At 41.0% G+C, this 144,179-nt stretch overlaps 3 protein-coding genes and 1 pseudogene across 10 annotated transcripts in view; 2 read left to right on the top strand and 2 right to left on the bottom strand.

Moving 5' to 3' along the window:
• Positions 1-14,629, top strand: part of Rnf103 (ring finger protein 103) — a 16,369-nt gene extending 1,740 nt beyond the window's left edge. Inside the window, exons 2-4 of the mRNA XM_029478295.2 lie at positions 454-593; positions 9,656-9,771; positions 12,614-14,629. Of these exons, the coding sequence (XP_029334155.1) occupies positions 454-593; positions 9,656-9,771; positions 12,614-14,183 (1,826 nt within the window). The 3' untranslated portion in view covers positions 14,184-14,629. The remainder of the gene's footprint in view (positions 1-453; positions 594-9,655; positions 9,772-12,613) is intronic.
• A 32,941-nt stretch (positions 14,630-47,570) lies between these two features.
• Positions 47,571-93,123, top strand: Chmp3 (charged multivesicular body protein 3). Of its 5 annotated transcripts, none has more exons than XM_085840541.1 (7): positions 47,571-47,732; positions 56,841-56,901; positions 70,083-70,262; positions 79,640-79,761; positions 83,283-83,397; positions 85,168-85,363; positions 92,616-93,123. In XM_085840541.1, the coding sequence occupies exons 1-6, from the start codon at positions 47,688-47,690 to the stop codon at positions 85,317-85,319; spliced, it is 675 nt and encodes a 224-aa protein (XP_085696667.1). In that variant the 5' UTR covers positions 47,571-47,687; the 3' UTR covers positions 85,320-85,363; positions 92,616-93,123. The 5 variants fall into 5 exon arrangements, with proteins under 5 accessions (XP_085696667.1, XP_085696665.1, XP_085696664.1 ...); XM_085840539.1 differs by lacking the exon at positions 92,616-93,123 and adding an exon at positions 88,043-88,248; XM_085840538.1 differs by lacking the exon at positions 92,616-93,123 and having other exon boundaries at positions 85,168-87,106.
• Positions 50,625-51,107, bottom strand: LOC147003952 (large ribosomal subunit protein uL23 pseudogene; annotated as a pseudogene).
• Positions 93,124-94,708: 1,585 nt separating the features above from the next.
• Positions 94,709-138,480, bottom strand: Kdm3a (lysine demethylase 3A). 4 transcript variants are annotated; one of them, XM_085840537.1, is made up of 27 exons: positions 138,462-138,480; positions 137,683-137,765; positions 137,242-137,457; positions 131,299-131,454; positions 130,126-130,236; positions 126,641-126,743; positions 125,766-125,890; positions 125,465-125,537; positions 125,285-125,373; positions 119,207-119,370; positions 116,889-117,400; positions 112,820-113,024; positions 109,781-109,995; positions 106,665-106,817; positions 106,434-106,529; positions 105,955-106,082; positions 105,232-105,427; positions 103,169-103,341; positions 102,537-102,773; positions 101,349-101,520; positions 100,389-100,482; positions 99,735-99,865; positions 97,935-98,054; positions 97,715-97,854; positions 96,536-96,712; positions 96,316-96,450; positions 94,709-95,386 (listed from the first exon to the last, which is right to left on the bottom strand). In XM_085840537.1, exons 3-27 carry the CDS (start codon positions 137,425-137,427, stop codon positions 95,306-95,308), a joined length of 3,972 nt encoding a protein of 1,323 aa, XP_085696663.1. In that variant the 5' UTR covers positions 137,428-137,457; positions 137,683-137,765; positions 138,462-138,480; the 3' UTR covers positions 94,709-95,305. The 4 variants fall into 4 exon arrangements, with proteins under 4 accessions (XP_085696663.1, XP_021019922.1, XP_029334297.1 ...); XM_021164263.3 differs by lacking the exon at positions 138,462-138,480 and adding an exon at positions 138,022-138,120; XM_029478437.2 differs by lacking the exons at positions 137,683-137,765; positions 138,462-138,480 and adding an exon at positions 138,022-138,118.
• Between the last annotated feature and the right edge of the window lie 5,699 nt (positions 138,481-144,179).

Below are 144,179 nucleotides of genomic sequence, written 5' to 3'. Positions count from 1 at the left end.
GTTTGTTGTTCTGATAGGTAACATTCTATCTCTCCCTGTCACGTAAAAACCTTGTTGTCATTTATAAGCAGGCTGATAGCAAATTCTGTGAACCCTTTTCTAAACCTTTCCAGTCACAACACATAAACCGAGCTTTGAAAAATCATGTGAAGCCTGTGCAGACTTTATGTAAAATTAAATGATTACTAATTTGAGAGGATGTCTTTTTGGACTGATGTAATTAGTAATCTACTAACAAGCTATATGATGACCCCATTAGAATATATGCACTACTATAAGAGATGAGTTGTTGTCTTTTTTTTTTCATTTTTTGCTGATGTATTCAAAAGCTATTCAGTTTTGTAGAATGAAAATATAATAGTGTGCTTATTCATGATGTAAAATGGTATTAATCTTTGAAGTTGAGAACATGGGATTTTTGAAACCTTACCAGGGTTTTTATTTTTCCTTCAGGTGACTTGATGGAAGGTGAACTCTATTCTGCTCTTAAGGAAGAAGAGGCATCTGAGTCTGTTTCTAGCACCAATTTCAGTGGTGAAATGCATTTCTATGAGCTTGTGGAAGACACAAAAGATGGCATCTGGCTGGTTCAGGTAGAAAGGATGATACTACTTGAGAACCTTATTTATACCAAAATAGTACTTACCACTGAGTAACTCTTCTGTTGTATCCTCCTGTGTGCCTCCTAGGCACAACTCACCGATGGTAATGACAAATAGATCAGGAGCTGTGGCTCAGCTGCTGGAGTACTGAAATGAAATGGAAGTGGTGTGCATGCATGAAATCCTGCCTTCAGTCCCGTCCTAGCACCACCTAGATCAGGTTGTGGTACACACAGGATATAGCAGAAACAGGGACCCAGAGGTTCAGGGTCTTCCTTAGCTGCATAAGGAGTTCAAAGCCAGCCTAGGTAGGATACATGAGATCCTGTCTTTGAAAAAAGAAAAAAAAAGTAGTAAAGAGTGGGAAAGGAAAGATTGGGGAGTGGGGGAGGGTTGTCTTGAGAATCAACAGACAGAAATGTCTAGAAACACAACGTTCCTTATATTTAGCTCTAGTTTTTTTAACTTTAGTTTTGAGTTTATTGAGTTTATTAGTCCACATAGTTTTAGTATATAAGGGAAGAACACTAAAGTAAAGTAAAGAAGTCCTTGCATTAGCGAAGCAGCCAACCCTGAATGGCAGGTGTGCTAACTGCCATAGAAACAACTCAGCAAAGCAGTCAGCTTAGTAGCTGTACTGAGAGACCTATGGCACATGTATTTTTTTGCTTATGGTCATTAAATAGTTTTTATGATATCAAAACTGTGAGATTTAATTAGAATATTGGGAATTTCAAGCAGTAAAGGGCCTTAAATATTATCTTTAATAATTTTCATGGTGTGGGTTATGGTAAGTGGATACACATAACATTAATGTAACCTGGGCTGGAGAGATGGCTCAGTGGTTAAGAGCACTGACTGCTCTTCCAAGGGATCTGAGTTCAAATCTTAGCAACCACATGGTGGCTCACAACCATCTGTAATGAGATCTGATGCCCTCTTGTGGTGTGTCTGAAGACAGGTACAGTGTACTTACATATAATAAATAAATCTTTGAAAAAACATTAATGTAACCATGTATGTTAGAATAATGGGATACTGAACGTGTAATGTCATCCTAAATATTACTTAGGAAAAAGCAAAGTTTAATTTTTAAAATCTGTATTCACTTGCAGTAACATAACAAGTAAATTTGAAGTCTGAATGTGGCCAAAATTAAGAATGTAGGGGTGGATGGCTGAAACTCAAGTCATATCAGACAGTTTCTGAAGCACTAAGATGAGAAGTAGGTTACTGAAGGTCCTGGGACTGCTCCGCAGTATTGCACTAGGATCAGATCCCAGGTTCTCTTGACAATACATATGCCCATCTTCCCATTTATTTCCTCAGTGCTTTGATCTCCCACTTTGCTGTTGACCAGTTTCGACTTAGGGTTTGAAAATTAAAAGAAAAGCTTCATATTACTTTGTGGGAACAAAGACTACAGATTTGTTTTTAAAATAAGTGTTAGAAACCTTAATTGGAGAGAAGCCTGATTTTTGTCATTGGCTTGCAGTATAATTGGGGATAGGTAGGTTTTTTTCTTGTTTGTGGCCTCAAACACATATGCATTTAAAGAGGACAGAATGATGCTGTCATGCACAGTGCTGAAAGAGTGAGCTTCAGTGACTCTGTGGAGATTTCATTGAATACCCCTGGCCTTCCCTTTTTACTTCCATTCCTACTACATTTGACTTTTTGCCTTCAATAATCAGAAAAGGTAGAACCTGAGAGGGTTTAGCCTTTACAAATTCTAGTTTATTTCTGTCTTTGTTCATTGATTTGAGAAATAATCTGTAAGGGTTAAAAATATAGCTCAGTAGTAGAACGTTTGCATAGTATAGGTGAAGCCCTGGGTGTGATGTCAGTCATCTCTTTAAAGTTTTATGAAATTGTTATTCTATTTCTTGCCCCCAGTACTTATTTCTAATCTGGCCAAGGAAGATATGCTGGTTTTGATAATTTTAGATTTATTGACAATATAGAATTGAATAGTCTGTGTATTTGTGTACAAATACACAGTACAACTGCTGTGTATTTGTGGACTAAATGCTTATCGCTCACCTGAATTGATTTTCTGCAAGTGGATGGTAGAGAAGGCAATAGGCAGGGCTAAAATGCATAAGAACCATGTCAAAGACCTGGGACTTGCTTTGAAATACAGGATCCTACCTGTAAATGCTAGGTAGATCTGACTAACTAGTTAGCAATATAGCCTTTAGGGTTTTTTTTTTGTTTGTTTGTTTTTGTTTTTAAATTAGGTATTTATTTCATTTACATTTCCAATGCTATCCCAAAAGCCCCCCACATGCTCCCCCACCCACTCCCACATCTTGGCCCTGGTGTTCCCCTGTACTGAGGCATATAAAGTCTGCACGACCAGTGGGCCTCTCTTTCCACTGATGGCCAACTAGGCCATCTTCTGATTCATATGCAGCTAGAGACACGAGCTCGTGGGGTGGGGGGGTGGTACTGGTTAGTTCATATTGTTGTTCTACCTATAGGATTGCAGATCCCTTTAGCTCCTTGGGTACTTTCTCTAGCTCCTCCATTGGGGACCAATAGCTGACTGTGAGCATCCACTTCTGTGTTTGTAGGCCCCGGCATAGTCTCACAGGAGACAGCTATATCAGGGTCCTTTAAGCAAGATGTGTTTATTTTTATTATGTATACGGGTGTTTTGCCCTATGTATGTCTGTGTACTGTGTGCTCACCTGGTGCCCACACAGGCCAGAAGAGGGTGTCAGGTCTCCTGGAACTAGACTTACCAATGATTGTTAACCATGTAGGTGCTGAGTATCAAAAGTAGGTCCTCTGGAAGAGCAGCCTGTACTCTTAACCCCTGAGCCATCTTTCCAGTCCCAGTCACTTATTTTATTGATGTCTCACTAAAGGTATGTATGGACTAAATCCCTTAATATGTGATAAAAATAACCCATTTTTTAGTATAAATAACTATGCCAGTCCCTGTTCTAGGACCTGAAGATAAAAACGGAAAGATACCCAGGACTATGTCAAGGCAGCTCACATTCCAGTTGTGAGAATCAGACACCAAATAAATTAAAATTGAATATAATGCCAGTACGTTGAAAGTTCTGAAGAAAAAAAAGCAGCAGACTAGAGAGAGATAATCATGAGGAACTTTTTTTTACAAGGTGGCCATTGAATAAAGTTAATACTAAGTAATGATGTAAATATTAGCATATAACCATTATACCTTAGTCTCTTTATTATTGTCTTCCAAAGATTTTTAAAAAGTTACATATTAACAGTTGAAAAGTACTTCCTAAGAACAACGGAATGTGTTTATATGGGAAACAATACAGTAAGGCACAACTTAGTTTTTCCAGTAATGTGCAATGTTTGTACTGATTTCCAGTGCCTGGCTTGTGTTCTTTGTGGCCAGTTACTTCAATCAAACAGCTAGTCTGGTCTGCAAAAACAGTGCCTGTTAAGATAGTTGAGAAAAGTAAGCCTGAGACCTTGCTGTTGGCACTGTGAGCTAATCTAACCAGCTAAACCTATTTGGCCAGGCACCTCTTTTAAGCTTCATAATTATGTTTGGGTTTTGGTTCCTTTAGTTAGTTTTTTAAAAATATACTTAAAATTTTAAAAATATTTGTGAGAAACAGAAGGGAAGTGTTCTCTTGGAGGTTTGTCATTGCTCAGCCAGACTGTATTAGTCTGTCTCAAGAATACAGGTTTGTACAGTTTAACGACTGGGCCTCTTCTCCTGTTTTGTTTTCTGTTGTTTGTTTTGAGGCAGGATCTCACTGTGTAGTCCAGGCTCACTACCTTCTCCTGCTCATCTTTCTGACTACTGAGATAACCGGTGTCAGCCATCATGCCACTCTTCTCTTAAGTGTTTTGAAAGAAGCTGACTAGTTTGTTTGCTCTTTTCTGTTTTGTAAAATGTCTGTGAGGAGTATTTTCATACACTGCACTGCATAGATTTTGGCCATTTCTGTCTTCAGCTAGTCAAGCTTGATTCCATTTGTTTCCTGTACACTGAAGCATGTGTGGTGAATAGAACTGTAGGAGTTATTTTTCCTATTGCTGTGACAAAGGAAGGGTTTATGTTGGCTTCCTGTTTGGAGGGGAATCATGTCAGCAGTAGTGTAGGTGGCTAGTTACATCTCATTCATGGCAGGAAGCAGAGAGAGATAAATGCTGGTGTTCCACTCACGTTCCCCTCTTAACACGTCATCGTCATGATCCTTCTCCTCCTCCTGCGTGTGCATGGAGAATGTATGGGAGGGGGTGTACCTGCTGTGGTACCTGAATGACAGCAAAGAGCAGCCTTGTAGAGGTGATTTTTCTCCTACCTTTATGTGGATTCTGGGGATCAAACTCAGGTCAGAAGGCTTGTCAGACAAGTGCTTTTACCACCAAGCTATCTCATCCTCGGTCTTCCCGCACTTCTAAAAATTACATCTACTTTTTTGTAGTAAGAAGCACTTGTGGAGATCAGAGGACAGCTTGTAGGAGTTGGTTCTCTGCACCAACCATTGCAAGAACTAATTTTTCTTTTTAAAGGCAGTAAAATCCGTGTGACATCATCTTTGTGAATAATAGACATTGTGTATTTCTCACAGATCCAAGTCCTTTCTTTGTGATACAATTGTAACTCAGAGTTACAATTGTGTGCTTCCTCCCTAACTTAAGCTCCTGACTCTCACTAGCCGTTTATTTCCCTATTTTGTGGATCTTTGACTCTGCCATCACCCAGTCTCCTTGGCACCAAAAATCAAGCATTATTTTGTTTTAAAAGATTGCTGGTTAGAGACAAACAGCAAAGTGGATAGGCTTTTGAAATGGGAAAGTTGCATATTGTATAGCTTTTTCTTTTGGATTTGTCCTCTAACTTTTTTGTTTATTTGTTTTAACTTTTGTCATAATTCAAAAAGGGATATAACTGTTTGTTCCCTACTAGCTGTCCCATTTATTGAGATTAAAGTCACTGGAGTTGCACAGCACTGAAAAAACACTTTAGGACTTAAAGTACTGGAAAGCTTTGTTCAGTACTTCAACTGAAGTATTATGTTAATGCAATTCCTGTTTGACTGGAAGCATTAACAGCTGATTTTAAACTTGTTTATTTGCTCTTAAGACAAGAAGTTTTTTTATGGCAGTTCTAATTATTTATCCCTTTAATGGGCTACTACAGAGCAAAATATATGGCAAGCCACAGTGTTTTATGTTGGTAAAAATCTTTTGAGTTTACCCATAAAGTAAGCCAGTGAGAATAGTATACTTGATTTTAGCCAGAAGTTAAAAACAATAACAGGGTGAATACTTAAAGTTAGTTAATTAAAATGCTTTTCGGTTTCAGCTTTTGTCCATTTCTGACTCTCATTTTTGATGATTTTTGTACAGGGGATATACATATATTTTATACTTGTGAAGCTAGATCCCTGTTAAAATACTGAGCAATGTAGAAAATGTCAATTTTCTTATTCAAAGAAATTGTATTATTTAATTATGACTTCTCTGTGGAGATCAACAAGGATGCACTAAATGTCTGACAGAAATACACCCCTTCTCTTAAAAAACAGGCAAAAGTATATTTGCAAACACACTGAAATAGCAATCTTTTATATATAAGTAACTGAGACAATTAGTGTGTAGTTGCATAGCAAGATGCCATTTATACTATCTGTTCAGAAAACATTCAGGATAGCAGGTTGTTGGTAAGGAACTTTTGGTTATAACAGAAATTGCTTTAGAGACTCTTTATAAAAAGAAGTAGAAGCTGGGTAGTGGTGGCAGTGGTGGTAGCTGTCTTTAATCCCACCACTCTGGAGGCAAAGGCAGGCAGCTATCTGTGAGTTTAGGGCCAGCTTGATCTACAGGGCCAATTCCAAGATAGCCAAGGCCACATAGAGAAATCCTATCTTGAAAAACCAGAAGTGGGGATTGTATAGAACAAGCTGTAAAAGCTTGAAAAAGTTTAGTTCAGCTCAAATGTTTAATTAGCAGCACCCAGATCATCTAGACATAACAATGAATGGAAAGATTGCCCTATATTTAGCCTGTATGCCAGGTCTTTTTCAGGCTTGAAATTCACCTGTACTTTGGTTCAATTTTTTTCTTGTATCTGAAAATAGTCTTCATAGAGAATTTCTGAGAAGTAGCTCTTCTCATGTAATAAGACCAGCACTATAGGTGCCACTTCAGATCATGCGTACTTTGTAGGACATAAGCTGTAGATCAGAGGGACTCCTGCTAATGTGGCACAGTTTTATAGGCTGAGAAGATTTTGTTTTGCCATTAACTGAGCCAATGATTTAATTGTGAAAACACTAGCATTTTATAGTGACCATTTAATTCAACCTTCTTCATAGTTAATGTATGTAAGACTTTCAGTTGACTAATTGCATAGGATTTTAACAAAGCAGTTTCTAATTGTGTAGCAATATGACAGAATCATAAAACGATTTCACTAAATACTTAGATGACTTCTCATTTTTGTACAGCTCTCTCAGTGGGGGATCCTTAAACTCTTCCAGAACAGATGCTAGACCAGATTGCTGAGTAAATAAGGCCCCAGGGTTGAAATTGTCATGTAGCTCCTCTGCCACGCTCACAGCTCTCCTCACTCACTCCTGCCATCCCTGACGGAACCAGGGTGTGCCTGGGAACAGCCCTCTCTCATTCCTAACACAGAAATGCTTGTCAGACATCTGCAAGGTACTTGCACAATCAGCAATTAGGGCTTCACTCAAAGATGCCCTGAGATTTAGGGCTGTGTGCACGTTGACAGAGGCAACTTCTTAGCTCTTTGATGCAATGTCATTACCAACACAGACCTAAAGTATCTGGGATATTTTACAGCTTTATTCAAGAAATGGAAAAATGTTGGGAAAGAATTATTTTTAAAGAGAAAGAAAAGAAGAGACAGAGAAAAAGAAAACTGAAAAGAACAGAGGCCATAGTTTTTAATTATACAGAGGCTGATCTGAGAAGTTCAGGTTCCTTGACTCCATGGTCAAGAGAATTACTAATGACTCTTTAGAAGTAACAGAAAGGAAAAGAACACTTACTTTGCTGCTGGGTATGTAACTGGTGGAGTATTTGCCTAGTATGCCCTTAGTGTTCTATGTTCCACTTCCTGAGCCACCATTACCTCCACTAAAGAGACAGAGAAGAAGGAAAAGGAGCAGGAAGTAGGAAGCAGACCACACTTGACTACCCTGAGTCTGCAGATAAACCTTTACAATGTACTTTTAGATAAGAAAAAAGGGTAAATAACATCTTGGGTAATGTGGTCAGCATTACCTCCTTAAAAAGCTTATATCTAAAACCATGTCCTCAGTCATCTGAGAATGCAAATGTGAACCATGTCTCCTTCAGTAAGATCATGTATTTTCATTAAATGCAGTGTCAAAACCATTTACTTACTTCTCTAATTTGTGTGCATGTATTAAGTATCCAATGTATGTTACAATGTGTTACACAAACATGTATGTCTACATAAGTGTTAGAACAGCAATATCCATATGTAGGAGTTACGAGAGTTCTCTGGTAGCACAGAAAGGAAACTTCATTTTTCAGGACTATGTGCCCTCCCTCAGCCTGTGATGCCACTGACACTTGTTAGACTTCCCAGGAGAAAGGCCACAGATGAGATGGCTGTACTCCCCTTGCCTTTTCCAGGGAGTTGACTGCTGGCACTCAGTTCATATACAAGCCTGGAGCTTTACTTCCTGAAGGCTTTTTAAATATGAAAATGGTTCTTCCTGCCAGAAATATTAGAGGCCCCAGAGTATTGTGTTTGTAATTTTAAATTGAATAATATCAGTAAGGATGGCATTTATGAAAGTAGCTTAGGTCTATATATGCTGGACTTTTTTTTTTTTTTTCTGTTTTTTTTTGAGACAGGGTTTCTCTGTGTAGCCCTGGCTGTCCTGGAACTCACTTTGTAGACCAGGCTGGCCTCGAACTCAGAAATCCACCTGCCTCTGCCTCCCAAGTGCTGGGATTAAGGGTGTGCGCCATCACGCCCAGCTATGCTGGACTTAAATTAGATGGCTTCATGAAAACTTTAGACAGTTTTTGGTTTTCCATTGAATTGTACTTTATTATGTTTACATTTTTAAAAACTATACTATTATCTTCAGTGGAACTCTGCTTCCATTGAGTCAGGAAGACTGGGGATCCAGAGAAGAGGTATTTAACCACTGATTCTCATAAACAGAAGTTAGTAACATTTTGAAAGTCAATTTGATTTTTTTCCTTTCTTTAAAATATCATGTTTCAGACCTAACTGTGTATAAGGGCTGTTTGCACACTTGAAGCAGAAGTTTAAGGTTGTCAACTTCATTTTGGCTGTTCCTTTTCTTAGAGTCTTTCAAAGTTGCTGAGGAAAAAGTCCTACGGGTAGCACCGATTTAATCAAAGTGTAGTTTAATAGAAAACATGTGTTTGATTCTTGGCTACAAAGCTGAACACTGAAAAACATGAGATTTGAACTTGTTAAATCTCCATGTGATAATTTTTATAAGCTTTATTTGGATTTTCAAAAATTTATTTTCAAAGAAAAATGGACTTCAGGGCCTTTTTCTGTCTGTGTAATGTAATTACAGAGAATAGATACATAGTAGAGAATATGGCTAGATTTTTCAAAGGCTTTTGACTCCTATTCTGAGTTACTGATATAACAAGGGGTTTAGCATACTGCACTTGTGTTTCTTTTCTAGCTGGACAGATGCAACTTCTGTAGGAATGACAGTGAGGGCTAGTAAGGTGGCTCAGCAGGTAAAGGTGCCTGCTGCACAAGCCTGCGGACTTAAGCCTCAGAGCCCAGATAGCAGAAGGAGAGATCTGACTGTCATGAGTCCCCTTGATCTCCACAAGGATGCTATAGCACTCATGTACATATACGTGAATTTAATTAATAATAATAAATTAACATTTAAAAAGAAGTGCAGTAATAATGAGATGGTTCAGTTAGACCAGAAGTGGAAACAGAATGTTCTTAATAAAAAAAGTATTTATACTATATAGATAGGAATGGTTGGGTTTAGCTAACTAAGGTTTGACTTTTTCCTTCAACTCTCTCTTTTGGGAAATAGGTCATAGCAAATGACAGAAGTCCTTTGGTGGGTAAAATCCACTGGGAGAAAATGGTGAAAAAAGTGTCAAGATTTGGAATACGGACAGGCACTTTCAACTGTTCCAGTGATCCCAGGTAAGTGGATTAAGAAATTCCGAGTTTGAACCCTGACCAGAGTCCTTTTTGCTTCATAAAGCCTGCCTGAAGTGAACTGTTTAGTATACTGCTAGTTACCCAGATGTTTGTAGCTTGTGTAATCTGGTGTTTGTTGACTTTCTGAGAGATCCCTTAAAATTGTCCGTAGTCCTTTGTTTCAGTATTGTTTTCCAAATGTCTGTGGATGACCACTGTTCTCATTTGTAGCTCAAACTGGTTTATACCCTTCCCTCAGTCAAGGGCTTGGATTACAGGCATACACAACCACTTCCGTACTTCTGACCTTCAGTTTGCATTCCTGTAGTCACTTTCTATCTACTCCACAACCAGCCTTAAGTATGCCTTCTCCCTAATATCAAGTCAGGTTTATCATTGTATTTAGTCAGACATACCCTGTCTACCTTTTCTACCCTTCACTATTTTGTTTTTCTTCACTTTTTTTTTTTTTTTTTAAGATGGGGTCGTTTGGTTTGTCATTGATTTCGGTATTCAGTCTATGATTACATTAATTCTTATCGTATTTCATTTTTAATTAAATTTAGATTTTGTGTGTGTGTGTGTGTGTGTGTGTGTATATAGAGGAGTATATATGCACATCTGAGTGCAGGTGCCATTGAAGTCCAGAAGATGGTGTAGGATACCTTGGATCTGGAGTCATAGGCTGCTATGAGCCTCCCAGTGTGAACACTGGTTTTAAAAAAAAAAATCAACATTTTTATATAGCCAAATGAACTGATAACAAAGCTGGATAAAATGGTATATGCCTGTATTCCCAGTGGCAGGCAGAATGGGAGGTCTCAAATTCTAAGCCAATCTATATAATGAAACACTAGCACAAAACAAAGCTCTGAAAAATGTTTTCTTGATAGCATCATTGAATTTATTCTGACCTTTAAAGTGTTCTTTTTGAATTGGCAGTAAAAGATTTTATGTTGATACATGGTAATATAAATTTTTTAAAAACAATATATGCATGTAGTCTTGTCTTCATTGAAGATACTTTTAGAATACTTAGAGAAATATATATTAGTAACCCAGTATTTAATAAGCATTAGAGATTTTTCCCCAATCATGGAAAACATTATTTAATTTGACAATTATAACAGGAAATGTTCTTTTGGGTAATCTCAAGTTCTTTAGAATAACAAGACTTAAAAATACCAGTTCTGAACTGAACAGAAAACATAAAATGAGGAAATGAGAACATTAAAGCTTACCTGTTCTACAAAGCAAGATTTTGTGTCATAAAGATGTCATTTGATTTATGACACAACTCAGAAGCCAGTGTAGTTATAAGAGAGAAGATAAGAAGAATGACCAAAAGTAGAGATGTGGGACTGGGGAGATGTTTCAGCAATGAAGAATATTTTCCGATCTTGCAGAGAGAATATGCTCTGTTAAGGGACTGAATCAACACAGTAGAAGCAGAGAGTCAGGAGCTATGATTCAAAGTCACTAATATAGCTTCCCAGAGTCCTCAACAACCTGCTCTTTAAAAGACGACACACCATCTTCATTTATCTCGAATTACACCACCGCATTCCTGAGATAAATTAGTCATGTTGCCATTATAAAACATATGCCACATAACTAGACTCCTCTCTGGATCCTATGAATGTGTAACATACTCATCTAACCCCAATAAAATATGAAATGTGCTTAGTAAATAAAATGTAACATCCCTTACATCAGTATTCTGAAGCAACATAAAAAATCAAGTGGTATCCATTTTCAAGTCTATAGCAAAACATATCTACATGGTAGACTTTTTTACTTTTTATCAAGAATAATTTTATATGTCATAAAATTCTACATGGCAGGTTTTAGGAAGAATTTTTAAAAATGTCTTTAGTTATCTATCCATAAGTAACATGATGGCTGTTTTAGTTTTGGGTATTTCTTATCACCTGTTTTTTCAGAGGTGACAAATGTCATATCAAGAACTTGCTGGAGACCAAAAGGAGTAGAGTCACTGACCTTGTCCATAAATGTACACAGGTGGTGATTATAATTATGCTCTTCTCCTTCACCCCATCGGTAAACTGAATTGGCCTGAAACTCTTTGTATACTTTCTGTCTTTGTTTTCTAAGTGTTAAATCCTTGTTTTCATGGTATTCATTAAAGAGAAAAGAAAGTCAACTGTAACTTGAAGTCGCTGTCTTTTGGATTGGCTTATGTGAAGATCACTTTTTAGTAGTTAGTGCCTATTGCACTGTGGTGTTAGGCCTTGTGGGAGTACTTAGTTGAGAAGTGGTAAGGTAGGTGCCTATCAAGGACTCTGAACCACCTCAGGGACTCAGCATGTAGGAGCGTTCATCTCTTTGTCTGTTTCTCTCTAATTTCTAACCATCTTTTAAGGCCAAGTTCTTTTCCAAACCTTTCTTGAGCTATTCACCTGCTCAAATTCCTGATGATATCTGTTCTTTGATCTTTCTTTAATCTTCCTTTGATACTGGTTTCACATCCATAACAGGATTTTTAAATTCCATATGAGCAAAAATTACTTCCCATTATCTTTGGATCTTAGTATGTAATGCAGTGGCACATAAGAGATGCTAAAGTATTTTCTGACTCTTTGGCTTAGGTACAGCTTATACAGAATTTTTTCTTTTCTTAAACACAGAAATTTAAAGAAGACTACAGTGAACTTGCTTGTTCTGGCACAGTTGCCAAGTATTGGTCTCTCTTTGGTTACTTGGAGATTATCTGGTCTGAGAGAAGAGGGTTTTAAAAGGGTACCTTTCAGGCCCCAAAGAAAATTATTAGAACGTGTAAGTTGTTCAACAGCCTCGCTGTTCATTCAGTTCATTCTCTTAACAGGTACTGCAGAAGGAGAGGCTGGGTGCGGTCCACACTCATCATGTCTGTGCCACAAACAAGTACATCTAAAGGGAAAGTCATGCTTAAAGAGTACAGTGGACGCAAGATTGAAGTAGAGCACATTTTTAAGTGGATAACTGCCCATGCAGCTTCTCGGATCAAAACTATATATAATGTGGAGCATTTGAAGGAAGAATGGAATAAAAGTGATCAATACTGGGTAAAAATATACCTATTTGCAAACCTTGACCAACCGCCAGCTTTCTTCTCTGCATTAAGTATAAAATTTACTGGAAGAGTTGAGTTTATTTTTGTTAATGTGGAAAATTGGAACAACAAGAGTTATATGACAGATATTGGTATTTATAACATGCCATCATACATACTTAGAACTCCTGAAGGAATTTATAGATACGGAAACCACACAGGTGAATTTATATCCCTTCAGGCCATGGATTCATTTCTGCGCTCATTACAACCTGAAGTAAATGATCTGTTTGTTTTGAGTTTGGTTCTAGTTAATCTTATGGCTTGGATGGACTTATTTATTACACAAGGAGCAACCATCAAGAGATTTGTGGTTCTCATAAGCACTTTAGGGACATATAATTCCCTATTAATTATTTCTTGGCTACCTGTGTTGGGCTTTCTACAACTCCCTTACTTAGATAGCTTTTATGAATATAGTTTAAGATTGCTGCGATATTCTAATACAACCACACTGGCTTCGTGGGTAAGGGCAGACTGGATGTTTTACTCTTCACACCCAGCCTTGTTTCTCAGTACATACCTTGGACATGGTTTGCTAATTGATTACTTTGAGAAGAAAAGACGTCGCAGCAACAATGATGAAGTTAATGCGAATAATTTAGAATGGTTATCAAGTCTGTGGGACTGGTACACCAGCTACCTCTTCCACCCGATTGCTTCTTTTCAGAACTTTCCTGTAGACTCTGATTGGGACGAAGACCCTGACTTATTCTTGGAACGGTTAGCTTTCCCTGACCTTTGGCTTCACCCTCTGATACCAACTGATTATATTAAAAACTTACCAATGTGGCGATTTAAATGTCTTGGGGTTCAGTCTGAAGAAGAAATGTCGGAGAGTTCTCAAGACACTGAAAATGACTCAGATAGTGACAACATGGACACTTTTAGTAGTAGTAAGGATATATTTGAAGATAAACAAAGCGTTGTTCATAGTTCTCCAGGAAGAACAAGTCACTGTGATACTGAGGCTTGTTCATGTGCCAATAAATGTGAGAGCAGCCCATGTGAAAGGAAGAGGAGGTCGTACGGATCACATAATACTGATGAAGATATGGAACCGGACTGGTTAACTTGGCCTGCGGGTACGCTGCACTGTACTGAATGTGTTGTTTGCCTTGAGAATTTTGAAAATGGATGTTTGCTAATGGGGTTGCCTTGTGGTCATGTGTTTCACCAGAATTGCATTGTTATGTGGTTGGCTGGGGGCCGACACTGTTGCCCTGTTTGTCGTTGGCCTTCATATAAGAAAAAGCAGCCATATGCACAACAACAGCCGTTGTCAAATGATGTTCCATCTTAACCATGTGCAATTTGTCCTTAATAAGCTTTGAGTATCTTACAGCTTGCCTTTTTAATGTTAGTCACAATGTTTTTGTGGTTTGAAGTTTAGTTTAATGTTAGTGCAGTGACAGGAAATATACATTATGCTGATGTTGATGACAGAATTTATTTGGTTGCCTTGTGTGTCAATTGAATGCATACTAAACTGTAAAAAAAATTTATTTACAGCATCGAAAATTCAGAAGTTAATGGGTTTTTTGTAAGCACAAAAGAAGTATGGTAGAAATTAATCTTAACAAGACTTTATGAGGCAGGATCAAATCCTAGTGGGCCTGAGCAGGTTTCTTACCCTAAGTGTTTTCTCCCTTTTTACAATCTCTGTCCAGCACCTCTTGGTTAAATAATGTATGCTCTGAGACATGAAATTAAAACAGATCTATAAAATAAATTATTTTAAAAGCAGAAGGTTGTAGGTTTCTGATCTTAAGCTGTGGTAAGGTGACTCGTTTTTGTAGGTGTTTTGCTGGATTACTGATTTCTCGGGTAATTGCAACATGATTTTGAGATGGAAGGAGAAGAAATGGAATCCTTTTGCTGATACTGGCTATGACTAATGGTGGTCTACCTCACAGCCTAATATCTTGGATAGGAAAGAATTTTATAGGGGGCTTTGAAAAATCAGTATTTAGCATATTCATCTAAGTAAAAACAACTAGAACTTATTAGTCATACAAGGATTACCTTGTATGTTTAACTGACTTTTTATTTTGTAAGTTTTCAGTGGTAGAGGAAAGCTGAGCATATAGATAGTAGAAAAAATATCTTTCTCTTTCGTGTACCATATTTGTATTTTATTACATTTACTTTAGCTCCTTTTATTACAATTTTAATAGTTCTTCTTTTTCCCTCTCAGTCAGTTGAAAGTAAACTTGAATCATGATGCTTTGCCTGTAAACAGTCACCACATTAGAGCTTTCTCCTAAATAGTCCCCACCTCATTATCGCACCCTTGACATTTAATACCTAATATTTGTTTCTTGTCCCATAAAAGTCTTTATATCTCTGTTTTGTTGAATTATTTGTTGGGTTTAGTGTCCCTTTCTTCCATCCTACCCTCTAGAGAAACTGCTGTTCATGTGTGTGTGTGTGTGTGTGTGTGTGTGTGTGTGTGTGTGTGTGTGTGTTGTGCTAAGGCTTGAATTCAGGACCTCAGCATAATAGGCAAGTACCCCAAGCTACACCCCAGCCCTCTTTATTTTTTAATTTTGAGATAGAGTCTCACTAGATTGCCTGAGTTGGTCTTGAACTCATTATAGCTTAGGTAAGCCTTGAGTTCTCAATCTTCCTGCATCAGCCTCTTAGATTACATGCCTGAATTGCAAGCTTGATGCCCGTTCTGGTACTAATATTTTTAACAGTACAAATTGGCTTATATAATGTTCCTTGTTTTCTTTCAAGATTAAATTTGAGTGTTGCTCATGTACATAGTATCAGGATGCATGTAGTGTCAGTTCTGTTGTTGGTGATTCTAAATGTGTTTAAAGTAATATCTGTCAAGTCTTTCCTTTGTGAGATACCTTTTCCCTCTGTAATTTAAGAAGCAACCTGTGATCCTTAGTGATCTTTTTCCTCATCTCAGTGGTTTTAACAGCCAGTGATGATTCTTTGACTTGGTCATCAAGTTAGAATATGGGCATTTTCTAATTTCTGCTTAATTGTACATTTATTAGCTGGCTGTGTGTGAGAGAGAGAGGCGGGGAGAGCTTTCTATATTTTTCCCATGTTTTGAATATCACTGGACTTAGATGTTATTAGTATTAGTATTACCTGGTGTATTAAAACTTTAGGTGCTAGAGAGAATGCTCGTTGGTTAAGAACACTGGCTACTCTTACAGGAGACTTGGGTTTGATTCCCAGCATCCATATGATAGCCAACTAGCCACCATCTTATTTGTAACTGCAGTTTCAGGAGGTCTAATACATTTCTTGCCTCTGTTGGCAGTGAACACACAAGGTACACAGGCAAAACACCCATAAAAGAAAGAAAGAAAGAAAGAAAGAAAGAAAGAAAGAAAGAAAGAAAGAAAGAAAGAAAGAAAGAAAGGAAGGAAGAAAGAAAGACCCAAAGCACTCATAAAAATTATTAAAATTTAAAAATGCTTATTTTTGGTACTCAATGTCATACTTAGCTAGTGGAAACCTCTTTACACTAGCCTTATGTCTTGTTACTAATGTCTTAATCCTGAAGCACTTGTTTGCTTTTTGACCCTGGTTTCTTGTCATCCTTTTTTCAGAGTACCCAAGTTTCATGATGAACACCTAAGATCCTTAGTTAACTGCACTCCAGAATGGAAATGGGAAAAACAAAATATAAATTATTTCCAGGATACTAACAATTTTTTCTTGCATGATAAATTGTGCCTTACTTTCAAATACTAATAGAAAATAGGTGCTTTTTCACTTTTAGTGGGATTATGTCATAATAAATCCATCATAAATTGAAATTTTCACAAGTAAAACATGCATTTACAAGTCTAAAGTCCCAACTTTACCTTAGAAAAATGTCAGTTACCCTTCAAGGTCCTCTGACTGGCAGTTCCAGCTTGATACCTCTATCCAGAATACTGTACTTTCCTAGGCTGAACAGTGAAATTCTAGTCAGAATTTCAACTACCTCTAAAGAGACAGACTTCTTTGTCATCATCCTAAAAATTGAGAAACCATCAAACATCAGCAGAATGCTTGTCTAGATAGAATTCATAAAGCCCTGAATTGGTCCTCAGCACCATATAAACTGACATGGTGGTACATATCTATTGTCCCACTCAGAGGTGGAGGATCAAGGGTCCAGTTCATCCTCAACTACATAGAGAGTTCAAAACTAGCCTGAGAGATATGAGACCTTGTCTTAAATAGGAAAACACCTAGAAGAAAGGACTAGCAGCTATGGATTGTATTTCATAAATTTGAGAACTTAAAATAGCTGCAACCAATGCTGCATATACTTCTGAACAAGCGCTGAAATCCTTTCCTTGTAAATGGAGTCCCAAGATTTCTCACCTCTTCTTTTGTCCATGCTTTCAGCAGATGGTTCTCAAATTTACTTGTTCTTCATGTTCTTTACATGTTCTTCATGGGCTCTTCCCACAGCACCAGTTTTATACACAGATTTCTACTAGACTCGCTTGAAGTACTTCGGATTGAACTTCAGTCTTTTGGGGCATACTAGGCAAGCACTCTCCCATCCTCAGCCTTTGATTTTTGTAGGGAAGGATCTCATGTAGCTTAACTACAGTGCTTTGTTGTCTTTCTTCATCCCCAGTCATCCTTTTAAGGTCTTAATGGAGATGGGTGGTGTTACAAAATGTACATGAAAGTGTAGAAATTTTTAGACAAAATTTCTCTAGCTTCCCAGAGCACATCACACATTGGATATCATTATCCTAAACAGACCTTTTAAATCTTTTCCATTCATAACCCCTTTCATTCAAGAAAGTGACTTTGGGGCATATAGGTATATAAAATAGCTATACAAATCAGACATTTACTGGCAATAAAATTATAAATGTATTTAAAAGCCTCTGTTATCCCTACAGCTTTGCTGTTCACTAAAGAGTAAGAGAGTTTTTCATACTAGTGAGATTTATTTTTACATAAAGAATTAAATCTTGGGGTTGGAGAGATGGCTCAACAGTTAAGAGCACTGACTATTCTTCCAGGGGTCTTAAGTTCAATTCTCAGCAACCACATGGTGGCTCACAACCATCTGTAATGGGATCCAATGCCCGGATCTGTTGTGTCTGAAGACAGCTACAGTGTACTCATGTACTTAAATAAATCTTTAAAAAAATAATTAAATCTTAGCCAAGCATAGTGGTAACACCTCTAATCCAAGGGAGGTAGAGGCAGGTGGATCTTCCTGAGTTTGAGGCCAACCTGGTCTATAATAAAGCCCCAGAACAGCCAGGGCTGTTACATAAACCCTGCCTTGAAAAAATCAAAACAACCCAAAAATAATCTTGTCTGAATATTTTATGTTAGCCTAGAAGCCCAGCACATCTTTGACATTATTTAGAACTGATCAACATTTTTATTTTTATGATTCTCAGTGCAGAAGATGCAACTTTGTATAAGTCTGTAATATAAAATGAAAAAAGCAGAAATATGTTTAGAGCCATTTCAGAAATTATTGAAAATTCTGCCTAATCCCATGTCAAAATTGATTTAACAGTTTTTAAGGAAACTGAGTCAGCAACTGGCAGTTTTTAAACAATCTGATACGATCCAGTCTAAACAGTTACTAGTATACTAGTATACTGATATGGTAGTTACCTGCTAAGAAATGACAATAAAGAAAAAATGTAAGCTTTTGCTTTCTGTGATTAAACCATCATGTTTCTGTAAGAGCAGAAAACTGTATATACACTAAAAATACTGCAGTTCACCACGTGATAGCGTTGAGTCTGAGCCAAGATGTTTCAGGCAGTTTGTGTTGGCACTGTGTGGCATCCCTACACATGAAGTGCAGCATGTGTGTTGTATGTTCAGAGACAAGGCTGTGGTGAAGCCAGGCTGTGAAACACAGGTGACTGTTACCAGAAACACTTTAAATTCAACATCTGTCTGATTCTTTATTACCTTTGTTCTTTTGCAAATTCAGGAAGTTTTTACTCTTAAAACATTTATCCAGACCCCCAAATTTAGTTACTGGACCCCATATGGGCTCACAACCCACAGTTTAAGAAGTTGAGGACTAGACAACAAATAGGCATTGGCCATCAATGGTCCCTCTCATTCCTGGCTTACTATTTAGGCTCATTTTCATTTCACATTCTTACCACCCGTGTTATTTTTCCTCCGGTGGGTGCTTTGCTGTCATCCCCTCTACCTGGTTGTACTGTTCCTTTTACTACTCTTTTTGTTGCGTTGGCTGAATTTTCTCCCTAAGTTCTGCGCCTTCCCATCTTCTGCTTCCTTACTAGACTTAAAAGGGGGCAAAGATACTTAGAGGCAGTGACAGTCAGGTGAAGGACACCTTATTCAAGTGATTCACCTTAATGTCATCAACAGCTGAGTGGAGAGATGTGTGCTCTATGTCTCAGGTACTTTGGACATTCCTGATAGATGCATTGAACTAAACATTGCATGTGCCGTTTTAGATCTTTTATGGTAGGGCCTGTGTGTTATTAATCTAGCTACCCATAGTGCATGGTCCAAAACAGACAAAATACTTTTTTCAGTGTTATGTGTGCATAAAAATTCCACAGTGAAAAAACAAAAATACTTCAAAATGGTTAGAGGGACTGCCAGGGCTTCGGGTCTTCGTACACATGGCTCATCCCTTAATTGTTAAATCTGCTCTTAGCAGATTTTCCCTGAGGTAGAGAACTGAAGGATATACTGAAGATTGATAGATTTTATTTCAACTTGTTTTTAAAGGAAAGTTCTGTTTCTTTGAACAGTCTCTTGTATTTAAGGAACCCCAAGCATGTGGTCTTTGCAGGTGCAGGATTCCCTGGATAATGGTCATATTATCCCTGGATAATACGACACATAATTTGTTCTGCTTAGGAGACTTTTGAAACCTAAATTATTTTGTGTGTAAAATCTCTTCATTCTGTAAAGTTGATAAGCTCCCTGAGGGGTGGAATATTATATAGAATTTCCTCCTCTCAGTATATAAGATCCTATATAGATACAGTAAATAATTGCTGGCTTGAATTTTAAGAACATATTTTAGTTTTACCTCTCTCCCATATCATGTAGGTAAGGAAGGTAAAAGATGCTATTTACTTTTTAGGTTACTTGGGAGCCTGGCAAGTTATTCTTGTAATCTTTCTCTTTTCTCACCTGTGTTTTCATTTTATTATTCCTTAAAACTCAGTCAAAGGAGGGGGCTGGAGAGATGGTGCAGAGGTTGAGTGCACTGGCTGCTTTTACAGAGGACCTGGGTTCAATTCCTGGCCTCACATGGTGTCTCACAAACATCTGTAACTCAGTTTCAGGGAATCTGATTCTGGTTTCTGGCCTCTTTGGGGTCCAGGCATGCATGCGGTATACAGATGTGCACGCAGGCAAAACATCCATACATGTTTAAAACAAAACAAAGCAACTGTGCCAAAAGAACATAAAAGCAAGTAAAATGTCTGGCTGATTTTAAATTAAGACAATTAATTTAAAATTAATTAAGACAATTAATTTTAAGTGCTGAAAATTAATTGTTAAAAATGATATTTTAAAAATTAATTTCCTTTTTTTTTAATTGTAAAAACTACATCTGTGTATTTCCTGGGAGGGGTAGGACACTTGCCCTGGCACTCGAGGAAGCTCGAGATGATGTGCAGGAATCCGTTCTCTCCTCCCACCGTGTGGGTCCCACGGATCCAGTGCAGATTCTTCAGCATCCTGGCAGGCACCTTTATGTGCTGAGCCACCTCACCACCCATCCTGTGTGTTGTGATCATCCTGTTTCTGTTTTTGGTTGTCAATAATTGTATGTTGGTACTGGCAGTCTATTCAGGTGTTTTACTCTCTTCTGACCTTCAGGCTCGGAATGTAACTCAGTAATAGGATACAGCAGACCCTGGATTCTGGCTGGAGTGAAGGACATTTCCCTTCATAATACCCTCTGCAGTGTTGGAATAGGCAACATGCTTACTTAATAGACGATCACAAATTCAGGACAGTTGAGATTAAGATGAGAGTAGGACACAGCTTTCAAACCTACGTGTCCTCAGGGCTCAAGTGCAGAGTGGTGCAGCTATGATATGTATGTGTGTTTTCACCTTTTTTTTTTTTTTTGGTTTTTTGGTTTTTTGTTTGTTTGTTTGTTTGTTTGTTTTGCTTTTTGTTTTTTGTTTTTCGAGACAGGGTTTCTCTGTGTAGCCCTGGCTGCCCTGGAACTCACTCTGTAGACCAGGCTGGCCTCAAACTCAGAAATTCGCCTGCCTCTGCTTCCTGAGTGTTGGGGTTTTCACTTTTAAGTATGGTCAAAAGAATGTATCAGTGGATCCAATCTGACCCATAGCTTTTAGGCAGAGTTGTACCTTTCTAGCTTGTTCATGGATCTCCCTGCCATATTCACTCTCAAAAATAAACTCTCAGGAAAAGCTATGGGAGTTTGGGCTGGAGATCTAGCTCAGAGGTAGAACACTTGCATGCATGCACACACACACACACACACACACACACACACACTAAAGCCCTGTAGGCACCAGATGACATAAAATTGACTTTCATAACAGTGTTTATAGAGTAAGTACCAGCATCATTGCTATTACAAAGGTCTGCAAGCTCTTTTATTTATGGGCATATTTTTCTCTTTCTTCCTTTTCTTTTTTATAATTGATCAGTCAGATTTATATATCAATAAATTCTCAGTTCATGAGCTATCTACACAATATGTTCAGAGCCAATTGATAATGATACGGAGGGGGGAGTGCTTATTTTTTGGAATGTTTTCTCTTTGTTGACAATTCAGGGACTAGTGATATTTCTACATAGGTAGCTTGATTGGAGTTTTGTGGTTTGTTTTTGTTTTTTTCAGAAAGACCAATGGGTAGGGTGTTCTACAGCAAAGAATGGTTAGAATACTGGTATTGTTCCCATTTGTTTTTACTTAATTCCTGAGCCAAGTGGCCAAACAGTAGGTTTCTGAAACAAAATCCATCAAACTAATTCCTGCCTTTGTTGTCAGATACTTGGGGTAGGAGAACCCTCTTAAAATACCAAACAGCGACATCCTATGCCTTAAATTTTGTGTACAAATAATTCCTAGTTCTGAATGTGGTACACTTGTGACCCATCTCAATGGATGCTGCTTTATTTAGAATCCACCTAGTACTGTTTGACAGGGGGTAGAAAAGAATGTGACCCTTCACCGTTTTTCTACTTAAAATCATCAGAATCATGTGTGATAGTCACTCAGTCCAGTCTTTCTGCCTTAACTTAGGTTACTAGTGGCCTTGTAGTACCTGGCACAGTCATCATCTAACAAAAGACATGGCACCCTTACAAGATCTATAAACATTCTACCCACCAGGATCCACAGAGAAGCACGGGATTAGCTGGCAACACCGCAGCCTCCGGTGTTGAAGGTGGGCACTTCATTTGGGTACTTCTCATGTCACCATCTTTGGGAAGGAGGATGAGTCAGAGGTCATCTTTTGAAAAATCTGGTCCTGTTCCAATCATTGTCTTGGAAATACATTTCCATCACATATCGAAATAGTAGCTATTTCACCGGGATCTTTATTTCAAGAAAGCCTGTAAGCTCATTTCTGTGCTTTCAGCACCAAATTCATCCTCTCACCCTGAGCATCTCCAAAAGCAGGAGCAGGAGCCTCGCTCGGGGCAGCTTCTCACTCCAGGCAAGCAGGTTCCTGCTGATACTGCATGAAGGCAGATTTACAGTGTCAGCTGTTTTCCTGGCTGTGTAAAGGATGGAGGGGAATATGCCATAGCAAAAGGCAATTCTTAGCACATGATGCACCACATGGAGTTCTACAGAAACTGGAGGAAAGACATTACAGTTTTCTAGGGGGTGGAACAACCCACAGGAACCCACTGACTTGCATTCCTTTACCCTAAGTAAAAGGATTGGAGCAAATAAACTCACTCAGGTATTTAGTGTCTGTTCAAATAGCTTGAGGTGTTTAGCAGAGGAGGTCATGTTAAGTATAAATTACATGTTTATCTGAGTCCACAATCTTAAGTGCAGCCCTAGTGTATCCTGAAGTAATATTCCTAGAGAAAGAACAGTAGGTGGGATATGGGAAGGACTTTTAGATGCCCTGTACCATACTGAGACAAGAAAGGGGTGGAGCAAATAGACAGTATTCTTCCATCTTTAACCAGTTCCAGACAGCAAAGAGAAATAGTGGGCCAGGAAGATGACTTGGTGGCAAAAGCACTCGCAGGGTAAGCAAGACAACCTAGGTTTGGGTTCAGAGAACCCACGTAAAAGCCAAATGCAGTTAGTGCACATTTGTAATCCCAACACTCCTGTAGTCCTAAAGCCCATTGGCCAGCTAGACTAGAGTGCAATCTGCAGCAGCAGAAACAACAGAGACCCTGCCATAAAAGGCAGAAAGTGAAAATACTGTGTTCTGGTTCCCGACATGCACCATATGGTATGTATCTTAGTTTCTTCTCTTGCATGAACTGTTTGACAGGGGGTAGAAAAGAATGTAGTCAAACACCATGTCAAACACCTAGTCAAACACCATGACTAGGGCAACATATTAAAAACAGCATTTTATTCAAGGCTTGTTTACAGCTTCAGAAGGTTAGTCTATGGCCATCATGGTGGAGAACATGACAATAGGCAGGCAGGCATGGCACTAGGACAGTAGCTTAGAACTTACATGTTATCCACAAGCGTCAGGCAGGATAGCAAGACTGGGTCTTGAATGGGCTTTTGAAACCTCAAAGCCCATCCCCCAATGAGTGACACACCTCCTGCAATAAGGCTGTACCACTAACCCTTCCTAAACAGATGACCAACTAGGAACCAAACACACATTTTGAGGCCTATGGGGATTATTCTCATTCAACCCCCCACAGTATGTTTGCCTGTACAGACAGACAGACACACACAGACATACCCCAAAACCAAAACTACGCTACTACCACTCCAAACAAAACAAAACAAAATTGGAAGGAAAATATTTTTATTTTTTCCTCTTAGGTTATTCCTTTGAAAGACAATGTGTTTCCATAAAAACAAGAATAGGGTGCTGAAGAGATGGTGATGTCCCAGCAGTTAAAAGTACATATTATACTGCTCTTTCAAAAGACCCAAGTTCATTCCCAGTATTCATGTCAGGTGGCTCACAACCGCCTGTAACTCCAGCTCCCGGAGATCCAACACCCTCTTCTGGCTTCTGCAGGAACCTGCACACACATGCACATACTCAAGATAGGCACACATACATCCACATAATTAAAAGTCTTAAAAAACACAAATGTCAAACATGCAAATTTTTAATTTATCACAAAGTCAAACCATTCATGTAACTAGATGAGAAAGAGGACAACTTTAACATCCCAGAAGCCTCTGTCTGGTTCCTTCCCTGGCAGTACTAAGGGGGGGGGGTGCAGAGTGTGTGAAAAGATAGGAAATGTTAGGGGGGTATGGGAAAGAATAAAAGCCATTCACTACCTACACGTTACATGTTACATGTTTCCTGTTGACTAAATAGTTTCAGCATAGATAACTGGAGGCTGCCCCACATAGCAATTATATACAGACACTATACTCCCTCCCTAAAGGAAGACTATAAACAAGATTATTCAAAAAGAAAGAAAGAGAGAGAGAGAGAGAGAGGGAGGGAGGGAGGGAGGGAGGGAGGGAGGGAGGGAGGGAGGGAGGAAGGAAGGAAGGAAGGAAGGAAGGAAGGAAGGAAGGAAGGAAGGAAGGAAGGAAGGAAGGAAGAAAAAGCAAGCAAGCTAGTACTTGAGTTTTGAGTTTTGTGCAGGGTGATAAATATGGATCTACTTACATTCCTTTACATCCAGTTAGACCATTTATTGAAGATGCATTTATTGAAGACACTTTCTTTTTTTCATTATATGGTTTGGTCTCTTTATCAAAAATCAGGAGTCCATAGGTATGTGAGTTTATTTGTAGATCTTTGATCCGATTCCATTGATTAACGTGTTTGTTTCTGTACTGATACCATGCACTTTTTATCACTATTGTATTGTAGTATAGCTTGAGGTCAGGGATGGCGATTCCCCCTGAAGTTCTTTTATTGTTCAGGATTATTTTGGCTATCCTGTGGTTTTTGAACTGCAGGGACTGGGCATGGAGCAGACACAGAGTGAATGGCCAACCAATAACTGGCCCAACTTGAGACCTATCCCACGGGCAAGCACCAATCCCTGACACTGTTATATTTACAGACAGGAGTCTAGCAAGGCTATCCTCTGAGAGGCTCCACCCAACAGCTGACTCAGACAGATACAGACACTGACAGCCAAACATGGAAGAATATGAGGAAGGACTGTGGTCCCAAGGGGGATAGAAATTCTATAGGAAGACCAGTAGAGTCAACTGACCTGGACCCTTGGCACTCTGAGACTGAACCACTAACCAAAGAGCATACAGGGCTGAACCTAGACCTCCTGGCACATATGTAGCAAATGTGCAGCTTGGTTTTCATGTGGGTTCCCAAAGTTGGAGTGGGTGCTATCCCAAAAGCTGTTGCCTGTACGTGGGATATGTTCTAGCTGGGCTGCCTTGTCTGGCCTCAGTGGGAGAGGATAAACCTAGCTCCTGGGTGGGGTGATACCCTGAGGAGCTACCACTTGCTCAGAGGAGAGGGGAGAATAGGGGAAGGATTGTAGAAGGGGGTGACCAGGAAGGAGGGGGTGCAGTGAGTGGGATGTAACATGAATAAGTAAAAAAATATAATATTAAAAAAATAGTAACTAGTGACCCATGCTCAGCATAAAAGCATATGTATTAGGGCTGGAGAGATGGCACAGGGCTTAAGAGCACTGGCTGCTTCTCTAGAGGACCTGAGTTTGATTTTCAGCACCCACATGGCAGCTAATAACTGTAACTCTAGCCCTAGGAGACCTGGCATCCTTTTCTGGCCTCTGTGGGCACCAGGCATATTTGGTATACACAGAACTATATGCAGAAAAAAATGCCCATACATGTAAAAACTAATAAAATTAAATGTACACATACACACACACACACACACACCACACACACCACACACACCACCCTCTTACTGAGCATGGTGGTGTACACCTTTAATCCCAGCATTGAGGAGGCAGAAGCGGGAGGATGTCTGTGAGTTTAAGGACAGCATGGTCTACACAGTGTGTTCCAGGCCAGCCAGGACTGCATAATGAAATCCTCAAAACATTTTTTTAAAAGGGGATAGGATACATTTTGATAAATATCATTAGGTAAGGTCACAGTGTGTTTGTATAAATTACTATGGCTACAAGATTACTAGGCAGTATAATGTTATGGAAACAGCATTGCATATGTATGTGACCCATTATTGGCTGATGTGTCACTGCTTGGCACATGACTGTGATTTGTAGGAATGTACCATAATTTAGTTCCATCATGCATGGACATACAGCATTCCACCATGATGAACATATAGCTTATTTCTAGTGCCTGGTGATGACACACAGTGCTGCTATGAATATTCTTGTATATGACTTTGGTTTCCATGTTTGTGTCTGCTTAGAGTGGGATTTCTGGACTATTGAGCTTTCAGTTTTGGTAAACACTGATTATTTTCTTAAGTTATTACAAGACCCAGCAGATACTTGAAGCCTCAGAAAATACCAAACCCTATGATCACTGATTTTCCCCATACATACTTATGATAAATTTTAATTTATAAATTAGGCACAACAAGTGATTAACAATAAGTAGTAAATAGAACGATTATAAATTATGTTAATTTTCTCCTTAAACATCTTGTTTTTTTCATTTGTAGGAAACATTTTATTACTTTTCTTTGGCATTTCCAAATTACTAACATCACTATTTAAAAAAAAAAATGACAGAGGCAAAGTTCGTAGCTGTGATGAAAGGATGGACCATTTAGAGACTGCCGTATCCAGGGATCCTTCCCATAAGCAGTTTCTAAACGCTGACACCATTGCATACACTAGCAAGATTTTGCTGAAAGGACCCAAATATAGCTGTCTCTTGTGAGACGATGCCGGGGCCTAGCAAACACAGGAGTGGATGTTCACAGACAACTATTGGATGTATCACAGGGCTCCCAATGGAGAAGCTAGAGAAAGTACCCAAGGAGCTAAAGGGATCTGCAACCCTATTGTCGGAACAACATGATGTACTAACCAGAACCCCGGAGCTCTTGTCTCTAGCTGCATATGTATCGAAAGATGGCCTAGTCGGCCATCAATTGAAAGAGAGGCCCATTGGACTTGCAAACTTTATACGCCCCAATATAGGGGAATGCCAGGGCCAAAAGAATGGGAATGGGTGGGTAGGGAAGTGGGGGGCGCTATGGGGGACTTTTGGGATAGCATTGGAAATGTAATTGAGGAAAATATGTAATAAAAATATTAAAAATTAAAAACAAAAAAAAACAAAAAAAAATGAAAAACCCTTTTATTTGTTCTTTGGCAATTCCATACATGTAAGCAATGAACCTTGACCATATGCTCCCCAAACTTCCTCTACTCCCCCCAGGCACCTCCAACACATTCCCCTCCCCTTTCTGCATCCTCCCTTTTTGTTAATATCCCATTGGGTCTAATTAGTGCTGTGGACCAGAATGCTGACTGCCCTTGGTGACTTTATTTTGTGCAGGTAATCAGCAACATGAGTTCATGGGTAAAATGGTCATGTTGTGTCCAGAAGGCAGCATTTCACAGCGCTCGTCTCCATCCTCTGGCTCCTGCTCGAGGGGTTGCAACATCCGCCCCATTTAGGGCATCACTGGGTGCCTCCACGGAGTCACTCAATAGACGCCTAGTCTCAGTCCTCACACCAGTTGTGAGTTTTTGCACGGATCTGTAGCATTGCTACTCTCACCCTGGGGGCCATTACTCCATAAGTAAGTGTTACTTAAAATGAAACTCTGATATGGCAAGCTGATAACCAAGACAGCAATGTGGATACACTGGACACATGGACAATTCCTGCTCCAGGCAGGATGGTATGAGACCTCATTGCTGTACTCTGATCAGTGTGAAACTTAAAAACAATGAGCTGTTCATTTCTAGAATATTCCATTTTATATTTTCAGATTGCCATTGGCAGCAGATGACTGAAGCTGTAGAGGGTGAAACCACAGATAAAGGAAGATGAGTGTATAGGTTAAACGACAGTGTATGCAGTGTTCTCTCCACCCAGCGGCCGCCTCTGTCAGGGCTTCTGCACTGCCCCTCTGGATGAGCGGTGGGGCTCCTGTGTTTGGAAACAGGTTCTGAAATTTCCATTTCGTTTTCCCTTTTTAGCCACTTATTTCTTTTGGTGGGGGAGGGGTGCTTGTTTTCTTTAAACGGTATCTCTATGGAGCTAATCTGACCTCAAATTCAGGATCCTCCTGCCTCAGCCTCCCAAGCCCTGGGATTGCAGGGATGTGCCACAATGCTTGGCTTTTCCGTTCTCTCCCTCTCCTTGTCTCTCTCTCCTCCCCCTCCCCCTCTTCCCCTCTTCTCTCTCTTCCTTTCCCCCTCCTCCCTCTCTCTCTCCCCCTCGCTCCCCCTCTTTCTAGGCTGGTCTCTAAGCCACTCTGTAGCAGAGGCTAACCTGGAATTTCTAATCTTCAGATTAGCTGTACACCACTCTCCTTAGTTGCTGATTGCTAACCCTATTGAAACGTGGTTGTATAATGTGATGTGTTTCACATGTGATAACTTCCTATTTGCTGTGTAAAAGATAAGACAGATCATCAAGTAGGTATTGTATACTTTATCAAATATATGTCATGGTGGAGATTATATAGACTGAGTTTTATCTCCAAAAGTTCAGATGCTGATGATAATATAACTGTATTTGGAGAACAGGTTTCTAGTGGGATAATGAGAGCTAATGAAGGTCATAAGTATGGAGCTTCTCCTTTTCCTTCTCCTCCTCCTCCTCCTCTTCCTCCTCCTTCTCTTCCTCCTTCTTCTTCTTCTCCTTCTTCTTCTTCGATCATTCTTACTATTTTTTAAATAGTAAGATTTATGTTAGTATTGGTGTGTAGTTTATAGGATTCTTTTAGTGTCTTGTTAGGTTTTCTCTCTCCAACCTATCTTTATTTTCCTCATCATTCATTTGGAGAGGGTTTTCCTGAATTACTCAATTCCAGTGTGTCAGAACCAGCCCTGGGTGTTAAGAAACTGAAGAAAAGCATCCGTGTCATGGATTTCACTGACAGCCATTTACTGGCCTATCAGAGGCATAGTCCTGGTAGCAACCAGAGCAGAGACATCCCTGACATTTGGTTAGAAGAGAGTTTAGCATGGCCTTGAGAAATATAACTTCCCTCTAGCTGGAATGTACCTGGCTGGTTTTTCTCAAATGACTGCCAAAATGCATGTGCACTCTAGCCCCAGGGAGCCTTGCTAAACCTGCACAGATTACTCTGCCAGCTTTTATGTGCTTATAACACACAATGACAGGGAAGAAACTGGCCAGGGTTACTCAGAACAGCAGTCACGGTGGCTGTCACTGCAGTAGCACAGATGGCCATTTGGCAGGGTGTATGACAATGAGACAGCCATCCTTCTGGTTTTTCCACAGTGCTTTGAAGGCATCCTTTTCTTCTTCTCTGTATCCAGGTTGCTGTCCTTCTGAGTGTTGTCCTATGTATGTAACCATCTTTTCTCTCTTGTTATTTTTAAGATTATCACTGTGCACCCTCACAAAAAATAGTAAAAAATACTGTTCAGAACAACTGCAAAAAATTAACTATTTAGGAATATATATCTAACCAAAGAAGAGAAAGATCTCTACAATGAAAACATCAAGACATTGAAGAAGGAACTCATAGAAGATACTAGATGATAGAAAGACCTTTTTGTGATCCTAGACCAACAGAATTAATACTGTGAAACTAGGTACCAAATTAATTCACAGATTTAATGCAATAGCTATCAAAATTCTGATAGTGTATTTCACAGATTTAGGAAAACAGTACAAGAAAGCATATGTAAACTCCAAAGAAGACAAATATCAAAAAGAATCCAAAGTAGTAAGATCACTGCTGGAAGTATTACAATGCCAATCCTCAAATCATAGAACAGAAGATGGCCCAGTACTGTCATAAAACCAGGAAGACCAATGGGATAGGAGAGAGACCCCAGCAATAACACAACAAACCTATGGCCACTTAATATTTGAAAAAGGAGGGAGAAACATACACTAGAAAAAAAGACAGACTATATTTCTGTCTCTGAAGGAAGAAATTCTCACAGTAGCCATATTCAATCATGAGACTGCCTTACTAAGGACCTTACACAAACCTAATAATCTCCCAAAGTACGTCTTAATACTTCACAATAGGAACTAAACACCAACATGAGTTTTATAGAAACAATAACAGCAAGCCATAAGAAAGGCTTATTATTATCACTGAAAAAAATTAAAGAAGGTACAAGATGATAGAATTTCTCTCCTCTCAGATTGGCAGAATTAATATTTAGAAAATGGATATTTACCAAAAGACATATACAAAGTTAATGAAATTCATCAAAAATTCCAATTAAACTCTTCACAAAACTATAAAATACAATCAAGAATTCATATGGAAACACAAAAGTCTATTTATAGTCAAGTAAATCCTAAGCAGAAAGAATACTATTGGAGACAATATAGTATTTAACCTCAAACTATACAAAAGAGGTATAGTGACAAGGACACCATGACAGTTGTGCTGGATAGTCTCATGTCAACTTGACACAAGCAAGTCCTCTGAGAGGAGGGAACCATAAGAAAATGCCTCCATCCAAACCCCTACCCCTGGCAGTTGGGCCAGCTGGCCCCGGGATCAGGAGAGCTGGAGAGCTGGTACTGCCCCTTGCCAGCTGAAGCGTTTGGGAGAACGGGCCCTGCTTCTCGATGCCTGCAGCACTGTCCTGCACCTCTCCTGGATAGCCAGATGGCCGAGGTAGTGGAGATGCCTCAAGCCAGCTGGCCCGGAGGGTGAGAGCTCCACCACTCTGATGCAGTGAGGAGGCACAGGCACAGAGGTGATGCCCTCACCCTTTGCCACCCGCAGCAGGCAGTGACCCCAGGGGTTGTGAGAGTGGGAGAGGAGGCCCTGCCAGTCACCTGGTTCTAGTGGCAGGGGCATAGCTGAGCCAGCACTGAGGGTGTGAGCACAGGAGAGCTGGCCCTGTAACTCATCTGCAGTGCGGTGGCCTGGGCACGGGGGGGGGGGGGGGAAGCCCTCTGCTCCTTCACCCTTTATCCCCTGAGGCCTTTGGGAGAGCTGACTCCGGGGTCACAAGAGCAGGAGAGCTGCCCCTGCCCCTCACAGGCTGCAGCACTTTGGAGAGCAGGCCCTGCACCTCACCTGGGCAGCGCAGTGGAGCTGGCCCTGGTGGAGAGGACATGGGTGAGCCAGTCCCCACGCCGAGAGCAAGGAAGAGCTGGCCGCACCACCCATCTTCTGTGAGGTTGTATGAGTGCAGCGTGATGTCGTCTCCCACCTCGTGCCTCACCACCTGTGGTAGTCGGGAGAGCTGACTCCACAGTCATGAGAGCAGAGGAGCTATCCCTGCTTTACACCAGAGAACAGTCCCTGCACTTCGCCTGAGCAACACAGTGGAGTTGGCCCCTGAAGGAAGCCACCCTGCAGGTATGAGAACTGGAGAGCTGGCTCAGCCTCTGGCTGGCTGAAACACTTAGGGGAGTGGGCCTTATGCCTTGACTGGGCAGCACAGTGGAGCTGGCTCTGGAGGCAGGGTGCGGGTAAGGCAGAGTGAAGAGCTGGCCCTGCCTCCTGATAATGTGGCATTGGGTGGCCTAGCTGGAGCAGTGCTGGAGAGCCTCCTACCCCCCGGTGGTGTGGATAAGGGAGAGCTGGAGGTCTGACCAGCTCAGCTGCCACTCAGGCCCAGATCCAGGGTATGTGAAAGGGCCAATCCTGCCAACCCAAAACTGCAGTATCTCCCTGACACAGAGTAACAACAGGATAACTGGAAGAAGTCCCAATGAAGATCCATTGTTGATGGTGTCGCAGAAGCCAGAGATCTCAAACCAGACCCATGACTATTTGTAATGGACATTTGCAAATGAAGATGTGTGGACAGAGGGGTGTACTGTGGGACACACTGTGACACCCTACAGCTTTCATGATGAGATGTTTTCTATGCTTTGGTTGTTTTTTGTTTTTGTTGTTTGTGTTTTATTTGGGGGCGGATGCATGGGAATGGGAAGATGAGTGACACTGGGGTACATGATGTGAAACTCACAAAGAATCAATTAAAAGTTGGAAAAAAAATGTCTCCATAAAGACCAGGCTGTAAGCAAGCCTGCAGGGCATTTTCCTAATCAGTGATTGATGGGGAGGGCCCAGCCTATTGTGGGTGGTGTTGTTTTGGGGGGCTGGTGGTCCTAGGTTCTATAAGAAAGCAGTCTGAGCAAGCCCTGTGGAGCATTTCAACCAGCTTCTGCCTACAGGTTCCTGCCACATTTTAGATCCTGTCCTGATTTCCTTTGATGATGAACAATGATAATGGAAGTGCAAGCCAAATAAACCTTTTCCTCCTCAACTTGTGTTGCTCAGGGTGTTTTATCACAGCAATTGTAACCCTGACGAAGTCAGCACTAGCACAAAAAACAGACATGTAGGCCAATAGAAAAATAGTGGACCAAGAAATAAGCCCACATAGCTAAGGCCATCTAAATTTTAAGAAAGGTGTCAAAACCATATACCAAACACAAACACAGATTATTCAACATAGAGTGGCCAAATCAGATATCTACCTGCAGAACAGAATTAGATCCACATCTCTCACCCTGCACAAAAGCCATTCAAAATTGTTTAAGGACTTTAGTTTAAAACACGAAACTTTTTAATCCCAGCACTTGGAGGAAGAAGGAGGAAGATCTCTGTGAGTTGGAGGCCAGACTGATCTACAGAGCAAGTTCCAGGACAGCCAAAGCTACACATAGAAGCCCTGAGATAGAGCCCTGTTCTATCTCATGTGCAGATTCTAACTTTTCATGTTTATGTGTATGTAAACAGAAGTGTATAAAAGTTGGTGTGGACTAAGAAACTAGGTAGGAGACCATAGGAAGGGACAACAGGGGGCAAAGAAGCCAAGTGAAATGAGGAAAGAAGGCCTGTGGGGTAACGGTCCAAGGGATGGAGGAGAAGAGAGACAACCAAAACAGACCCAGTTTGAAAATGCCGCATTGAAATGCTAATTAAAAGTACATTAAGATAGTTTTTTAAAGGTCTTATCAGATTAGTGGTGGGTGGTTGAAGATGCTCAGGAGATAGCGCCAGGTCTGTTCTGCTTTCTCTTGAGACACAAGCTATGGATAAGAACCCCTTTAGACCTGAAGACTCCTCAGAAATATTTGGAGCTCAGTGGATAAGGATGCTTGCTGCCAAGACTGGTTCATCCCCAGAATCTACATGCTGGAAGAAAAAAATCTGACTCCTGACAGCTATCCTCTGAGTTCTACATGTGTGACACAGCACAGCACACACAAATAGATAAATGTAAAAAATTTAAGAAACAAAGATAATGTATTTCAAAATTATTGTATATCATCTAAGAATATTCTACATCCTAAGATTGGCTTATTCTCAACATACATTAGAATGAAATCCATCTGCAAGGTATATTTTGGTTTTTTTATTACACAAAAATTCCTACTAGCAGTTGGACTGTCGTTTTCTTGTCCAAAGCATTTCATTTAGCAGCCTGCCTCATGAACAGGAAGACTGTGGCCAAGAGGCTCCTAGGATGAAGATTCTAATAAAGTGTGCAAAGCCAAACTGAGAAGTGAAGGAAAATGACTCTTTTTTTACTTTGCATTGTCTCCATGTTCATGTTAATTCGGAGAAGGATTAAAAGCATAGGCCTTGAAGGATCACTGAAGTCAGAAATAATTTGTGATATTTTCAGGGATCAAGAGGAAAGTGCATATAAAGGCTTTGAAATTGTGTGTGACTAAATGTCTGTGTGGACATATGGCAGGGGAGTGCGATCCCGTTAAACACGTGCTGTGCTTGGCTGGAGGAAAGAGCTCCAATGTCTGCTCACTTAGTTCTTCCCACCCACTCAGATGTGAGTCTTAGTAGGAAGGACACCTGGCATACCCCCTGAAGTTCTTGTAAGAGGGACAAAGAGACAAACCACAGCCACAGCCATAGCTAAGAATGGAGACAATATCAGGGCAGGAGCAGAGAGTGCGTGTTACTGTGAACCCCATACCCCAGGGAGGAAGCTTCATGGTCTCCTCCCAGTTGCCAAGGAGCAGCCGCTGATATGCTCATGGCTCCATTAGTCTCTCGGTCTCGATATCTCACCGAGAGCCAAGGTCTAAATTCAGCCCTCTTCTACACTCTCTGTTCTTGATTTGATGACCAACAGAAATGTGGCTTTAGGACTTGAAATGTCAGAAATGTGCAAGGCTGTTTCTTTTGCTGGGATACTCTACCACTCTGCTAGCTTAGGCAGGAGGTCTCGGCTTGTATGTCAACCACCCAGGAACAGGCACTGATTTATTTTGTTCTCTATATTTAGCATATGTGCGCTCTCTCTCTCTCTCTCTCTCTCTCTCTCTCTCTCTCTCACACACACACACACACACACACACAACATTATCTTGTGGGTGTGGAGGGCAGAGGACAACTGGCAGGGGTCTTTCCTGGCATGTGGATCATGGGGATTGAACTCAGGTTATCAGACCTGGCAGCAAGTGCCCACTGAACTATCTTGCTGGCCCCAATTTTCAAGTTCTTACCATTCTGATTGTTAAATAAAAAAGTCTAGAATTTTGTACATTTTGTTTACTGTGGCTGCTAAATACTTTTCCTGACTGGCTTACATAAGAGTTCTAGAGGGGTTAGTATTGTTTTTCCTGAAGCCCATAAAAATACCTGATATTGGCATTTGTCTAAGGCTCCGCCTCACAACAGCCAGGTGTGCCTGACTCACTATAAAAGGGGCTGCTGGTCCCCCCTCTCTCCCTTTTCTGTTTCTACTCCCTTAACTCCCTTCCCCAGGCCATGAATAAACTCTATTCTATACAGTCATTATTGTATGACTGGTCCCTCAGGGGGAAGGGATGCCTCAGCATGGGCTCACAGAGGCACCCCCTTCCATCACACCTGACATACATCCACCAAACATATTCATTCTCTCTCTCTCTTTTTATAAAACACACCTGGTACATAAGATTTCATTTGTTTTGTTGACTACTTGGCAATCCAATATTATCCTGCTTGAAACATCATTGGTTTATGGATTTTTGTTTTGTTTGTTTGTTTGTTTGTAGGAAAATAGCTTATTCTTGAAAAAACTGAAGTAAGGGGCAATGATTTTTTTTTGTTTGTTTTTTAAACGGTTGTGGTGGTACTCGCCTTTAATCCAAACACTAGGGAGGAGAAGGCAGGCAGAACTCTGTGAGTTGGAGGCCAGTCTGATCTGTTTTGTTTGTAAGTTTCAGGTCAGCCAGGGCTACCTAGTGAGATGCTGTCTCAAAAGAAGAAGAGTTTATGGGCTGGTGAGATGGCTCAGCAGGTAAAGGCACTTGCCTCCAAGCCTTGTGACCTGATTCAACCACCAGGTCTCACATGAAGAAAGAAGAGAACCAACTCTTGCTAGTTGTCCTCTGACTTCCACACATGTACTGTGGCATGTACATGCCTAAACATACACACAAAATAAATAAGTATGGAATGGAAAAAAATGAAACATTTCCTCAGATTTTGTTTTACTTAAGGATTGACTTGTTTTTATTTCATGTATATGGGTGTTTTGTTTGCATGCATGTCTGTGCACCACATGCATTTCTGATGCCCATGGAGGCCAGAAGAGGGCATAGGACTGGAACTGGAGTTACAAATGGCTATGAGCCATCATCTGGGTGTCGGAAATAGAACCCAGGTTCTTTGGAAGAGCCGCCAGTGCTCTTAACTACTGAACCATCTCTCCAACCCTGTGGGGCTAATTTTTAAAATCCACATCCTTCTCATTAAAAATACAAAGTGGGAAAGAAGGTAATGAGGAATTCAACAGAAAATGGGGATGGATATGAAGAGGCAATTTATTAAAGAAATTTAAGTGGCCAACACATAAGCAAAAAGCCTAGTAGACAGGGAAAATTAAAATTGTAAATAGTATTTATAGACTTCTAGGGTGAGATAGCAGATTAGAACCTACACCCAAGTGATTCTGTGAGTGAGAATCCAGGTGAGAAAGAACAAATTATTCCAAAAAGAAAATAAGAACATTGGCTATCAAGGAAAGGAAAAGCACATAGAAACAGAAAGACTGCTGCAAACATAGGGAAAACATCTGGATCCAGTGGTGGATTCAGCCTCAGCTTCTACAGGCAAAGAGAAACTGGAGCTATAGCCAAAAGGTGGGCCAGGCAGCCCTGGTGACAACAGACTAGCAGGGAGCTCCCAGCGTGCAGTCAGCCCACGGTGCTTATACTGATTGGCAGTCTAAGCTACAGGGCAAGTGCTGTTGGTTTCTTCAATCCAGTGGGGGACTTGTGATAGTGAGTTCTCCTGTGTGGTAAGTCAGACATACACTTTCTTACCCTCCGTTTCCTTCTTCAGAGGGATCCTAGTGTTGAAGACCTGAAAACAAGGGACAATTGTAAGGTGGAAGTCTGGAGACACGGTTAGAGTGACTGAGGGGGAGAGAGCCACACAAGGCAGTGAGTGCAGGGAGAGGCAGACAGAGCTCTGTAAGTTCCAGGTCAGCCTTGTCTACATAGTGAACTCCAGGACAGTCAGAATTGCATAGAGAGGCCCTGACTCAACACACACACACACACACACACACACACACACACACACACACACACAAGAGAGAGAGATTGAGAGGGAGAGAGAGAGGGAGAGAGAGAGAGAGAGAATATGCATGGTCTGGTGGTCCTGGCCCATAATCCCAGCAACTCAGGAGACGATTTCAAATTCAAGGTCATCTTGGCCTACAGATTGACACTGTCTTAAAATAAAATAGACTTGGGGAAGCAGCTCACTGATAGATAGCCTCTTTTGAGGTGTGAAGCTCTAGGATATAATGCCCAGTAACCATATAAAACAAAATATGAGATAAAAATGCCAGGGATGAGAACAGAGAAGTGGGCTGGAGAGATGGCTCAGAAGTTAAAAGCACTGACTGCTCTTTTAGAGGTCCTGAGTTCAGGTCCCAGCAACCACATGGTGGCTCACAACCATCTGTAATGGGATCTGATGCCTTCTTCTGGTGTGTCTGAAGACAGCTCCAATGCACTCGTATAAATAAAATAAATCTTTAAGGAAAAAAAAAGAACAGAGAAGCAATATTAAAGTCTGCAGTGGGTGGTGGTGAAAACACCAACTCACAGTGGTAAAGTCACTAGAATAATGCCAGATCCTTCTGGAGAAACTCTCAATGCCAGGGAAGCAGTATGGAATGATGCACTTCAAGCTCATAAAATAACTGCCAACACAAATTATTGTCTTTAGCAAAGTTGTCTTTTTAAATGCATAGGGAAATAAAGACCTTCTAGGATAGCTTAGTTAGGGTTTTTATTGCTGTGTTAAAACCAAGACCAAAAACAACGTAAGGAGAAAGGGTTTATTTCACTTTACACTTTCAGATAATAATGCTTACCATCCAGGGAAGCGAGGGCAGGAACTCAAGGCAGGAACCTGGAGGTAGGAACTGATGCAGAAGCCACGGAGGAGTACCATTACTGGCTTGTTCCTCCAGGGTTGTTAAATTTGCCCAGGGGTGGCACTGCCCACAGTGGGCTGGGCACTCTCACACCAATCATTAGCCAAGAAAATTGCCATATATATTTGTCTACATGCCAATCCCGTGGAGGCATTTCCTCAATTAAGATTCCTTCTTCTCAGATGACTCCACCTGTGTCAAACAGACATCAAATGTAGACAGTATAACATGGCAAAGGTTTCTCCATCTTGTCTCAGCTGAAGCCATCTTTAGTTTTTGTCCCCTGCCTTGAAAAAATCCCACAGGAAACACCCAACCATGCCCAAGGGATTCAGGGTTGACATGTGCCAGGGAATCCGTGTTCTTGGCTCTTGTTAAACTGCTCTTTTGCTTCCCCTGCAACTGCCAACCAAGATGTAGTTTTTCTGTTTTCTTTGTCTTTAAAAGGGCAAGTGGGTGGAACTTAAGAATATCATCCTCAGTGAAGTAACCCAGACTCAGAAAAGCAAGTATGGTATGTACTCATAAGTGGACATTAGCTATAAAATGCAGGGTAATCATGCTACAATTCACAGACCCAAAGAGACTGGGTAAGAAGGGAGGATATGTGAGTCTCACTCAGAAGGGGAAGCAAAACAGTCATCAGAGGTGGATGGAGAGAGGGAACTAGATGGGAAAGGGGGTGAAGAGGGGAATGGGGATGGGGACCAGGTATGGGGAGGAGGTTCAGGAGAGGATTGGGAGTGAGAATGGAAATCGGTGAGAGGGCCATCTCTGGGACTAGCTGGAGCCCTGGGATTGGAGAGGACTTGGGAGAGTCTATGGAAGTGACCCTAGCTGACTGAGATTCCTACCAGCAGGGGATATGGAGACTGAAGTGGCCACCTCCTGTAGCCAAGTGGGACTTCTAGTGGGAGTGGGGGACATCAACCCACCCACAAAACCTCCAACCCAAAATGTTCAGGGATAAAGATGGAGCCAAGATTGAGGGAACTGCCAACCAATGACTGCCTTAAGACCCATCCGGTGAGAGAGCCAGTCCCTGACACTGTTAATAATGCTCTGCTCTGCTTGCAGACTGGAGCCCAGCATGACTGTCTCCCGAAAGGCCTCATCCTTCAGTAGATAAAAAGAGATGCAGAAACCCACAGCCAAATATCAGGCAGAGCTCGCAGAGTCTTGTGGACGAATGGAGGATAGAATTGATCAAGCTGGACGGGTCAAGGACATCACAGGAAGACCTGCAGAGACTGAACCACCAACAGGAGAGCATGCACAGGCTGGTTCTAGGTCCTCTGCAGGATGTAAAGCTTGGACTTCAGGTGGATCCCCTAACAATTGGAGCAGGAGCTGTCTCTGACTCCTGCCTGCCTTTGGATCCCTTCCCCTAAACAGACTGGTCTCAGTAGGAGAGGATGTGTTTAGTCCTTCTGCAACTAGATATCCCAGGGCAGGGTGGTACCCAAGAGGGGCTTCCCCTTCTCTGAAAAAGGGAGGAGCTAGTGGTGATAATGATTTGTAAGGGTGGGACTGGGAGGAGAGGGCTTTGTTCAGGATGTAAAGTGAATAAATTATTGAAAAAAAAAAAAAGAATTCCTCAACCAAGACAAGCCCGAGACCAGATGGATTTAGTGCTGTATTCTATTTGGCCTTTAAAGAAGAATTAACAGTCATGCTCCTTCCTACTTCATAAACTAGAAAGAGAATGATTATCACTGAATTCTTCTACACTGGTAACAAACACAACACAACACAACACAACACACTATAGTCCAGCTTCCATGATGAATGCAGATGCAATATTTCCCCAGAAGATATTGCACACTGCCAGAGTTTGGTCCATTGCCACATATACAAATGCTAAATTCTGAACCCCAAGATCTGGTTTCATCCAGAAGAGGGCCTCCTCACTCACACCTTTGTGGTGTCAATTTTACTTCCCAGTTTAAAGCTATTGGTTAACGAGGGGCTAGAGCCTGTGATTGGGCACTAGAGAGACAACAGTGGGACCTCTGAATCAAGGGAGGGGTCTCAAGGGAGGATATAAAGAGGAGAGAGAAGAGGAAAGGGCAGGAGGTCTCTGTTAGACATTTTGAACCAGCAGCATGTGGCCAAGAAAAGTGCATCCTGAGGACAGACTGATGGAGCAAAAGCCCCCCGTTGAGACTCAAACCACAAGTAACAAGGGGCATATGGTTTGGATATAGGTGAGAACAGCATGGAACCTGACCAATCTAGGCTTACAGCTTGTAATTAAAATATCAGGTTTGTGTCTTTTATACAGGCCACATATTCAACAACACATTAAAAAGTTCATGTGCCATCATCAAGTTGGTTTTATTCCAATGGATATAAGAAAATTTCAACCTATGCCAATTAGTCAGTGTAATGGAGCACACAAATAGACTTGGGGCTAGAGGTTACATGGTCATCTCAATTGATGTAGTGGATGCCTTGGGCAAAGATTAGTGTCTCTTCATAATAAAAGTCCTGAGGCAATGAGGACTATAATGCTGGCTAAATATGAGAGACCTGTTGAGAGAGGTGAGAGAAAGTGCACTAAGCCCAGCGGCATGGGAAGTGTTTCCTGTGTTCTTATTCCATGTGGTACTTGAAGACTTGGGCAGAACAATAAGTGGGAGAAAGCAGCAAGAGGGACAAAAGTAAGAAAAAGGTCAGATTATCCCTATCTGCCCATGTTAGCATCTTAAACTTAAAAACTCTAACGACTACCAGAAAACCTTTATATCTGGTTAACATTTTCAGAAATGCAAAAGGATACAAAGTTAACGTCCACAAAAGCCAGTAGTGCTTCTCTACAACAGTAGTGGTCATGCTGAGAAATTAATAACTTAGGGGGAAAGTTTCAATTACAATAGCTTAAGAAAAATAAAAGACAAACACCTAAAAATAAACCTGATTGTGGTGGTTTGAATGAGAATCATCTCCATAGGGGATCCCCACTAACTTGATCCCCAGTTAGTGGAACTGTCTGGGAAGGATTAAGAGGTGTGGACTTGTTAGAGAAGGTGTGTCACTGGGATAGACTGAGGTTTCCAAAGTCCACACAGGCCCAATCTAGTTCACTCTCTGCCTATAGCTTGCAGATTAGATGTGAGCTCTCAGGTACCACTCCAGCCCCATGCCTGCCTGTGTTCTGCCATGCTCCCCACCACCTGAAACTGTAAGCAACCCCCCAATTAAATGCTTCCTTCCAAAAGTTGCCTTAGTCATGATGTCTTATTACAGTAATAGAGAACAATAACTAAGACACTGTCCGAGGAGATGAAAGACCTCTGCAACAAAATATTAAAGCCCTGAAAAGGGAAATCAAAGGACAGTGAAAGGGATCTAGCCAGTCTGAGCATAGCAAACATGGCTCTGGCAGACCTTCCCCTTCCCCCATTTCCTCTTCCTTGCTAAAAATGGTCAGACTACATTCCTCAAGCTAGCCTCCAAGGTCTATTCCCTTATTTGGCCACTTCCTTATTCTGAGGCTAAATGCCAAGGTCCAGCTATCAAAGTATTGAAGTCCAGCAATCAAAAGCTCCCTTTGGCTCACCTAATTAACACACCCAATCAAATGAAAGCAATTCATCCTAACACAAGGTTTTCCCTTTATACACTGCCATTTTCCTATGTGTCACATCTGTCTTCTCTCTATCCAGAGGTAGTCTTTTGTCCTCTGAGACAAATACCCCTTCCCCTTGTTCCCTTCACCCTCTCCCTTGTCCTTTATTCCCTGTCTTTGTTGCTTATTCCATGCTGTTTGTTTCTCTGAGGCAAATAAAGCTTTGTGTTAAGAACTTGATCTTGGAGTATCTCATGCTGTTACTGGTCTTTTTTAGAGAGATCAAGGATGGAAAGACTTTCATGCTCATGAGTCCACAAAATTATTATTGTGAAAATGGCTGTTAGTTCAAATGATCAATTCAATTCCTATCAAAATTACAATGATATTGTTCACAGAACTAGGAAAAAAACAATCTAAAATTCATGTTATGTGACAAAACTTTTCCTGGGGAGATAAAACACACACTTCTACTTACCTCAGACAGGCTGCCTACAACAGATCAAAGAACAAATACCACTGTAGTGATTTGAATATGCTTGACCCAATGAGTGGCATTATTAGGAGCTGAGGCCTTGTTAGAGTAGGTATGGGTTTTGTTGGAGGGAGTGTGTCATGGGATGGGCAATGAGACCTGTCTCCTAACCATGTGGGAGTAAGTCTTCTCCTATTGGCCCTCAGATGAAGATGTAGAACTCTTGGCTCCTCCTACACCATGCTTGCTTAGATGCTGCCATGCTCCCACTGTGATGATAATGGATTGAACTTTTGAACCTGTAAGCCAGCCCCAACTAAATGTCCTTATAAGAGTTGCTTTGGGGCTGGTGAGATGGCTCAGTGGGTAAGAGCACCCGACTGCTCTTCCGAAGGTCCGGAGTTCAAATCCCAGCAACCACATGGTGGCTCACAACCATCCGTAACGAGATCTGGCGCCCTGTTCTGGAGTGTCTGAAGACAGCTACAGTGTACTTACATATAATCAATAAAAAAAAAAAAAAAAAAGAGTTGCTTTGGTCGTTGTGTCTGTTCACAGCAGTAAAACCCTAACTAAGACAACCACCAAAGTCCATCTTGGTGAACCAGAGTTTCATTGGAATTACTTACAAGAGTATGGTTGAGGAGTTACTTATAGGAACAGAAATAACTCAAAGACAGCTAGCTGCATTACCAAACTCCATACCAGCATTGGTGACAGCAGGTTGGACAGTTCCTTTCCAGATGTCCGAGTTAGTCTAAACCTCTTCTTGGCTGCTTAAATGGTTTCTACTTCTTCCAGGCAGCTAGTCTGGTCTGAGAATTTTCTTTACAACTTGACTTGTCTGAAAGTCTTCTTTGTTGCTTTTACTGCTTTCTCTGGTAAGGAGGGTTTTAGCGAATCTGGTTAGTCTCAGGGACCTCCTGAAACTTCTCAGTTTATCTTCCCATTAACACAACTTCTTATGGACATAGAATTAGTTAAGGCTATTCTGGATAAAAATAGCAAAGCTAGAGATGTCTCACATAGAATTTCAAATCACAGTATAGATGCATAACAATAAAAGCAGCCCCATACTGGGACAAAAACAGGCATATAGAACAATGGGTTTCAATAGAAGACCCAGAAAGAGACTCATACACACAAGTACAGTTATCTGGAGCACAGAGTATGCTTTCTTAACAGACCACATCTTACCAGCAAATAGTGCTAAGAAACTGGAAACCCACAGCTGAAGAATAAAAATAGATTCCTATTTCTTGCCTTGCACAAAATTTAATCCAAAATGGATCAAGGACCTTATTAGAAGACTTGAAACGTTTAGAGGAAAATATAGAAAGAACACTTCAAAACATCCAGAAAATCCTTCGGAAAAGGACTCCAACCACCCAGGAAATAGTTGCAATAACTGAGAAATGAAACTGCATGAACTGAAAAAGTTTTTGTATAACATTTTGACATTTTTATACAAGAATATATAAAGACCTCAAAAAAAAAAAAAGTAGTTCAAGCAGAATTTAATCCAAGTAAAGGAAGGGAGAGGCAGGCCAACCTCTGTGAATTCCAGGCAAGTCAGGGTTATACAGTGAGACTCTAACTCAACAAACAAAACCAGGAATCCAAAAAATTAAACACACACACCAAACCAAGGGAAAACAAACCACACCCAACTAACAAATGGGCAAATGAACTGAACAGAGAGTTCTCACATAGGAGAAAAACGTCAACATCCTTGGACATCAATATATTGTAAATGAGAACTACACAGAGATTCCATCTCACACCAACTGGGAAGGCCTTCATCCAGAAAGCACACAAGTACCACAGTGGGACTACTTTTAGATTTATGCAGAGCAATCTAAGGCAGCCTACCATAGAGATGTTTGTATGACTATATTTAATGTAGCAACATTCAAACAGCTAGTTTACCCAGTCAGTAGATGTCCACCTATAGACCACTGGACAAAGAAAATGTGCCATAGATGCTCAATATAGTCTTACTCAGCCGTAAAGAAAAGCAATATTAAATCATCTGCAGGGAAAATGTATAAAACTGGAGAAACCTCATCCTAAACAAACACAACCAATCAATCCAAACTGAACAATCCCCTCTAAAAACAAAAACAAAACAAGAAAACCCCTGACTCTGAAACACAAGTATCACAATCTCCCTGTGTCTGTCTCTCTCACAGATAGACAGACATAGCTTATAGAAAAATGGCAGCTTATAAAGGTACAAGGAGAAGCCCTGTGTTTTATGAGGTGTTTAATTTTAATTGGGCATGTTTATTAGGTGAGCCAAAGGGGGCATTTGATTGCTGGACTTCAATACGTTGATATCTAGTAGTCAGTTTCTTGTGTGCTTTCTGGAGGAGGGAGTGGCCAAATGAGGGAATAGACCTTGGTGGCTAGCCTTACAAATGTCTAACGGTTTTTATGCAGAGGGAATGGGCAAGAAGGGCAACGCCTGACAGAGCCATGTTTGCCATGCTCAAACTGGTCAGAGTCTCTTCAGTGGAAAGGAAACCATGAGAGAGAGAGAGAGAGAGAGAGAGAGAGAGAGAGAGAGAGAGAGAGAGAGAGAGAGAGAGAGAGAGAGACAGACATACAGACAGATAGACAGAGACAGAGAGAGAGAGAGAGAGAGAGAGAGAGAGAGAGAGAGAGAGAGAGAGAGGACAGAAAAAGATGATGGGATGAATATGAACAACTCTTGTGGTTCATTCACATGAAAACATAATAGTGAAGTCCCTCCTTTTGTAGAATGAACATATACTAACTTAGCCATGTAAAGGATCAGAAAATAATATATATGTTCACAGATTAGCAACATTAAAATGTTCTCTGAGGTTTCATTTATTTAAATTTTATATGAGTGGGTATTTTGCTTGTATTTATGTCTATGCACTACCTGCCTGCTTGGTACTCTGGAGTCCAGAAGATGGCATCAGAATCCCTGGTCCTGGAATGACAGATGGTTGTGAACCATCATGTGGGAGCTGAGAATTAAACCTGGGTCCTCTGGAAGAGCAACCAGTGCTCTGAGCTGCAGAGTCATCTCTCCAGCCCCCAACACACAATAGTTTCTGTTCATTGTTAGCAAGGAGTGGGGAGGTGGGGCGGGGGAGAAGGCATTCCGAGTACTAGTTATAGAAGTTCACAGTATATATAATGCATATGTGCAGGCTACCTGTATTCCAAATGAATCTAATGGTGATACTATGTCAAAGCCCTCGAAGAAAAGGAAGCATATCTTAACATTTCAGCACTTTCTACATTTTGAACAGCATTTAGTCAGGTAACAATGGAAATAATATCATACAGCAGGAAAATAATTAAATTATTATAATTTTCTTATAGACTCATATAGCTATAAATATTGACATTGATGAAAACTTATGTAGACAACTAAAGGAAACCCAGAACACACACACACACACTCACACAAACACATACATACATGCTGCACTCCTAAATAAACATAAAATATTTAATGGGCTAAAAATGAGAATTTGGGAGATAGGTAAGATTTAATATAGATTTTTCCCAGTTTAGAAACAAGACTTAAACATTTCAATTATATCAAATAATGAGAAAATTGTGAAAGTAGTCAAAGGCTAAGAGGTTTGACACACTGTATCTATACATTTTTTTCTCATTAACTTCTTGTCCTTTATTGACGCTACAATTTTGACAGCTTCCCAAAGCTCTGCTATGAATCTCTTTTCGTTTCTTGGATGCTCCTAATCTTTAATCAGTGTAGTCTGTCTGTGTTTAGTGCTATTGCCTAGAACTTCTAGCTGAGAGTGAAAGCAGGAGAGACTACCACATGTTCTCTCATTCCTCAGTTTTTAAAACAATTGATTTAAATTGACGGAATACTCAAACACAAACATCCTAGAGTACCAAACGGCAGCTTTTAACCAAATACTTCCTCCTTCTTTGAATTTCTGCTTCTCATTTTAGTGTTTTGTTTCCTTCTTCCCTGAAACTTATAATCCTTCATGCTAGTTGGACAGGCCTGTATTTTGGATGAGACTTCTGCATCAGTTATAATAACAGCTGAGGTGGGTCTCACCCTAAGGTCACTTCTTCCCACAGTGCGTAGAAGTTAGATCCAGTTCTTCCTCCCAGCTCTATGTGCCCAGAAATACTCAGACTCAAAATATACCTTGGCCATATTGCTAGGCTCTCTTCTGAGTAGATCATAAATTAAAATAACCCAATTATTTTAACCCATATTCTGCCATGTGGCTGGTTACCTGTGCTCAGTTACTATGAGGCAGTTTGGTCACATCTTCCCAGGTGAATCTCCCCTGCCTGGCTCTATCCCAGAATTCCTTCTGCCTCCAGAATGTCCCACAGTCTATCCTACTCTTTCCTATATGCTATAGGTTTTTTTTCTTAACTGACATGTGATGCATCTATACAATGCATAAGACATTCTCTATAACAGTGACTTAGATTTATCCTGTAAATTTAATGGAACATAGAGGGGCTGAAGACAATGTGGTCATCCCCTATGTGGGTCTTTCCAACTGAGCTTTTAAACAGAGTTGGGGCTTGTTGTCTTGGGCTTCTTTGGGGCTACTGCTTGTGCTGGGGAGATTCTTCTGACACTCCCTTTGTTGTGCTAGAGTACACAAATGTGAGAACAATTACCTCTTATCTATAGTGTCTTTATGATCAGGCACTGATAGACTTTCTAAATTAAAAGAGGCAAGTTTGCTAAAAGCAAGGAGAATTAGTTGTTGGAGTGGTAGGAGGAAAGGGCTGACTTGGTAGCAAATAAACAAATACTCTGAAAGCAAACAAAAGTAAACAAACCCTCCCTCTGCATGAGAACAAAATAACAGGGTATCCAACCAGTTCAGAATAAACCAATGGACCATTGACAAAACACAAGGAAGGCCAAAGCTCAGAAGGAATTCAGCATCCACCTGAAGATGCAGCACAGCCAGGCACAGAATGCTTCACGTTTGTACCTGGTGCCCACCCGGGTGAAAGTGTGAATTAAAATGGGCAAAGTGGATGGCAGGTGCCATAAGTATGCCAGTTTAGTTCCTTTGTGTTTTAAAAGAGATTAGGAAACAAAAATCAGTAAAGGCCAAGGGAGGAGTCAGAGGAATGGATGTGAACAACATATCACATTCATGAATGAAATTCTCCAACAATAACATTTTAAAAATAATAAAGAAAATTAGGAGTCTGATTTCCTCTCCACCCAGCCAGTGGCCATATTACAATTTATAGAAAGCTATGATACGAAAGCCAGAACATATGCAGACTTAACTGTAAGATATACTAACTGGTTCCTTCCCAGAGGGAATAGACAATGGACCCAGGTTGCCTCTGTTCCATTAGAGAATATTTATGTTTATCATTAAAGTTTCAGTAAAGAAAATAGGGTTTTTAAAGACTATCCCCGTGTTTATTTTTTAAAGGTAAGATGAGGCTGTAGAAGTGGCTTCCTGTTCTTCCTGGGACCCAAGTTCCCTTGCACAGTTCCTTGTCTATGAATCCATTTCTTTAATGTGTGCAGAATGCAAGTCTTTTGTTATCTCTTCTTTAAAAGTTAGTTTCAGCTGACTCGTGCAGGTCTGTTTAACCTTAATCTTACAAGCGAAACAAATGTTATAATCTGTTGAACCAATCCCTTCTTCTTCAGCTTCAGCATCTTTTCCCTAAGAAGGGGAAAGAAGGCGATAGTCAAATTTTCGAGTAGGTGTGTAGATTTGCAGTCTGTGAGGTGACTCCGGGACCCAAAGAGAAACCCATCCACAAATATCTGGGAAGTAGTTGTAAATATGCGTGACAGAGTTGAGATATATATTTCTGGGCTAGCTGACAGGTTTTGGGTGTAGGCAATAAATATCTTAAGAGTTACTTCTACAGTTCACTTAAGCTCCCTTATGCGCAATGGTGTCATCCAGACTGTAGAACCTCACCCAACCTTACTCTGCGCCTGCGCCGCGCGCGTGCGTACTAGCCCTGCTGCCGCCGCGCCCTTCTCTGGGCGTCTGATTCCCTTCCTCCCAGCCCCGCCCAGGCGGCTGCCCGTGACCTGCCTGGGCGCAGGGAACGGAAAGTCGGAAGGGGTAAGAGGAGTTCAGTTCATCATGGGACTCTTTGGAAAAACCCAGGAGAAGCCTCCCAAAGAGCTGGTAAGGGCCAGCGACCGGGGAAGCTCCGCACCGGGCAGCGGAGGTGGGAACAGCCAGATGCGCTCTCAGGCTGGCCCCTATTTCCGGGGCCTTCCACTCCGCCGAGGGGCCGAGGGAAGAGTTTAGGATTGGGCTGTGAGGAGAAGCGCGCCTTGGCCGCTAGGCGTCCGACCCGGGTGTGTAGGGCCTGGTTAGGAGCACCTCGGCCTCGCCCCCAGGCGCTGGAGGCGCCACGCCGCCGGGCCCCGAGGAAACACTCTCTCCCCTGCGCGCGGTGGTACGGGCCGCCCGGAACCTTTCTCCTGCGCAAGCCCCGCCCCCGCGCCGGCCTGCAGACCACCCGGAGGACCTGCCTTAGACCGGAAGGTTGTGTGTGTTGAACCGGGTCGGAGCCCCCAAAAAGTCCAGGCACCTGCCAGGCAGGTCCGTTTCTCGCTCTCCTCTGTGTGCAGGGAAGCCCAACTTGTGTTTACTCCAGAAGCTCAGTAGTTCTCTCAGGCCCTATCCATAAGGATGCTACCGAAAACAGTTCGGCTCTGAATCCTTAGATCTGCCTATAAATTGAGTTATTTTAGAAACCAAGTATCAGCCGCCTAAGTTTGAGTCCTACTTTTAGAGGTCTCGGCTCTCTGATCTCGAAAAACTTGTCCGAGACTTCTCCCATGTCAAGTAGGGAGAGTGCTACCGCAGTAATTGACCATTGAAGGATGTGAGGTTTGAGCTAGTAGTGGTAGTGAAGGTGCATTCTTTACACACCCAGCCTTATTACTGACCACCAGTAGTCGCACCAACAGTACCAGCTCCCAGCACATAGCACTTGTGGGGGTCCCATTCCAGACCTACTAAATCAGATTTAAATTATGACTATCCCGAGTGTTTAGAATGTGCCTTGACCTTTGAGAAGCACTGTTTCTACAGCACTCAAACTTGTCCTTCTAAACCTTTAGTTCAGTTATGGAAGTGTAGCTGTCAAGCCAGTCTCATTAACTCTGCCATTGTCCGGTGCGTGTTCTATTTTTTTTTTTTTTTTTTTAGGGAGGTACTTTACTAGAGGAGAAATTGACATTACATTCTTAGCAATGGCACTTATTATTTAAAATAATGGAAACGTTAAACGAGTAATGTACATACCAGGCATAAATTTAAATAGTCATAAGACTGTTTTCTTTAGACTATCTCAATTTATGGATGACAAAGCTAAATCCACAGTCTAGTAATGATTTACTTATCTTCCTTCAAGAAGAGTATACAAATACTACAAAATGGTCTACATAATGTTCTAAAGTGAAATTGTATGCTTGCCTCATTTAAGTTCCACATGTTCAGTATTATACCAGAGAGCAAAATGTAACAGGTGAATGAATGTTCTTAATAAGAAAAGGTTTTAAGAGATGCAGTGTGGCGTGCTGTTCAGCTGCTTGGTCGTTTTCAGGACATTCCTGAAAGCAAGAGTTCAAGGCCAGACTGGACAGTGGCTCAGAAAGCAAAGATTTCCCAGGAAAGTCTGGGTGTTGTAGAGTTTCTGAGACATTACCATGCATTCGTTTTAAAAATTTAATCCCCTCATTAAAAATAAAAGTAACATTGTAAAAGTAAAGACTTTAGAGTTGGCTGTTCATCATCCTGCAAGGTCTGTGTCTTGCCCTTAGCTTTTTCCAGTGTGTCATTTATGTGAAATGGAAGTTGGATGTAAACTTGATGAGATCCAAGTTAAACTAATTTAGCGAGAATGTCTGGGTGCGTGGTGGCGCACGCCTTTAATCCCAGCACGCAGGAGGCAGAGACAGGCAGATTTCTGAGTTTGAGGCCAGCCTGGTCTACAAAGTGAGTTCTAGGACAGCCAGGGCTATACAGAGAAACCCTGTCTCGAAAAAAAGAATGTCTCACAAGGAAGCTGTGAACTTCATACTATGTACATGTTAAAAAATAGTTCTGGGTGTGTACTGGCTAGTTTTGTGTCAACTTGACACAGGCTGGAGTTATCACAGAGAAAGGAACTTCAGTTGGGGAATGCCTCCACGAGATCCAGCTGCAAGGCATTTTCTCAATTAGTGATCAAGGGGGAAGGTCCCCTTGTGGGTGATGCCATCTCTGGGCTGGTAGTCTTGATTCTATAAGAGAGCAGGCTGAGCAAGCCAGGGGAAGCAAGCCAGTAAGTAGTAACATCCCACCATGGCCTCTGCATCAGCTCCTGCTTCCTGACCTGCTTTGAGTTCTAGTCCTGACTTCCTTTGGTGATGAACAGCAGTGTGGAAGTGTAAGCTGAATAAACCCTTTCTTCCCCAACTTGCTTCTTGGTCATGTTGTTTGTGCAGGAATAGAAACCCTGACTAAGACAGGGTGGAAATGAAAGAGATTACCAGTCCGTGTCTGGGCAAGGCAAACTTCTATTATGGATCAGGAAGGTGTGCTCAGAAGAGTCAACCCACAGAGACAGCAAGTGCACCTGGTTTTTATTCTTACTCAGGTGGTAACTGTGCCTTTTCCACACTGACTGGGGTCTGACCTCACAGTCTGATTCACTCAGCTTGCCTGAAAAGAATTGCCACACCAGAAACGAAAAAGGGTTCGGGTGTCACTGCTCCATCTAATTCCTGGAGAGCAGTGGGAGGCCTTTGTATAAACAAAGGTGTTGGGATGGGAGTTTGAAACATTTGTATAAAAAGTCTTGTAAGGTGGGGAAGACTAAAAGATTTGAATTCCTTCTAAACACAAATTTAATATTTCTTTAATATTATTACTAATAATATAAGTAATAAATTATAATAAAATTATAACTAATAAAGTAAGACTATTTCTAGCATATTATGTCAGGCATATGATAAGTAGTTTCATTTTGTTTGTTTGTAGAGGGGTTCTTTTTTTTATGGTGAAAAAAAAAGTGTATATTGAGAATTAGCCATCTGGACTCAGTTTAGATGATCCCAATCTTGTTGGCAACATCTAGGGCATCATAATCAGGAGCCAAGCGAACATACGCCTTCTTCTCTTCATCGGGCCTTATTAGGGTATTGACTTTGGCCACATCAATGTCATAGAGTTTCTTGACATCCTTTTTGATCTGATGCTTGTTGGCCTTGACATCCACAATGAACACAAGAGTGCTGTTGTCCTCTATTTTCTTCATGGCTGACTCAGTGGTCAGTGGGAATATGATGATAGCATAGTGGTCAAGCTTGTTTCTCCTGGGTGCACTCTTCCGAGGACATTTTGGCTGCCTCCGGAGCCGCAGGGTCTTAGGCCCCCGGAAGGTGGTGACGTTCGGATCGCCTTTTTGTGGCTGTGGACGCTTTTCAGCACCGCCTTCTTAGCTTTCAAGGCTTTGGCTTCGGCTTTGGGAGGGGCAGGAGCTTCCTTCTTCGCTTTTGGCGCCATCTTGGCGAAAAGTGTAGAGAGGTTCTTGTTCTGTGTGCTGTATGGTTTCTGTCAGCTCCACACAAACCTAGACATATCTGGGTGGCGGGAATCGAAATTTGGGAATTGCCTTAGGCAAGTCTGTGGGGTATTGTAATGATGGATGTGGGAGGGCCTGGCTGCCTGGGCTATGCCACCCCTGGACAAGTGGTCCTGAGTGGTCCTCAGTGGTCTCTTTTGCAGTTCCCACCTCTAGGTCTCTTGACTTCTCCTGATGCACTACAACTGCAAGCTGAAACGTACCCTTTTCTTCCCCAACTTGCTTTTGGTCATGATGTTTATCACAGCAATAGAAACCAAGCTAAGACATCATGTATCCCAGGCTGGCTTGGAATTGTTGATTCTTCTAAGAGCTGATATTACCCGTGTGTACCACCGGTGATATTTGGCTGCTTGTCTCATTAAGAATGTTACTAGTAACTTTGGTCACCTGCTTCCAGGTCATGTCAGCCAGGTATCTATGATGTATTTTTTCTTTTGCTGCTATTCAATAAAATAGCACGGGGCGGGGGGCATGGACTTGGATTGAGCATCTAAATTTAGGACCCAATAGCGTCTACCAAACCAATATGATTTAATCACAGTTTGATTAATTGTAAGGGATCCTGCAACCAAATAACTAGCAAAGTGGTAGCCAGTTGACTTGTTAAGAAGCTCCAGTACCTGCCTTGCTCTCTGGCTCTCCTCCGTTTTCTGTAAACGCCATCCGATCATATTGCCTAGATTTCTCAGAATTTGCTCTCGTTCTGGGAGTTGCCTGATTTGTGACTAGGTTTTGTTTTGCTTTACTTTAATAAACTCACTGAATATGATTGGTTGAAGGAATTTTTCTCTTAGCAATAGAGAAACTGAAACATGAGGGTGCTACCTTGGTGCTTCATGGATTGGCTCTGCAGTTTCTCATTAACCCTTTTTCTTACATTCCTTAGCATCTGTTTGTACCCCTTTCTGAATTGAATGGTCTTTTAATGGTTTTCTGATTGGTAATTTCCAATGTCATCATTCCTTTCTTACTTGTTAGCTGACAGTCTTCAGTAAAGACCTTCTTGTTAGTTAGGCATGCTTGGTTACCTGAACATACACTTTGTGCTGAAAAGGCAAGAGCAGTAACTGCCCAATTGCTCTCTCTCTAATCACTAATGTTAGAATAAGGGGTTGACAGAATGTTTTCCAGAGATATGAAATGCTTTTTCTATTGAGTGTCATTTTAGTCTTGTAGATTTTAATGTTTTATATGTCATAGTCACTTTTCACCATTATTTTATGTGATGTTGAAATACAAGTTTGGTCAGTGGTGCTAAAGAGTCTGTCACTTTTAAACATAATCTTAATGGTCTCTGAGTGCTTCCTTGCTTTCTAGTGCAATTTCTTTGGTGTGATTTGTAAGCTCCCATCTTGGAACCCAAAATCCACTATTTCTCATATAATGGCAGTGCTGCCTAGAACCCAGAGTTTGGGTGCATATATGTTTCTTGCTACTGGAACGTGTTCAATTCTAGGTCTTTTTAATCAAACATGAGTAGGGTGTATTTTAGTTAAAAAACTGCAATGGCAATTATAAATTGTATCAAACCAACCCTTTGCCAAAACTAGGATAAGTAAACAGAAAGTCCAACTAGTGAAAGCACTGAGAGCAGTGGGTATCATCACAGTCAGGGTCCTGAAAGAGCTGGGTGCTCAGTCACAGGCGCTCACGAATGCTCTGATCACCTGAGCACATCTGTTGACAGACCCTGCGGCTAAAAGATTGAATTTTGTGATGTACCAAGGGCAAAGGATTCTGGCACATAACTCTGAAAATAGACCTCAGGCGTGACTGGAAACAGACTGGCATTCACAAATACTGATGCTGGTTGCAGGCAATCACTGTCCTTGGCAGATTACTGAGAACCAGTTGCCAGCCCACTAAAGTTAGATGTTTGCTAAAGACATGTAAGGTTTCTCTGGAAGAAGATGAAGTTATGTTCAAAGACTAACATTATCCTGAAAATTCTCATATATAATGTTTGGAATTGATTTTTTTAAAAGAAGACATTTATGTATGAGAGGCCTTCATATATCCTGGATGCAAATTCTTTATAAATTTTATTGGGGACTTGTTCAGCACACATCTCTAAATGGGATATCTAAATTAAACTCCTCACCTCAAGCTCAGGGAACCCTATGGATTGAGGACACCAGGAGAACAAGGCCCTCTAAATTAACTGAGCCAAGCTCATATGAACCCACAGAGACTGAAGTAGCAAGCACAGGGCCTAACTGGGCCTTCCCCAGGTCCTCTGTGTATGTGTTCTAGCTTTCCGTTTAGTATTTTTATGGAACTCCTGAGTGTGTGAACAAGTGAACTGATTCTTGTGCCTTCTCTTGGGGCCCCTTTCCTTCAGTTGGTTTGCCTTGGCTAATTTCAATATGATGGCTTTGTTTTATCTTACTATATATTATTTTGTTATATTTTGATAGCTCTTGGATAGCCTGTTCTTTTCTAATGAGAGGAGGTGGGGAGGAACTGGGAGGAGGGAGGGGAAACTGTAGTTAGTATATAGTGTATGAGAAAAAAATCTTATTTTTAGTAAAGTAAGTAAAATTATATTGAAACTATGTTTATGTGTTATATATTATATAATAATATATTTATTACACACAGATATATAGTACTTTGATGGGTTCCCAGCTCTCTCACATGAGAGTTACAACCATCACTAACTCTGTATCCAGGGCATCTGATGTCCTCTTCTGAACTCTGGGCACCAGGCATATATGTAGTACAAGACATGTAGGCAAAACACTCATATACATAAACACATCTAAATTTTTTTCAAAAACTAAATAAATGTTTTTATTATTGTTATTGGTATGGTTATAAATATCTTCTTCGCATTTGTGATATTTTTCTTTAATTACAGTCTTGTGCAAAATAAGAATTCCTACTTTTAATTTAAATAAAAATGTCAGCCCTTTCCTTTCTGGTTATTGCTTGTGTCTTTTAAAACTTAATTTTAAAGATTTATTTTTTATTTACTTATTTTTTAGGGAAATATTAATCAATTTTATGTAATATTCTTTTATTTATTTATTTATATTAGATATTTTCTTTATATACATTTCAAATGCTATCCCGAAAGTTCCCTATACCCTCCCTCCGCCCTGCTCCCCTACCCACTCACTCCTGCTTTAAAGATTTATTTTTAAGTTAAGTGTGGGTATCTGGGAGTGGGTGAACACATGTAAGTCAGAGGCCTAGCACATTGGATCTCCTAGAGCTGGAGTTTCACGGGTGCTGGGAATCCCAGGGCCTCGGTAAGAGTGCACGTATCCTAGCTTGCTGGGCCAGCTCTCCAGCCCATTTCTTAGCTTTGTTTGCTTGTTTTGTTTTCTGTGTTTTGCTTTTTTGTGTTTTGTTTTGTTTTGTTTTAAGAAATCCTCTAACTCGACAGCATCTCTTCCTAGATCGAGGGCTTGGAGAGAGAGCTTTATGTTGTATGCTTAGGCAAGCCTTCTTTCACTGAGCCACGTCTCTAGTTTTCCAGTTAACTCTGGTGTAATGACTTTTATTTCATAATTGTGTTTTGAATCCACCAGGAATTAGCTTCAGGGATTGGTGGAACCAGGATTTGGACAATTGGTTTCTGTGCATTGTTTGTCTCAGCACTGGTTGTAGGTGATGCCTTCTTGCTCTTTTCAGTTTCCTTCATCTAGTTGTGCCTGGCATATAATAGCCTCAGTGAGTGAATTTGAATAAAGCACTTATCTTGATAGTCTCAACCTTTCTGTAGGTTTTTTTTTATGGTCTTCACAACATAGTCTAACTTACAAATTGATTTTTAAAACCTTGTTACTGCATTCCTACTTATTTAAATACCTTTTTTGTGTTAGTAAAGTACTGTTAAAACTAACTAAATATTTGTTTAAATTTCTTTTTATCTATTTTGAATCTTCTTTAAGGTATCTTTGTACTTATGGAACCTCTTTGATACATTTTGTTGAGCTGCTGGTCTCAGACTGTGTTTCTGAACTCTTAAAGAATATTAGAGACATATGGAAGCATGTAAAACGCTAAGTGTCATCTGGGCTGCCCCAGTCTAGTGAAACTGGCATTTTAAAAATATTAACAATAGCCAAAAGTTATAGCAAACTCGATTGGTCATCAACAGGTGAAGAGAGAAATGTTTGTGGTGTATACATATAATGGGATTAAAGGTGAAACATAAAAAAAAGATGATTTTCATGCCACAGCAAGCATGAACCTTGAAAAATGCTATGAAAGAATTTAGAACCAAAGGGCACATACTGTATGAATGTTTTTATATGATATAATCAGAACAACCAGTTCTATAAAGATAGAAAATAAAATACTAGTTGCCAAGGAGTTGGTAGATGGGAAGATAAGGGATTCTTTAAGGTGTGTACTATATTCCATGGTGATGAAAAGATTTTAAGGGTTGATAGCAAGTTATACTAAGTTTCACCATCAATTATATACTTTAACACGATTAGTTGCATATTATATAAATTTAACTTAAAATGTAAAAAACCTAGCCTGATTAATTATTTAAAAATTGTATTTCCTCGTAGTTTTATTTATGCTTTAAGTTTTTGTGTGTGTGTAGATGACACTCCTGTGCGTATGCCAGAAGAGGACGTAGAGCGTCACTTTCTGCCTTGTTCCCTAAAAGCTCATTAAACTCGAAGCTCACCATTTTGGCAGGGTTGGCTTGGCCAGTGAACTCCAGGGATTCACTTGTTTCTGTCTCCCAGTTTTGGGGCTATAAGTCATGGCTGGCTTTTAAGTGTTGAAACATTTCTTTCAGTGGTATCATTGTTTTTATAAATATTTTACAGATTTTGGTAAGTAATTGTTAAATGTTAAACTTGAAATTTAATAGAAACACATCTACTGATAGGAATTTTTAAATGCAGTTTAATTCATGTACTTGTGTGTGAATGTTACAGGGTTCTGAGTTCTGTTCCTTTCCAATTAATATAGAATTTTTGGTTTGATGTAAGTACTGAAAGCCCTTTCAGTAAGGAGCTGGTGATAGAATGGCACTGAAGTAGTAGCAGTGTCACTCAGTTCTTCCGAGTCATGTGCCAAAACGCATACAGTAATTTAATATAACTTTTACTTTTAATGATACAGCAGCTGACACTTCAGATTTTTCTTCAGTATTTTTGAAAAAGGAAGAGAATTGGAAAGCAGTTCACTGGTGTGAGAATGTGCTAGCTATTAGAGTCCCTACACCAGTATCTCCACTTGGCTACATTTAGTGCCTCAGAGTTAACCTGACAGGAAGAAAAATAACATAAAAAGATAAGTTCCTAGTATACAGGCAGAGTAGTTTTTAAAATAATTATGTGTAAAAGATGAAAATCTTCTGATGCCGTAAGACTGTCCTTGCCCAGGTACCATGTACAAAATACTAGTGTGCCTGCAGGGTCTTTCTAAAGTGCTCTTCTTCCCTGCCAGGCTGTAAACAGTTTGGAGTGCCTGTTTACCGTGAATGAAGAGTTAGTTAAAAAAGAAAGGGAAAGGAAAGGAAAGGGAAGAAAGAAATGGCCCTAAAGATTTTTCTACAGAATTAAAAAAAAAAATGTGTCTAAACTCAATGTAGAATTAATATCGAATTTTTAAGAATGTACAAAATTGACTAGGAATGTTTGCTTCTCTGATAATTCCCTATTTAAAATTTTCCCCAGGTTAATGAATGGTCACTGAAGATCAGAAAGGAAATGAGAGTTGTTGACAGGCAAATAAGAGGTAAATTACTATTTTATGTTTTCTATTCTATACTCTTTTTTAAAAAAAAAGATTTATTTATATATTTATTTTATGTATGTGAGTACATAGATACATCTGTAGCTGTACAGATGGTTGTGAGCCTTCATGTGATTGTTGGGAATTATTTTTTTTTTTTTTAGGACCTCTACTCGCTCTGGTCAACCCTGCTCACTCTGCTAGCTCAGTGCCTGCTTGCTCCGGCCCAAAGATTTATTTATTATTTTACATAAGTACATTGTAGTTGTCTTCAGACGCACCAGAAGAGGGTGTCAGATCTCATTACGGATGGTTGTGAGCCACCATGTGATTGCTGGAATTTGAACTCAGGACCTTCAGAAAGAGCAGTTGGTGCTCTAAACCACTGGGCCATCTCACCACCCCAATTCTATACACTTTTAAAAAAAAGATTTATTTATTTATTTTATGTATATGAGTACACTGTAGCTGTATAGATGGTTGTAAGCCATCATGTGGTTGCTGGGAATTGAACACAGGACCTCTGTTTGCTCCAGCCCCCCTTGCTCCAGCCCAAAGATTTACTTATTGTTATATATAAGAACACTGTAGCTGTGTTCAGACACATCAGAAGAGGGCATCAGATCTCATTATGGATGGTTGTAAGCCACCATGTGGTTGCTGGGATTTGAACTCCGTCAGCATATGAAGTGGTTACATTGATAGCAGAGGGTAATTTTTTTTTAATATCATGTCTTCCTTCCTGATTCATTACCTTTTGGGTATTTATGTGCCCGTGGGTATGGCATGTGCCAATATGAGTAAGTGTGCTTGCTTTGTTAACCATCTCAACTGCACAGAAATGTTTTTAAACTACTGCTGGCATGCATTAAAACAACACTGTCTGCCTTCCATAGCGTTAGGAAGAAGGACGGGGTGCACAGACTATTAGGTTTGGATTTTACCAGCACATTTTGAGAACTGGGGAAAATGTGGCCACATATTTACTTTTACTGATGGGAAGCTGAGGCCTCCAGCCAGCTCTGTTGGGACTGCAGTGGCTGGGGATGTTGCTGAGGTGGCAGAGTACCTGCCTGACATAGAATCCTGAGTTTGAGACCTTCCATATATAAACCAGATGTGGACCCCCTTGACTATAATCCTAGCATTTGGGAAGTAGAGGCAAGAAGATCAATTCATGATCTCCTAACAGGTATATTTCAATACTGGGAAGCAGCAAGTTCAAGGCTAGCCTCAAACACGTGCGGCCCTATCTCAGACAACAAAATGGGGATTGGGAGAACTCCAGAGGGTTGTCATCCTAGCTACAGATTTCCTTCCCACCCCACAGTGGCCTGCATAGCACTTTCCAGCACTGTGAAACTAGCCAGTAGGAAGGAAGTTTTCAGGTCAGTTCTAGCTTGATTCTTCTGTCTCGTAGCCAAAATATGTCCTGCCTCAGCAGTATGGTCTTACCATGTATTTCTGGTGGGCAGCCAAAAGGTAATGACAATGGCCTGTGTTATTATAGTGCTTCTGGGGTCTCCCCGTTATCACAAGTAAGCCTTGGCACTGAGATTTTTATTTAATAATAATCCCATGTCTTCTTGGAGACTTATTGTTGATCATGCATTTATATTTCTTAGAAATTAACTTTTAATTAACTTAGAAAGTAGTGAGTTTCCCTAAGGGTTTTTAGAGCTTTAGTTTTGGCTAATCACCTGCACTCTACTTCACTGATCTGCCCTATCCTTTCTTAAACCTTTAACATCCGATATTCCCTTGCCTCTACTATTATACTATAAGATTCTACTATTCTCTTCTTTAAAGGAATTTTAAAAAACACCTTTGTGAACAGAAAAGATTGCTATCAGAAAAGTGTCCCAGGATTATAGTATCACAACTTTAAAAAAGAATTAGAGATGAGAATTCTATTGTCAGCTGTGTTAATTTTGGTCTTAATACTTCTACTTCAATTGTAAATGAAAGTTTGAATGCGTCAACTATGAAACAACTGCTTTTCACACTGGACAATGACTGTGAATAATAACAAAAGAAACAGAAAGAGAACCCTCATAGTCTGTCTTTTTGTTAGAGATACTTTTCTTGAAAGTGGCGCATGGGAGGGGATCCCGAAGAACATGGTTGTCTCATTGAATTGAGGATTTGGAGGTCAGGGTAAGGGAGGCTAACATTTGTGTCCTGAGTAATAGAGAAGAGGAACATAGCCAGGGGAAGACCTCGAGATCTCCACAGGGTCTGAGGCTGCAGCTGAACACACAGTGGCTCTTACAGAGACTGACAGGATACTTACTGGGACAAAACAACTGCCAGGAAGTTTTAAGCTGAACCGTTTCCAGTTTCCAACAGAGGGTTGGAAGATGGTTTAGTTTTTCAAACACAGTAAAGAGATTTTGTTAAAATCTGAGACATTCAATACAGACTGGAAAAGGTTTACATTTAGTATTAAGGTAAGAATAAAGGCATATTTATGAGGAAAGCGCATGAACAGGTCTTGAAGTTGATCTGCAAGTGACTTAGCTGCCAGTCAAAATAAAACTTAATGCTCTTTAAAGGACTACAAAATTTTGACACCTAACAGTGAGTCATTCTCAGTGCCACGTAAAAAGGCCACTGCAGGGATGTAGAAAAATGACCCACACAGACAAAATAAATAAATCGGACAATAGAAATAGACCAAAAAAAAAAAAAAAAACCAATTAATCTAAAAGGGATAAGAAATATGAGGGTTTTTTCTCAGTCCTACTTTTTTTTTTTTTTCTCGAGACAGGGTTTCTCTGTGTAGCCCTGTCCTGGAACTCACTTTGTAGACCAGGCTGGCCTCGAACTCAGAAATCCACCTGCCTCTGCCTCCCAAGTGCTGGGATTAAAGGCGTGCGCCACCACCGCCCGGCTCAGCCCTACTTTCAATAATGGTTCTTAAATGCTTTAACCTCTCTTCTAGCCCTCCATCCACCAGAGGTAGTGGAAAAGAAAGGTTATTAGGATACGGGGGCAGAGGATATGTTTAGAAGTTGTTCTTTGGAGCCAATCACATCTGTGTTATCTGGAAATCAGCAGTTCAGTTCACAGAATTAATCAGCGGCAGCTTGATCCACTCACAAACCCTTCATGAATATATCAACAGTCAGGTTTGGTAATGTCAGCATAGCAAATGAATCAGCAGCAGTAGCATGAATTAGCAGAGACAGCCAGGCCTCAGCCGAATTGGCACAAGTCAGCAGGAGGGACTAGTACCACAGGGACTCCAGGAGTTCTTGTCTGTGTCTCAAGTGAAGACTCAAGACCAAGAAGCATTGCAAAACTAGCTGTGCAAGCAAGCCAAGCCCCAGTCACTGTGTGCTGTGCCTATTTATACTCCCTTCAAATATGTGTCCTCCACGGGTCTTGCCTCAGCACATGAGTCTGTATCAGCTGACATCACTCTGCCAATTGGCCCAAGTCCACTGAAGCAGCAGGGGCCTCTCGAGAAATTTTTTGGTGCATTTCTCTTTTTGGAGTCAGAGCAAGTGGAGCTCAGCAATGTGTGAAAGGTGAACCAATAAATGTGTGTCATCCTTTCACTTGTGTCCACTTCAGGAAAATACTCCTTCATGTGTTTGCTCCAAAAAAAACTGCCATCCAACACAACTGATTTTCAAAGATATCAGAAGTTTCCACTTAAGAAATGTTTAAAACAAAGTCATAAGCAAAAAAAAAAAAAAAAAAAAAAAAGAAATAAAGAAAGACTCCTTAAAGATAAAGCAAAACTTCACTAAATGGACACAACAACAGATTGGACACTATAAAAAAAAAAGGAGATTAAAAAATTTGAAGATAGTAACACAAACTATGCTACCTGAAAAAGATCAGCAGAGCTACTGTGACCTGTGGATGATGTTAAGTGGTCTGATGTGTATAATTTATCAGAAGAGTCAAGAGATCAGATGAAATTATAGCAAAATATTTTCAATAAGCCCATAGAGCCCAAAAATTATCTCAAAGCTGAATCAATTAATTGAGGCACAACATATTTAGTTTACTGAAGCATAGGACAAACAATCTAAAAAGAGGCACATTAGATGTAGGAAACAGTGGTAGAGCACCTGTTGCCTGAAGTGTGTGAGGCCCTGGGCTCAATCTGAAACACCATAAGTAAATAAATACAGAAAACAATAAGAATGGTTAAAACTTAATTATCAAAAATGATGTAAACCAGAATATCTTTACTATGGTAGAAAAAAAAGCTTTATACTAAATTTCTGTATATAAGCTGGGCGGTGGTGGTATATGCTTTTAACCCCAGCACTTGGGACGCAGAGGCAGGTGGATCTCTTGAGTTCAAGGGCAGCCTGGTCTACAGAGTGAGTTCTAGGACAGCCAGGGTTGCATGGAGAAACCCTGTCTTGGAAAAAAAGGGGGAAAATTATATCTGGAGAGAATACTGTTCAAAGGTTAAAGTGAAGTTAAATATTTTTAAGCTAAAAGCTGAGTCTCTTGCCAGCATAAGAAATGTTAAACTGTAGCCCGGGGCTGTAGAGATGGCTCAGAGACTAAAAGCACTTAGTGCTCCTTCAGAGGACCTGGGATTGGTTCTCACCATCTACACCGGGCAGTAACTCCAATTCCAGGGATTTGATGCCCTGGAGTTCTTGCTTCCAAGGGTACCTGCACACACATAGTACACATAAACTCAGTAGACAAATTGCATATATGTAAATGTAAAAAAAATCTTTAGAAATTGAGGGCCAAAAGAAAATCAAATCTAGATACACACAGAATGAAAACATTTTCGATATAATTAAATACAAGTAAACAGTGTTTTCTTCTTTCATTATTTAAAAATGTTTATAATAATGTGGCATGTAACATACAAAAATAAAATGTATGATATTAGCACAAATAGTTCATTGGTATCATATACACCCTATGTTGCATTTGATTTTTTAAAAAAATATTTATTTATTATTTTATGTACATTGGTGATTTGACTGCTTGTGTGTCTGTGTCAGGATGTCTGTGTGAGGATGTCTGTCTGTGTGAGGATGTCTGTGTGAGGATGTCTGTCTGTGTGAGGATGTCTGTCTGTGTGAGGATGTCTGTCTGTGTGAGGATGTCTGTGAGAGGATGTCTGTGTGAGGATGTCTGTCTGTGTGAGGATGTCTGTCTGTGTGAGGATGTCTGTCTGTGAGAGGATGTCTGTCTGTGTGAGGATGTCTGTCTGTGTGAGGATGTCTGTCTGTGTGAGGATGTCTGTCTGTGTGAGGATGTCTGTGAGAGGATGTCTGTCTGTGTGAGGATGTCTGTGTGAGGATGTCTGTCTGTGTGAGGATGTCTGTCTGTGTGAGGATGTCTGTCTGTGTGAGGATGTCTGTCTGTGTGAGGATGTCTGTCTGTGTGAGGATGTCTGTGTGAGGATGTCTGTCTGTGTGAGGATGTCTGTGAGAGGATGTCTGTCTGTGTGAGGATGTCTGTCTGTGTGAGGATGTCTGTCTGTGTGAGGATGTCTGTGTGAGGATGTCTGTGTGAGGATGTCTGTGTGAGGATGTCTGTCTGTGTGAGGATGTCTGTGAGAGGATGTCTGTCTGTGTGAGGATGTCTGTGTGAGGATGTCTGTGTGAGGATGTCTGTCTGTGTGAGGATGTCTGTGAGAGGATGTCTGTGTGAGGATGTCTGTCTGTGTGAGGATGTCTGTGTGAGGATGTCTGTCTGTGTGAGGATGTCTGTCTGTGAGAGGATGTCTGTGTGAGGATGTCTGTCTGTGTGAGGATGTCTGTCTGTGTGAGGATGTCTGTGTGAGGATGTCTGTCTGTGTGAGGATGTCTGTGAGAGGATGTCTGTGTGAGGATGTCTGTCTGTGTGAGGATGTCTGTCTGTGTGAGGATGTCTGTCTGTGAGAGGATGTCTGTGTGAGGATGTCTGTGTGAGGATGTCTGTCTGTGTGAGGATGTCTGTGAGAGGATGTCTGTCTGTGTGAGGATGTCTGTCTGTGTGAGGATGTCTGTCTGTGTGAGGATGTCTGTCTGTGTGAGGATGTCTGTCTGTGTGAGGATGTCTGTCTGTGTGAGGATGTCTGTCTGTGAGAGGATGTCTGTCTGTGTGAGGATGTCTGTCTGTGTGAGGATGTCTGTCTGTGTGAGGATGTCTGTCTGTGTGAGGATGTCTGTCTGTGTGAGGATGTCTGTCTGTGTGAGGATGTCTGTCTGTGTGAGGATGTCTGTGAGAGGATGTCTGTCTGTGTGAGGATGTCTGTGTGAGGATGTCTGTCTGTGTGAGGATGTCTGTCTGTGTGAGGATGTCTGTGTGAGGATGTCTGTCTGTGTGAGGATGTCTGTCTGTGTGAGGATGTCTGTCTGTGTGAGGATGTCTGTCTGTGTGAGGATGTCTGTCTGTGTGAGGATGTCTGTCTGTGAGAGGATGTCTGTCTGTGTGAGGATGTCTGTCTGTGTGAGGATGTCTGTCTGTGTGAGGATGTCTGTCTGTGTGAGGATGTCTGTGAGAGGATGTCTGTCTGTGTGAGGATGTCTGTCTGTGTGAGGATGTCTGTCTGTGTGAGGATGTCTGTGAGAGGATGTCTGTCTGTGTGAGGATGTCTGTGTGAGGATGTCTGTGTGAGGATGTCTGTCTGTGTGAGGATGTCTGTCTGTGTGAGGATGTCTGTCTGTGTGAGGATGTCTGTCTGTGTGAGGATGTCTGTCTGTGTGAGGATGTCTGTCTGTGTGAGGATGTCTGTCTGTGTGAGGATGTCTGTCTGTGTGAGGATGTCTGTGTGAGGATGTCTGTCTGTGTGAGGATGTCTGTCTGTGTGAGGATGTCTGTCTGTGTGAGGATGTCTGTGTGAGGATGTCTGTGTGAGGATGTCTGTCTGTGTGAGGATGTCTGTGAGAGGATGTCTGTGTGAGGATGTCTGTCTGTGTGAGGATGTCTGTCTGTGTGAGGATGTCTGTCTGTGAGAGGTTGTCTGTGTGAGGATGTCTGTGTGAGGATGTCTGTCTGTGTGAGGATGTCTGTGAGAGGATGTCTGTCTGTGTGAGGATGTCTGTCTGTGTGAGGATGTCTGTCTGTGTGAGGATGTCTGTCTGTGTGAGGATGTCTGTCTGTGTGAGGATGTCTGTCTGTGTGAGGATGTCTGTCTGTGAGAGGATGTCTGTCTGTGTGAGGATGTCTGTCTGTGTGAGGATGTCTGTCTGTGTGAGGATGTCTGTCTGTGTGAGGATGTCTGTCTGTGTGAGGATGTCTGTCTGTGTGAGGATGTCTGTCTGTGTGAGGATGTCTGTGAGAGGATGTCTGTCTGTGTGAGGATGTCTGTGTGAGGATGTCTGTCTGTGTGAGGATGTCTGTCTGTGTGAGGATGTCTGTGTGAGGATGTCTGTCTGTGTGAGGATGTCTGTCTGTGTGAGGATGTCTGTCTGTGTGAGGATGTCTGTCTGTGTGAGGATGTCTGTCTGTGTGAGGATGTCTGTCTGTGTGAGGATGTCTGTCTGTGTGAGGATGTCTGTCTGTGTGAGGATGTCTGTCTGTGTGAGGATGTCTGTCTGTGTGAGGATGTCTGTCTGTGTGAGGATGTCTGTCTGTGTGAGGATGTCTGTCTGTGTGAGGATGTCTGTCTGTGTGAGGATGTCTGTCTGTGTGAGGATGTCTGTCTGTGAGAGGATGTCTGTCTGTGTGAGGATGTCTGTCTGTGTGAGGATGTCTGTCTGTGTGAGGATGTCTGTCTGTGTGAGGATGTCTGTGAGAGGATGTCTGTCTGTGTGAGGATGTCTGTCTGTGTGAGGATGTCTGTCTGTGTGAGGATGTCTGTCTGTGTGAGGATGTCTGTCTGTGTGAGGATGTCTGTCTGTGTGAGGATGTCTGTCTGTGTGAGGATGTCTGTCTGTGTGAGGATGTCTGTCTGTGTGAGGATGTCTGTCTGTGTGAGGATGTCTGTCTGTGTGAGGATGTCTGTCTGTGTGAGGATGTCTGTCTGTGTGAGGATGTCTGTCTGTGTGAGGATGTCTGTCTGTGTGAGGATGTCTGTCTGTGAGAGGATGTCTGTCTGTGTGAGGATGTCTGTCTGTGTGAGGATGTCTGTCTGTGTGAGGATGTCTGTCTGTGTGAGGATGTCTGTGAGAGGATGTCTGTCTGTGTGAGGATGTCTGTCTGTGTGAGGATGTCTGTCTGTGTGAGGATGTCTGTGAGAGGATGTCTGTCTGTGTGAGGATGTCTGTGTGAGGATGTCTGTGTGAGGATGTCTGTGTGAGGATGTCTGTCTGTGTGAGGATGTCTGTCTGTGTGAGGATGTCTGTCTGTGTGAGGATGTCTGTCTGTGTGAGGATGTCTGTCTGTGTGAGGATGTCTGTCTGTGTGAGGATGTCTGTCTGTGTGAGGATGTCTGTCTGTGTGAGGATGTCTGTCTGTGTGAGGATGTCTGTCTGTGTGAGGATGTCTGTCTGTGTGAGGATGTCTGTCTGTGTGAGGATGTCTGTCTGTGTGAGGATGTCTGTCTGTGTGAGGATGTCTGTCTGTGTGAGGATGTCTGTCTGTGTGAGGATGTCTGTCTGTGTGAGGATGTCTGTCTGTGTGAGGATGTCTGTCTGTGTGAGGATGTCTGTCTGTGTGAGGATGTCTGTGAGAGGATGTCTGTCTGTGTGAGGATGTCTGTGTGAGGATGTCTGTGTGAGGATGTCTGTGAGAGGATGTCTGTCTGTGTGAGGATGTCTGTGTGAGGATGTCTGTCTGTGTGAGGATGTCTGTCTGTGTGAGGATGTCTGTCTGTGTGAGGATGTCTGTCTGTGTGAGGATGTCTGTCTGTGTGAGGATGTCTGTCTGTGTGAGGATGTCTGTCTGTGTGAGGATGTCTGTCTGTGTGAGGATGTCTGTCTGTGTGAGGATGTCTGTCTGTGTGAGGATGTCTGTGTGAGGATGTCTGTGTGAGGATGTCTGTCTGTGTGAGGATGTCTGTGTGAGGATGTCTGTCTGTGTGAGGATGTCTGTGTGAGGATGTCTGTGTGAGGATGTCTGTCTGTGTGAGGATGTCTGTGTGAGGATGTCTGTCTGTGTGAGGATGTCTGTCTGTGTGAGGATGTCTGTGTGAGGATGTCTGTGTGAGGATGTCTGTCTGTGTGAGGATGTCTGTGTGAGGATGTCTGTGTGAGGATGTCTGTGTGAGGATGTCTGTGTGAGGATGTCTGTCTGTGAGAGGATGTCTGTGTGAGGATGTCTGTGTGAGGATGTCTGTCTGTGTGAGGATGTCTGTGTGAGGATGTCTGTGTGAGGATGTCTGTCTGTGTGAGGATGTCTGTGTGAGGATGTCTGTGTGAGGATGTCTGTCTGTGTGAGGATGTCTGTCTGTGTGAGGATGTCTGTCTGTGTGAGGATGTCTGTCTGTGTGAGGATGTCTGTGTGAGGATGTCTGTCTGTGTGAGGATGTCTGTCTGTGTGAGGATGTCTGTCTGTGTGAGGATGTCTGTGTGAGGATGTCTGTGTGAGGATGTCTGTCTGTGTGAGGATGTCTGTGAGAGGATGTCTGTCTGTGTGAGGATGTCTGTCTGTGTGAGGATGTCTGTCTGTGTGAGGATGTCTGTCTGTGTGAGGATGTCTGTCTGTGTGAGGATGTCTGTCTGTGTGAGGATGTCTGTCTGTGTGAGGATGTCTGTCTGTGTGAGGATGTCTGTCTGTGTGAGGATGTCTGTCTGTGTGAGGATGTCTGTGTGAGGATGTCTGTCTGTGTGAGGATGTCTGTCTGTGTGAGGATGTCTGTGTGAGGATGTCTGTCTGTGTGAGGATGTCTGTGTGAGGATGTCTGTGAGAGGATGTCTGTGTGAGGATGTCTGTCTGTGTGAGGATGTCTGTCAGTGTGAGGATGTCTGTCTGTGTGAGGATGTCGGATCCCCTGGAACAGGAGTTGTAGACAGTTGTGAGTTGCCATGTGAGTGCTGGAAATTAAACCCAGGTCCTCTGGAAGAGTGGCCAGTGCTCATAACTACTGAGCCACCGCTCCCTGTTGCAGCTGACTTTAATTATGTACATGCCCAATATACATAGGCATGAGAATTTCTTTTTGAAAGTTCACTCAGAAGATAGTTTTCTAGTTCTCTACCTTGCATTTAGTGCCCAGCTATGTCCTGGAATATGTTTGAATGGAAGCTGTTCACAAAAGGGGAGTTATTAAAGATTATGAGATGAGATTATTTCCGTTGTTTAGAGCAGGGTGTTTTATCCTTGATGCAGGTAAGAGTCCTGGGTTGCTAGGTGCTCTGTTAGGAGAGGGATGTATGCATAGCCCAAGCAAAATAGATGCCCAGCTTGCTAAGTTTTCTATATGCTTGCCTGTCTGACTTCTGCCTCACCCTCTAGTTCATTGGTATTATAGGCATGAATCACAATGTCTGTATCTAATTCCTTTTTAGATACAAATGAACTAAACCATTTCATCAAAAGAAATTGTCAGAAAGCATTAAAGAACACTATTGAACTATATGCTGTCTACAGCAAACTCAGTTTAAATCCAAAACCACAAATAGATTGAGAATACAAAGTTAGAAAAAGATACTGCATCACAGATTTAACCAAGAGGAAGCGTGTAGCTTTATATCACGGTAAACCAGACTCTAAAACATTAAAAATATCCTGAGAAAAAGAGCTTATTATATTAATAAAAGTTCTAATATAATCTAATATCTACTTGATCATAGACATTTTCCATCTAACTAAATACCCTTAAAGTATGAAAGGGAAAAAAATTAAAAGAATTAGTAGGATTTCATTAATAGTAGGAGATTTCACTGTTCCATATGGTTAAGTAAAGAAATGTATTAGGACAATGGAAGAAACCAGCTATAGGTATTTAGATATATACAGTATTTCCAGCAACAGCAGAATATGCATTTTCTCAAGTGTGCATGGAACGTCCTCCAAATAAGATTGCATGATTGCCCCTAATTCAAGTCTCAAGTCTCAATCAACCTTAATCATTGAATCAATGATTAAAAAAATCCTTTCAAACAAAAAATAATCTTTGAACCTAATGGTTTCACTGATGAATTTTACTCAACATTCATGGAAGTGCTAATACCAGTTTGTGAACTTACAAAAGTGTACAGAGGACTTTCTGACTCAATCCATAAATGAGTATATCTTTAAATCAAAGCCAAAGATAGTTACAAGAAACCTGCCATCCGATACACCTTGTAAAAGTACTTAATACAATACTAAGAAGTCAAATATAAGACCATCTTGAAAGGATTCTGCGTCCTGGCCATGTTAGACTTATCTTAGGTTTCCTGTTTCTCTCTGTATTTGTTAACATCTCAGGAAGCAGCCGTGACAGTGGTGCTCCTTGACCCATTTCAGGGTTTCAGGACAGAGTCTGAAGATGGGGAATGTAGGACTTCTTCTTCACACGCCCCTTCTGATTTTCACAACATACAAAACATCTACACCGGGATCTTTCCAAGCAACATTTTTGGGAGTAAGTTAGCCCAAGTTGATTTAAAATTATGATGATTCTCCCTCTGTCTCTTGAGTGCTAGGATTATAGGTGTGTACCACCATACTTAAACCATCCAAGTTATTTGATCTCCTGCAAGTCTCCCCCAGTGCTGTAGGATGGAAGTTGTCACTGAGCAGTGCCCAGTGTAGGGGTTGCCTTCTTTTTCCACAGAGAAAAATGTGGTTTTGTGGTACTTCCTCTTCAGAATGAAGGTGGGGCTCCTTACATTGATACAATCTTACAATCTAGAGGTCTTGATCAGGTTCATTTTCTCTGCCAGTTAAATAATTAAAATGCAGAAAAAAATCTGGTGTGTGGCAGGTAGCAGTGGAGAAATTACAAACACCGCAGATAACATCAGACAGATGCAGGCATGTAGCAGATATACAGAGAAAGAGACCTGCAAAGCTGAGGTGGGATTTGGGAAGCCAAAAAGCCCAGTCTCTTTTCAGGGTTAGAGTTTTTGAAATCTCTCGAGAGTTTTCCTCCCCTAATTTAGACTTGGTCAATTTGAAGAAAGGAGGGTTGATCGGCCCACATCTGTGTAACACATCCAGATCCAGCCTTGGACTTATTCAGCCAGTTTATCATCAGGAGGCCCACTGAAGGGAAATGGGGCCCTTTCGGGAGCTTTGGTTTCAGATCCTGAGAAACCAACTCTTCCCTCTGCAAAAGGGCCATGGTTATCAGACCCACGGCCATTGCGCACTCAGTCTGTAATGTCCCCTATGTGCAACATTGTCTGGTTAGTTTCTTGGTGACCTAGTCCCACTCTACTATAGCTTCTGCTGACTGTTTCATTTTCCCCTAAAAATAGTATATAAGATGCTGTACTTGTTATTTAATAAACTTGCTTGGCATGTGACATAGCTTGTGCAAGACCTGGACATAAATTTTATTATCTTCTCTGCCTTCTGTCTTTATCTTCTGATCTCCTAATCCTCCCCCTCAGGACTCTGTCATGGAAGAATGGCCTGCTGGTCCAAATCAATGTTTAATTGTAGAATTATGAATGGTTAAGATGGTAAATTGTGTTACATGTATTTTGCCACAGTTTCTAAAATCCAAAAGTTTTTACTGATTATAAAGCCTATAATAATACAGACATGTCTACACTCTAGTTGATGCTGGTACAATGCTTCAGTGTGTTCAGGTTCTCTGTAAGCTGTAGGATTTTAACAATTACTGTTCAGAGATTGTGCTCCCTTGTTTCTTACCTGTAAGAAAGCTGCATACTGATGGTCAGAATAAGCTCTGAGATGCATGCACAGTGCTCTCTGAAGCTCCTCAGTATAGATAGGTACCAAGCAGGGTTAGAGCAGGCTCACAAAGGTTTTTAAGGTATAATAGGATTATACTTCTGCTTATTGTCAAACTATGTTAGTCTTGTTTCAGAAAGTAGTAAATACCCTTATATTAATATTTTTATTTCATCTACTATCCTCTGATAATTTTCTACTTACAGATGCAATGAGAGTATAATAAAAACAGTTTGAGTGCTACCAAGCCCAGTTTGCCCTTCCCATGTGTGTGTGTGTGTGTGTGTGTGTGTGTATACAGGTGGCCAAAGAGGGAGGGCGTCCTATTCCTTGGAGCTGGAGTTAGGCATTGTGAGCCCCCTATCGTGGGTTGTGACTTCTGAACTCTGGTCTCAAGATTGGGCAGCAAGTATTTAACTGCAGAAACACCTCTCCAGCCCCTACCCATGGCTTTTGATATTTTGTTCTAAATTTAGATATCCAAAGAGAAGAAGAGAAAGTAAAACGGTCTGTGAAAGATGCAGCCAAGAAGGGCCAAAAGGAAGTCTGTGTGGTTCTGGCCAAGGAGATGATCAGGTCAAGGAAAGCTGTGAGCAAGCTCTATGCCTCCAAAGCACACATGAACTCTGTGCTCATGGGCATGAAGAACCAACTTGGTAAGGCCCAGGTACCTGACACCCCCAATAATGCTGCTGCCATTGTTACTGTCAACACTGGTTTCCTTGCGTAGAAAGAAGAGGATCAAGTCTCTTTTATTTTTTGTTTTTTGTTTTAAACTTTTCACATTGCCTTAACTAGGGTACTGTACAAATGTAGAATATTATTGTTACTATTATTTTGTTAATCACTTTTTTGCCAATGGTTTTGAAATAATGAATCTACATAGAAGTCTTTGTTTAGATGTTAGAACATATTGAATGTATATGTTCAGCTGCAGTCCATACTCTCATAAAATGAACATCTGCTTTTATTCTATTTAGATATGATACCTTTTCATAGCATTTGATTAAAATTCAGATTCTGTTTGATCTTGGAAGCCCTGTGTACTCTGACTTCATCTCCTCCTTGTCTCCTTCCTTCTCTACATCCATCTGTACTGCTCTCTCAGTTCCTGGAACTGGATCAGCGTATGCTTATCCTAGAACCTTTGTATTTAATGATCTCTACAAGTACACAGTGCCCCATCTCTTGAAATGATTGGTCCTTATCCTACAGGTCTCAATTAAGATGTTAGGCACACAGTAAGGCTTCTTCTAAAACTTCTGTCAACAACATAACTCTATAACTCTTTTTTTTCCCCCTCTCTCTCTCCCTCTCTCTCTTTTTTACTTAATGGGGTTTCTCTGTTTAACAGCCCTGGCTGTCCCACGACTCACTTTGTAGACCAATTTGGCCTGAAACTCACAGAAATCTTCCTGCCTCTGCCTCCCAAGTGCTGTGATTAAAGACTTGTGCTGCCAAGCCTGGCTTCTAAGTAATTGATTTCTAATGAAATTAACATGTTCTGTTAGTTTTTTAAAAAACCATGCTAGGAACTGAACATAGAACTTTGTATTGGCTAGGCAAGTGATATACCGTAGACCTATATCCCCAGTCTTGTTTGTTTGTTTGCTTGTTTGTTTGTTTGCTTGAGTCTCAATATGTAGCCCTAGTTGGCACAGAACTCAAAAAGATTCATTTGCCTCTGCTTCCTGAATGCTGGAATTAAAGGCATGGGCCACCATGTCTCACATTGCTGTATTCTTAATGTATACACTGTGTCCAACTAGAGCCAGACACCTTGTCTGTCTAACCCATGGCTCTCTCTAGCTTAGAAAGGAGTGTCATGTAACACCTGTGAAGAACACATCCATAAGTAGGTTCAAATGCTAGTGACTGTTTCTCTGTAGTGTGTGGTTGTTTTCTATATGTACTTTGAATATTAAATGTGGAGCAAAATCCTTGATTCATTAGTTCACTTTTTGGAGACTTTTATTATTTATTTTTTTAGAATCTTATTTAGCTTTCCTTTCTGTATATGAATGTTTTGCCTGCATGTATGTCTGTGTAGTATATGTGTGGAGTACCTGCAGAAGAGGACATCGTATCCAGTGGAACTGGAATTCTATACGACTGACTGCTAGCTGCTGTGTGGGCACTGAGAATCAAACCCAGGTCTTCTACAATTGCAGCCTGTACTCTTAACCACTGAGCCGTATCTCCAGCCCTCTTTTTTTTTTTTTTTTTTTTTTAAATTTATCTGTATGTCTATATATGTGCTTGTGGGTGCTGGCAAAGGCCAGAAGACGGTGTCTGATCCCCCTTGGAGTTAGAGTTACAAGTGGTATCCTTTGCAAGAGCAGCAGGTGTTCTTAACCACTGAACCATCTCTAGCTCTATTTATTAGTTCATTTTTTCCAGCTAGTTTTTATGGCATTTTTTCTTTCCTTTTTCTTTCTCTTTACTATCTCCCAGTTTTGATCTTAGAACTCCTATATTTCAGAAAGTCCCTCAGGACATGCAGACTACATGATATTGTAATTTAGATCCCTTATCTACGGGGTGTCTAGGTCTAAATGTTTGTACTAACTCTGTTTCCAGGTGAGGCTTGTATAAGTCACCTGGGCTCAGGCACCTTCACTGCCTATTTTTATTGTAATTGCTTCTTATATACATTATCTGCTTATTGTTTTTAGGTATTTGTAAGATTTCTCAGCAATAGTGTGATATCCCTGTATTAACTAAAGGCTAAAGTCTTGAATAGCACCTTTCCTTTTTGGTCTCTTTGACGTAGGTCAAATTACATTAGGCTTAATTGGGGAGGGGGTCTTGTTAATGATGGTTGTTTTTGTTTTTTAAGATTTATTATATATATATGTATGTATATATATGTGTGTGTATATATATATGTATGTATATATATGTGTGTGTGTGTATATATATATGTGTGTGTGTATATATATGGATGTATATATATATATGTATATATATATACACACATATATATACATATATATAAATTACATTATAGCTGTCTTGAGACACACCAGAAGAAGGCATCATATCCCATTGCAGATGGTTGTGAAATACCATATGGTTGCTGGAAATTGAACTTTGAAAGAGCAATCAGTGATCTTAACTGCTGAGCCATTTCTCCAGTCCCAATGATGGTTGTTTTTGAGACAGGGTCTTATTGTATACCTTACTTTTGGGAGTCAAGTTCTCCTGTTATGTGGATCCTAGGGAAGGAATCAGGTCATCACTGTGTTGGTAGGCACCTTTGTATATGGAGCTATCTTGCTGTATCCCCCTGCCCTGCCTTTTGACGTTGCAATTAAAATTCAGAAAGGTATAAGTACAATTATCTTAGGAATCAAATTGAAAGCACATACTTGGAATAAATTAAGTAAAAACCCCAATAAGCTTGATCAAATCAATATATGTTTATAATTGCAAACTGCTAGATTCCAGAGGGCTGTAAAGAGGAGTAGAGAATCAAGAGAGCTGTCTTTCAGGCCCTGAGGAGGTCTGAAGCAGGATATGAGGATGAGTGGTGTGTGTGTGTGTGTGTGTGTGTGTGTGTGTGTGTGTGTCAGGAGAGGGAGATGGTACATCTGAAAGGACTGCTTATGTAAATGCCCTGGGGTCAGAGAACTGTGTTTGCAACACTAAAGGAAGACCTGGGAGTTTGGGATTCTGAGCAGGGTGTGTAGAGATGTCTGGAAAGGATGGGCAGTGAGGTGCAGAATATTGTTTTTACAGCTGTTTGGAGACTGATTTTTAAAGACAAGTTTAAAGTGAAGCATGTTGTAGTGACAGTACAGATAAAGGGCAGTGGGAGTTGAGTTGAGATATTTTGGGGAGATCGAGGGAGGAATCTGAGTGGAAGGAGTAACTGCACAAAGACAGCTGAAATATTTCAAGCTGTGTTCAGGAGAGTTTGACAAGAGTGCGCTGAGGAGAAAGTTGGAAAGGGGGGCTGGAAAGGAAGGTTGAAGTCAGAGTTTTCAAAGTTAGGTAAGGGATTTAACCTCACACTGTGGGTATGGAGAACTAACTTTGGGTTATTGTGAACACAAACTATAGGCTCAGGGGACTCTGATGCCAAAGATGGAGATCCTAGGGCCTGAGAGGAAATGGAATGGAATGAAGGCATGGAAAGAAAGGTAAATGTGAATAGAGTGGAGAGACCTTAGTGACACCTAAGCAAGCGTAAGGGAGGGAGCCTGGCAAGACTGCAAGGCCATTAATGAAGGACACTGAGAGCTCTGGAGGAAAACATGCTGCTGCAACAGAAAGGATCACCTGGGACTAACTGGGCTGGTGCCTCAAAATCAGTGACTGTGCTGGAATGTTTATGTTGGGAAATTTAATACAGCTGAGGGGTAACAGTATCGAACCCCAGAAGGAAGGAAGCAAAGGAAAGTCTCCATTCTGGGAGTAGGAAACAAGCAAGGCTTATAACCAGAGTTCCCAAGCACAGTTTGCTAGTCTTGGCCCTAGAGCTCTGTATCAGCCCTAGCCTGTGACTGCTCTGAAGGGTTTTTTCATTAAGATGTTCTCTTATTAAAATGGAGCTGTCCCCAGGTGGGTGATGTTACCCTTTGCCAGCTATTAATATATTGTTGTGATTAGATACTTGGCAAGAACAGCCTTCTGACAGCAGCTGCTTGCAGAAGAAGACAGATGATGAGCATGTTTTGACTGGGGGCAAGAGTTAAGGAAGAGGTTCAGAGGTGGGGCAGGAATAGAATTACCAAATGATCTTGCAATTCTGCTTCTGGGTGTGAACTCAAGAATGGGAAACAGAGGCATGAACAGATAAGTGCACCATCACATATTCCTATGTGATTCGCAGTAGCCAAAGGGGGAAACGATGTAAATGCCCATTGGTGGGTGGAGAGATAGATACAATGTTGCATACACATATTAGAATGTTATTCAGCCTTGGGGCTGGGGAGATGGCTCAGTGGGTAAAAATGCTTGCTGTACAACTAAGAGGACATGAGTTTGAATTTCCAGCACCTATTAATAGCTGGGCATGGCCACTCATGCCTATAATCCTAGTATTGGGTGAGGATGTTAAGAGACAGACAAATCCCAGGAGCTCTCTGACCTGCCAGCCTAGCCAAAACAGCAAACTTCATGTTTAGTGAGAGACCCTGTCTCAGAATATAAGGCGAATAGCAGTAGAGAAAACTCCAATGTCTTCTGACTTCCTTATGTGCTCAGGGCATACACATTTGTACACACATACCATGTGCATACAAAATAATGCTCATTCTTAAAAATGGAAAAAAAAACTCTGGCATGTTACACTGCATGAGCCTTAAACATACCTTCTAACAAAGTCTAGATACTGGCACATATCTAAGTACCTAGAATATGGGCTTGTTGTTTTAAAATACAACAGAAATATGTAAAATGAAATGTTCATACTTTGGGCGGTGACATTGTGGGGTAATACATACATAGTATAGGTTTTTGGTGTCCTTGGCTCTGGGAAGATCACTGTCTCATTGGGTGTGTATTTCTGGCATGGGCTGTCCTAGCAAGTCAGCTTCTCCAATTCCTGTGTGATTTTGAAATAGCTGCAGCTATTGTCTACTTCCCTGTAAGTAATTACAGTTCTGTCACCACATGTCAGAGCGTAGTTCTCTTTGTCAGGGATGCAGTATGTTTCTACCTTCCTGGCAGAATCTTACCTGTAAGGGCTACAAACCCCTTCTTCATCATAACTCCTTTCAGGACAGCATCTAAATTACCCTGCTATATTTTGATTTTAATCTAACACAAACACACACACACACACACACACACACACAGATTAATTACAGAGCCTCAAATGAAATGCTTTCTCATGTACTTAGCATGAACTTATTTTCTGATTGACAGACCATAATTACATTTCCATGATAAAATGTGGTTGTGATCTGCTAGGTCAGTTAGCATATTCTATATTCTTCATCTTTCTTGCCTGGCTTTTTAACATTGTTACAGTGCTGAGGACTGAACCCCAGGCTGTGCATATGCGAAACAAGCCCTCTGCCTCTGGGCTGTGCCTTTAGCCCCACTGTGTGTTACTTTGAAGTATATGTTAATATTGACTTATTACCCTACTGTGTAATACATTTCATAACTGAGTCCTCCTGACTCTGTGACACTCACTACCATTTGGCCAGCAGTTTATGACATTTATACCCTTCAAAAGTCTCTCCTGCCTGGCATCTTTTGTAAGCCATTGTTCTCTACTTCTGTGATTCTACTTCTGTGATCTTTTTCATTAGGATGCACAATGTAGGTGGTTCATGGCTCATCTGTTTTCCATGTCTGCCTTGTTCCACTGATTATTATTATTATTATATTATGATAATTATTATTATTATCTAGATTCCTCCTTATTGTTACGAGTGATGGGACTTCCACTCCTTTAGGACTGAGTGTAGTATAGTGCTGTGCTGTATTAGTTTGGTGTCACTGTGCCCAGGATACCTGACCTATGGGAGACAGGTTTATTTTGACTCTCAGACATTTCAGTTCATAAGGACATGGCAGAGCACATCAGAGTAAAGAGGTTGCAGAGAGTGAGACAGAAAGGGGCTGGATCTGACCTGCAAAGAACTTCTCTTACTTCTGCCAGGCAAACCCCAGTTCCCAAAGTTTCCAGATACCCCCATATAGTGTATCCAGCATTTAAACTGAGCAGAAGCAGACGGGTGCTGGGTATGAGGGTTAAGGTGGTGACAACAACATTTCAGATTCAAACCAAATAAGTCTGTAGTTTCTTTATCCATTTGTTTGTTGACGAGCATGTAAATTTGGTTCCATGTCTTGATTATTGTGAGGCTACAATGAACTTAGAAATTCATATATCCTTTTGACCTTCTCACTTCACTAAATTTAATATATATACATACATATATATGTGTGTATATATATATATATACACACACACACGTGTGTGTGTGTGTGTGTGTGTGTGTGTATGTGTGTGTCTCTTCCCAGTATATATACTAGACCACATTCTCTTAGTTGTTTTGTTTTGTTTTGTTTTGTTTTGTTTTGTTTTGTTTTTTAAGAGAATCTTTATATCATTTTACTGTTTTGTTGTTGTTGTTGTTGTTTGAGACTGAGTCTTTGTGCTGGCTAGTTTTATGTCAACCTAGCAAAACTAAAGTTATCTAAGAGGATTCATAGACCCACATGAGATTTACCTGTGTGTGTGTGCATGCATGTGTGTGCACATGTGTTCAGGTGCACACACCTGTGGGTATACAGAGGTCAGAGAAGGATATTGGGTATCCTGATCTATCACCTTCCACCCATTGCTTTGAAACAGGGTTTCTGGTCAGTTTCTGTCACTGTGATGAAACACTATTGCCAAAAATCAGTTTGTGAAGTAAAGGGTTTATTCAGTTGACACTTTGACAGCACTGTTCATTGAGGGAAGTCAGGCCAGGAACTCAAACAGGCTAGGCTTGAATTGATGCAGAGGCCATGGAGGGGTGCTGCTTACTGGCTTGCTTCCCCGTATTTACTCAGCCTGCTTTCTTATAGAATCCAGGACCACCAGCCCAGGGATGGCGCCACACAGAATGGGCTAAGCCGTCTCCCTCTGATCACTAATTGAGAAAATTCCTTCTAACTGGATCTCATGAGGGCACAGTTATCAACTGAGGCTCCTTCCTCTCAGATGACTCTAGCTTACATCACTTTGACACAAAACCAGCCAGTACATTCTTAGATCCTGGAGCTAGGGTGGTGGCCAGCAAGCCCTAGGGACCCTCCTGTCTCTACCCCTACAACACTTTTTACAAGATGCGGGAATTTGAACTCAGATCCGCAGGCTTGTAGAGCAAGAACATTTGCCTGCTTCACCATCTCCCAGCAACCTTAGTATTTTCTAATACCTGTCTTTTTATATCCTCTTAATGGCATAGATGCTTTACTGCCTGTTTCAGCTGCATGGATTCTTGAGCCATCTTCTAATGCTACCTGCCATGCATTAACATTTGCCTTTCCTCTCTTTCCTCTTCTTTGACGAGGAGTGCAAACAGGCCAGACTTGAGCTGATGCAGAGGCCGTGGAGGGGTGCTGCTTCCCGTAAAAAGTGTTGTAGGGGTAGAGACAGGAGGATCCCTAGGGCTTGCTAGCCACCACCCTAGATCCAGGATCAAAGAATGCATTGGCTGGTTTTGTGTCAAAATGATGTAAGCTAGAGTCATCTGAGAGGAAGGAGCCTCAGTTAAGGACAGTGGTCAGAGAATTGAAGAACACTTCTTATCTTGGAAATGCTCAGTGCCTGTTAGACAGGCATTTGCCTGTTCACTCATGTTTTCTGTTAGATAAGAACGCTTCCTAGGGTCAGGATTCTGCTGAAGTTAAGTGTTCAGTGTGTACACTGCAGTACAGGAAAAGTGTGTGCAACTGATAGTGAGCAACTTGCTTTGCAGTGAGTGAACGACTCATGCAATTCTGTAACACATTGGGAAGGTTGCTCACTTGTCACTTGACTGTTAGCAATGAGCACAGAGAGGGAATGGTCATTTGCTTCTATGGCACTTTCCTGCAAAGAAGATGTATAGTGTCAGATCACAGAAGGCTTTTCCCTAGTAAGGAACTGTAGCTCTGTGTTGACCCACATAACTTACTCGGTTTTACTTCTGTTTATCTCACTTTTCTGAGGACAGCAGCTACAGGCTCTTCCCAGAGCAGACACTATCATCTAGTGGGTAGGAGACTCGCTGGGTAAGCTTCAAGCCTTCTGTTTCCCACTGTGGTCTTATCCTTAGGCTTGAGCCCAGCCTTTCATTTGTGACTTGTTTCCAGGTGTCATACTAAGCCTCCCTCCACGGTGGCTCATTGGTGTGAATCTCAGAGAGTTCACACTATACTGTCTAGTGCCTTAGTTTGGGTTTCTATTGCTATGAGGAAACACCATAGCCAAAAGCAAGTTAGGGAGGAAAGGGTTTATTCAGCTTATGCTTCCACATCACAGTTCATCCTCAAAGGAAGTTGGGGCAGGAACTCAAGCAGGGCAGGAACTTGGACGTAGCACCTGATGGAGAAGCTGTGGAGGGGTGCTGTGTACGGGCTTGCTCAGCCTGTTTTCTTATAGGATCCAGGGCCACCAGCCCAGGGATGGCACCACCCACAATCACTATGCCTCTATCAATCACTAATTAAGAAAATACTCTACAGGCTTGCATGTAGCCCAATCTTTTTTTTTTTTTTTTTTTGATTTTTTGAGACAGGGTTTCTCTGTGTAGCCCTGGCTGACCTGGAACTCACTTTTGTAGACCAGGTTGGCCTCGAACTCAGAAATCCGCCTGCCTCTGCCTCCTGAGTGCTGGGATTAAAGGCGTGCGCCACCACGCCCGGCCTATGTAGCCCAATCTTATGAAGGCATTTTCTTATTTGAGATTCCTTCCTCTCAGATGACTAGTGTACTGGCTATTTTTGTGTCAACTTGACACAGCTGGAGTTATCACAGAGAAAGGAGCTTCAGTTGAGGAAATGCCTCCATGAGATCCAACTGTAAGGCATTTTCTCAATTAGTGATCAAGGGGGAAAGGCCCCTTGTGGGTGGGACCATCCCTGGGCTGGTAGTCTTGGGTTCTATAAGAGAGCAGGCTGAGCACGCCAGGGGAGGCAAGCCAGTAAAGAACATCCCTCCATGGCCTCTGCACCAGCTCCTGCTTTCTGACCTGCTTGAGTTCCAGTCCTGACTTCCTTTGGTGATGAACAGCAGTATGGAAGTGTAAGCCGAATAAACCCTTTCCTCCCCAACTTGCTTCTTGGTCATGATGTTTGTGCAGGAATAGAAACCCTGACTAAGACAACTAGCTTGTGTCAAGATGACTTAAAACTGTCCAGCAGAGCTAGGTAGGAGTCAGTTTTAAAAAATTACCTCTCAGACATCTAGCACAATGACATATCTTAAAGGTGTGGCAGAAAGTTTGGCAGCCCATGTACTAGAGGAGTCCAGAGTGGAGCTCTCTCATTCTGTGTTGTCTTTTGGACCCTCCTGGGTGATACAGCCTTTCCTTTTCAGCGGTCCTGAGAGTAGCTGGTTCTCTGCAGAAGAGCACAGAAGTGATGAAGGCAATGCAGAGCCTTGTGAAGATCCCAGAAATCCAGGCCACCATGCGGGAGCTGTCCAAAGAAATGATGAAGGTGACTGGGCTAGTTGTGCTTTCTCTACAAAACTCTGGGGTCCTGAGCTGGGGCTGTAAGGATGTGACGGAGAGGGAGAGAGAGAGAGAGAGAGAGAGAGAGAGAGAGAGAGAGAGAGAGAGAGAGAGAGAGAGAGAGAGAGCACTCCTACAAGTGTCTTAAGAAGAGGCTGAAACGATTTCTTTGCAAAGCATCTCAGAGGCTGGTGGGATTGTTAGTGTTGAGAAGAGGAATAAGAATGCCTAGATCTCCAGACAGGGAACATCTCGCAATGGGGTCTGTGAGTTCCAGCAGAAGAGGAGACAAAGAAATACCAATTTCACTATATGCTGTGAGAGTGTTGGTAAAGCTGGCAAGGAAGGTGATTATATTTTCTTCAGTGCTAGAAAATAAATTGTGTTGTGCTTTAAGTCCATTCTTGTAACCACTCCCCTCTGCTTCTCAATGTCAAAGGTCATTTGTTTAGGAGCCCCAGATCTGGCCTGGAGGCTGTAACTGTTGATGGTTTTTTAAACTATAAAAAGGCGAGACTGAGAAGCAGATAGAAAATAGTAGGTACCTGTCACCTTCAGGATAAGGGTGTGACAGCAACTATACTACTGGCCTCCAGACAGGGCCAGGAGGGCAAGTGATAGGCATTTTGGCCTATCTTGATCTCCAGGTACTCTTTTGGGGTAGCTATTTAACACAGGGCATTGAATCTTGAAGCTGCCAGGCAACCCAGGGACTCTTGGATTATAAGTCAGTCTGGAACTGGGGCACAGGTGTGTCTGCTCTTGTCATCTGAGCTGACATCTTTCTTTTTTTAAGATTTATTTATTTTATGTATATGAGTACACTGTAGTTGGACAGATGGTTGTGAGCCATCATGTGGTTGCTGAGAATTGAACTCAGGACCTCTGCTTGCTCCTGCCCTGCTTGCTCCGGCCCTGCTCACTCTGGCCCAAAGATTTTTAAAAATTTATTATTATATATAAGTATACTGTAACTGTCTCCAGACACACCAGAAGAAGACGTCAGATATCATTACAGATGGTTGTGAGCCACCATGTGGTTGCTGGGATTTGAACTCAGGACCTTACAGAAGAGCAGTCAGTGCTCTTAACCGCTGAGCCATCTCACTAGCCCCTGAGCTGACATCTTGTATAAGTGCTATTTTGTACTTTAGACTTGTGGTCTGACAACCAAGAATATACAACTCAAATTTTTGTATGTGGATCTCCACCTACCACCCAGAATGTTTTATCTGTGACAGTGAACCATACACTGGACATGGCGGTGCGCAGAAGGGTTGTGAAGGGGCTAGAGAACAGATGGGAAAATATCATAAAATCCCAGGGCTAGCTCTTCAGAAAGAAAATGTTTGGGCAGTAGCAGCAAGAAATAGATTAGAGGGGCGTGTCCTTTACATGTGGTATGTGCCCACACTAGAGATTATTATGCTTATAGAGGTGGATGATGGAGGAATTTTGGAGTATAATTCCAAGCTGGCACATTTTAACTTACATAGCCACCAAGAGAGAAGGGAATGAGTTTATTAAGACGACTCTCTAAGCTCTTTTTCACAGTGGTTTGTGAACGCTAACAGTATGATGTGGAGGAAGCTTGTGTATTGTAGATTCTGGGGACTGAGTGCTAACAGTGGTACATGGCTGAGTGCATATTGAGGCTGTCCATAGTGACCCAGCTCTGAGAGAACAGGGGCATGCTTTTAGGCATTGCATTTGTCCCCAGTGCCTGGTTCTGTGGCATAGGCCAGGAGTTTGATGAATGGCTGCTATTAAGTGAATAAGTAGATAAATGATAACTCCTCTCTCCAGAATGAGAAGGCCATTACAACTTGGGTTCTGCTAAGTACTTTTAACTAATTAACAAGTAGTTATTGACCCTCCTTTTTGTTTGGTTGAGTTTTTAGTTTTACTTAGTCTGTAAGAACTTCTTAGTTTTACGACAGAATCTCACTGTATTAGTTGAGGGTGTCCTAAAACTAGATGTGTAGCACAGGCTGCAAATAATCTTCATGCTGCAGCCCCTAAAGTGCTATCCGTTGAACAGTAGACTGCAGCATTGAAATAACTTTCAACTAGCTAGGCTGTGAGGCCTACCTTTGTGACCATGAATATGAGTTTGTTCATTTGGGTTGGGTAAGGGGCTATAATTGGGCTAGATACTCACTAGATTCATGTCTAAGAGAGTCACCTCAGGGGTCAGGGAGCACAAAGACTGGAAGGTTAAGTGGATGGCTGGGACATGGGTAGAGGCCATAGCCATCACTGCCACCTGCTCCAGGGTGTGCAGACAAGGAGCTACGCCTCTTGGTTTTGCAAGGCTACTGGGGTTCCCCCTCTTTGACTGCGTGTCTGGGGCCCCTTTCTGATATGGAAGAATATGCTTCTGACCCTTTGCTCCAACAGACACAGAATGGTGTCATCGAGAGTTGGGGACACTGTTAAGTGTTACGTTGGGGACAATTGCAGGGCTTTGGAGAGCCGTTTTTGCTTCATGGTCCCTTGCTATTTTTTTCTTTAAAAACATTGTGTGTGCAGGGGCTACTCACTCAGAGGAGAGGGGGAGGGTGGGTTGGGGATGGATTATGGGAGGGGGTGAGTGGGAGGAGGGCCATGAGCAGGATGTAAAGTGAGTAAGTTGTTCATGTGGGGGTGGGATGTGAGCACTGTATGTGTGCATGTGGAAGCAGAGGTTGACTTCTGGTGACTTCCTCGATCACTTTCTACTTTTTTTTTTTTTTTTTTTTTTTTTGAGACAGAATCTTACCGAACGTGCAGCTCATCCGTCTGGCTAGGTGGCCGGCGGCTAAGCTGCCTCGGCTAGAACACCCTCCTTCCCCCAGGGCTGGGTGCAGATGGGAGCTTGGGGGTCCTCAAGTTTTGTGGCACTTTACCAACTGAGCTATCTCCCCACCTCCATGTTACTTTCTGGGAAAGAAGGCTGACTGCAGGGCAGAGGCTTCTAGTAAAGTGACTGGTTTTGCTTTGTAGTCAGAAACCCTTGGCTTCTCTTCTGATGATCAGTGTTTGGTGATTAATTGATACTCAGTACGCCCATCGGGGTAACCCTACTCCAGCAGTTGGGACCTGACATGCTGGGATGTTTTTTGAGCATTTTCTGGATTCTGTGCCTGCTCAGGCCTTTGTTATTCTTGTGTCTCTTGTAGCTTTCATCCTGTGTTTTTACCCTTGCCCCTCAGGTTTTATTTGCAGTGTTAGTGCAGTTGCTTTCCAAGCAGCTCAAGGGTCTTTTTTCATCTTCTCAGCATGTTCCTGAGGACTGCTTTCTAAGTCCAGGTTAATGCAGGAACTACTACAGTGGCTGCACTTGCCTCCTTCCTGCAAATTTAGAGCACTGTGTGCTCTTGTGCCTTGTCTGCAGAGAGGCCATCATCCAACATTTTCTTTGCCACCTGGGAAAGGGGCTAGACTCAGAGAGACTAGAATTTTCTCTGAGGTGTTGGTGGGAGCAGATGTAACGTTGAGAGAGGTGGTGTTCTGTTCTCTATTCAGGCTGGAATCATAGAGGAGATGTTAGAGGATACATTTGAAAGCATGGATGATCAAGAAGAAATGGAAGAAGCAGCCGAGATGGAGATTGACAGAATCCTCTTTGAAATCACAGCAGGTATGAGCAGGAGCCCTCCAGCCCTGCCCTCGCCCCCTTTCTCCCTGAGTCAGTCAGCACTAGCTGCATCAGCATTTGGAGTATGCAGGGTATTTCTTAAGGAATAAGTCAAGCTATATACCTAGTTTTCAAGAAACAGGATTTTTAGTTTCTAATTTTCACAATGAAAAGAGCTGTTAGGAATTTGACATTACTTTAAAACATGTCTGTGTTAAATACAGAAAAAAAGTTTTAACTTCTATTGCTAATTTCTGGTTTTCTGTATTTTATGCTCAAGAAAATAGTAGAATTTAATTTTTATTTGTTTTAAATTATTGGGAGACAGAAGGTAATTGGAAAATATTTTGTTAAAATTTGGAAATAGTTTAGGTTTTTCGGTTTATTTGTTGGATTTCTTTTGGTGGTTGAAGTGTTTAGCTTTTTTGTCAAATATTGTAGTTTATAATAATTACTTTATAACCACTGTTGTGGTTAATATTAATATTAATTGGGGGGTTCTACCCCACTTTAGATCATTTAGTTCCCAGATAAAAGACACAAAACTTTTATATTTATAATAAACCTTAATACCACTAGAGCTGGGCAGATATCTACCCTCTATGCTGTTTTGTCTGCTTCACTGTCAATACCATGCCGTGGCATTTCTGCCTGAGCTGATCCTACTCCATCTAGCCAGCCCTCAAGGCCAGTTCTTCAGATCCCTTACCCCAGTGCATCTTCCTCTCTCTGCTCCTCCTCATGTGGTCTCTCCTTAGATCCCAAGTCCTGGGAACTGAAGCCCCATCTACCTCTCTTCTGCCCAGTTATAGGCTATAGGCATCTTTATTCAACCAGTAGTTTTAAATTTAGGAGCAAGGTTACATAGCATCACTTGGTATACATGAGGATTCTCTTGTCTCTGAGGCAACCAGATCTTGGGGGCCAGTATTTAGCATTACAGTACATAGCAACAGACCAAACCTCAACTGTCCACGGTGGTCTCAGTCACTCTTCTTGCCTCACTTGGAAACTTGGATACTGGATTACAGGTGTGCAACACCGCCCCTCCCCCGCCCTCCCCCCCACCCCAATCATCTGGCTAACAGTGTGGTTGTGTGGCACTGGGGCTTCACACACTCGAAATAGACATGCTCCTGCTGAGCTCTGTTTCCAGTCGTTATTTTGAGATAGGGGCTCATTAAGTTGTTCATGCCGACCTCTCTGTAGCCTGGATAAACCTTGATTTCTATCCTCCTGTCTCAACTTTCCAGTTAGCTGAGATTATAGGCCTGTGCCACACAGTCTGCCTTAAACATTTAAACTTTATTCAGAGAAAATAAATTTAGGTTTTCAGTAGTATTTAAGAATTTAAATTAAGAACTTCAGAATTAATGACTTTTTTTTTTTTTTAGAAAGTCTCAGTATTTTGCCCAAGATGGCCCCCAGATCCTGAGCTAAAATGACCCTTCTTCCCCAAGTATATGGACTCAAGCATACACCACCATGCCCAATAGTCTAGAAATGAACATTTTTATGATTTGGGAGCATGGATGTGTTCTTACTGTTGTAGTTGGAAGACGGAGGCAGGAGGTTCACTCAAGGGCAGCATAGCAAGTTCGTCTCCCCACCCGCACTATGCTTCCTCTCGGCTGTGATGTGCATTGTCAGAGGAAGCAAATTCTCACTCTGGGCAGCAGCTCCATTGCCCTGGCACAGGCGTGAGTGGAGTCTATGAAACCAAGGACCTTGTTCCTTATGCAGTGGGTTTTAAGCTGTTCACTCTCCCTTCAGGAGCCTTGGGCAAAGCACCCAGTAAAGTAACCGACGCCCTTCCTGAGCCTGAACCCGCAGGAGCGATGGCTGCCTCTGAAGAGGGAGAAGAGGAAGAGGATGAAGAGGACCTGGAGGCTATGCAGTCACGGCTGGCCACACTCAGAAGCTAGGGCCACCCAGTTGGGGGTCTCAACTCTCTGGTGTCCTCCTCTAGGTGTGTATCCGGCCTCTGAGGAGTCACCATTTCCTGTATCTCTTGCACTACACCTCTGCTGTGAAGCATTACGTTTGGAGAGGGTTCTGTGCTGGTGTATCTTCACGATCTGCAGAGGATTTAAGGATTGCTTTTATGAAGGTGGTGTAATCAAATGTATTATTTTCAGGAGCATAAATAGCAGAAGTATCTTCCTTGGGGGAGGGCAAAGAAATCCATTTTCTCATGAAGCAATTTTGAGAAGAGTAGATTGAATGATGAGGACTCTATATTTGGTGTGTATGTGTAAAATAATATATTAATGGATGTCAATAAACTTCTGCTTTAGCTCTTGGTCTCATTGTAAATGTCACATGCAATGAACTCAAGATATTAATTTCCCAGATTGTCTCAGTGTTGGCCTTGGAAAGAGGACATGCTATCTCCAAGCATCGGGACATGGGAGCTTAGCAGAAGTACCTTCAGCTCGGGGGCCGCTGGTCCTGCTCTTCACAGGCTGGTTGTGGGGGCCACTCTTGTGCATTTTGTCATTTGTTTAACCTTCGGGTTAACGTGCTGTGTTGACTAAATGACCATATCATACACTGGTGTGTACAAGGGAGTTTTTATAGCTGGTAGTCATTCTTCCCCACTGCAAGTGACATGCAGGACAGTTAGATCTGGGATCAGGACTCTTGCAGTCCATCCCTGCCTGGAGCTAAGTGTCTTGTGCACAGGGACATAGCCTTAACCATGAGCAGTAAGAGCTGACCAGTAAGAGGTTTGGATTATGGCATTGAAACATACACACCAGAGCGTGCTTTAGATGCACTGAGAAATAATCCAACAGTAGCACTGTATGGAACAGTTTGAAAAGCTTTCTGGTATGCATGATTTTCACAAATGAGAACAGCTGTCATCTGAAGTCACAACCCCTAAAGTACAACAGCCAGTGTTCGCCAGTATTGTACAGAATGGCTTTGTTACCCAAAACACAACCCATGTGCTGTTCATTGCTTCCTCTCTAATCCCTTGGCACCCACTGACCCGGTTGCTGTCTCCATGGGCTTTCCTTTTCCAGCCTTTCAGTATGTCTTCCCTCACGTGGTGATATGCATTTACGTTCCTCCGTGGACTCATGGCTTGACTGTTCAGCCCTTCTCATTGAGCAGCGTTCCATTTTCTAGCTGTACCACAGCTTGTCTTGAAGGCCATCTGGACTGCTTCTGAGTTTGGGAGTTTGAAGCAATGTCTGTAGCAGTTTTCCCTGTGTGTTTTAATTCCTCTGGATACCAGAGAGCTCAACCATGGGATCATGTGGTCAGCACAAAGCTATGCTGTAAGGTAAACCAGCCGTGCAGAGCATGTACTGTCCCCCTCAGGAGGAAGAGCTCTGCCTGCCATTCTGTGGCTTTGGCAGAATTTGTCATGAGGGATTTGTGTTGAAGTACACTGGGCATCTGTTTTTATACTTGCCTTCTCTGTATCTTGTTTGAAAATGTTGACATAGTGGCCTCGAACTCATGACCTGTCTGCTCTACCACCACACTGAGCTTGCTGCCTGGATTTCTCCGTTGTTGGTGTTTGTTCATTTTATAACCTGGATTGTTTGTTTTCTGATTATTCAAGTTTAAGGACCTCTTACAGATTTTGAACCAATCATCTATCAGATTTTATCCTATTCTCTGTTCTATTCTCTCATTGTTGACAGTTTTTCAAAGCTGAAGTTTTCTTTTTTACTTTTAATAAAACCCTGCTTCTTAATTATTTTGTATATTATGCCTTTGGTGTTTAAAAAAAAGTATTGGGGGCTGGAGCTCAGCAGTTAAGAGCACTGGGTGCTCTTCCAAAGGTCCTGAGTTCAATTCCCAGCACCCACATGTCTGTAACTCCAGTTCCAGGGAATCTGACACTCTCAAACACCAATGCACATAAAATAAAACGAAATAAATTATAAAAGTATTACTACGGGGGATTGGGGATGTAGCTCAGTTGTAGAGTACTGACCTGGCACGCACAAGGTCCTGGGTTCAGTCTTTAGGTACCAACACAGGCAGGCACTCACACACACACATACATGTGCACATGCACATGCACAAGCATTGCTCATGCATGCACACACACATGCATGCTCACATCCTAATCCAAGGTCATTTAAAATCTCTATGTTACCTAGTAGTTTATCTACTTTAGTTACGTGTATTTATTGTGGTGGAATGTGGAGGTCAGAGGACAACTTGCAGGAACTGGTTCTCTTCCCACTGTGGGCTCAAGGTTTGGACTCTCATGGTCAGGCTTAGAGGTAAGCGTGGTTGTTTTTACTGAGCCAACTTACTGACCCTTGTGTTTTATATTGAGGTCTATAATCCAGTTTCAGTTCCTTTTTATGAAGAATGTTAAAGTCTGTGTACAGTTTTGTTTCTTTCTTTCTTTCTTTCTTTCTTTCTTTCTTTCTTTCTTTCTTTCTTTCTTTCTTTCTTTCTTTCTTTCTTTTCTTTTTTTCATGTGGATATCCAGTAGTTCAGGATCTTTTATTAAAAAGGCTGTCTTTCTGCCAGTCCAATTGTGAGTGTGTGTGTGTGTGTGTGTATCACATACTTGTAAATATATATATACACACACACATATATACATATATATATATATATGTATATATATATACACACACATATATATATTATGGTTATTTTGTCTATTTAGATTGAGAGACACCAATGGATATTTCCAGAGAGAAGTGCCAAGGTATGGAAGACTCAACCTCTCATAGCAGGTCATAGGAGGAATAAAAGGAAAAACTGAAATGCCCACAGCCTTGTGCTCAGACTGAGCTAAGTAGTGCCTTTCCTCCTCTGGGTTGATTTTTGTCAAGTGTTTGGTCTCAGATGATTAAAGTAACGAGTGCTGCATTTGTTTGTTTGTTTTTGCCAACACTGATCAGTTTTATTATTTGGATATACTTCCGTCCCTGTTCTGTTGTCCTTCCACCCCAAGCCAGATATGAGAGACACAGATGCCCACATACCACTCTGTCACTTGGAGGCAAAGGCTGGAGGATTGCCTGGGCTAATAATTAACTCTGGCTCAAACCAGTCATCCACCTAAAGGTTAGTGGTAGGGCTTAGTGGTGGAGCAGTTACCCAGCATGGAGTCAGTTCCCAGCACCACAGGCAAACAGTGTCAAAGCACAAAGTGCTAAAGCAGTATTACAGACATGATCAGTCAGGACATAGTCACCCTTGACGTGTTTGAGATGGGGAATCACTATGTAGTCCTCGCTGGCCTGGAGCTTGTGTAGCCCAGACTGGCCCAGATTGATAGAGGTCTACCTGCTGGGATTCAGGGTGTGCACTACCCCGCCAGGTATTCTTTTTTTAAAAAAAAGTTGTGTTGGTGATTCTGGGTCTCTTGCCTCTTTGTTTAAACATTAGAATTAATTTACTGAGATTCAAAAGATAGTTTGCTCCTGTCATCTGGGATTGCCTTGAATCTGTGGTTTCCATTGGGAAGAATTGATGTGTTGGAACACCACAATGCTTGATAGAGAGCCAGTGAGTTTCTTTACAGAGACACTGGCATTAGCTTGCCCATATCCCTGGGCACTTTGCTTTGTATGTTGATAATCAGACTTTAGCTGGGTAGAGGAGACTCACAGCTCTCTTCCAAGCCCTCAGTGAACAGGCCATGCTTTCATGCTGAGCAACGCTTTACCTGCTTGCATATATTCTTTCCCCCCCCCCCCATTTGTTTCTATTGGCATCGCTAGAAACAGTTCACATTTGCAACATGGCCCTCTATCCCACTCGGTTACAGGAGGTGCAGCAACAGAAATACTGGCTTTTCTACCACCCCATCAGGACTCACTTGCTTTCAATAAAATTGGCACTTAATTCCAGGGCTCTTAAATTACCATGGTACAGCCCCAGCCCCACTCACTTTGTCAAACGAAACATCAGCTTTCCAGCCCAAAGTGCTCATTGTTCACCCGAGGCAGACAGTCATGCCCTCCCCTGCCCCTCTGCCCCCGTCCCAGCCTCTCCATCTCATGTCATAAAGGCAGAGGAAAAAAACTTCAAACTTCCTATCCTGCTTTCTGTTCTCAAGGATTTACATAAAATACAACAGTCTAGAGTGTGACTTCATTGAGCTCAGTGTTACAGATGGTAGTCTTAACAGAGTATTTAAAGAAATAATGCCTGAAACCCTCCTAAGACTGAAAAGGCTTCTGCAGGAAACAAAAAGTCAGCATTGAAAAAGGAAGGTAGGAAATCATTACAATTATTACATCCTGACTTGAAGTGATTCACTGAAGCTCTGTCTGTACTGCCTCTGCCGACCATGGCTTTCCTTGCTACCTGGCAGCTCTCGCTTGCCTGCCCATCCTACCTTGTGGTTTAGAGCATAAAACAAGAGCTCAAACTGGACACAGCACTGAGGCCTTTCAGGAGCTGTCCTGGCCTATTCCTCTCTGGTGTTGGAGTGCTTATCCCAAAACAATCCCCACAACAGCATGCTAAACTCTGCGGACTCACACTGGGCCAGTTAACAGTAGAGGCCTCATAAGAAAAAGAATCTTTAAAAGCCAAAGAGAAGTGAGGTAGGCAAAGGGATCCTCAGTAAGATTTAACAGTCTCTGATCACAGGCCACTGTGGGAAGCCAGATATGTAAGGTTGCCTCTGCCATGTTCAGGTAGCTCCTCTGAGCTTTTCCCTAATTTATCTGAGGAAAATCAAGTAGGCAAACCTACAAGCTCAAACTCCAATCCACCATAAGAACTGCCCAGCAAATGAGGCATTCCCATACTTTAAAAACTCCAGCCAATGACTTGCATTCACCCTGAAAACTACTTCCCCTTCTCCAAGGCTCACATATAGCCCCTGTCTGCCCCGACTGGTTTATATGCACAAGTTGTTTCACTGAATGCCATCTAAAAGAACTGTGACAGTAAAATCCTGGAGAAGGGCCCATGCAGACCCCACCTTTTCAGGGCTCCAGTTGATCATTCCAGCCTGGCGTGCAGCAGTGTCTAGTCATCCTGACAGAAGAAGCAGATCACAGAGCCACAGTCTACTGAGGCCAACAAACAGTAGGTTAACATTTCTAGGGTGTTTAAAAAAAGGTTGAAAAAAGTCTGTGCAGCAGTAGTCCCTTCAGAATAAAGGAAAAACCACACATTTGCTGGCAAACAAAACCTAAAGGTATTTGGTGACCCTGTATCTCCCCTGCAAAAAAATGTCTAGTCCTCAAGGCTGATGTGACAGTAACTTAAAACTAAGCCAATGAAGTGGTAGGGTGGGAGAGGGAAGGGAGAGGTGAAAAGGTGTAGAGTAGGCTGGTGACAGCGGTGACACACTCTTTTAATCCCAGCACTTCGGAGACAGGTGGATCTAGTCAGCAAGTTCCATGACAGCCAGAGCTACATAGAACAAGAGGATGGGGCATTGCTGGGCCCAGACTTCTGTATGAAGTGATGAGAAATACACACTAGTGTTTCCTACCCAACTGGATGCATTACCATTTGCGTGTTTGTGTTTGTTCAGAGCAGTAAATCTTGCCATTTCTGATTTGGAGTTTATCATGTATTTTGTGTATGTGTGTGGGCATGTATGAAGGTTAGTGGACAACATGCAGGACTTGGCTCTATCTACCAATAGGGGATCCAGGAATTGAAATCAGATTGCCAGGTTTGGTGGCAGGTAGCTTTATCACGAACCCATTTCACCAGCTTACTGAGTATATGTGTGTACTTTTAAACAATAGTTTATGTTCAGTCTGAACTGTAGGTTTGAAGATGTCTCAAAAGGAATGTATAAATCTGGGTAGAGATGGCACATGTCTTTAGTCCCAGCACTTGGGAGGCAGAGGCAGATGGATCTGAGTTTGAGGCCAGCCTGGTCTACAGAGCACACACTCTCTCAGTTTACCTGGTTTATGCAGATATTCTTATATTAACCTGGCCGTACATGGTTCAATTTGTGTCATTCCATTTTTAACATCTTGCTGTATTTGAACTTAATATTTCTCATCTAGGACTTTTTTCCTGTGTATAAGTAGTATTGATTTGTAATTTTCTTTTTTATGATTTATTTTATGTGAGTAAATTATAGCTAGCTGTCTTCATATACACTATAGGGCATCGAATCTCATAACAGATAGTTGTGAGCTGCCATGTGGCTGCTGGGAATTGAGCTCAGGACCTCTGCAAGAGCCATCCCTACAGCTGAGCCATCTCTACAGCCCTGCAATTTTCATTTTATACTCTGTGTGTGATTGAGGTTTTTGAAACCTGTTTGTTTTATTTATGTCTTTCTTCTCGGCATTGTTTCTCACTGTGCTAGTTCTCACCTTCATCCATGCAGTCCTGTCATGGCTGCCTCCCATGTAACCTTTACCAAAGGTTAGGCATCCATGACTTCAGCCTCCAAAACAAGGCTTTTCTTTTAAAATACCCACCTGGAGAATACAGCATACCCAATAGAAAATGAGCTGGTGTGATGGCTCACATTTAATCCCAGCAAAGGCAGAGGTAGGTGGATTTGAGTTAGAGACCAATCAAGGCCCTCTTTGAAAAGAGGACAGATTTGTGTGGCTTGTGAGTCTTTGAGATGACTTCATTGACAGCAGCAAATCCCTGTTCTGCTAACTCACTGGTATGTATGGTTGGGCTGGGGGAAACTACAGAGAGCAGCTGTACTTTAGGCTTCTGAACTGAGGAAGGCCAGGGCCTCATGCAAGGCAAGCACGCTTGGCTGCCTTCAGCAGCTCAACTTTAATCCATAGAATTGGAAGGGTGTCACTTTTTTTTAAAAAGTCTTTAGAGATTTAACAACAAGCACACTTCTTTCTTTGATCTTTTTTAATTTTTAGAGACAGGGTCTCACTACATAGCTCTGGCTGTTCTGGAACTCACAGAGACGAACCTGCTTCTGCCTCCCAAGTGTTGGGATCCAAGGAGTGTGGTGCTGCTTTCTTTTTAAGTATGCATTATTGTGTCATCATTTGCCAAGTTTGGTATAGTTAAACCTTCTCATATGTCTGTGATGGCTAACCTTGGTCACATAAAATCCAAGTTGCTGGGCTGGTTTGTGAGGGAATTCCTTAACCAGATTATTTAAATCATGAAGGCCCACCCTTAAATCTAGGTCACACTTTCTTGTGGCAGCCCAAATAAAAGGATGTCAAGAGCAGCTTTGTTCTTTGTGTACTTGGCCTCACTGTTGAAGGCACGTTCATTTGTTCTTTTGCTGAGGCCAGTTTTACATCCATCTTCTTCAGAATTCCAACAGAGTAAAGACCAGCAACTCCCCAGCAATTCCCTAGGACTTCAGCTCCAGATTGTGACTGCAGAGGCACCCATCGAGCCTTGTGGATGACAGCCATTGGACTACAGTACCACACAGCCTGTAAGCAGTGCTAATAACCCCTAGGTCTGTATATTGTTAGTTCTCTTTCTGTGGAGAGCTGTGGCTAATTCATGTTAGAAATAATTCCAGGCACTGATTTAAATTGAACCACCATTTTTCCTGAGTTGTAGTTTTATATATCGGTTCCAAATACATTGCTTTCATTCTGATTTTTTTCCTTTAATTGATGGCTTTGGTCATACTATTTATTCTTAACATTTGAGGCACGGATTCTACAGGATGGCTGTTATATTTTCAACATAGAAGTACTTTGGAGGCATCATTAGGGAACCATTTTTAGATTACACTTATTTTGTATAAAGTACATATGTGAAAGCTATGTCAATGGTGGATGTCTTCCTCAGTCATTCTCTTAGCACTTTTAGATTAAAAAACTTGGCTTAAAAGAATATTTCATGTGCCTGAGTGTTTTGATTGAAGATAGAAATAAATGGTACCACAGCACCTGGAGCTCAGGTTGCAAGCAGGTGGAAGCAGCTCTGTGGGTCCTCTGAAACAAGTGCTTTCTATCCCCATCTACTTGGAGAAGTCTTGGAAATCTCTATCATGGGTATGACATTGACTTGGGTGTTAGAAGGTGGTTAGGCTGTTCTCAGCAAACTGGGGCTACAGGTACTTCCATGCCCAGGTTTTTGCTTGTGCTGGGGACTTGATCTCAGATCAAGTACTTTAGACTCAGCTCTCTCCCCAAAGTTTAGGTTATTACAATTTAGAAACATATCCTTATTGGTTTAGTTAGGTTTGCTCAATCTAATGACAGGTCTTAAATACTGGAAAATTGCTGGGCGGTGGTGGTGCACACCTTTAATCCCAGCACTTGGGAGGCAGAGGCAGGTGGATTTCTAAGTTTGAGGCCAGCCTGGTCTACAAAGTGAGTTCCAGGACAGCCAGGGCTACACAGAGAAACCCTGTCTCGAAAAACAAACAAACAAACAAACAAAAAAACCAAAAAAAGAAAAAAAAAAACCTGGAAAATTAGCATCCTTTTTGTTTTCTAATATTCAATGTAACCCCCCCCCCATCTAATTCATAGAACTTTACTCTTGTATACTTCATTATTTTAACTAATATGGGACATGTGTGAGTTTTATGTGAAATAGTCAGAGGAAACTGCATGGGCTGTTTCTCTCCTTCTCTAATCACATTAGAGGAAAAACACTGTAAGTAACCAGAGCCCTCTTGCTGCCTCTCAAGCTGAATTTCTAGCTGCAACCATCCTGCTTCACTTTAAGTTGCATGCAGATTTTCTCTACACATGGCCGTTCTGACAATGTCTTTGACACACTTCTTACATTCTTCTTTGAATCTACTAGAGGTTCCAGAGTAAGAACTAGATCAGTCCAGAATCCAACTTCAGGTATATATGAGGACGGAAAAGTTCTTGCTGGCTCTTGCCTTTTGTCATTAAGGTAAGTTCAACCCTGGGTACCAGTTCTTGTAATTCTGTATGAGAACCTTTGACAGCAGGCTTGAAGGTGACTTCCCTACTCTGCTGTTCTGACATAGCTGATTTCTAAGCAATAGTGTACATTCTAGATCCAAATCTACAAAGGAGCTTGTAAGAAATATTCAAAAACTGTTTCCAATAGACTTAAAAAATGTATTATTACTTGGAAGGTTAACACCTACACTCTAGGCCTTGTGTGCTTAGCACTAATGAACAAATGCCTTCTGCAGCCCAGGAGAGGGACCACAGAAGGTAGCCTTCTTTACCAATGCTGTCCCTTCACAGAGATGAGGACTTTACGTGCAACTGTCCTAACCCTAGCAGTTAACAGGCACTATTTGGGTTTTGGTTAGTTCCCATTTTCAAACTGGTGATGGCTCTTAACAAAAGCAGGACAGATCAGCGCTGTATTAGTCACTAAGAAATGATTATCTAATTCAATAGTTTAGCCCTTTTATTTTTGAGAGAGTAAACAAAGAATAAAGGCCAAAGAACAGCGACAAAATATTATAGGAATATTTTAATGCAAAATGCTTACCACTTAAAATTAGCAAAGCTTCATTTAAATTAAAATTCCATTAACTAAAGATGGTTAACCCCAAGAATTATACAGTAGTTATTTCTGCTATATAATGCCAGTCCTATGCAATCTATTTAGAACTGCACCATTAGCTGTCACTTCTCCATTGCTCTTCTGGACCCTAGTGGGTGGGGGAGGGTGCTCTGAAGGACATAAAATAAAATCCAATGAAACTTCGCAGTGATCCCTAATAGTTAAAAATCCACTTGAATGAGCTGTCCAGACGAACAGCTGGGGAGTAACTGCAAGGATTGTTTCAGAGCCAGCAGGTCTTCAGCTTGGTAGAAGATCTAGGTGAAGTCACAGTATAAGGATGCGTGGTCTGTAAATAGTTACTACATATACACACTTAGTGTCTGTAAACACTAGAAATATACATTAGAGACAGTACCCTCCCAAGTTAGGTGTACTTTAAAAAAGAAGATGAGGTAACAGGAAATCTCAAAGTCCACAGGAATCCTGCCTGAAGAGTTTGATCAGCTGCCAATAATTCATCTCCACTGTACGAGAAGAGTTAAGGTTTGCCCAAACTGGATTCACTGGCTTTCAGCATAGCAACTGCATCTTTCACTGCATGGTAGATAACATTCTTCACCTAAAGCAACAGAAGAAAAAAAAATTACTTGTTTCATTAAACCTAAAATCTCTCACCAAGAATAATTTCACCACATACACAAACTTCTCTTAGAACTTAAATTAATGCTCAACATGTAATTTGAGGGCCTCTGGCTCCTGGAGACCAGTATGCCATACCTACACCATCCTTCTCTGAAGAACTTACAATCAGTTTTGGCCAAGGTGAGTACACAGTGTTTTATCAGACTTGTAGTTTTCAAACCTGAAGCAATATGCATTAATTCACTGTTGATTTAGTTTAAATTGTGATGTTGCTGTATAGCTCAGGGTGGCCTTCAAACCCTCCTCAGACTCTGGATTAGTGAAGCTGGGATTGCAATGTGAGCTGCCACACACACACACACGCGCACATGCACACCACTACTCGAAGTCTCTGAACAACAGCCCTATCTGATCCCAATGTTCAGTTCTTCCAATCCTGCTCAACCACAAGTAGCAAAAGCACTGCAATACAAAAGGTCCTGTGTGTGTTCCAGAACACTGGCTATGCCTAAGCCAGGGATCAAGACTTTAAGTGCCTAAGCAATGACCAGGGTGAGGTTTTCTCTGGCCTTGTAGCTTTATCACTCAAGCGCATGGCAGGACTAGGTAGAAAGCTATCCCAATGGTGACATGGCCAGATAGGCTGACTCTCTTTCTAAGGTCACTACTGAATCATGAGCCATAGGAAGCAAATGCCCGGACCTGGTGCTATTTTTTTTTTTTTTTTTTTTTTTTTTTTGGTTTTTCGAGACAGGGTTTGGTTTCTCTGTGTAGCCCTGGCTGTCCTAGCACTCACTTTTGTAGACCAGTCTGGCCTCGAACTCAGAAATCCGCCTACCTCTGCCTCCCCAGTGCTGGGATTAAAGGTGTGCGCCACCACACCCGGCTACCTGGTGCTATTTTTACCTGCAATTTATCTTCATGGTTGGTATGAGTCTGTGACAAGTAACGGAATTCCTGAGTAAGCCAGAAGCAGTGTTTAACATGCTCCGGAGACACAAAGTCTTCAGCCACTTTGATACAGCTGTATAAGTTATGAACCTGGAAGACACCATGCCACATCTGTAAGAAGTCCACAAGATCACAGCAGGAAGGCAAAAAACAGGAATTAATAACAGGTTCTGACCTGATGTGGCGCTCCTGCTGGGATAAACACCACATCCCCAAGAAACTGTACAATAGCCCAGCCTTGCACGCCGTACTCTTGATAGAGGCGCTTTCTCAGCGATCGGTCTAAATACCAGCTCTGATCGTGGATAGGGTCATGGTCTGCGGGGTTGTCTTGACCCTGCTCCTCTGATACCTACAATACAGTAAAAATAGCATGCAACTTAGCAAATGTCAAATCCAGTAAGAGTGAAATACAAGTTGTCAATAAACATCAGGCTGTCTTCAAGTTATGTGTTCCCACTGGTGGAAATCATGTTCAAGCTCACGAACAGAATGCAATCAAGAGAAACACAGACCCGTGCTTCCTGCTATCACTTCCTACAGTCTCTGCTCTCTTGAACAATATTTAGGTCCTCTATTTACATGTAAACAGATTCCTCATGAACCAATGTGTCTTGGACTTACTGACTGACTTATGAAAAGTCCCAAAGATTGCTACATTCAGTGTCTGGAAAACCTACTACAAAAAAAAGTGACATCATAAAAGGAATATGGTGACCAGAAGTCAAATAGTCTGATTTTTACCAACTGGCTATTAAAGACCTACCTGGTGTCAGGACCACAAATGGGCTAGGAATGTTCCTATGACTCAGTATGACTTGAGAGTATTAGTCACAAATCCCTGGTTTGTAATCAGCAGCCTCAACACTGAACAAGTGTCAGGAGAGCCAGCTCCATCTTTCCAGAGCTGGGGACTTGCACATAACTTCCTGCAACTACAGTGAAACTGAGTTCTCCCGGCTCCTGCTCGTCCTTTAAATGACAATCATTTGAGTCTCTCACCAAATGACAACAACAAAACCAACTGAGACTTTAGCAACTTATTCAGAACATGAGACCTTGGGGCCAAGGACTGATTCATGAACTAGTGAAATGCTCCTACTTTCAAGGCAGTATTAACAACAACAACAACAAAGGTATAATGTGATGATCAGGCAAACTCAAGACAGCAAAAATCTCCAAGTGCATTAAAACTGAAAATAAACACAGAAGATGAGGCCTCCCCTTTTTTAGAATCCTTGTTTCTTAGCAACTACTGACAGCCCATCCAATTGATACGGATTTGCACTGTATGGGAATTTATAGTATTGCTATTCTTATGCTCTCCCCACATGACACAAGATTAGCAACTCACCTTTTTAAGGAATTCTCTTATCTTCTCTGTGTCTTTAGCAGCATATATATGCCAAAGGGCTCCTGGCTTCTCTTTTCCTTCAATAAATCGCTTGATTGTGAGTTCATCAGAATCTCCATCTTGGATGGTTCTAAGGACTTCTAGAACAAGAGAAAAAGCAAGTGTGAACAGTGTATTCTGGCTTAGACAGTAAGCCCAGCTTCAGTATTTCAGATCCTACCTTCTTCTTGTTCACACTGTCCTTTGGGAATTCCCACATAAACCATGACATTGGCTGCATCAGATACATCTAAGTGAAGATTTGTGGTCCCATATTTCCGATCCTCTGGAGTGATCAATCCTTTAAAAAGAATGAAAGAAAGAAAAAGCCTGAGTATACCAGGATGTTTAGAACTAAGAATACAAGTAAGAAATCAGATTGGTAAAATGACCTGCAAGCAGGAGGGAACACTGCCCATTGCACTGAATTCTCTTCCGTGTTCATAGTGTGTCCACAGAAGGTGGCTCACCTTGCTCTGTGGCCACTCTTGATACCAGCACTCTCCCTCTGTACTGGGTAGGAAACTAAGCACAGCAACCTCAGAAAGGAGGCTGCACTGTTTGGAGAAAGGTCTCACTTCTAGCTTGCTTGGTGGATGCTATTTGAGAGGGGCTAAAACCAAGGGATGGTAGTTTACCTTTGTGTCACCTAGGACCCTAAAACCTAGCTCTACTTTGCTTTGTTTCCACTTTGCTGAAATAACAGCCCTACAAATAGGTAAAGCCTTGGGCATTTGGTTCAAATAATGAAATTTGAGATGTGCTTTAAAATGGTAAAAGAGCATATAAAGGGAAGACAATGGAATAGACAATCATAATAAAAGAGCTGACTGGTTTACACTGGATGGTGAGCATAAGAGCACCTGCACTAGACATGGCAGCTTTCAATGAATTTAAAAGGTATTTATCTGGTGGAAAAAAAAGTACAAAATGCAAGTACAAAAAGGAATTGACATGTCAAAACCAAGGTGAATGAAACAAGTTACATACGGCCATATGAAAGCGTGTCTGAAAAGTCAGTCTACTTAAAACATAAAAGCAGACTATAAACAAAAAATACTTTAAATAGTTTAAAAAATACTTTAAAACTTTTTTTTTAATGTTTTGGGTTTGTGTTCAGTGTATGTCACATGTGTACATATAGTAGGAGTCAGGGGTTATGAGACTCTCTAGAGCTGGAGTTATTAGCGTAAGAGCTGCTGATCAGGGTGCTGTGAACTGACCCAGGTTCTCTGGAAGAGCAGCAACACTCTTAACCACTGAACCATCTCTCCAGCCCCCAATAATGAATGTATTGATAAAATCATAAATATAAGAGACTGGGAGTAAAGCTCCGAAGAAGAGTGCCTGTCCCAGAATAACTGGGACAGCAGGCTGTTGTGGCTGCACAACACTGTAAAATGGAGGATAACAACAAAAGAAGGATAAACTGATTCTTACACAGCCTACCCACACTGGCATGGGTTATTATGCTAAAATAACCAGACTCTAAACCAAGGAAGCATCAACTCAGATAGAACAAGATTATATACTACAACCCCCACCCCAAATCATAAGGAAAACTTTTACAGGCACTGCCATCTATTGGTGTCTAGGACACACAGATCTACCTCTGGCTAAAATACTTAAACCAAGCCAGAAACTGATCTCAAAACCTTCTCAGATATTCATTTCTTCTACAGCATCATAACTTCTGCAAAACACATGCACACACATAACATCAGTGGGAAACAATAGCAAAACTGACCTAGATATCCACCAAGACTGAAATGACCACACAATATGAAGTTCTATTAATTATAGGTGTAGAAAACAGAACTATAAAATTGCAACCTGCCTTAAAACTGCAATTATGAAAACACATATACATGTGACCAAGAAATAGAGAAACGTGCAAGAATGAAAGCAGTGTCCAGCCGCTTTCTATTTAATTTTTCCAAACATCTTGTTTTATTTCCACTATGTTTTATTTCCTTCTTACCATAAGCATTGTACATCTTGGGGCCCAGGTCTGGCCGTACAAAGTAGTTTGGCAGTCTGGAAGCCAGGTTCAGTTTGCCATCTCGCCTGGTGTACTCAGGCAGTGGAATGTTGGCCATCAGATCATCAAACCTAGAACAAGAAACCCAATAATTTGCAAAGCAAGCTTCCTTTCTACTTTAGTATACTAGGATATTTGTTCCTTCTATACAAAAAAGACCAAATCTGAGACAGAGGTGGCTAGCCTTGATGTTCAGAACTACACAGGTATGTTCAAATGATCTGCAATGTCTCAGGTTATCGAGCTGAGAAGTCTTTCATGAGTGGAACTAGACTCTGGGATGACACATTATTACTCTGGGTGGGTCTGATCCACGACTGCCTGAAAACCAGCCTGAAAGTCTTCAGGGTAGGGCACGTCCACATTAAATGTGCAGACCATTCCTACCTAGATCTAAAGTCACTGCTTTCTCCATCTCATTAAAAATGTACCTATCTCCTAAAGGTATGCATACAAGATAAAAACATCAGAACCAATAAAACCATGAAGCTGTCTTAAACTTCCTTAAAAACTACTTTCCTGCTATCTGAGAAGGGAACTTGGCATTCCCCAAATGAAGGATGGAGTTCACTCAATCTGCATCTGAAAGCATACCTGGAAGGCATCATGTCTCTGAAGTCTTCTCCTGGCGGCCAGTCCTTAAGTTTCAACACCATTGGTTCTTTTTCTTTGTCGTTTTTCAAACGGTCTGGAGAGATTAAACAGAATAAAGGAATTGTTATTCATAATTCAGAAACAAAAAAGGACAAGTTAGTTAATATCTTAATATTGCAAATAAAGTATTTTATCTGAACCTTTTCTTGTTTTGTTTTGTTTTGTTTTTCGGTTTTTCAAGACAGGGTTTCTCTGTGTAGCCCTGGCTGTCCCGGAGCTCACTTTGTAGACCAGGCTGGCCTTGAACTCAGAAATCTGCCTGCCTCTGCCTCCCAAGTGCTGGGATTAAAGGCATGCAACACCACTCCTGGCTTATCTGAACCTTTTCAAAATAAAAAAAAATTTACTTGGCATACAAACCCTATTTCACTATTCCTGCCAATTGCCAACTCTTATTTTTATGGCCACAAGAAATAAAGCTGTATCTTAGAGAAAGCAAAATAAAGACTGTTCTTGTTTTTGAACACACAAAGCTTGTTGCTGGACTGACTTTGCCTTCCTCGTAGTTTTGTGAAAGTATCAGTAGTCACTCACTGCCCACTGCCAGTGTCATTCACTGCCATCTCCCCTCAGCAACAAAACTCTCAGGGGCTCAAACTCAATGAAATAGAAAGGACTTGTTTTGCTCTGATAGAGTTTGAGAGCACCTCCTATTCTGTACAGGGACTAAGATGGACCATCTGTGCCCTCTTCCCTATACCCTCACCTTCTGAACTCTACAGATCCGGATTACTCAGAACTATTCTTACAAGAAATACACCACTTCAAAAGCATAAACTTTGTACAAACAAAACAAAAAAAAAAGACAGTTCCTCTTGAAGCCCTGAATCTTTACGCTCCTGCTATTCTTGTGTCCACTTTACAGAGCTTTAACCCCCTTGAGAAGCCTTTAATACATACTTGGAACATCTTCAAATCCATCCCAGAAGTCTCCTACTGTGGCTCCAGTGATGATTTCATTGGTCCTACAATTGACTAGGTCCACTTCCTGCTCGCCAAACTCTTTTCTGAAGGACTCAGGTTTCCAGAGTTCAGTGTTTAATTTATGATGCACGCCCGACACCATCACTGGCTAAAGGAAGGAGGAGGAGATTAAGTCTGACCTCTATCTATTAGTTCTTCCCCTCTTCAAGCAGCTGGTTCTCAGTCTCGGCTGGTGAAATGACAGCTAAGTTCTCTAAGCATCCACAGTGGCTATATCTTCATTATTCACCTGCTACACACTTTGCTCTCCTGCTTGATTATTGAGTTGCTAGAGAAGAGACCATTCTTCTGATGCCCGCCTAGGCACGGTATCAGGCGAGGAGTGTATGAACCTGACATATAGGCCAACAAGTGTTACCCACAAGGCCATGAACACTGTGAATGGATCAACCACAACTGAAGAGCCAACAGTGCTACTCCTGACAGCAGGTATCATAGGGGATGGCACACCAATTTCAAGATGGCACCACATGGCTGTGACCCATGCAGAACCTTCAGAGCATAGGGTTTTTTCTTTTGTATTTTTCTTTTACATTTGTTTTTATTTATGTGTATACCCGTGTGCCTCTGTGCATGTCTTGCCATCTGTGTTCAGGTGTACTTGGAAGCTAGAAGATGGTGTTAGATATACTAAACATGGAGATGTAATAGGCAGTAGCAATACAAACATGGATTCTGGGAACCAACTCAGGTCCTCTGCAAGAGCAGCAGGCGTTCTTAACCACTGAGTTACCTTACCAGCCCCTGGCACAGGTTTTAATCCTTAAAAGTGGGATATGTGATTTGTTTTTAAATTGCATTTTGCCAAATCCCTCAAATCCCAACAGTGTCTTAGTCACTTTCACTTCTTCAGTTGAGGTTGACCACAAAAGATAACTCAGGCCTGTCTCGCTCATCAAACCCCAACAAATAGCTGCCTGAAAGCACTCAAATTCTGAGTGGGAAAAAGTATAGATGACTCAGTTTATACAAAGTAAGCTACAGCCAGACAGTGCTAATACATCTACCCCAAACAGACAATACCAACCCAGGAGGAGAGTAAATAAGCAACACCAGGGAGTCCGCAAAGGAGTAGACAGGAGAGGGGACAGAGGCCTGCATTACCTGCCCTTGTTTCCAGCATTCCCTAAAAACATTCCAATTGCTCTTATTGTTGGGGTCTTGCAAGCACAGCAGGCGGTTGTCACACAGCCAGTAGTGAGGAGTGTCAAAGCCAAGAATGCTAGGCTTGATTGTCAGTCCTTGAGGCCTCTTGGATGAATCAGAAGAAGTCTTGTTTTGCACCAAAGAGGCAAAGATGTCATCAAGAATTTTGGGTGTGTTTTTCAATCCATTTTCTGTCTGAATTTAATAAAAAACACAAAACTTACATATGCTACTCTCTACTATTGAAAAAACCCATCTCTATAACTGTATGATGTGCACACATCACATCGAATTTCCACAAGAGACCAAATTAGAAAAGCCACAACTGAAGAAGTGAAAGTGACTAAGACACTGTTGGGATTTGAGGGATTTGGCAAAATGCAATTTAAAAACAGGTAAAGAGGTGAGTCCTCAAGCTAGACACTCTCAGGGTTAACAAAGTGAAAACCAGGAAAAAATTTTGTAGCTGGAAGACGATAGTGTCCCAACCCATTCCTATGAGCCCATGAAGCACCCACAATGACACATGATTCATGTCATTTTCTCTACTCAGCTTCATAAGGGGTACAAGTAATAAAATGAGCACATACCTTTGCTGTGGATGAATTCAAAAGATTTCTAAGGAAACCTGAATTATTGTTGCTCACAGGTGTCAAGATGGTGCTGTTAAAAGTATGGAGGACTGTGCTGGGCTTGTTCAGAGGGGGCAAGGGTGGAAGGCATTTGATTTCATTCTTTAAAATTGGCATAGTCAGCTGTTTTTCTAAAACAAAATAAAAACATTCAGATGTGCATTTAAGGCAAATTACTTATTAGTTTCTATTAGCAGAATAACTTCAGGGTGTAGCTTTCTTCTTGTAACCAACCAACCAACCAACCAACCAGCCAACCAACCAAAACCAACCCTAGAAGAATAAAAACTAATGGTGTGTGTTAGGTCAGAGTTCCTAGTTGATGTTCTACAACAGTATCAAATACCCAGGTGAAACCAGAAAAGAGTATAGTATTTTCTATTCCTATTTTATGGATGTGGGTGTCTTGCCTGTATGTATGTCTGATGCCCGTGAAGGCTAGAAGGAGGTATTGGATCCCCTAACACTGACATTCCAGATTTGTGAGCTGCCGCATGAATGCTAGGAATTGAACCTAGGTCCTATGAAAAGGCAGCAAGTGATCTGAAACCCTGAGCCATCTCTCTAGCACTGCAAATAGTACTTTAAAATGTATTTATTATTGTGTCAGCACTCCTAGTAGAGTGCTTAGAAGGAAAAGCACCTCTATCTTACTCCCAATACAGAGTGAAGCGCTTAAGACAGTTTCAAAACAAGTTATGCCAAGTGTAGTGGTGTTCTCATGTGTCCTAGCTACTCAGGAGGCTGATACAGGATCAACTAAGCTCAGACTAAACCGGACAATAACTCAACCCCAAATAGAATGTCTGCTGTGAGTGCTTTTGCAGGAGAAGGAGAAACCCTTAACGCTGTCCCCTTCTAGTCTTAATTTCAGAGTCTGATGTATACAAATACCCAGAGTTAAACCTCACAGGTTCTCCATCTCATCACGGTACTTTCCTCTCTAACTTTTACATATTTAGTTATATGTACATATCTGAGGATGGTCATTCTTACAAATCCTTGATGGATTCATATCTCATTAAGGCTTTTTTTTTTTAAGACAAGGTTTTCTCTGTATAGTCCTACCTATCCTGGAACTCACTCTGTAGTCCAGGCTGGTTTCAAACTCACAGAGATCCACCAGCCTCTGCCTCTCGAGTGCTGGGATTCAAGGCATGCACCACCATCATGAGGCTGATTCAGAACAATTTTAAGATGTCTGCACAAAACAACTGACTTTCGATTTTTCTCTTTCTAGAAAGCAAAATGACCTAAATTCTTGTCTAACTTTATCTGATCCCAAAGTCCAGCTGTTGTAGGAGAAGGATGCAAGAGAAGACAGTACACTGAGACCAGACAAGACAGGACAGCAGCAAGTAAACAAACACTTGAAACAAGTCCAACAACTCAGGTCCAGGGACACAGAACACAGAAGGAAGAGGGAGCACAAAAAAACCTAAGAACCAGAAAATATGGAGAAGGCCTACGAAATGTCATCTACCTACCACTTGGCATGGACATCAATCCTAGCCTTTTCTCCTACTGGAAATGGGCACACACATCAGGCCACATAACAATTAGCTATGGGTGGGATGTGTGTGTGTGTGGTGGCTCACAGGGCTCTGATACTCAGTGATGAACTAGTGATTCACTCAGTGATTCTAGAGCAACCACTGGAAGAGCCCGCCAGGTTCTAACAGCTGGTTTCAAACCAAGACTGTAGAGGACACAAAACAGAAAGTCACTGAAAGAAATGAGTAGGGAAGAGGCAGGACTGCCAAGGAGGGAGATAAAAAAGGGGAAAGGAACCAGAATGTGCTATTTTTGTATACGCTGTCAGTAGTACTACTAAGAATTCTCATCACCACCTCTCACCAAACATGATTTCAACTTCACTTAGGTTGTATGAGGAGGTGACAGTCCCTTCTCAGGGGTTTGTACCTGAATGACAGCAGGGAACACTTCCTGTGTCACAGCAAGCTTACCGAGAAGTCTACAGTGAATGTGCTCCAGTCCTCAGGAGGGAGGGAGACACTCACCCTTATTCTCCTTGTTGACATTCCCACTGGTAAGGTCAGCTAGCCAGTTTAAAGGTGAAGTGTTGGTGGGACAGGTGGGCTTCACGCTGCTGGCTGGCTTGGAGGCTGCTTCCCCGCACACAGTAACTGGCTCCAAAACAGGGGAACTTTGCTGGACCATGGTCCCAAGAGTTGGTTTTTCTCCAGACAAGGATGTCTGTAAATGTAAAAGGAGAATTAGGTATAAGCTGAAGACTGACATTTTCTTTCTTCCCTGAAAGCCTGCCAGTAAAATACAAAGCTAACACAAAGTCACATAATAGCCCCAGTTGTGACTATAATAATCCTCTGGTGTAACACAGAACAAAGATAAGACAGAGATTTTAATTTTTAGCTTATGAGTATTACTAATGAAAACAAAAGACATAGTAATGATCGTACTTTGGTATTGCCCTCACGTATCAGCCAGGAATACACATATCACTACAGCCCCAAACACCAAGTGGCTTTAAAGTGATTGACTGATTGATCTGTGTCTACTTTCAAACATACTAAGAAGTCACAAATAAAGCACACAAAATGGCATGACGAGGGAGAGGGGATGAACTGCAGCACGCATGAATGAAGCCTCTCCCAGACTGAGCGCTGTCTGTGTTTCTTTCCAACACAGCAACAGAAGCCCTTGGGTTTGTTGAGAAACAGATGAAATCATAAGGACAGTCAACTAAGCTCTAGCAGCAGTACCTGTCTCAGGTCTTCCTTTAAGGCTGGTTTTGAGAAGAGCTTGAACTGCCTGTTGGAGCAGGGACAATTGGCCTTTATGCCCCATTTTGCTCTGACAGAATGCACAATGTCTCCAACATCGTAGAGGGCTAAAACAGAGGACAGAGTCAAGTGCTAAAGACAGCTACCATGTACAGTCTCAACACAGAAGATGTTCCCACAGGGATGTTTTTCTCAGCAGCAAGATGGTCTGGTCCATCCTTCCTTTTTATCCCTCCTTCCTGAAATGGACACTTCCTTTCCTTCTACTATGTAGTCCCTGAGAGCTTTAAAAGTGCAGGGATATTATTTAACGTGTTTCTTGAGTACGTTTAGGAAAATACTGAAAGTAATCAGGCAATTAGACTACACAAAGTAAAAGCAAGCTAAAGCCCCTGTAAGTTACCCAAGACAAGTGGCTGGAGGTGTGGGGGCGGTGATCCCTGCCTCATAGAAAATACCTTTGCCAGGAATAATCTGTGTGGGCATCAGGTTCTCAGGCTCATGTATCTGACTCTTCACACACCTTATCCAAGAGAAAGTCTTGTAGGCAGCACCTGTAAGTAATGGACTTGTGGTAACTGTTTTCCATGAGCCTTAAAACCCCAGTGCTTCAGAAACCATCAACCACAAACCGACAAAAGACTTAAGTCCAGTGTACCGGGGTGGAGGATATTCAAGTTCTCACTCACCCTGTTGGCAATTCTTCCTCTTCATCCGGTAGCAATCTACACATACTCCAAACCCACACCGAGGGCACACCCAGTGCAGGTTGAAAATGGTTGTGTCACACACATCACACATTTCTCTAACTCCTTTGACAGCTCGTTTCCAAGCAACCTGTCCTGCAAAAATCAATAAGCCATTTAGGCCTGAGGTACAGAGGGTTTCTGAAACCAAACATAGGTGGGAGTATGAGACTTCCCGTGCTTAGAGTTCCCACTTAGTCTGTCCACTTTACCACAGACGCTTCGGCCCCATGAAGCTCTGCTGTCCCTCAGCATACCTGCCCACGTGTGTAAGCAGCACCAAGCACTCACACTCTGTTCTTCCTCCTGGAGGAAGTGACTTCGTAAGCAGCAGGTGCAGAGCTGGGACTCAGCCACAGGTATCCTCACCACAGTTCCAGCCTCACCAATTCTTTTAGAATCTCAAGGCTGCATGGGCTACACTTTCTCCAAGGTGTACAATGTATTATTCAAACTGCAAACCAATCATCAGCATTTTCACAGATGCCCTAAATTCACAAAGACTAAAAGGTCCTGAAGGGAACACTGTATTAAGTTACTGTAGGGTATAAAGTACCAAGGTCATGTCCTTCACTTGTCAGAAACCTTATTATGCCACGGCCACAACTGACATTTGCTGATACACAGGACTGATCCACACTAACTCAAATATCCAGCAAAATGAGAAACAACCCAGGACTCCACAAAGCCACATTTTCCATTCCAGGAGCCAAAACCACATTGACTGGAGGAAGGGGTTTCATGACTACGCATACCAATTGGAAGCCCCTCCCCCAAAAAGGAAGGAGTGTAATAAGATGACCATATCAAGTATCAGAAAGCTTCCTTCCAGGAGTAGGAACAAGGGAACACAGGTGTGAATGGCAGGAGGTCAAGTCGGTGTCCACTGGTTCAACACTGTTGCATTCTTGTTCCACAGAGACATTTTTTTCCTAACCAAGACTGTGGTGAATTCTTGCCAGGCACAATATCAAGAACTTGGGGCATTTTATGAGGTTTTATGAACTCTGTCCTATTTGTTTGTATTAGAGTGTTTTGTTAGGAAATATTTAGACTTCCTAGCAACTACTTACTAGAGAATAAGGCCTGTGGTGAATACCTGCTCTTACTGCCTTCTTGGTAGGATGATCTCTTTCATTATCATCCATGGTATTTCATTTCCTTCTCTAATGCAACCAGCTTCTTATGTAACAGAACAGGATGATCATAAAACCAAGAAAGAAAAATCTACCACAAAGAGAAAATTCCTTAATTATACTCTTAAAAGACAACTACCTGTACTTTTTTCTGTACGGGAAAACAAAAAGCAACAATAACAACAAAAAAGAAAAACTCCAGCATCACTTCCTTAGAACCTAAAGCGGGTCTGACTTATCAGGAAGAAGGCAGCCAACACATTTCAAACAAGTGCCTATGCACTGCGTCAAATGCAGCCTGGCACAGAGCAGCAACTGTAATCAAGTTTCTTTACATGCGCCACCTTTACCCAGATCTATGTCGGAAGAAAGCCACCAGCGTAATGGGAAGCTTGTGTCACTCATTCTATCCAGAGCAGAGAGGGAGTTGAAACACACCTCTGACTTCTGAACACATCAAGAGAAGCATAATTCTAAAGCTGCCCCCTACCCCCTTCAAAATAACTCCAGCAGCTCCTGGAGTTTCTAATCCCCAGAAACATGTCTGGATTCCATTGTTGAAATCTAAGAAGTAGGTCAGGAGAGATGGTTTGTCCTCATCTGTCAAGAGTACTTTCTGCTCTCGTAAAGAACTGATCACTCCCTCACATCCTCTTCTTTAGTTCCTCTCACTTCACAAGGAATCCCACTGTGGCTTTCATGTCACTTTTTTTCAACTTAAGGTCTGCATGTAAGAGAAAACCTGATTTTTTTTCTTGATGTTTGCAATTTTATAGAGAAACATATATTTCTATTGTGCTGTTTAAAGAGATTCATTTTATTCAAATTCATTTGTCTAGAGTGAAGCAACTTTGTTTTCTGTTTTGTTGAGACATGAATAAATTCTGTGCTGAGTATAAATTAAGGTTACACAGTACAGTTTCAGTTCCTAGCATTTAGTGCATATAGGTTTAGCCCAACACCCACATGGAGGCTTACAGCCATCTAACATCACAGTTCCAGGAGTTATTCCAGCCTCTATGAGCACTAGGGACATATGCAATGCATTTCCATACATGTAGGCAAAACCAATCATACACAAAATAAAAATATATAAATCTTCTTAAAAGTCTTGAGAAAGAAATGACAGGATCCACATTTATCAAAAGTATTTTGTGCCAGAGCTAGCTTCAATTGTTTATCGCAACCAAAATTCTTCAAGAATAGTGTAGACACTGCCATTCAAACATACTTGGTTATTCAAAATTCAAAATGACAGACACAGGAGTCCCATGGTGCTTTTAGCTGGGCATCTCATTTCTCCAGAGCATGTACAAAGAGAAAAAGGTGTTATCCTTCCAGACACTATCTTGTGATGATGCAAAGGCAGCCCATCTCTTATGTCACAAAAACTGACTCTGGTAGCTTACTAGGCTTCCTGATAGTGAAGGAGTGCCCCTAAAGAGTAGAGAGCATAGTCTCAAACTAAGGTAGCAGCTGCAGCTATCCTTTCAAACCAGGATGTGGGAAGAACTGACTCAATCTAAGCTGGTTCCATTCAAATGCCTGGAATCTAGCCCGACATTGTGGGACTCAGGGTATGCCTAGCTGGTCTTACCGTCTTTAATATGTACCACGAATTAAGAATCTTTTGTTGTAATCAACCCGAGGTCTGATCCCAGCTTCTGGTGAGCCTATATGTCTGGTAAGGCTGTGCAAATGCAACTAACACCTCACATTGACCCTTCAAACCAAAAGACCTCTTCCACAGCAAACTCTAGACAGAACATCTCAGAAGAAACCTATTATAAAAGGAAAACTGCAATGTCATGGTAGCATCCAACTAGACTGTTGGTGAAAATAAAATACAGGCAACTTAGGTGTCAGAAAGAAACACAGGTCAAGTAGGACTCACACATCCTGCCCCCTAAGAGATGCTCTTACTGTGTGGCTCAATAGTTGACATAGCTTCCTTCTCAGAAATCACCATTTGACAGAAGTGGTCTCCAATATTGGCCAGGATATATTTTGCTGTGTCCAAATCAGTCCCCACAACATTTTTGGTCAAAGGCAGCCACAAGCCAATCGCTTCACTGTCGTACTTGTTTGGTGTTAAGAAGCCTTCTACCCGCAACACACCATGTTTGTTGAACTGTAATCTGGAAGTGGGAAAACAACAAGATTGATTAATAACTTCTAATTACCACATAAATATTATTTCAGCCAACAAATCCTGTCCTGTTTTTCTGTACTCTCCATGGCTAATGGCAGACAATGACTTGCTAGTCACTTGGAAGGATTTAAAAAACCTAAGTAAAACAAACAATAATCAGTTTTTCTCTTAAAACGCAGGCTAGGTAGGGTATGAGAGAGATGCGTATTTTGTACTTGACTCAAGTTTACCATGTAACCTCCATAGACAATCTCTCCTAGAACTGGATCTTGACAGCAAAGACAGTAACAAGTAAAAATAAGTAAACCAACAACCACAGAAAGTGAGAAGCACTGCAGCTAGGACCTCGCAGATTTGAAGGGGTCTACTGTCCACACATACCCTCGAGGCTCATTAGAGCGTGAGCATCTAAGTCTTTCCAAAGGAAATGTTAAGATGAAACTCAGAACCTAAAAAACAGACAGGCAGGCTGAACATTCTCAAAACGCACTCTTAATATGTGGAAGGTTTGAGAAGCTATAGACTAGTTTTGAATGTTTTTTTAAAAAGATTTATTTATTATTATATCTAAGTACACTGTAGCTGTCTTCAGATGCACCAGAAGAGGACGGATGGTTGTGAGCTACCATGTGGTTGCTGGGAATTGAACTCAGGACCTTCGGAAGAGCAGTTGGTGCTCTTAACCACTGAGCCATCTCTCCAGCCCAGTTTTGAATATTTTTAAAACCTAACATTTTACTTGAAGCTGGAAGCATTAAGTTGATATAAAACACAGAAGTGTGATCTAAATGGCCTGTTCATTTAATCTAGCTCAGCAGTAATTTTCAACTTACATCTAAAACTATATTTTAAATTAGATTAATAGACAAAGACAACGAGAAGAGACAAGAGCACCCCTTGCTGAACATGAAATCCCTTGCTATCGAAAAAAACTGTACTATGTAAGCTTTGCTTATATGCAGAACATTGTGTCTCAAAACAGAAAGCAAAGTTGCTTCACTTTAGACAAAGGATTGGAATGAGTCTTTATTTTTTAAACAACACAATAAAAACATGCAAGTTTCTCTATAAAATTGCAAACATTAAAAAAAAAAAAAAAAAGGCCAGCCAAAAAAGGATTCTTTGTGAAGTGGGAGGGACTAAATAAAGGGAAATGAGAGAGGGACCAGGAGAAAACCAGAGCATTTTTACACTAGTATGATAAGGTCATCATAAATTCATGTGCTTGTACAGTGGGAATATACACTAATGGGAAAAGTAAGATAATATGATTGGTAGAGTAAGAGACATCAATCGGAAGAGAGGGTTAAGAGGACTTTAAAACTTAAATTATAAATAGCTGTCGGCTATTAGATACTGATATATTGTCTATACTCCTAGGGCAATTAATTTTTCTGACACTTCTGTTATAAAACTGTCATTCTAGTGAAGTTGTGTAAATTATTTTTAATTGTTAACAATCTGTGTGAGGAGAACATTGACAACATACTGGTTTGGGAAAAGCAGCAATTTTATTTCTTTTTGTTTACTTTTTTCCCATTTTTTATTAGATTTTTCTTCATTTACGTTTCAAATGCTATCCCGAAAGTCCCTTATACCCTCCCCCCCGCCCTGCTCCCCAACCCACCCACTCCCACTTCCTGGCCCTCCATTCCCCTGTACTGGGGCTTATGATCTTCCCAAGACGAAGGGCCTCTCCTCCCATTGATGGCCGACTAGGCCATCCTCTGCTACATATGCAACGAGAGACACAGTTCTATTCTTTTTGTCTACTTTTTAAACATCAGTTTATTAATGATTTATTTCTTCTGGTTACTCTAGGGTTCACTGAAGCAAGCAGTGACCGTGTCTACTTTATCTCACTGGAGTACTGACAAATGTACTTAATAATTGTAATTAATCTAATTTAAATAGGAGTGCAACACACAAAGAGAAAAGTCAACAAATAACAATGTGAACAAATTTGAATGGAAGAAAATCAAAAAGAAAACAAGAAATTATACACACGCCCCTCCGTGAGGGCAAAAGAGCACCCTTTATGCAGGGCAGTCTGGCAGGAGAGCCTTAGCATACACCTGACCCAGCAATGCTACTGCTAGACATCCCATCAGAATACAGGGTCAGAGATGTGTGCAACAAGCTGATCACCTGAGACACAGTGCTATAGAATAATTCTAATGCATACGGTACAGAAATCCAAAGTATTTGCAGAGGATGGATACTCCTTCTTATACTTTGGTGAAGATTCAAAACAGCTTATACAATACACCAATTAAGTGTGCCCACACAAACTTCCTGACCAAAACACTAAAATTACCTGTGTATTTTTCTATGAAAACTATCTGAAAAGTTTGCACTTTTAATATGTTTTTTGCTATATATATATATATATATATAAAAAGGAGTTGGGGATTTAGCTTAGTATATATAAAGAGGGCTGGGGATTTAGCTCAGTATATAAATACATATAAAGAGGGCTGGGATTTAAATTAGTTTGTAGAATGATTAGGTTTAGCATGCACTAGATTCTCTTCTCAGCACCTTATTAAGTCAAGTGTGGTTTCACATGCCTGTAAATCCTAGGACGCTGGAACTGGAGATAGAAAGATTGGGAGTTTGAGGTCATCCTTGGCTATACACAGTTTGAGGCTAGCCTGGGGTGTATGAGAAAAAGCATAAAAGAATAAGATACAGAAAAGTCTACATTATCAAACACAAAAAAATATAATTTCTATATTCTAGATGTCCTGTTGAGAAAAAAAAGTATGCAGAGACCAGACTACCTTAGTCTTTCCTAACAAATGTCTTACCTCCTGAAGTGGAAAAAGCGACAAAACACAGGAGAGTCCTTCTGCTGGTCCTTATCCTTGCGCAGGCTGTCTAGTCGACACTCCCGACACTTGGGCAGCTGTGCCACGATGTTAACACAGGAGTCATCCTGAACAAAGGCCTCTCCACTCTGCTGCAGCTTCCTGACTTTATCTGGGTCTGTCAAAACTGACTTCCGGGCTGGGGCTAGGAAAGCAAGAAAATGGAAATAAAATTTTCACATCTCTGAATAGAACATCAATATTTGGCTTAATTCTAGGAAAGTAAAAGTCAACATTGCCAAAGTAAAGACACTTCTATTTTTGGTTCAGCTAAAATTTCTGAAAAATAGTCCAAGAAAAGATAATTAAAGCAACAACTAGCAAAGTTCTGGTCTTTGTAAACAAAAACAAACAACAAAAATGTGGCCAACCAAACCACCAAATTCAACAGCCAGATTTACAACTACAGGCTAGTTGAGAGCAACCTGCCAGGAGACCTCCTCTAAATCAAACTCAGTGCAGTCACTGCAGGGTTCGGTTACGCCCACAGGCCTGCCTCTGCAAATGGCAGCTCTGTTGATCCATCTGCATGCTCAAAAAGAAACTAGTTAAAATATTTTTCATAAAACACCCTTATCAAAAGCTATTCAAAATAAGAACCTAATTGTTCTCCTCCTAGTCCACAAAGTAAAAGCTATTTTATAAATGCCTTCCAGAGGGATCACCTGCCTTACCCTTGGTGCGTGCGCAACCTCCTTTTATAGGATTAAGAGCACTGGTTAAAAACAAAACCCTGGCCGGGCATGGTGGCGCATGCCTTTAATCCCAGCAATCGGGAGGCAGAGGCAGGTGGATTTCTGAGTTTGAGGCCAACCTGGTCTACAGAGTGAGTTCCAGGACAGCCAGGGCTATACAGAGAAACCCTGTCTCGAAAAACCAAAAAACAAAAAAAAAAACCCCAAAACCCTAAGTAAACTTAGGTTCTATGTTGCGTCAATGGTAATTGGCATAAGAATTATAAAAAGGAATGTTAATGTAGTTTCTAAAGGAAAAGGTAGAACTGTCACAGCAACAAAGAGAATCAGTTACTGTGGTCACCCAAATAACGCAGGAGAACATCCATAACCCAAGAGACTTCGGAAGTATCTCACAGAAAAAGACCTTCCCTAGGGGTCCAAACAGAGTTGGGGTATATGAGTTCTTAGACAAAAATAAACTCAAAACAAAAGCACACTATATGGTGCTAAACAATGCTGTCAGTCCTCACTCCAATGAACATTTATATTAAGAGTGAAAGAGAGCAAAAGAGGGAAAAAATTGTAGTATGTAACAGTTTAACTAATATTTATACTAATTAAAACACAGGTGTTTTTAAGATTGAAAACATGATAGTTCATTGAGATAGCTTTCTTAACTATATACAAAATATCTAATTACAAGCCTGATGCTACAACTACAACTAAGATGCTAGCTCTTTAGAAATCTTCCTATCCCTGTCATTCTATGGAGCCAGTCTTTCTCTTGAGTCCCTTCAAACCTGAGAGGACTCCTTAGCAGACTGCTTCACCTTGTGCCCTGACCAATAGCTGTTTCTTACCAGGAGCTCCTTCCATGCTGTTCTTCCAGTCCCCCCAAAACATAGCTGGAGAGCCAGGGCCAGAAAGATCTTAAAGGTCCAACAAAAGAAGTCTCTAGCTCCTCCCCTACACCCTTGGCAGCCTGGGCTGAGTCACCTTCATGGTGGGGTGGCGTCGGGGAGGGGGCTCTAAGCCAAGGCAGTAGCTGCAGGAGGGGCAGCTCCAGGCCATCCAGCAGATTTTTTTGCCTCCAGTCATAATGACCAGAAGAACTCTCCCTAAGTTCCCCCAAGCAATTTGCCTTACAATAGACAGGAAATTTCCATTCTTTAGCATTCTTTTCTAAGAAGACTTTTAGAGTCACACCCAAATTGCTTCTCTCTGGGACACACCCAACTGTATCAGACTAACTAAGCTTTTTATATTTTATAATTAGGTTTTCTACATACAATAATCAAATATCCTGTAACACACAAAAAATAGAAGCAGTGATACAATTTTAATTACTCAGATACTGAAAGACACCATCTTTTTAGAGTTGACCAGGTTACCACATATTATATATAGGTGGGTGAAATCCAAAGCTTATTTTATTTGACCTGGCTTAAAAGGACAGGTCATTACATTAAACTGTCCAAATGGAGCTTAATAAGGACAGCAATCTCTTTGGTAGAGAGAACAAAAGCGCCAAAGCACATTTCTGTCTGTTTTTTTTTTTTTTTCGTTTTTTTTTTTTTTGGTTTTTCGAGACAGGGTTTTTCCGTGTAGCCCTGGCTGTCCTGGAACTCACTCTCTAGACCAGGCTGGCCTGGAACTCAGAAATCCACTTTCCTCTGCCTCCCAAGTGCTGGGATTAAAGGCATGCGCCACTATGCCCGGTGCCAAAGCACATTTCTGAGGTTCTAAACTGAACACAAAGACAGGTACTTGATTGTAGGTGGCTTTTCCCTTTGTAGCCCCTAAGCAAAGCAAGGGAACAGAATCCTTTTCCAAAGTCTTTCTGTTTCCACAGGCAACTGCAGTGGGCACAACCCAGCTATCCTAGTGGGCTGCTGACCCCATTCTAGTCCAGATAAGTAAGGGGCAGCTGTACTGCAGAGATAAAGCTCAACTCCACAGCCTACTCAGGTACCTGCCATGTGTTTACTCAACTAGGATTTTCACTGCCTCTTCACAGAAACGAAAATGACTTGCTTCAAAAACGAGCTGTGAGGACTGATGACTCAAAAAGAATAAATAGAACAGATACATGGTTATGAATATTCACTTTCTCTTGGGAATTACATAACTCCTAAGAAACTATGTATTTTACGTAATTAATTTTATGCAAACTAACTGCTCTATCTAACTTGAACCTCAAGAATGACAAAGCTGGGTTGGAAAAATCCCTAGACAAAGGTATTTCTCTATTTTAACCAACACTAGACAAAAAAGATTCACCAGTCAACCTAGCCATTCTGCCTTCTGCTATCAGAAGCCTCTCACATTAGCGTGGGTCTGGTTGTGCTGTCATGCATCTCAGCACACCTAGAGCTCAAAGGACAACAAGGGAATCAGTCTCCTACCAACATGTAGCTTCTGGGTCATCAGGCTTGGCAGCAGACATCTTTACCCAACTAAGCCATCTTGCTGACACTGTAGTTGTTTTGCTTTTTTTTGAATGAAGTTTGTTGTTCATTTCAAGGGTTTAAATAACTTTATAAAATCCACACTGACGTTTTTACTAATGTTTTTATGTAGTAACAAGTCAGATGTCAAAAGGTTACCTTCTTGTAACAGCTCTGGACCTTCTGGCGTGCTGAGGTCCCAGTAGCAGCACTTTTGATTACGATGCCCTTATTAGAATGGGCATCTACTACAGTATAACGTGAATAATCCTTACCCAAAATGCTTATGACTAGTGCTGTCAATTTGTTGGTTTGGGGCTTGACTATTGCATATACTTACTTGAGATGGCTTGGAATGGGACCCAAGACCAAACACAATTCACATATTTCTTAGTGTGCCTACATGGCTAATACAACTCTACCACTTGAAGTCAGAGTCGACTTTTCCACTTGGGGTATCTTGTTGGTGGCTCAAACAGTTTCTGAATTTAAAACAGTTATGAACTTTTGGATTAGGAATGTTCAACTTATGGTGTACCATCTTCTCTGCACTAAGAACACTTAGGTTGAAAACTGAGTACGCCAAGACCTAACCTTACAAACTGTGCTCAGTGTTGAACACAGGGGATAGGGATGACACAACATAAAGACATATATTTGAACTACCTGTGTGAGAGCACAGGTACAAAGACAGCAACAATATGAAGACAAAGAAATCACCAAAAAAAGATTTGACCCATTTTAAGTCAGAGTATGGAGTTCCTGCAGCATGAAAATGTTAATAAAAACATATACTAGCCCGCAGGGGGAAATTTCTAGTCATTCTCATATTTTTATCACAGGGAAGAAACATATCATTTACCAATTGAGATGTGAAACACTTACGAGTCTGGGTTTTATTACTGCTTCTTGTACAACAGCTTTCATTATCTACTTTTACTGAAGTTTCCTTTAAATTCTGTGACTGGGAACCTAAATTTGAAGGTTCGACCTTCTTTTCTGCACAACTATTAAGGCTAGTGACACCTGCTTTCACTTCTGGCTTATCTGAAAGGTCATCGGATGTGGAAGCTGCATGTTCTAGATGCTTCTGCAGTTCAGGAGTGGTGGCAATGTCCAGTTCTGCCTTAGAGGAAGTCTTTGCAGGCAAGCACTCCTTTGGAAGGCCAGTGACTGGCTGTGGAGCAGACTCCAGTCTGCTCTCCTGATCAGTGTTTGTTTTAGGCTGGATACTGCTACCTTTGGGCTCACTCAGAATTTTCAAGTCTCCAGCTCCAACCTGAGAAGATTTTGAAGAAAGTAATCCTTCTTTGCAGACATCTGGTTTTGTTCTCAGTACTTCAGGTTTTGTGTTTAGACAGGAAGAAAGTTCTTCTGGTAAGTTCTGCTTATGACATCTGAAAAACAGTAGGAAAAGTAGCATCAAGATCTCTCTTATCTCTTATCACCCTAAAAACGGTGCAGGCTGTTGGTATGGCAATCAGCCAGAAAAAAGAAAATTGTTGTGATAGAAAATTTTGGAAAGGTTTCTGTGAGCTGGGGTTGAGAAAAGTATCGTACACACTCAGAAAAATGCATTCTACATGTTCCCTGCATGCTCATGACCCCTGCTTCTTACAGCATAATGAACGGTGGCTTTTACTCAAACAAACATTGTCATATGGAACCAGGACATATATAGAGCAGCTAGGAAATTCATATATTTTTAATGTATCAAATTAAAAGTCTACATAAGGCCAATTATTTAATGTCGTTTTCTACTTCAGAAAAAAATTTCTTATATAACAAAACCAAAAATTATTTAAATTTGAAAGAGAAAACTAGTATTCTTGCTTACCAATACTTGAAAACTCAATCTCATGGAAGGCACATATATCAACATAAAGCTTTAAATGTATATCAGAAATAATATGTATATGAGAAACAATAGAAATCTCCTCAAATATGAAACATAAATTTAACATTACAAACCACAGGCAGCATAAAACACTTGTTCTGCTATTAATAACAAGCCACCATGAGTGGCCAGGACCCAAAGCAAATAGGACAAACTAATTACTTGCTTGTACATGGGAAGTTATTATTTCCTCTACTGCTTTAAAAATATTTTTATTTATTCTTTGAAAATTCAATCTTTATACAGTATATTATTTTTATTAGATTTATTCTTTTTTATGTTTTGCCTGAATGCATGCATGTACACCTCATCACCTGTGTGCCTGGTGCCCTTGGATTCCCCTGGAACTGGAGTTATAGATGATTCTAAACCACCATGTGGGTGCTGGGAATTGAGCTCAGGTCTTCTACAAGAACAAGTGCTCTTAGCCCCTGTGCCATCTTTCTAGTCCCCTCCCACTACTTATTAGGGAATCCATACTAGAGTTCTCTGCTTAGCCAAACACAAAGCTCTTATTTCTATAATATTTCTTTTGCCACTGCTGTTGTTTCTAACCCAGGATTTCATCCTAGAAAAATATTTCTCATTTACACTTTTAAATTAGAAATCTTTGTTTGGATATCACTAAATTTCCTACTGTTTCACCCTTCAAGCATACATACGCATGTGAGTACATGCATGTGTGTCTTTGTGTGTGTGTGTGTGTGTGTGTGCAGACTTGTGCACAAGCCAACCAACACTGGGCACTGTCTCCAAGCTCTATACCAGGCTGCCACCCACTTTTTTCCTAGTTAATTAATGTTTTCTGTCCTACACTATTTTACAGCTGTGTTCCTAACTGACTTTTCTACATTAAAGTCACTCTGACCCATATCTTCAAGTCTGTATCAACTGCCAAGTACAAGTTACCACTCACTCCCTCACAAGACATCCTTCCCTCAGTCTACTTTAAAATTCCAAGCTGCACATTGTATTCTTCACCTGTGACCTGACAGGCAAGCCTGGTTCCATATATCTATGCTCAGCTCTCCTCCATAACCACATTTTGACTACCACTGTGATTCAATGCATGTTAGGCTAACTCTCACTGTAACCACACCGCCCTCTCCTTCACACCCTCACTGATCAAAGTCTTCTACTTACAACCAATTCATTCCCTTTTCCTCCATGTTTGGGTGCCTCTAATACTTGAAGGCCCCTGGTCAATCTGTTCCAAGGAGCTCCCATGAAAATACCCCAGGAATATCAGAGACAGAAACAATGATTTACTTCTATGACTGAATACTTTGAACAAAGCACTACTCACCCTTGAGGAAGTTTTGCTCCAATGTTAGGTGGAGAATTGGCTGCCTGGGGAGTATTTTGCTGTCTTGGGTCCTTGCTAGATGGAGTTGCTGCAGTACAGCCAAGCAGGATCTCCTTAAACACTGTTGTGGGAACAGACTGTACAGGACACATACTGGGAGAGGCCTAAAAGATACCAAACCAACAGACATTAAATACAAAGCCCCTAGTGGGGAATTATCATATGTTAATGAAATAAAGGTAATTTCCTTTGTTTAATACTAAGTAAGCACAATACCATTGCCAAATAAAGACCAGCAGAATAAACAAGTAATAAATTGAATACCAAGGAGACTTATGTGATATCTATAAATAAAGCACCCTGTTTTTCACAAAACTTAAGTAATCCTGTAAGATTACAAGCTGATCTTTTTCAGAACTCTATTACTGTGTAAGGAAGAAATGTGGCAATTGCTTTATTAATGTAATGCATAGAGGTGAACTTTTAGGTGACAGCTTCAATGGTAGCTGTTTCACATGCAATCATCTGGACATGACTTGAGTGCCCACCACGCACTTACTGCGTAGATTGGCAGGAGACCAGACCACTTAGGACTCTTGTAGGCAGTGGAACCTACTGGGTACCACGATAAGCCTTGGCAATGCAATAAAGATTGAGGACACGATTCTTGTTCTTATGTGGCTCATCACAAAGGTCACCCCAAGCTGGAAAAAATATTAAGTCATGACTGGCCTATGAGAAAAAGCTAAGATATTTTCCCCCTTCCCTTTCCATATAATTTTACCTTTGTAAAAGTAAAAGTTGGATCCATATATTTATATTAGGTATAGAAACAAAATTTTCTACTATAAGAAAATAACAAAAACCAAAAAACTCTAGACCACTTTTGTATGGCTGACTGTGTAGTTAGTCTACCTAATTTTACCATCTTACTCGTAAAATGCATCTGCCCATCAGTCCTATGCCTCCTATGTCATCCTGCCACTACCTCTGTATTCACCAAATCCAAACCTAGTAACATCTAAACTATAACAGAAATTTCCTCAAGTTTTTAAAACGTGAGAACTGTCAACATACTAAATGCTGTCTACTCATAAATCATTTTCTCTTTTATTCGGGCAGCCTCGAAGACTATCTAGCACAGAATAAAGACACCCAAAAATAAGAATTTTTTAATTATCAAAAATTCTGGCGTTGTTTTAAATACTTTTTTAGGTCCTAAAGTATCTGATTCTTTCTGACACTATTTTTGTCAACTCAACTTTGGTTACACGTTGATTGCCTGTTGGTTTTGTACTGCTTGTTAGGGCAGGGGCATTGACTGACTACACTCTTGGGTCAGTCAACTTTATACCTCTTTTAAATAAAGACGTTAGTTTAGTTTATTTTTTTAAAGGTGCTTTTGACTATACTTTCATACAGTTCTCTGGTAATCACTTATTAAATAGGTAGCCTCCAAAAGCTGAATTACCAAACCATTAAAAACAATTATTCACCGTTTCCTTTTATCAACTATCTCTTCCATCTGCCATCTCCCTTCCTTTGAATACTTCTAGAGTTAATGTACTAATGTTTATTATACTCCGAAACCAATGAACTTCAAAATTCAGATTATAAACTACAGATACATATATTTTTATTCTGTACAGTATCTATCAATCTGCTTAAGTCAAGAAACTCCCCATCTTCCTCATTCCCGACATCCAATCAAAAGTCAATTAATCATGTCTCCATTTTCAATGTAGCCATTGGATCTTTCCATTTCTGTGACATCATTACTTTGTTTCTCCCAGGCTAGTCTGACTTCTCTTCCTTCTTGCTAATCGCAATCCTGACGCTCCTACCCTTCACAGAGCAAGCTTAGAATCCGATACGGTTCAGTCTTCAGGCGACTATCACTCCGTCTCAAGGAGCCCTTCTCTCTGCCCACAGTATTTCAACGCAACTGGCTTCTCTTCAAATACTCATGCTAAACGCCTTTCTAGTCTGGGCTCTGTACCTGCTATTCCTTCTGCCAACTGTTTTCACTGGCTGCCTGGTTCCATCTTCTTACTCTTAAATTGACTAATGTCCTCAAAATGTCAGGTTACTCACTGTAAAATAGTGTCTTATAGCCACTCCTTAGTTTTATCTAAATTCTTTCTACAGCACCTGTCACACTGTGAAAGTCTTTTACTTAGCTGTTCTCAGTGTCCTCACAATGTACACTTGGACACAGGCCCACTCCTTTATTTCCTGTCTGAACTCATCAAATCAGACATAAGGCTTGGTCAGGAACCCTGGTGGAATGATGTATGAATGACCAGATGAAAGACAAACACAGCAAGCAGTGCCTCATCTTCTTAAGTAGTTATAGATAAGTATTAGAAGTTACTTGAGAGGTTAGGCAGTATGAATGCTCACCACAGTACCTCAGTATCTCCTATATAGTATGCAGTCAATATTCCTTGGAAGGGGAGATAGAGTGGAGAGGGGAAAGAGGAGGAATCTGCTCCTTTTACAATGGTGATTCACCACAAAAAGGGAAGGATTTGGAGAAAAGCAGCAGCAGCAGCAGCACAGAGGGTAAAATCACTGGATCCTGATATCAAACCTTGGTTTGAAATCAAGTTTTTGGCACTTCTTAGCCACTGTTCCTGTTGATATAGTGATGGTAACATTCACTACAGTACTTGGCACACAGGAAAATCAGTTTTAGAGATAAGCTCTCTTAAAGCAATAAAATCTTGTACAGATGTTCTCAATTACGTGACTGTGCAACAGAATGGGCCTTAACTGTAAGTTCTTTCTCTTTAGGAAATGAAGAATGAATACCTCTCCATACCCTGCCTAAGACTCGACTCTACAGAGACACAACTCTTGATCCACAGCCCATCTTCACGCACACACTTCTGCACTGGCCTCTGACTTGACAAAGGTCAAAGTTTCTTCTTACCTGAAGAGTTTTCCCTGAAGGTCTTCTATACCAGTCATGGCAATAGTTCCTCCCTGCCAGCAGACGGAGATAATATAATTGAGTGTACGACAGTATTCTAAAAAAGTCACTGCTGGCTCACTCTTCAGCAGACTCTCCTAGTTAACCAAGCAGTGTCATACTCTGAGGAATAGTCTGCTAGGCAGAGAAGACCTTCAAGGAGCCAGATGTCACACTGGCAAACATGTTTATCTTAACCACACCACAGCCAAACGTCTCACCTACCTAATCCTAAGCTCCTGTCTTCCAAAGACCACGCTATGAGTAAGCCTGTACCAGTGCCACTGTATTTGGGAAGTGCAAGCACTGGGAGAAGGGTGCCAAGTGTGTTACTGTACTCACCCGTCACATCTACAAGAACTGCTTGTTTTCATTCGTTTCTTGACCTCTTCAGTTCTCATAAAATCTAGGTCAGACCAGTGTTTCTAAAACTTTCTCAATTATAAAAATCACCCAGAATATAAAAATATAAAAGAATACTGATACAGAAAAATATTCACAAGGAATCAAGGAATAATCTTTTAGTTTCAAAAGAGACATTCCAGGCCTCTGTAATACATGAAAGGAAGGACGAGAGGAAGGTGCTCAGAGGAATGGCTACCATTTCTTTTCTTCTCTATTATTTTTCTTGACTAACCATAAATTTTTAAAGTAATAGCACCAGGCTCCTCAAGCCACTAACACTCAAATAAAAATCAACACTTCCAACTTCCTTTAGAGTAGTATGACTTTAGTGTAAGAACTAAAGTTGGTATTTTTCTGTTAGTCTCCCACTCCAAGAAGCTCACCTATATTGATGACAAACTTAATGTGGACATCCACATTAAGCATATGAGCATATCACACTATAACCCAAACTCAAGTGATCCTCCTGCTTCAGACTTCTAAGTAACTGGGACAACAAAAGTGCCTGATAAACGCTGATACTTTTAAAATATGGACTGTGGTTCTTTTATCCATGTAGAGATCAACAATCTATCTCTAGGCTAGAGCTCAGGCTTAAGTTTTAAAGTTTCTACTGTGTCCAACAGTGAGTGTGAGATCACACAAACTTACTGAGCATGAATAGACAGTACAGCTGTGCTCAAAGGTTAAGTCTTGCTTCCTTCCCTAGCAGAGGGAGTCAGGCAGAGGATCACTATGCAGCAGCACGCTTTACAAGGGCCTCCTTAAACCTGTTTGCTTACCAGGCTTAACTGCCCTAGCCACACCCTAAAGAACTGACACACACACCCAAGAAGTCTCTACTGACCCCAATTCTGTCAACGTATCAGAACAATTTTTCTAATGTCCAAACAAGGTATATATATTCCCATTCCCTGACCCCTTCCCCACCTGACACTCATTCTTTTCACACCTCTATGTAAGCTGATCCATTCTCAAGAACAAGTAGCATGCAGACAACTGGCCTTTACTCACTTCTGTAACAGACTGTCAACAATTCAACCAACGTCAAATTCTCACGGCTATAATTCTACCCACGTTTACACAGCCTCTATCAACACAGAATTACCAGGCAAGATCCTCTGTGAGTATAACCATAAGAAGCACTGCAATCATTTTCTGTTTATAGTCCTTTAATATTTCTTCCCTAAAAGACTTACTATCCATTTCTTCTAGAATAAGGATCTCTAACCAGCTCAGACCCTCCTATACCGAGAAGTACACAGTACTATACATGGTCACCTGACCACATAATTTGAGCTTTATAAACTAGAATTGGTGTGCTCCAAGGCGCAAACATCCACATTTTTCAGTTCAGTTACTGTATTGGATCTTCCCCTACTTATTCAGCCCTAACATCTAGTCTTCCACCAAGCCAAATTAATGCTATGCTTTTAGGTTACTGCCTCACTTCACAACCTCTTATAGTAGCTAATTCCATCAACCTAACCAGTGCCCATGTTCTACTATTACTTCCTCCCAAGTCACATCATACACTCAAGACTAAACTAAGGCATCCCTTCCACCTCTGAAGGTGCTTCCTTTCTCTTCCCATGCCTCTTGTCCTCCAGGTATCTAGCACATAGTAAACACACCATCTTTCTGGTTTCATAGATGGGTATATTTGAAATTAAATGAAGACACATAATATTAATTTCTAATTAATTTCTACTACGACCTCTTCATTCTTCCCAGAACTATCTGAGTCTCCACTAAAGAGGTTCAAGCCTAGACATTTGCAAGGAAGAGAAAGGTTTTCATCACCTTGATTCAGGAACCTCTGGATGAAGTATCAAAATTCTTGTCTGAACAGACAAAAGGTGCAGGAAAGGCCATAGACTCCCAAATTAGCACATCCTGGTGCTGTAGTCTATTCCGCCTTTGATCCAGAACCCTAGCTAGATCTTTCCTTGACTTTATTCTCCATGCCTTAATAGCCTAACATTTAAGGGCCTCTCTTAAATCCTATAAGCAGTCTGCTTGGTATCATTCTAGTCAATTTAGAATTCTAACCTAGAACATAATAATGTGGGAAATTATTCACTTAACACATATGCATTTGAATCCCTAAACTATAAAATTTATTTGTCCTGTAACAGGTCCTAATGACAAAATGAGAAACAGCCCCAAAGAGTATTTCAGAAGAGAAATAAATAAAACATTTGAACTTACATGGCATCTATAAAAGCCAGTTTTTTGAGCCAAAAATTAATCAGCCATTTATTCAGAAAAGGTAATACATCTGTATGCTTAATCACAAATGAGCAATGCAAGTCATCACAAGCTAAGGGTCCCATTTCAACAACCTTCTCACAATCCTAAGGCTCTTCCCTTCCTCTCATGCCAGGCAAATTTCCAATTTAACTATACAACTCAATTACTTTCAGAACCAATTCTAATAGTAAAATTGTCATATACTGCAAATTTTAAAGAAATAACTAAAAAAAATGAAACTTTTAGACACCCAAATAGTGAACCCAAAACTTATATTATCTCCATCTGCTTGAGTATAGAAATTATGGCCAAGATCTGGAACTTGTAACAGCAGCAGACAAGACAACACAGAAGAACAGAACAAACTGCTCCATCACTATTAAAGACTAACATGCAATATTAAAGTTAAACAATGTTTCACACGGTGACAAAAATAAATCAGTTACCTCAGAGCAAGATTTTGCTTGTTTAGAAACCGAACTTCCGTTATTCTCAGAAGACTTGCGTTTTACAGCCCCAATTCTTGTAGAATTACCTATAATATAGAATAGTGAGTACATAGGCTTCCTTTTTTCACTTAATGTGAGAAAGAAAAAGAGAAGAAAGGTTTAATCAGTGTGTCTTACCACATGTCACAAAGTTGTCATGTACAACTTCAACATGAATCAGTGCTGGGTCGACAATTTTCAGTGCTGGAATCTTAAAAAAATAAAACAGATACTGGAAGAAATGTAAATGTTGAAAACAATTGCAAATTAATGCAACATGTCAATAGGATACCACACAAATAACTTCATTTAACAACAACTGTAATGCCTTTTGTTTCTAACTTTAACATTTTATAAAAGGAGGGTTTAGCAGGAAGAACACAGCTGTTCTGCACAGTACCCTACCCTGTAGGATGACATCAATTATCACTGCTTTTACCTCCTCACAGTTGACTTGAAGAGTTTTGGATGATGGGTTTCCATGTACAACAGTTGCTGAAAACCACTGAGTAGATGGGTCCAAGCTATAAATTTTTACTTCTGAACCAACAAGGTTCTTGTCACCTTTAAAAAAAAAGAGAAAAGAGTTCCATTCTCTCTCCTAGGTGTGGCAATATATTTACATTATCATATTCTATGGGACCAAGAAGTGCTAACAATTCATCCAAAGTGAACTCACTATCCTCTGAAAGTTTAAAATGATCTAATGCAGGAGTCAACAAGAAAACTGCTAAGGGGTGAAAAGCTACGGTTAAAAGAAAAGAAACTAGAGCAAAGCTTACAGCTATGAAGATGACTGAGAAACTAGTAACAGTAAATAGAAAAAAGAGATTACCACATAATAGCTTCTTTTTATTTTATTTTTTAATAGTTTTTTGAGACAGGGTTCTCTGTGTAGCCAGGCTGACCACAAACTCAGAGATCCTCCTGCCTCTGAGATTAAAGGCATGAGACACCATTGTCTAGCTCCCAAATATCATAAACTTCATATGACAAAAATTCCAAATACAGCAAGTCTATGCCAAAATATAGCTGGGTTTTGTTAAGTGCTACCTCTGAACTCTCAAAATTCCAGGAGCTTTAGCCTAAAAAAAAAAAAAGATCTGTTGGTCACATAGTACTATATAGAAAGTAGCAGCAAATTTAAAAATATTTTAGATTAAAAAAGAAATTTCCAATTACCAACATCAAAAAGAAAATGTTTCCTTCAAAAAAAAAATGTTTCTTTCAGTGAAAAGTCTAAATCCTAGCTTCTTATATATAGGCCTGTCACTGGCTAACTCATGAACTGTCAACAGCAGATTATTTACATACCTTGTAAAAGATGGCTTTCATCCAAATGTTTTACAATTAAAGCTTGAAATTCTTTACTGACTGTCTGATTATCAGTAAGGGAAAGCCGAAGACTGTTCACATCCTGTAAAATCAAAGAACAAAAGAGTTGTTTATAAAGGTTAAGAGTTGAATGTTTCAAATTGGTTCAGATTAAACAGTATTTTCTAACTATTTGACTGTACCTAACAAACGACTGCAACTCCAGTGAACTGAATAGGTCAAAACCTCACAAGCACTAAACAATTACAAGTATTTAACAGAATGAAGTTAAATCACCCAAGTTAGGAACACTGATGAACTATGAGAGGCAGGCTGGAAAGATGGCTAGGGATTAAAAGCACTTGCCGCTCTGCTAGAGCACCTAAGTCTGGTTGCCAGAGGCAGAGTCAGGTGCCTGTCAGCTCCAGCTGCAGGCGTTCCAATGCCTTCTTCTAGCCTCCAAGGGCACTCACACCACAACTGGCACACACACACTAATAAAAATTTGTATTCAAAAAATATACTAGGAGTCGACATGACGTAATTTTGGTTATGAGAATAATATACAAATCGAACCAATCAATCCAAATTTAAAAATACTCTATATCCCAAACCCTTTGGATGGGAAAACCCAGAAAATACACAAGGCAGGTACATACTGTTAGTTCATTGAAATTGTTTTAAATTTCACACAAACTCATGTAATCTAACTAGTATTCTAAATGCACTTTTCCTGTTATAAAAAGTGGAGGGACAAACAGACAATCTGAATGAATAGCCTAAGACTCCAGAGTAAGCCTCTTCTGAGACACTCTGTTCTTGGCAGTCGCTCCATTCTTGGCACTATTCCACAGTTCCCTGGTTTTGCGTGCATACCCAGTTATGATAAATTTATACAGAAACTGTCAATAGGAGTAACCTGCCAAACCCAACTTCTAACAGGACAAAGGAAAAAAAAGAAACCTGCTAAACACAGAGTCCTCAAGTAGCAGGCTTTTTCCTATGACTTGGTAGCCAAGAATGGTTCACTCATTTCTCCCACTGTAAACAACTAGTCTCAGAGTAAGGGGCCATGCTAGAAAAAAAACTACATTTCTTTGGCCAAGTTAACATCAGATAAAATCTAGAGGCTCCATATATGCTCAAAGCCAATCCCTAATAAACATTCAGGTGTGGGTGTTATTACTTAATGCATTTATTGCTATTACAGTTGAATCTCCAATTCCTACTCCCAAACAACAAAGATAGCTGCACAGGGCTCTCCAATGAGGCAGACTAACTCTAGTTCACCCAGAATTTGTTGTTGTTGTTGCTTTCTTTGATTTCTTTAAGTGAGGTGTTTCAGAAAGCATTATAAAACTACTCAAACATGAACAGGAAGAGGCAAAAATGCAGATTTCAGTTAGTGGTAAGTTTTATGAGTCAAATGACTGCAGTCAGTCACCAAGCACTGGCTTTCAGAAATCCTGAAAGCAAGAAAGTAAAGTATATCAAGAGAAACATTGGGTCAAGTCAAGTACTGTGTCTTATACACATTCTATGATATCACAATGAAAATTTTAAAAACAGGTACAAATAAGAACATGGTCCATAAAGAGGGACGAGAATATTAATTTGTAGGCAAGTATTTAAGTCTCATTGAACAAGATGTCTGAGACCCGTAAGGTCTAGAAAGCCATTATTTAGAGGTTCAGTTGGATCTTCAAAGCATCTTCTGCAAGACCCAACAGGGAGGGCAGAGAAACAAGTCTCATTCTTCTTAGAAACAAAGCATCAGAGAGCTAATTAGTGGTGGGCTATGGAATAGGTTACACCCAGAAGTTTTTTAGGGCCCAACAAATATGCCAGCTCATTTAGAAACCCTTTCTTATTCACAGATTATCATATTCAATGTCAAGGCAAACCACAAGAGTTTCAATTTCAACTTCTGCATATGTCAAAGGATTTTTCAGGTGCAACCTACATTACTTTAGAGCAAGCAGATAAATCATATATCCTCCACCATAGAATTTTACAGAATGATGCCCTAAAGAAATGAACTTTGACCATTCTTTAGCAAAAAGTAACATACATATTATAGCTCCTTCAATAAATTATGCTGACAGCCACAGTGCATTTTCCCTAAGAACTAATAAAAATTTCAACCTCTATTTTTCAGTCTTAAGAAACAAAACTAAGAAGTCTTTCACTGAAAAGCTAGGATACATGAAGATATAAATTCTAAAAGCAACGCCCAGAAATAAAAACTACTCTTATTACTGAGAAAGTAAAACATCTGTATCACTGTTAGCAATTCCTCCCTTTTAACAAATTCTTACCAATCACCTACGAGAAAGATCCAAGAGCTTTATTGTAAAAAAGATCTGAGTTCTGCAAACTGATTGGACGTGCACTGTGACTACCCTTGATGGTAAGAACTGACTACCAAATTGCTAAGATCGTTGAATTAGGGAACATGGAACAACTGCTCTGAGGAGAAATACAGGGGTTTTATGAACCTCTGGTCACATTTCATCAACTGATCAATAGGCAATAATTTTATCTTATATGTTTATCGGTTCAAAGACAGATATCTTCCTTGGTATATTACTGATCCATTAACCTTGAACCTCATGGCTAAACCAAACTTAGTAATCTAATGTATATTTCCTTCTTCAATACTTTCCTGCACCAGACAGCATTGTAACATTTAAGGACACTTAAAATAATGAAATTACATAAACACACACACAAAGTGGGGGTGTGGGGGGAGACAAAAAGAAGGAAAGAAAAAAAGAAGCAAAGGATGAAAATGGAGTGGGAAAGAAACACCATTTCTAGCCGGGTGTGGTGGCGCACGCCTTTAATCCCAGCACTCAGGAGGCAGAGGCAGGCGGATTTCTGAGTTCGAGGCCAGCCTGGTCTACAAAGTGAGTGCCAGGACAGCCAGGGCTACACAGAGAAACCCTGTCTCGAAAAACCAAAAAAAAAAAAAAAAAAAAAAAAAAAAACACCATTTCTAATCTGCACAATCAAATTTCTTTATATTATCAAAGCTGAAGTAAAAATGCAGAAGACATCTCTGTGTGTGACTTCAGCTGAGACTGGCATTAGGAAGCTGAAATCTGCTGCTCTGTGCAGGACTCCACATAGGGCCATGAATGGTAACAGCAACTGGGGTTTATAGCTACATTTGAGCAAATAGGCAAAGCTAAGACTCATGAATGAAGACTGCATATAGCATACCTATATAAACAGTAACTTTAAAAAATCACTTTGATATCACCTACCTTTTTCCACACCACACATCATCAATGTGATACCATTATCTTTTTAATTCCGAAGAGATAGCACAAAATCACAGGCTATCTAACAGATGCTATACAACAACTTTGTTAAATTTCTTCCCTACAAGGCATATGCACAAGGGCAATGAATAAGAGCATTTGACTTCTCACATTAAAAGAACTTCTATTTGTATGTTAAATACCATTCCAATAGTTTACCTGTATAGGTTTCAAAAGGTCTTTGGAAACAAATACACTTTGTTGATCTCCAAGAAACCGAACAGAAGTTATGGCTCCCAAGCCAGCTTTGTCTAGTAGAGATTTGTACATCTAAAAACAAAAACAAAAACAAACAAACAAATAATAGAACAAAAAACTGTTATGTCATTCTAACTATACTGACATCATTCTGGAAGCAGGAACTGACAACTTTCCACACATAAAGAAATAACAAAGCCATTAAGTTTTTATTTACTACAAGGATTTCCTAACATTTATGCTGCCACCAGATTACAACATTTATTTAAACCGAGTAATTTAAACCAGATGTCCATTTGGAAGTTATTAACACACAGGTCTACAGATCCATGATTTCCCAAAAACTGATGTGGAAAAGAAGTATATACATGTTTTTCTGAGAGACAGGGTATGTTTTTAGAAAATTCTTAGCTGTAAAAATACAAGGGGTGAAACAACCACAGCCCTATATTGTTCAAACAGCTATAGTAGCTTTGCACTCGGAGACAAATTCTGAACTTTTGCTAGCATCCTGCACAATCTGGCAGCTTTCCATCTGCTTCCCAGCGTCTCCAAGAACTCTATACCAGACTCTTCCTCCTTCAAGCTCCAGCTTGTGTCCCATGCAATCTGTCTGGGCTGTCCTCTCCAGACCCATACATCACTTTTGCTCCATAATTACAATGTAGGCAACGTGAAATCCTGTATGGGTTTAGTCTTTAAAGCTACAACATATTCTGAGCTCCCTCTTCCCACTCCCGCCTTCCTCATATCCTCTTTCTTTATTAATGCCCACTGAGTCCAGTCAGTGCTGCCTGTCAAAATGCACTTGCCACACTTTTTAAAAAATCAGCAGCAAACCTCAATTTTCTTAAAATGCTGACCATCTAACCAAAGCAAAGATCTGTGTGATCTGTCTTGCTACTTACTACCTCCATCCTGATTTCTTAAAAGGTCCTAAAAAGTCATGGGACCTGCCTAGTCATAGAGCTCCAACCAGGGTAGGCAGAAGGTCCTGAGTGCTCCCCTAGCTCTTCCACACTGCTACACATATTACACTACTGTTTCAAAGGGACATTATATCTCCTTTGTTTCACCCCAAATGGATTAAATATTCTCTATTTGTCAGTTCAATGAAACACAAGTTTTACTCACTATTGCAGGCCACTGAATAACTTGCTCAGGAATTTCAGGTGATTTTCGTTCTGCCAAAACCAGGTTATGCTCTACTAAAAATGCTTTTCTGAGAAGGCTGTAGACATCTATCCATCTTCTCTTTCTCCAAGACTCCCCATCAAACTCCACACACACCTAAACACAACAAAGCAAACTCAATTATGAATGCTGAAGTTGTATGCTTCCATTACTCTACTTGAATGTATGATGTTTCTACCAGGTATGCCTCCATTTCAAAGCCTACAATATTTATGATAGATAATCAGAAAGGGATCAAGCCTTAGCTCTCAGACTACTTTGAGATGCAAAAGTTCAGAGCATTTAGGGTCAGTGCCCTCAAGATGACCTCTGAAAGCCCAGAACTCAAAGAACCCTCAATTGAAGGGTTTTACATATGGTAATTAGAGTATGAACTTGAAGAGTTAGAAGGAATTTGAAACCCAAAAGAAATGCTTATTCCATTGCAATTGTTAATTCCGTCAACATTAAAAGTGGATTTAAGGCCAAGCAGTGGAGGTACACACCTTTAATCCCAGCATTTGGGAGGCAGAGGCAGGCAAATTTCTGAGTTCGAGGCCAGCCTGCTCTACAGAGTGAGTTCCAGGACAGCCAGGGCTACACAGAGAAACCCTGTCTCAAAACAACAACAACAAAACAACAACAACAGAAAGAAAGAAAGAAAGAAAGAAAGAAAGAAAGAAAGAAAGAAAGAAAAGAAAGAAAGAAAAAGTGAGATCACTAGATCATTTGCTTCCACTCATCTGCCTTTCTTTGAAGACGTTTTTCTTTACCAGAGTCAACACCTGCTGTAGTAGATGGAATGAAAACATCTGTACCTTTTCTTCCTAATGGGCATGCACAGTTCTTTTGTAGAAGACTGACATATAAACTCTAATAGGTCAAAGTTTGTTTGCCTTTGTTTACCATCATGTATTACGGGCAAACAATTAAACAATTTAACCAAATTATTAAAATGAATAAATCAACAATCTTTCTCTGGTCTCCTATCTTGTTTCTCTTATCTACATAGATGGCAATGAATTTCCACCTCAATACTGCCAACACTAATACTAAACCTTGACTAGTCTACACAGTTCTTTTTAAAAACTCACTAAGACTGGGCTGATGAGATGTCTCCGCAGTTAAAGGGCATGTACTGTTCTTACTGAGGACCTGGGTTGGGTCTCTAGTACTCAACAGTGGCACACAACTTCTAACACCAACTTCATGTTCAAGACTTCCTAGCCAGAATTGAATCTGTTCACATCAGTCTTACCCAGCTTTCACCAACAGTTTTGTTTTTTATTTCTGTGTATCAGAAACAGGAAAAAAGATAACCATAAACAAAAGTACAGATTAGAGATCTGGGGCTTGACTCCCAGCTTTGATAAACCTTTTAGAATGATTTTATATTAACAAAGTCAATGTGAGAATATAAGGAAACCAACTAACCTCAACCTCAGGTCAAGAACAATTATTCTATATGATGTATAATGATACAGGCCTGGGGAGTCTGAGGTACAGCATAAGGACTGATTTCATATTCCCAGCACCATAAAAAGCTGAGACAACATGTGCCTATCATTACAGTGGAGGGGAAGAGACAGGAGGATCTGGAACTCTCGAATTTGAAGTACTTACAAGGAAAAAAAAAACCTTACATACTGAAAACTGTCTAATTATTTTAAACTGCAAAATGGCATCACCATCTACAAACCTCAACTCCCAAAACAATACAATCATGATTTTAAAAAGAAGAACAACAAAAAAACTCTACTATTTTATAAAATTTTTGTTGGGTTGCATTTATAGATGTCCATGCCAGTGGCTGGACAAATCTACATAACTTTAAAGTATTACGTTGTATTTGGCTAAAATTCATACTAGCTTTGGCTTTAAAAAAAAAAAAAAGATGACTTGTACAAAATCTGTACTGTAATCTAAAACTCATGAGCTTTCTTCAACATTTTTTTAGTTTCCTATCAAAACCACATATATCTTTTAGCAGCTAGTGGAAGTTTGTATAGCATGCCTGAGGTCCTGAGTTAAAAGTCAGGCATGCTTATGAAATGCAAGGGGTTAGAGCTCAAGGTCTCCTTCAGATACAAATTAAGTACATGAAACCTGTCTCAAGTTATCAAATAGAAGGCACTCCTTTCAAGATGTTCTGCCAACATTTCTATCAGATGATATGAAAAGATAACTAAAGGAACTCACATAAGTTTATGAGCTGATCAATCTACCTGGTTTCTGTGTTCTTTCCATGGGAATACAAACAAATGTTATTTACGCTAACAAACTATGGCTCACCACCTGCATTTTCCACATTTGCTTTTAGTAGAGTGTAAGTGGTACCTATTAGTCTATCAAATATCTTGATTAGATTTTGGAAAGTTCTAGATATTTCAAGCTACTTTTTCTCCCAAGAGTAAATAAAGTCTGCATGTTACATGGAGTAATGTTACATCTAATCAAGCTATTCTCCAAACCTACCAGTTCTGGTTTAAACTCATCTCACCTGGGTATTTAATCATAAAACCATTGAAAATGCCAAGTAAAATGTTTCCAAGTTCAGAGTAGGAACATAGAAAATGGTGGTGTTAGTGTAGAAGCTTTGATTATGTGTTGACTCAATGTCAGCTCTACAATGCATACAGTACTCACTAGAAGTTTCACCATCCCATAAAGTAAAAAAAAGAATCCAGTGAGTGTGCACATGTGTGTGTGTGCAATGGCTATGTGAAAATCCTACAGCCTAACATTCAATTATAAGAGGCAAACAGTATTTATTGCACTGTGCTATTGAGTTTCTAATTTCACATAGCTTTGCTGGCAGTGGGATTCATAATTTTCCAGTTCTAACAAGCAACAGGACAGAGAGCATCCAACTGCTGACAGTAGTAAGAAACTGTATATACTTATTTGCTAAAGATAGTCAAAGGAAGGAGCAGAAAACTCAAGAAAGCAGACTTAAAGACGCTAAAGACCTATATAGGCAAGGTAGGGGTAGAAGACATTCCCAACATGCAAATGTATCCTTCACCCTCAAGAAGAAACAGTAGGGTTAAATATAACAAGTCCTTAAAACTAGGAAATGGCCACTGACTCATCAGTAAGTTATTCCTGTTTCCCCATAGTAAAAGAAAAGGTCTCCCAAGACCTTCATTTATTCATTGAAGTATTTAAACACATACAAAGTTCCAGGTGTTAGACACAAAGAAACATGCCAAGTAAAGTACCCTAACCCCACTCTAACTGATATTAAAGCCACTGCCTGAGGTCTGGAGAAAAGAGTGAACAGTTATTTAACTTCTTTAAATCTCAATTCCTACAAAAAAACCAAAACCAAAACCAAACAAAAAAACCCATCTTACCTAGTAGGATACTTAGAAGGGTTCTAAAGACACTTGCCACAGAATAACTATTTAACAATGACCTACTTTAACTACACTCTTTAACTCTTCAGAGTCCACTACTCTTTATATTGCTTTTCTAATCCTTAAAATCCTTTTGTTACAAAGTATCTTTCTAGATGAAACAATGTTAGGCAGCCTTTACCTTGTATTCCTTCATCCAGATACAAGTCTAGAAAGGCTAGGCTTGCACTAGCAGTAAATGGACAGTCCCACTCACTCAACCTGAAATTCGCTTGCATTTAGTCTAGTAACTCCACCAGAAAAGACACCCTCCAAACCTGCAAGATCACTAAGCCCAGATGTAAACATGGCTTTAATTACTTGACTCTTGCTTTAATCTCACTGAATGTAACTTGGTTAGAGTTTTAAGATACATTTTTGTTAAATACAACATGCTCTCTAAACTTAATTACTTTTGCTACTCAACTAGGGAATGTAGTGATAAATGCTTGGAAAAAAGGAAGCAATTTGCACCTTACAAAATGATTGAGTTGTAAAAGTTTCTCAGCAAGGCAAAACAAAAATTTTCTTGAACTGAAATCCTAGAAGACACACTGCCAAAAATGGATTCAAGTCCTCCTGTCATTATTTAATAGCTAATTACAACAGCCTGGACCAAAGACTTGTCTGAAAGTGAAGCTCCTTCTCAAAGGCTTGGGGGTGGGGTGGGGGGTCAAGAGGGATGGAGATGAAAAGATCTTTAACTTTACATGTGAAATCCAACAGGCCCTTCGTCATAAGAGAAGGAAACCTAGTCTCCTGTCAACTTCCCAATAACTAAGGTCGATAAAGTTTAAATATTGCTCCCATTTAGATCAAATAAATGTACTACAATTTCTTTTTTAAACTTGACAGGAAAAACAAAACAAAAAACAAACAACAAGGAAAAAAACCACAACCATGATTGAAATCTAGTACACAATGCCTGTATTAGGTAGAAAGGTAAAAGCCTAAAGCAAATAGGTTGGTCATCTGCATACACCTATCTCTAAAACTTGATTTGGTAAAATAAGTAGAATGGAGGAAAAAAGTTATGTTTCAGAGTATAAGCAGTAACAGCATGGCACAACTCTGACCAAGCAGTATGATGGCTTAGGGGGACATCCCTGCAGGGAAACTTCCTGGATATGTTAATTTCTAAGGATGGGGTCCATAGACTACTAAAAACTCTGTCTCCTTAGGTACAAGTCTTCCCCAGCAACATGGGATCAACAGCAAACAGTGCTTTGTAGCCGAATGCGCTGCTTTAAGGACCGAGTGCGAGTATATTGTTAGTGGTCACTGTGATGCTTGTTGTGGTTAAGTGCCCAGTGGTCACTCTTACAACATGTAGACAAGGCACACGGTGGGAACTCTGAAAACACATACCCAAGTAACCCTTTCCAATGATCCTCTCAAGACTCATGATGGTGTAGGCATGCACTGTCAAGCCTGAGTTCAAATGAAGTGTTTCAGAAATCAACATTTAACTGACAATGGCTAAAACCTGCTTCCTTTAAGTAGTTTTCAAGAAAAGGGCAAAAACACAGAAGATTCCGAGGCATGTCCATTACTCGGTAGAAATAGTCTGTCCTGACAAGCTTCCTCTAAGTTATTATCACTATGGAGCCTTTGTTAGGAATCTTTTTTTCAGATGATTTTTGCACAAGGAGTCTTTGTGGGCACAATGGCTTCCTCACTGGTTATTTCCCTACTATTTTTTCACACCAATACTTGTATCACAGAGTAGGATTCATTCCTTTCAAAAGATCTAACTGAAAAAGGTTCCAGAATGTGTTAACTGGTCACACAAGTTCCATTTCTCCCCTTCCTTTCAAACACCCTATATGGGACAGCTCCACCCAAGGCTTCCATATATGGCTGTAGCCACACCAACCCAGCCTCATTAACAACCAGGGACCTACTCCTGCCTTACTAACCATACCTCAGCAAATACCACCAGAACAAGCCAAACAGAACTAAATAGATAAAGACAACTAAGTTCCTTCCCTTACATTTACACTTCACTTCCAAGTTGTAAAGTTTAAAAAGTTGAATGAAGAAAGAAAGAGGGACATCACCATCTGAAATCGTCTTTTTTAAAAGCACTTTCAAGCTAGCCTTCAATGATTCTAAATGTCATCCACTTGTTTAACGTATTACTAATAAACAATACTCCTCCCATTGGGGGCATAATCAGACTGTCCCAGTGGGACCCAGCGCCTGCATTAATGAAGCATGTCTGAACAATCCTAAACCCATTATTAATCTGAGGCCACTGGAGCTCTAGGCCAAATACACCTTGACACTACACCCCATTTCAAAGACTTTCACGGTCTAGAGTTCTGCACCTTCTGATCACCTGCCAACTTTCTAGTGGCCCATTTCAGAAAAGGGAGGGAGGGGCGCTCAACTGTCCCGTTACCAAGGTAACGGGAAAACCGTCTGACTGCCCAGCCCCCCAGAAGACGGTTTTGTTTGTTTGTTTAGGGATTTTGTATTTTGTTTTAGTCTTTTTGTTTTTTACCTTCAAGTCTTTCTTGGTAACGTCGGTGTGGGAAACAGCTCGAATGGTCCCCGACAGCCAGGGCCACTCAGCAACGCGCTCCAAGTCCCAGTTGTCCTGGCTGCCGTCGTTGCCTTCGGCTGCGGACAGACTGAGGAATCGCTTCCCCACCAATACCGGCCAACTTTCTCCGAGCGTGAGCACCATGGTTTCCACGCCAGCAGGAAGGGCTCCTCCCTGCAGAAGGCACAAAAACAAAATGCGATGGGGGGCGGCCGAGGTCGGAGGCGGCCCGAAGAGACGAAGCGCCGACGGGGACCGGTGGAGTGACACCCCCGCAGGTGGACTCCGCGCCCCAAGCTGCCACCCGCGCCTCCCCAACCCCCCAGCACTCCCCCCCGCAAACACCCGCCCGAGTGCCGCGTGACCCTCTCGCCCCAACAACTTTCGCTTTTTCCAAACCTTTCAAAGCTGGACACTGAGAGAGAGAAGGGAGGACTGAGCTGCAGCGCCAGTGCTTTTGCCTAAGTGTTCGTCCCCTCGCCCTGTTAAAGAAAAGGCTCCCTCAGTGCCTAGGGCCCGTCTCAGCGGCCGATCCCCGCCCCGAGCGGCCTCGGAGCCGCCGTGGACTCGCTCGCGACTCGACACTTGCCGCGCCCCCGCCCCCCGCTTCCGGGCCGCCGGCTCGGGCGCACCCCCGCCCGTCCTGAGCCTTGAACCGAGAAGACGCGGCGACCGCCCGCGCGGGTCCTTCACCCTTCTCCCTCTGTCTCCCGCAGCCGAGGCCCGCGGAGCGCTTACCCCGCCTCCCGCCTCCCTGAGTCACCCGCGACGGCGGCAAGAGAGCCCAGCCGCCCAGCCGACTCTAGCTCTGACTTGGTTCAAGAGCTCTCTCTCACAAGACACGCACAGCCTCCCGGGCCCGCCCCCTCGGAGCCGCTGCCACCGATGATTGGTTGAGTCGCGGGGGATGGGCGGGGCAGCCAAGGAAATTCTTCGTTTCTATTGGTTATGCTGAAGAGGGCGGGGTGAGGAAAAAAAACAATTCCTTGGCTGCCTCCTCCCTTCCCCCGCTCCCAGCAACGACTCGAAGCCGACCCCCCATTAAAGCGCGCAGAACGCGGTCGGAAGATCCCTCCGCCGCAGCTCCATTCTTCCATTTGTTGCCTCGCGCTACGCAAAAAAGTCCCGCCGAATCGGTTATCGACTTTGAGGCCAGGAAGAAAATCACACAGGCTCACAGATAAGACTGAATGGGGAGACCCAGGATCATGAGCGCCTATTGGATTGCACTTGAAGCGCGTAGGCTGTCGAGCGAAGACGGACCTTCCACCAGGCGGAAGAATCTCACGGGAAAGGGGCGGGGGCGGTGCACAGCCTGCGGGGGAGGGACAGCACTGGGACGTGCGGTTTCAGGCGTACGCAGCTAGAGGGGGAGGAGCGACTAGGCTCTGGGGGCTCCTGCGCAGGCGCTAGAAGGGGCGGACTCTTGGAGCTTGGGCTGATGGGTGAAATGGCCGCTGGAGGCGCAGGCGCACGTGGTACTGATCATGACTGTCTAGGTCCGCCATTTTGAAGGATAAATGAAGAAAGGCATTGAGTTGCTGGAAAACGATGTTCATTAAATCTAGAGGCAAACCATCTATTCAAAACTATGTGGGATGTAGGTTTTTTTTTTTTTTAAAGAAAATGTAAAGTGGATTTAAGACTTTTGAAACAACAAAGAAATTGAAAAAGTAGATGGAGTTGATGATAAAAGTGATAATGGAAGAGGTGACTTTGAAAGACAAAGGAGAGAAAAGATGGTTTTGTGGTTTGGACCAGAGGATTCTTGGTTGAATCAGAAAATTAAATGAATAACTGAAGACTTCTTTATGAAGCCTGGTGTTTTAATATCACAATCTTTATTATAAAATGAATGGAAATTTAGTTTTAATAGTGTGAAAATGAGAATTCAGAAAAAGTTCAAAATGTATAAGGGAATGCTATACAATGCAAATTAGCGCCAGGTGTTTATTTTGAAAAATATTTGGTTTGAATGTATGACATTAGAATGTTAAAGATTAAATAATGCTGAAGTTGAATAAAACTGAATTGAATTTATGATATTCAAACCATTAAGAGGTGGGAAATGGAATGAAGGAACCTATCCACTTCAACAAAAGGCAGAAATGGGAACAAGAAAAAAAAAGAAGAAGAAATTATGGTTAAAAATAAAACGACAGGAATAAGTCCATTTATATTTACAATAAATATAAATGGGTTAATTTTATAAATAAACATGGAGAGGTACTTAGTATTTAAAAATTTTTTTGACATAAGAAAAGTACAGCAATAAGAAGCTTGAAACTATTAGGGTAAAAATTTTATAAGACTAATCAAAGGAAAACTACATTAGCATCTCTATACAGTTATACATTATTTAATACGAGGGATATATTCTGAGAAAAGCCTGTTAGATGATTTCATCACATTGATAACATAGTGTCCTTACAGAAACTACCAAGTCACTGAGAAAACCTTATGGGATCACTATTGTATATATCACGTGTCATTTGCCATAATGTTGTTATATGGCATATGACTAAGAGTAAAAGCATAAAAGGAAGAAATCTATTAATAAAGGATTGGGTCTATAAAATACATTATTGAACTATTCAAACTGAAGATATGAACTAAGTTAATAGTACTAAACAAGTTTTGACAGCTTATAATCCCAGTAAATGCTATAAATCCATTTATCTCAGAAATAAGCAGTTTAAAATTTTAAAACGAGAAAATGTGGAGGACTTAGATCACATAACACATAATTTGGAAAATAACTGCTGAGGCGTAAGTTCTACTAAAACAAAAGACATTTTTGTTTTAGGCATAAATTCTACTAAAACACACACACACACATTTTTGTTTTATTCATGATTTCATAACCAAGAAAAGTTGGAGAGATAGCCAGTGTACTTTATGAACTTACAAAGTCCTATTACTAAATCTGAACAAATAAAAAATTAAATAACAACAAAAAATACTTACAAACATAGATGGAAAGTTCTTTTATTTAGTAGAGTTATTAGAAAACAATCATGGTTTTTGCTATTAACTATAATCATTGTATAAAATAATGGATTTCATTTGGACATTTTCATATGTAATCCATTTTAATAATATTCTTTCCCATATTACCCTCTCTTATTTTCCATTGTATTTCTGATACTCAGAGCTGCCAGAAACATTAAAAGGAAGTTGAATGTTCATGAGCTTAAAACTTTTATAGCTTCCTAGAAACCAGTGTGTGAGTATGTGTATGAGTATGTGCCTGTGTGTATATTGAAAAAACTGCTAACAAATATGGACTGGAAGAAAGGATAAGATCATTTATTTTAGTAGTCAACATTGTACAAGTCACACCTGGTGGATGTGGGAAGAAAAATGGAAATAATCTAAATGTACTTCAATTGGAAAATAAGTAAATAAAATGAATAAAAAGAACAAGGCATAATGGCTCCTTTACCCACTGATCTCTGCACTTGGAAAGTGGAGGCAGGAGAATCAAGAATTCAGGACTAGCCTCAGGTATATAGGAGTTCAAAGCAGGTAAGGGTTATCTGCGACTGTGTCTGAAAAATTAACATCAAAAAAGGAAAAGAAAAGATAGGTAAAAGGAATAAATGGAATGTGACATATATTGAAGTTTCAGAGTACTTGGAAAAAAAAATAAAAAATTCTAGATGTACCAAAAGATTGCCAACGCACTTTGGAAAAGAGTACTGCATTTGACATTATCATTACTTAACACACATATAAAAAAAAATTTATTATTGTTTTTTTGAGACAGGGTTTCTCTGTGTAGCCCTGGCTGTCCTGGAACTCACTTTGTAGACCAGGCTGACCTCGAACTCAGAAATCCTTCTGCCTCTGCCTCCCAAGTGCTGGGATTAAAGGCGTGCACCACCATGCCCGGCATATAAAAATATTTTATATGGCCCACTAAATATATTAAAACTTGTAACACCGGCTAGTGGTATATGAAGGCCCACATCAGAACGCAGGGAACTAGCCAGTGGCCATCAGCATTGTTTACAGTGTGGTTTTTGTTTTCACATGTTAGTTTTTCGCTTTAAATTAGCAACTGTAATCAACACCACTGTCTTGATCCAGAGTTCTTGCATCACCCCCAAAAGGAACCTTTGTACACAGTAAACGGTCATTGTTTTTAGCTGTCAAATCCTAGCAACCATTAGCTTGGCTTTTGTGCCTATAGAATGTCATATTTGGAAATTTCATATGAATAAAATCATGTAATATATGTATCTGGCTACTCTCACTTAGCAAAATATTTTAAAGGTCTGGTCATGTTGTAGATTTATAATATTTATGGTCTTAATTATAATCCACTGTGTGGATAGGCCACATTTTGTTCATTCATTCATTAGATAGGCACTTCAGTTGTTTCTGCCTTTTTGATGCCACAAATAGTGTTGCTATGAATATTCACATATACTTTTTTATTGGTTATATGCATTGGGTTTTTAATTTTTTGAGTATAAAACAAGTGAAATTACTAGCTATAAGACAAAGTACATTTGATAAGCTATCTGTTAAAGTACATATATAATTAGGTCTGTCAAGATGGCACAATGGGTAAAGGTGCTAGTCACCAAGACTGAGGACCTGAGTTCTAACCCCAGAACCCACACAAGAAAGGAGAGAACTGGCTCCTGGAAGCTGTCCTCTGACCTCCCACATTCATGCACAGAAGTGGAATAGGAACATTACAAGTGGTGACACCATACCTGGCATTTTAATTTTTTTTTAATTTCATTATTTGTTTGTTTGTTTGTTTGTTTGTTTGTTTAGTATATGTTCATGTGGAGGTCAGAGGACAACTTGTGGGTTGTTAGTTCTCTCCTTCCACCATGTGGCTTCAGGGATCTAATTTGTCTATTCAGGCCTCGCAGCAAGTGTCTTTACTTGCTGGGCCACCTTGCCAAATTGCTCTTGGCATATTTATGTTGGTTCTTGGCATCAAGCTCAGGTCTTATTCCTTTCAAGGCAAACATTTTACCTCCTGAGCTATCCTCCTGGCCCCCTCCTTCTCTATCAGTCCAGATTCTGGCAAGGCAGTATGCTGAAGTAAGACACTTGAGGAGTAGAAAAAAAGGCACATTTACAGAGTGAGGGCTGGTATGAAGAACCACAGAACAATGGATGAGATATATCCAAGGCTTGCCATCCCAGGACTCATTATAAACCACAGCCTAGGACAAGAAGACAGAGGGTTGCTACTGGAGCCTTGGAGAAGCAGCTATGATCTCAGGAGTGTAAAATGCATCCTACAGTGTGACCTCTAGAGGAGACATACAGTTAGTTAATCCTAGGCTCAGCAGAGAGAATCAGCCTGAGAAAAAGTTCCTCACTCTCTATCTCTGTCACCCTCCTATCTCCTTCCCAGTAAGAGGTCAATCTCTAGGCAGAGAAAGAAGAGGGGCAAAGAACTTCAGGGTACAGAATAGCCTTTGAATGAACCATAGAACAACTGAGCACATTTACTAAGTCAACTTCAATGAATCAAAGACCATTAGGATAAGAACTTTAACACCTGATTCTATAAAAACTGTTCATTAATTGTGACTTAAAGGAATCCTGGACTCATATGCTTTTGCAATTCCTGTTGTAATTGACCTTGAATCTAATACTGAAGAGTGACCTAGGGCTTACCCATCACAAACACATTGTAGATTTGTTTCCAGCAGTGTATTTCTTACCATATTCCAAAAAGTATTTTGTTTACCATCTCTCTAGACAATTATCTCCTTGATGTGACTTATTAACTAGAAATAAACAAGGAACTAACTTCTTCTTCCTAAAGGTAAAATCAAAGGTAAAAACAAGGCAAAACAAACCCTCTTTTTAAGCATTAATCTGGAACTTCTAGTGAGAGGTTCTAAGATGCATTCAAGGACTGTAGCGATGGCTCAGTGGCTAAAATCACAAGCTGTTCTTCCAGAAAACCCAGGTTCAATTCCCAGCACTGATTTAGCAGCTCATGTTGGTCTCTAATTATAGTTCTAGAGGCTCCAATATTCTTGTCTGATGTCCCTGGCACCAGGTTTGCACATGATACACACACATATGCAAACAAAACATTTATATGCATTAACAATAAGGCAATATTTTAAAATAAAATATATTTGAAAGAGCTGGAGAGATGACTGGTGGTAAAGAGCACTTGCTTCTCCTGCAAAGAACCAGAGCTGAGTTCCTCGCTCCCATATAGAGTGTGTGGCTCATAGCCACCTGTAGACCTGTGTTCCAACCCCCTGCACCTGCATTAAAAAACCCAGTACACAGTTCTTTAAGCCTACTGCTGGGGAATCAGAGACAGGAGGATCCCTGGTCTGAGGCTGAGTAACTTCTTAAGCAAAGACATTTATTTGGCTCACAATTCTAGTAACTAGAAAGAGAAAACAGAATGATATCAATGTGTTGGTGGGGCCAAGGTGTGGGGTGGGTTTTGTCATGGTTGTGGTTGTTATTTTGCTTTTGAGACAAGTCTCGCTATGTAGAACTGACTGGCTTGGAACTCACTATGTTGATGAGGCAGGCTTTGAACTTAGAGGTCTGCTGGGTTTTGCCTCCCATATCTTAGGATTAAAAGCAAGCACACCACCACACCCAGTCCAATTTGTGATGCCCAAATAGTCATAGATGTATGGTGATCTATTGGAGTGTGGTTGACCTACCTATACTGTTAAAGGGAACTGAATCTCTCTTCCACAGAAGTTGTCAACTGTCACTAGCTCTCTGGCTAGGGGTACGGATGTGGAATAACATAGTCATGCTAAAATGCTGACTGGATTGGTTTCGTGCTACACAGTGTATCCTGATCATAGCCACACACCCCATTGATTGTCTCTCCTTGCTTTTCAAAACCTTCCACAACCTTCCACCTCTGCTGCCAT

Source organism: Mus caroli, unplaced genomic scaffold, assembly GCF_978045245.1.
Source record: "Mus caroli unplaced genomic scaffold, Mus_caroli_1 scaffold_7, whole genome shotgun sequence".
Classification (NCBI taxonomy): Eukaryota; Metazoa; Chordata; class Mammalia; order Rodentia; family Muridae; genus Mus; species Mus caroli.
Note: the sequence above shows the minus strand (reverse complement) of the source record. Positions and strands in the feature narration are given on the sequence as shown.

What these genes read in the sequence shown, in the direction of transcription:
- Chmp3 (XM_085840541.1), top strand. Translation starts at nt 47,688, where the DNA reads ATGGGACTCTTTGGAAAAACCCAGGAGAAGCCTCCCAAAGAGCTG. An exon ending in GGGCATGAAGAACCAACTTG is followed by an intron (nt 70,263 to 79,639) that starts GTAAGGCCCAGG and finishes TTTCCTTTTCAG; the next exon opens with CGGTCCTGAGAGTAGCTGGT. An exon ending in CCTCTTTGAAATCACAGCAG is followed by an intron (nt 83,398 to 85,167) that starts GTATGAGCAGGA and finishes CTCTCCCTTCAG; the next exon opens with GAGCCTTGGGCAAAGCACCC.
- Kdm3a (XM_085840537.1), bottom strand. Translation starts at nt 137,427, where the DNA reads ATGGTGCTCACGCTCGGAGAAAGTTGGCCGGTATTGGTGGGGAAGCGA. An exon ending in AGAGACATGATGCCTTCCAG is followed by an intron (nt 99,866 to 100,388) that starts GTATGCTTTCAG and finishes TTCTTGTTCTAG; the next exon opens with GTTTGATGATCTGATGGCCA. An exon ending in CAGCAGGAGCGCCACATCAG is followed by an intron (nt 96,451 to 96,535) that starts GTCAGAACCTGT and finishes GGTGTCTTCCAG; the next exon opens with GTTCATAACTTATACAGCTG.